The 123480-nt window shown below is 40.2% G+C and overlaps 5 protein-coding genes across 10 annotated transcripts; 2 read left to right on the top strand and 3 right to left on the bottom strand.

Annotated features, from left to right (window-relative positions):
- Window positions 1–2337: 2337 nt before the first annotated feature.
- rasa2 (RAS p21 protein activator 2) lies at window positions 2338–32375 on the bottom strand. The gene is made up of 24 exons (XM_015009757.2): window positions 31697–32375; window positions 29001–29124; window positions 24040–24143; window positions 23858–23952; window positions 19465–19541; window positions 15609–15692; window positions 14908–14980; window positions 14727–14803; window positions 14146–14247; window positions 10909–11062; window positions 10547–10695; window positions 10110–10224; window positions 9576–9650; window positions 9349–9472; window positions 8958–9064; window positions 8770–8853; window positions 8597–8674; window positions 8437–8510; window positions 8200–8306; window positions 7512–7594; window positions 6919–7127; window positions 5983–6086; window positions 5654–5834; window positions 2338–4814 (listed from the first exon to the last, which is right to left on the bottom strand). The coding sequence occupies exons 1-24, from the start codon at window positions 31752–31754 to the stop codon at window positions 4784–4786; spliced, it is 2469 nt and encodes an 822-aa protein (XP_014865243.1). The 5' UTR covers window positions 31755–32375; the 3' UTR covers window positions 2338–4783.
- A 2090-nt stretch (window positions 32376–34465) lies between these two features.
- Window positions 34466–46795, bottom strand: zbtb38 (zinc finger and BTB domain containing 38). Its single transcript, XM_088011871.1, has 4 exons — window positions 46667–46795; window positions 45876–46168; window positions 41643–45795; window positions 34466–38760 (listed from the first exon to the last, which is right to left on the bottom strand). The coding sequence occupies exon 4, from the start codon at window positions 38741–38743 to the stop codon at window positions 35087–35089; it is 3657 nt and encodes a 1218-aa protein (XP_087867997.1). The 5' UTR covers window positions 38744–38760; window positions 41643–45795; window positions 45876–46168; window positions 46667–46795; the 3' UTR covers window positions 34466–35086.
- Window positions 46796–46807: 12 nt separating this feature from the next.
- fbxo36a (F-box protein 36a) lies at window positions 46808–49679 on the bottom strand. The gene is made up of 4 exons (XM_088011872.1): window positions 49584–49679; window positions 49327–49435; window positions 47660–47832; window positions 46808–47505 (listed from the first exon to the last, which is right to left on the bottom strand). Exons 1-4 carry the CDS (start codon window positions 49677–49679, stop codon window positions 47314–47316), a joined length of 570 nt encoding a protein of 189 aa, XP_087867998.1. The 3' UTR covers window positions 46808–47313.
- A 573-nt stretch (window positions 49680–50252) lies between these two features.
- trip12 (thyroid hormone receptor interactor 12) lies at window positions 50253–74585 on the top strand. Of its 6 annotated transcripts, none has more exons than XM_014994941.2 (42): window positions 50253–50343; window positions 53115–53261; window positions 53648–53773; window positions 53956–54743; window positions 58799–58904; window positions 60113–60249; window positions 60421–60504; window positions 60592–60687; window positions 60755–60906; window positions 61084–61119; window positions 61209–61304; window positions 61394–61486; window positions 61581–61742; window positions 62402–62470; window positions 62566–62731; window positions 62977–63094; window positions 63421–63577; window positions 63688–63841; window positions 63954–64182; window positions 64511–64629; window positions 64838–65045; window positions 65210–65310; window positions 65413–65587; window positions 65702–65843; window positions 66055–66246; window positions 66447–66598; window positions 66675–66832; window positions 66968–67041; window positions 67157–67356; window positions 68288–68415; window positions 69172–69323; window positions 69474–69616; window positions 69696–69852; window positions 70206–70304; window positions 70401–70515; window positions 70738–70892; window positions 71050–71214; window positions 71383–71547; window positions 71671–71784; window positions 72123–72217; window positions 72861–72964; window positions 73067–74585. In XM_014994941.2, the coding sequence occupies exons 2-42, from the start codon at window positions 53164–53166 to the stop codon at window positions 73261–73263; spliced, it is 6177 nt and encodes a 2058-aa protein (XP_014850427.1). In that variant the 5' UTR covers window positions 50253–50343; window positions 53115–53163; the 3' UTR covers window positions 73264–74585. The 6 variants fall into 6 exon arrangements, with proteins under 6 accessions (XP_014850427.1, XP_014850425.1, XP_014850429.1 ...); XM_014994939.2 differs by having other exon boundaries at window positions 65401–65587; XM_088011868.1 differs by lacking the exon at window positions 50253–50343 and adding an exon at window positions 50408–50801 and having other exon boundaries at window positions 65401–65587.
- A 3371-nt stretch (window positions 74586–77956) lies between these two features.
- Window positions 77957–122732, top strand: dner (delta/notch-like EGF repeat containing). Its single transcript, XM_014994934.2, has 13 exons — window positions 77957–78283; window positions 101713–102060; window positions 103213–103310; window positions 106059–106222; window positions 107666–107814; window positions 109808–109961; window positions 111124–111237; window positions 114622–114855; window positions 118479–118601; window positions 118687–118800; window positions 120802–120933; window positions 121020–121266; window positions 122027–122732. Exons 1-13 carry the CDS (start codon window positions 77957–77959, stop codon window positions 122136–122138), a joined length of 2316 nt encoding a protein of 771 aa, XP_014850420.2. The 3' UTR covers window positions 122139–122732.
- Window positions 122733–123480: the final 748 nt, after the last annotated feature.

The raw sequence follows: 123480 nt of genomic DNA, 5'->3' as shown, positions 1-123480 counted from the left end.
GATATTCACCTTATGGGATGAATGGATACTCTGACAACTGAATGGATACATTTGGTGCCACTAAAGTATCAATAAATCAGATGTCAGCAACATGCATACTACAGAAATATTAAAAATGAGGTAAACTACAGTACATGGACTCTTTGAATCAACACTTGTGAAGGAAAATCTGCACTATTTTGGCTCGGAAAAACCCATCAAACGCCTGTGTTGAGTGAGTTTAAACAGACAAACGATGTAAACTGGATCTCAACTGTTTCTGTTATGAGCTCAGAACAACTTCAGACGACATGCATCTGTAATTAAAACATGAAAAGAAAACAGCAAGATGCTAGGGACTGGAAGGCAGAACTTAGACTTATAAATCCAATATGAGAAGACAGACACATGTAAATAAGTTGGTGAATCTCACAAAATGATCTTGATTACTCTGATCCTGTTGGTCTCCAATCCAGGCTTTTGGCCTCTGCCAGCGTCCTTTGTTAAAACGTTCGCTCTGTGTTTCACAGTGGAAAACCATATGAGCCACACACCAGCACATGGCAAAGGCTGATGAGTGTGTGGTGGGTCTGGCAACCCAGTCAAGGGCAGAAAATGTACTCTGAGTCAGCTCAGTGGGATTTACCAAATAAAACGTTTGCTTGTTAAAAATGCGGAAGGAATTTGGCAACATGTGATTTGATGTCCGTTTTTGGTATGTTTTGTTGTTTTTGTATTGTTTTTAACTTTGATACTTTGTCTTTTAGTTTTTATACTTGCTGTCACATCAATTGCCCATTTGGGACACAAATAAATCTGAATCTGATAGTTTTGCTGTTCCCCCCACCCCTACATTTTACGCAATCACATCAACTCCCAATAAAATGTGAATATCTGTGGTTGAAACATGACAGAATGTGAAACAAAATTGAGATGTATGATTGTTTCTGCACATAGATTTTTACTTGTCCATTGATAGACTGGTGCTCTGAACAATATTTGCATATTGATGTTCTCCAGGATCCCAAACAGAAGGTATTATACAACACAGGTGGGATTTTATGTCGTAATTACTCATGTTGGTACTGCTGTTCCTCTGTGATCAGGACCCAGCTTCAGTAATATCCAGATGATAAAATCCCTTCCTGCTCAATCAGATTTAAAACCGAGTCGCAGCATAATGATGCAGAAGAGTATCAACCGGTGAGGCTGAGGTCAAAGAGCGTGTGTGTTCTCCATGGACGTTTTCATAACCCTCTCTGCACGTCTGCCTGACTTCTCCTGAGGAGCTCTGCGATGCTGAAACACGAGGACGTCTCTCGCTGTGGTGCAGACCTGATCCTTCAAACACAAACAGACTCTTGGCATGCAACCCTCGAAAAGAAAAACTCGTGGTGCTGCTTGTAAATCAAAGCCGTGTCCAAATTACAGCTGCTTACAATCCCAAAAGGAAACCACCTCACAGGTAATCAATATCCTGATAAAGGGATGAAGACGCAAGCATTTATTATCCAGCGAATACTGGAGAGTGGAAGAAATATAACGTATAACTTACATGGTTCTCGCTTTAACATTGATCATTGTTACAGCTGGCGGTAAGGCAGGAAAAAAAAAAAAACTAAAAGTGAAGAAATAAAAGAAGCAATGTAGCAATGTTTCAATCTGTTAACCCCTTTACTTGAAACGGTTTCAAAAATTGAATGTGAGAATATTATTTCTCTGTAATTCCATCAGAGGGGTTGTTCTTCAATCCCTGTCGTCACCTTCTGGGTGAAATCATGAGATCGTCTTAAAGAGAAGCAGCCGATAGAAATCCGATCTGAACTCAGTTTACACGGCTTCCTACTCTTAATGCCTGAGCCTAACCCAAGACCCAAGACGCCTCATCGTATTCTACACCCAACCAGATGACTTTAACTGTTTTGTAAATTTTTGAATTTAAAATTTGGCCATTTTTCTGCCATTGCACACAAGTAGGAACGAGAAATGGATTCAGACAGTTGTTTTGGAGTAGTGCTGATAGTTTGCAGCTGTAAAACTGTAGATTTTTAATATCTAAAATGTGGTGTTGCATGTATTCAGCCCAACTAAAATGCAAAAATGCAACTTATTGCATGGAAAAAAAAAAAAAAAAAAAAATCTTTGTACATCCCTCTTGACCCATGGCAGTGGAAGCATGCTGTGCTCTTGAGTTAATGAGAGGATAGATGGAGACGAATGTAGACAATGAAAGAAAAAAAAAACTATGATGCAACAATAAAACCTATGGCACAACGGCATTATTATTTTCTTTGTTTTTTAATTAAATTTACAGAAAGATTATATAATGCGAACACAAATCACACTCTCCACGAAAAGGACCGTTGGCAAAGTGTTTATTCTGAGCAGACAATATGGACCATAAATGTGAAATACATTGCTCCATTAGTATAAAACCAGACATCAAACTGAGGCCGAACATTCAGAAATGAGTTGGATATGTTTAAATAACCCCTTGCTTCCACTACCGGCTGTACGCTGGAAAAAAATCCAATTAAAAAAATTCAAATCAAAACTCAGTTAAAAATAAATTAAACACAACCAAACGATCCCTTCAGGTGATCCTGCCTTTTGTAATCTCCCTTTTAGCGAGAGCTGATTGAAAGAAATGTCTGTTGGATTTTAATAAATGTCCAAGAAACTAATTTGTTCTCTCGTTAAAAACAAAGTGCTCAGAAACACGTCTCGCATGCGATTTGACAAAAAGCTTCCTGGGAGGTATTCCTCTAACAGAAGTAGATCTAAGCGTGTTCCCTTTAATAGTTTGGTCAAATTTGAACATAAACCTGGCTCCTGCATGCTGCTCTGCACTCTGGCATTTCTACTTCTGCAACCACAAAGAAAGAAAACGAAGAAGTTCCCGTACTTAGAAACAATAGTCTAAATATATGCCATTTGAAGTGAAAATCTTCAGATAATAGTTTAATATTTGTGTTTAGCTTCATCTAAGGTCAATCGGTTTATAGCTGAAATGAAACGATAAAAAAAAAAAAAAAATGTTAGCATTAAACTCCAGTAAAGTGGAAATGTTGCAGGTGAATGCAAAACAGCAGCAGCCTAAAGAAAAAAAAAACAAAACAAAGCAGTTTAACAAGAGACATGTACCAGCATAGCAACATATTCAAATCAAAGTTTACAAAAAAATAGATACAAAAACCTTTATCGTGAAACATAAATTGTTAAATAATGAAAACATGCACGTTAGCAATTAAATCAGACAAAAGCAATGTTTTTTTTTTTGCATACGTACAAAGTGGTTAACCCTGTATTCTTAACATCAAATGTTCGACATGTTAAAACAAATTCAAGTTTCTTCTTCTTCATTGTTTGTTTGGGTGCAAAACGGGGAGGGAAAAAAAAAAAAAAAAGAAAGAAGAGTTGGAGGGGAGGACGTACGATGGAGTCACTCCAAGACTCCTAATCCATTAATGCACGTTTTTCTTCACACTTTAGACTTTTTACAACCTTCTCTGGCAGGAAGGCGCTGTGAAAAATTTTCAAGCTCCAGATAAAGAAATAAAAAAAATCTTTAAAATAATAAAAGCGTAGCAGCTGGAGCTTTGGAGTGCTGCTGGTGTGAAAGGCGAGCGTGAAGGAGGCGCCGTCGCTGCGATTGTCGAGAACGAATTTAGAGATGAAGGGAGTCGTGCGTTATTTTGGCTGCGCCTCCTCTCGGCGGGACCTCTATCGTGTCATGTTTGGGGGGTGAGAGAAGGGGGGGGGGGGGGGGGCTCTGAGCATGAACATCACGGGTCCGATGTACACCGTACCATCAACAGTTCACAATCACAAGCAAACAACTCTTTACCACAGTCATGCCGTCCAGATTCAAAGCTGAATGCATGCAAAACTGCTTGCCCTAAAAGTCAATAAAAAGGATATGTTAAACCGGACGAACAAACTGAACATATACATATATTTATAATCTGTCTCAAATTTAACAGTTTGTGTACAAAATACATATACACGTAAGTACAAGAGATTGCCTTTGGTTGACAAAAATATCTTAACATATATATATATATATATGTGTGTGTGTATATATATATACACACACACATATATATTTAACAGGCATTCAACGTTATTGTACAGGAGTGAAACAAAGACAAATATGTACTCAGGATCATGTAATGATCATAAAGCTGATACCAAGTATCTAATCATTTCCATTCGGACAGCTCCAAATATTTAAAGTGCGTTTGCATTGTTTCCTCAGTATTAAATGTGAAAAGAATCTCCATCAGTAAGGCAGATTGGTTTGTTTGTTTTGTTTTTTTGTCGTTTTTTTTATAAAACACACACATTTGTTCAGAAGAAGAAGAAGGAGGACACTAAACGATTTGAGGGGCACAAACAAGAGGACGATCCTCCAGAGTGATGATTGTTATTGAACTGAGGTTCTAAAAACATTTAAAAACAAGGAGGGAGTGATCATCATCATCACAGCTGTTCATATAAAACAGAGTAAATTTTAAAAATACACACATATATATATATATATATATATTTATATATAGCAGCCTATTCACACACCATCTAGTGATGCCTCTGTGGATACATGAAGAATCAGTCTGCAGTGCAGCCGAAAAAAAAATAACAAAAAACAAAAGGTTCATTCATAGTGGACTAAACGTGTGGAGGTCAGGGTGTATATCATTCTCCTCGTCACTTGCTCGGACATCTTCGTGGGCTTTTTGTGGTCCTCTGTGGCGCACTGACCCCTGCTGGCGGGGCCGTTTCAGCCCAAGCCAGCCCACCCAGGCTAAGAGGTTTTCCCTACTATGGGGTTGTCACTGAAACAGAGAGAGCATCAGAGTGACTACATCGGTTAATTATCCATCAAAGCCATCATACTGTACTTAATCACAGCAATTACTAGATAAACTATAGAGTTAAGGGCATTTCTTTATGAGGGAGGTGTCTGATTATTTACCCCCGCAGGCAGAGTCACAAACAAGCACGTTTGGCTGGACAGAACGAGTTGTTCGGCAGTGGCCTAATAAAAGCCTTGCATACATAAAGGTTTTGTTTTTTTTTTTGTGCGAAGGAAAACTGCACATTCCTCTAAGCACAAAATACCTATGTTGAAAAATGGATGTGGCGGAATCACACTGTGAGGATGGTTTTCTTAGCAGAGAGAAAACCCCTGCCCCCCAAAAAACAGCTAGAGTTACTATCTAATAGTTTAGACCAAGGCATATTCATGTGTTAGATTGGCCCAGTCAAAGGCCAGAACTAAATGGAAATGAGAATATGTGGGAAGACCTAAAAATGCATCTTTGCAGCTCGTCTCCATTCAAGCTGCCTGAGCTGGAGCCGTTTTGCAAATAGGAACGAACAGAGACGCACCCCAATAAGCTTCCTGCTGCAACTTTTGAGAAAAGTTTTTCTACAAACTGAAATCCTGGAGGACAGAACACAAATGTGCACACTTTTACAGTCTTTTAATTTTAAAAATTATTTTGATTTGATTCTCCAAGTTCTACTTCGTCTTGGTTTATCACATGAAATCCCAATAGCAAACCTCAAACGGCTGCACCGTTACAACACGCTAAAGTGTTGAAGAAGCGTTGAATGCTTTCTATAAGACGCTGCAGAGGCGTCATGCAGAGGAGGTTCGGCGCAGACTTACAGGCTTCCGTACTGCGCGGTGGTGTTATTCCTGCTGTTGTGCTGCCTCTGCAGCTCCTCCATGACGTTTCGGAGCTGTTTGAGGGTCTGAAAAGTCTCTTTGGGTTCCTGAATGGTGAACTTGGAGTATTCCTCCTGCTCCCTCTGAGGGCCCTGGTACACCGCCATGCTGGCACACGCATCTGTGGGCAGGACACAGCCGTCAGCGCTGACCGGATTGTAAAATCTAACGCCCGCTTACTACGTGTCCAGCAAGATTAGACAGCGTCTCCGCTACACACAAGTCCCTCTACTTTACTTCAACCCGACAGCAAGTGAGCACATGCTGACCTTCCATGTTTTGTAGCTTGGATTCATTAGATGAGAGGAGGGAGAAGATTCTCTCCGCTTCCCGGTCACAGTCGATGTCCAGCTGCAGGTTGGCCAGCATGGTGCTGCAACAGGAGGGGGACAAATGTGTGAGAAGAAAAAAATGGAGACAAAGTCATCCAAGAACGAAGGTGAGAGACAACACCTTCCCGAACCGAGCTGGAACGTGAAAACGGCAACTCAACTAATGTTCGAAGCTTTATTGAAAGAAAAAAAAAAAAGAAAACAGGTAGTGGAGGGGAAAGTAGATGCTGAAGACAGCAGGAATGTGCTCTTTTTTATGCATTGTTATAATTTTCTCCCAGCCACAGAAACATCCTGAACTCAAATTTGCCTCAATTCCTGCAAAGATTAAAGTATGAAACATTTTTACCAGGAGTTTTACGTCTACTTAATACAAGGGATCATAAAAAGAGTACACACTCCTGGGTGGTTTCATCATTCATTTCCATGTTTCTTCTACTCATTACGTCACAGATACTTCTGTAGGGCAGCGTAGCCAACAGAAAAGATACAATTACATATTCCTTACTGAACTAAGGAGTATGTTTGCAAAATTAAAACCTAAAAAATGCTGGAAGAAATCTGGGTCATGTTGGTGAAACCAAGCTTTTGGCAAAGATTAGCCTGGAACAAAACTGAGCCCCAGCAATTGTGACGCAATCTAACGTTTCACCTCATTTAATTTGCCTACTGTTGTTCTTATTTGCCATTTTAAACAAACAGCTGCGCATTTTGTTTTCTCCAGAGCGTGCTTCTCTGCGTCTACATAGGTGGTCACATTTAACGTCGGCCCGGGTTCAGAACAGCAGTCGACTCGTTTTTTTTTTACTGGGTGTGAACTGTGATCTGCAGCGTTAGCTGGGCAGTTTCCAGGTGACCTCATCCCACACTCACATTGTGCAGGGCTTACAGCCGGGAGCGCTGCCGCTCTGGTTTTTGCAGCACTGCCACGCTCCGGCGGTGTAATTTGACGAGTGGTAAGTGGTCAAGCGTCCCTCGTTGCAGCGGCTGACCTGGCCCAGGATCTCCAACCACTCGCTGGCCTCCACGCAGTTTCCTGCCTGGACGTAGAGCGGCTTCTCTGAGAGGACCACCTGAAACATCTGGCAAGAGGAAACAAGTCATTAAGGACACAACAAGCACACGTTCAAATCCCTTAAGAAGATTTAAACCTTTAACAGCTTGATTGTTCGCGCTTGTAGCTACGGACGTAAAATTTTATATGCGAGAGCCAATTTTGTGCTCCTCAGTATTTAGAGCTAACAGTTTGAGACTCTCCAAAGCGGCAGTTCTGAGTTCAGAGCTTTAACAGTGAACTATTCAAACCTCCTGAAGGGAAATGTCAGAAAAGATTCACGAGGCTGAAAACATTCTTTTTTATTTATTATTGTTGTTTTAACGCTGGGACGAGATCTCGACACCACTTCCATTTCAAGGCAGGAAGCTAATGAAAGGTGTTGAGAGACATCCCAGGCTGACCGACTTACATTTTTGCGGTTAAAGGCACTTTCATCGAGTTTCTCCACCGCCTGGATGTTTTTGACGCTGATGGTGCAGAGGGCCTCTTTCCCTGTCGGCGAGAAAACACTCCGTCATGTTTATCACAGATTATGATGGAGCCGTGATTAAGATCAGCCGTGAGTTTACGGCTGAGAGCAACATGGAAAATTCAGACGTCGAATTGTAACATTTTGTTCACAAATTCACACCATTATTGTGATATAAGCGAAAAGTTTCATGGTAAAGATGAGAATTTGGGGATTTTATGTGACAGAACACCACAGATAAATCTCAATCTTCCCACAATACTTTGATACCCCAAAATATGCAAGTATTTTGGGCAAGTATAAATGCGGCTGCTCTGCAAAGGCCTCAGAGGTTTGTTAGAGAAGTTTAAAGAGTCAGGTTTGACTGAATAATATTCTAAGCTTTAGACATCTAGCAGCACAATTTAATCTACACTCTGAAAATGAAGAGGGCAGGCACGGCAGGAAGCCATTAAAGAGCAACTCGTCACAAACTGACAGGTCAGGCAGTAAGAGAGCATGAGGAGCCTCGAGGTCCGACACATTCACTTTTCACCGAGAAAACATGTTAAGGGATAAACTGACTTATTATGCAATTTCCAGCTGCACATCCTCTTATTGAGTGGACTGTGAGAATGAGCGGTCTCACCTTTACGTTTGTGGTAGGAGAGCTCCCTGTTGGTCACTCTCAGCCATCTTTTCTTAAAGTTTCTCTTAGAGAAGTTCTTCTTTCCTTGGGTACGTTTCTGCACTTCCCTTGAAAAGCAAAGAAGAAACGCGCAGAGTTAGTGAAAGTCCTTTCCGCCCAGCTGCAAGGCTTTAGATTGAAGAGTAATTAATGAAAGTAATTTGCAAGAAACTATATTCGTCAATGGAAACAACTCACCCCTCCTTCAGAACCACGGCGTCCTCCTGTCTGCAGGACTCTTTACTCACGTTGGACGAGATTTCGTCGAGAAACTGGAAGCAGATAAAAACGCCAATAAGTAGATATAAACAAAACTACTGAAATATACTGGACTGCAGAGCAGGTTTGTACTAAATACCTTTTTAACTTTTTCAATGCACTTTTCTTCTTGGAATGACTTGTAGAAGTCGTACATGTAACTTTCTTTAAAACTGGACTGAAGGCAGAAAAAGTTTTCAACTGGTTATGGACGAGCATTTGACACTGTCGGAGAGCAATTTGCATAAATCTTTACACTCTTCTCGTCTTTACCAGTTTTTTAGACAAACTACCCCAGCTGCCAAGAGTCTGAATAGTTTTTGAGATGAGAGTGAGTGTGCGGGCGATCTCAGGATCCTGCAAGTACAAAACGCATGACAACGAGGCCTGCTCACAGAGCAAATACGCACAGAGCGGATAATGAGGCAGAACGTGCTGGTAGCGGAGGCTTTTGCACTTACGGGGTGATGAGATCGGAGCTGGAACGAGTGTGGGGAGAGAACAGCCACGGCGAAAAAGCGCAGGAACACGAAGCTGCTCACAGCAGAGTACTGAACATGTGGGTCGCCTGCAAAAGGAAAAGCAAACTTGTTAATATCACCGAGTTCGGTCTATGAAAAAAGATTGTACAGGCATTACACAAAGAGTCGATGAGATCTTAATGATTTGGCTCCACCTACTGTCAAATAAAACCAATAACGTCAAATATTAGAAATCTGTTACAGAATAACGGCAAAAGTGGGTTTCGTGAGTAACTGTGCGCAGCAATATTTAAAATAATGCCATCCTGCGTTTTGTTTTAAAGGGGAACTTTTAATTAGCTGCACCTCACAGAGATTTTTTTTTCCTCACCCAGGAAGCGTTTGCAGGCGAGATGTCGGAGCGACCTGAAGACGTCGCACATCAGAGGGGGACAGTTGGAGCTGGACTGAGTGATGGAGGAGAAAACTTTCTGGACATAAACCTGAAGGTTTTCCTGCAACAGTAATAAAAGTGATTTAAAGGAATTTATTTTTGGAAAACGTACAGTCTCAATCTTGTGCATAAAAAACAGACCAAAGCGGATGAGGATCGCCCACCTTGTTGACCTCCACGTTGTCACCTTCCTTTAGCTTAATGGGGTCTATCTCACATGTTTTGTTGGAGTCGCAAATCTGTGAAGAGGTAACAGAAAAAAAAATTATCGACACTCGATCCAGTCACCGAACACAGAGGAGTCGGACAACATCTTTATAAAAGACGAAGAAAATATTTTGAAGTCAAAGGACAGAAACTGGAGCACTAACAAACCCTTTTCACACGTGGCACTAACATCGGTCATCCGATCATGTCTGACAGACAAAACGGCGCGGAGTCCCTCGAGACGAATTGCGGACATTTCCTTAGTCCACCTGCTTAGGTGTCCTGCTACACTTGTGTCTGCAGTAGTTTAGCAGTTTGAACGAAATTTGACACCTCAAAGTGTGAAACCTCAACCCACTTATGACATTTGTGCAGAGGCAGGTTTGACATGGAAAGGCAGCTGTGGAGAGGCTTTCCTTTCCCCAAAACACTGTGGCTTTATAATCACTGAATGAGCGTCTGATTCTGTGCGTTTTGCGTCTTCTTCATACCTCATCGATAACCGGCTTCAATGTAACAGCCAGGTAACTCTTTCCCACGATCTTCATCATGTCGTCAATGCAGCGAGTTGCCAGTGAGTTGCCTCGGAATATAGTGTTAGCCTCCCTGTAAACAAAGACGACTAGATTAACAAGTGCTACAGTTTCTCTCTCTGAAAAAAAAATGTGCCAATGCGACATAACGACACCATGCACATTACTATGCAACGGACCGCAAATTAAATTTAATGAGATGAAAAGTGAGGCCGACGCAGAAATTCCAGCTTTAATGTCAGTTTTATTTTTCCGTGGTACTTCCCCGTTTCATATTTGTCTGTGGTTACATTATCATCGCAAATAAAATGGAACCTAATTTCAACACTTCCATCCGTCTGCAGTAGGACATCGCATGCGTCACTGAGCACGCTGCCGGGGGGCTGAATACTCACTGAGTGTTGTCCAGCTCCAGAGCCGCCACGGCAGAGACGAAAGGCACAAAACGGCTGTGGTAGAGCAGCAGCCGGACCATGGGCAGAACGGCCTCGTATCGCTCTCTGAAGATGTCCCCCAAGATGTGTGCTGCTGATGCCGAGATGGGCTGAGGGAGAACAAAAAGCACATCAACAAAAAAACCGAGAAGGTAAAAAGAAAAGAAAAGAAAAGAAAAAACTAAACTGAAAGTGGGCTTAAAGGGTGGCTGCGGGGGTCAAAAAGAGGGATGAAAGTGAAAGAGAAGGAAAACAATAAGTGACCAGCAATTAGTTTCCAGATACAGCATTGACCACGGGTTCAGGTTCAGCTGTGGCGTTACCTTCACATCGGGGGATTTGAGCAGCAAGTTGCAGAGAGGTGTGTAGCAGGTAGAGGGCAGCACTGTGTCTTCAATGTAAGTGAGCTTCAAACGCAGTTGTCCCAAATCATCAGATTTGGACTTGCTGCCTGTCCCTTTAGGCTGGAGGAGATACCTGAAAGAGCACAGCAAAAGAGAGAGAGAGGGGACAAATTACAGGCGTGTACGGGAAGAACAAATCTATTTTACTAAAGAACAACCCAGTACAATTCAGTTCAAGTCGCTTTATAGACGAGAGGAAAAGATTGGAGAGAGTATTTTCCAGATAGTGAAACCTCAGCAAGGAATACAGCAACCCCAAAAGATGTAATTTCTAATGCAACATACATGAAGCTACGTAAAGAACAAAATGTTTCCTTTAACCTGAGGAAACTGTTCAGAGAAGAAGAAAATCTTAAATCCACAAGCTTTTCAACTTTCAGATCTGCTTTAATCTCATGCCACACTACCCCGATTTAAAATGATAAAAAAAAAAAACTCACAAAAGCATAAGGTTTTAATTAAGATACAAATACTGAGGAATCAGAAATAGAGACTCAAGATCTCAAAAGCAAAAGTCATCCTAATTAATTTAGGAGTCAACTTCCAACCTTTACCTTTCATCAGGTAATTCATAAACTACATTTTCTATTTCACACATGTGCATCACATAATCTCGTGCTTTATACGTTTGTACCACCCAAGTGTTTCAGGGCCAGACGACATCAGATATTGTTAAACGTTTCAGTGATCGTTCATAAACTCTGCAACTGTTTTTAATAAAACTGTTGAGATGCTTTTGTAAGGAGAGCTTCTGCTTTAAATAGGTTGAGGAAAAAAAAAAAAAAAAAAAAACTGCCCAGATTGCTGCAGCACACTGATCCATCCAGTAATCACGTGTTGAGGTAAAAACAACAACAACAACAAAAACAGCATTATTAGCTGGAGCTAATAAACTACGTGGATCACAGAACACAGAGATACTTCATTTGATGTTATTTGACAGAAAAAACAAAAATGTTAATTTTGCATGCAGCATGGACCGTGAGGTAACACAGGACATGAGGTAATGCCACCATGCAACGAGCCACCCACACACTACGCTTGCAGGCTTCATGTACCAACAGATTGCTATCTGGCATAATCCCATATCACCTACTCCGACGCAAAGCTGGGCCACATCCACACAAAGGGAAAAACTGCTGAACACAGAAATCTGGGGAGGTTCTTCTAGTCACCTTGTAGCGGCTGTGTGAAAACTTGGCAGAACATGCTGTCCTGATAGATGTGTAATACAGACCTTTAATAAAATACCAGTAAACCAGCAAAAAGGCTCAACTCAACTTTATAGACCTTAGGCAGTGAACTTGAAAGGGAGGGTCTGACTTCCAGCACTTTAATCAAATAGGACTTTTTACGCTCGAGGGCAGTTTTAATGTGCAAAAAGAGCAAGTAGCCTGGTGTGCAGCATGCACTTTAATCTGGCTCAGCACCAATTCAACCAAACTGCTGTTTTACTAAGGAGGTAGATTCAAAGTGACTAATAACATTCCTATATGGTTCACAGTGCAGCTATTTCTTGACATCTTTTAGCTTCGGCGTCTTGCAGTACTTATGTGCAGTGGTAGCGCATGATTGGGGAATAAAAATACTTTTCTTTTTAAAAATAAAAAAATATGAACAGTGTGGCTCATAGAAAACCCCTTTACTGCAATAATACTGCCAGGTTAGGATGCAATTTTCTGAAATTGCCTAAATAGTAACAGGAGGATTTTAAGCTTTGTTCATGCAGAGGAAATATAATGATGAAATATAATAAATAAATAAAAAATCATCTGCCTTTCTAGGTCATACCCTAATCTGAGACACAGCCAAGAGCACCACAGTAACTGTAGAGGAGCAGCAGAGATCCACAGCTCAGGTGGGACGAGCTGCAGACATTACATATATACCGTAACATGAAGTACTAATGAGTAATCAGTCAGTAATATCTCATCTTAACGAGTTACTATTTCTGAACAAGCAATCAGATTACAGTTACACATCCAAGTCCTTTTATCATCTTCCTTCGTAACAAAACGTATTTGCCTTCTTTTCTGCGACGATGTGAACGGTGTTACGTATGCGACAAATCACGTTTTCAACATGACAGTTCAAAATACGAAGCAGTCAGCAGCACAAATGTACATAACAACAACTGGGGGAGGAGTTTTACATGTTTTCAAGCTGAAAATATCAGTTAAAGACGAGACAATATTAGGGTTTGTTGTGAACACCGTGCAGGTGACAAACTCATCCAGCTTCAAGAGGCTGCACCAGGCGAAGCAGAGAGCTGGGACTATTTGCAGGAGGTTCCTCAACCATCCAAACAACCAAAGTTGGACTTCAGTGCAAAACCAGCGAGTAGGGGAGAGTTAAGGAAGTCGGTCAGGTGATATGTTGCAGATGAAATGCCTCCCCTGCGCATGGTTACTTGCCCTGGTTTTGTGCCGTAATAAGTTACAATCAATGCCAAGCTGCCTCACAGAGCATTTTTTCCCCTTCCTGAAAGGAGCAGTGCAGAGACGGAGAAAAACCTGAAGGCTGCACTGAATGAGCTCGACTCGCCAAACTCCACTGTTTCATTCATAATATGAGATTACATGTAAAAAAATAAAATAAAATTCTAATAGCTACATTTACAAACAATGATATAAATGGTAACGGTTTCCATAGTGTTAATAGTTAAACATGTCAGGTAAAAAGGTATTTTATTTATCATTAAAAAAAAAGCTTTGTTAAGTAAATTTTGTAATTTAAAGTGTAAAAACAGGTATTCATGAGTCAAGAAACAACATCTATTTATTTATTTATTTATTTTATTTTTTTTCAGAAAATAGTTTTTAAGCTCAACTTAAAAACCAGGAGACACAAATCAGGAGACACTCTGTTAAAAATGCACTTCCTGTAAAAGGAGCTTTGGCAAAACTGGTTATTTTTTTGTTGAGGCTGTCCGTGGGCATCGTTGGCAGCTGCTGAATGTAACTAATAAAGTTACTTGTACTATAATTTTCTTTTAAAGTGAAGTAATCAGCAAAATAACAGTTACTTTTTAAAAGATTAATCAGTAATCGGATTACTTTTCCCAACTTTGTTATCGAGCAACTGTAGGACCACAAAGCTGGAGGATTAGGAAAATGACAGCATTTTTATTTTTTTTTGCCCACGGCTGGTCCTTACCAGGCTTTGTGGACGCGGTCGCTCTGAAGGATCTTGACAGGAACTCTCGTTTCTCCGAGAAACACATCCTGAGCCAGATTTTCATTGTTCCACAGATCCACTCTGCAAGGAAAGACGACGTAAACGTTACGCTTTTCATCTGCGAACGTTAAACTGCTGTTCGTCAAGCCTGACACAACACACACAACACACACACACGCACACACACAAGTGTGGTCAACGTCACACAAACATAAGACACCCGATGCGAGGACAGCAAGAGGGACTCCAAAGAACATGTCACTACTGAGTGGTGCTTACCTCCCGTGTGCACAGGAACTAAAACAATGCCAGTGCAATAACGCCACCTCAAATTCAAACCTCAAAAACCATGCACGAGTGTTTACCTTTGAAACCTGTCTACTCTTACCAGTGAGCTACGACTCCATTGTGATGGAGGCCCCACCTTGCTTTAACCAGAAGACAAGGCTCTCTATCAGCAGTCAGAACACACCGCAGCTAAGTTAACAGTTTTGATCCAAAGGCCTAGAGAAGCAAGACTAAGGGGGAAACGGAGCAGATGCACATGAAATAAAACTCACCTGATCTCGAGCTTTTCAATGTCCTCCTCCTCCACAGGGAACTGTGATTTTCTAGAGTAGCTGCTGGACCGTGTGACCTGAGGATGAACATGTAGAGGCTTTATCAGTGTGTTTATTCATAAATATAGTTATAAATCTATCACAAGAACGATTGAGTAAAAATCAATCATGTATAATTCACCTCAAAGAAAAAAGTTTCCTCAAAATATGGGTTGCTGGTTTTCTTCTTTACTTTTGTTTTCTTTTGGTCTGATCTAAAGGACATAAGATGGAAATAAATTAATTTCACACAAGTGCATGATCCCCCCCAAAAAAAAAAAAAAAAAAAAAAAAAATCAAGGTATCTACCAACCCCTGTAACTTTATGTGAACCGTTAAAACTGCTGGGGAAAATAAAAATCAGTTCTGCAGAGCTTATACAACGTAATAGTGAAGTATTTGCCAAAACAATGAGGACAACCTGTATTTACAGCAGAGGCATAGGTCAAGCACAGCTAGCTAACTTTGTCAGGTGTTGTGGAATAATACAACACAGTCTTTAAAATTGATGCGCATCTTGCAGAAACTTTCTTTTGGGACAACAATATCCAATTTTTAAGAGTCCAAGCTAATTATTTAGCAAAAAGAACGATTGACAGCCAAAACACTGCAAAATATAAGGTTGTTTGTACACAGAATCAGCAAACTATGCAAAAAAACACAAAAAAAAAACATAAAATTTGTTCAAAGCTAATAAATCATAGGCTTTACATTGTATTAGATAATATCCACCCCATCTTGAATAACAAAAAAAGATGCTTCTTTAAGAAATGTAAATCCTGTCTAAACGTGGTGGTAACAGCTTAGCTGCCTTATGTCTGTGAGTGGCATCAGCAGAGTTACCTGGCAGGTCCAACAAGAGACACGGTGGCGTACGGGTCACAGTTCTGGCCACTGATCAAAGGCAGTTCTTTGCACTCAATTATTCTGCAGCAGTTTGAAAACAAAAGGAGAGACAAACATGTATTTAGTGAGCAAAACATCTTTAGGACAATGTCGAATCACACTCTGCTTCATGCACAATGTTTACGGAAACTAATGTTTCAGAAGACCTGAAAGAACCGCACCGACATGCTATACAAGATAAATATTATAAACTTAAGCCTGAAATTGTTTATACACCCGACAGATTTAGACCAGTTCAGCTACCGCTGAGCTGAATCTAATAAAAAAAATAAATGGCACTTCTCAATAGATAAAACTATGTGGAAAGGAGTAGGACTTAAAATTCCAAATGATAACTTTCTCAAAAAAATCTTTATTAGCGTCATCGCAAACACAACATGATTCATGTCATTACAATGTATTAAAAATATATATATCCTAATGAGCTCCTAGTCTTTGAAGGCCTCTGTGCCATCTCCCTAATCTTTAGCTCAGTCAACAGATTCAAGTCAGGATTCTGGCTAAGATATTAATATTACCTCCAGCCAAAAGAAACATGTTGGTAAAAACACAAGGGTTACTTTTAGCCTAAATCTGCAAGGAGAATGAAAATTATTTAGGTTAACCATACCTTTAAATGTTTGGTTTTCACACATCGACAATTACTGCAGGTCTGAACAAAAATACAGTGAGCACTTGAGACCGAAGTTGCTCCTTATTTGTGCACCCAATCTTGGCCAATAAAGTTGGTTCTGAATATTAAATTACTTTTTACTTTGACAGAAAGTGGGCTTAACTTAAGAGTAAAACCCTAAAACTCTTAAATAAATGTGTATAGTGAATTAATGAATGACAAAAAGAATAAAAAGAAAAAAGGTAACCACATTACGTCAAACTATTCGTCATTCACACCTAAAGCTGACGCATTTTGGACGCCTCATCAGGGTACAGTATTGATACACGTGGAACAAAACGGATCAGAACATCAGTAAACCTAAAGATGCCCGTGTTTTTTTTTTGTTTTTTTGTTGTTTTTTTAAGCCTTCAAATGACAAGGAGTGCTTTGCCCTCATGTTCGGCTGCAGTCACACAGGGACCATTGCTTTTTTTTTTCACAAGTGTTTCAGGTGACAACAAACAGACTCTGTCGGCACCCTAAACAGGATGTGGCTGCTAAGCAGGGGCCACCAGAGAGTAAGAATGAATTCAGCCCATCCCTAAGTGAGGCCAGAGGGACGGGTAAAGCGGCTGAATGTCAGGATGTTTGTCTGTGATCTTCCTGGGTGTCATGACGATATTCCCTTCAGCTGCCCCCCCCCTCCACTTTTGCGTGTCGAAACCGATCACCTCGCGGCGGAACAGGAAGGCTGGAGGTGTGCACCTGAACTGCTCAGATCTCTACATCGGCGTCTTGTCTGATTAAGCGGATGTAGGACACCGGGAGCGCGCTTTGCTCAGAGCGTATGCGTCAATGGTGAGAGCCGACAGCGAGCCGTGTGACAGTTTAAGCAAACAATCTGAGTGACACGGTGAATGACGGCTGACAGAGAGAGAGAAAAAAAAAAGCCACAGTGGTTGCAGTGTGAAAAAGCGCAGACTTCCTGTTCAGATGCCATCACTTCCTCGTCATTACAGAGCTCTTAAGTATGAATGGGGGAGTGGGGGTGCAACATACGTAAACAGCAAACATCAGTGACATCTGCACATCTATACGAGTTCTTGACGTGCTTGACCTAACCCACCAGTGAGGCGTTTTCTTTCCTCTTTTTGCTATCTGCCCATCATGTTACGTGTCTAGAAATAAGCCGATCTCTGCGACGACAAACCGATGCAAAATGGAAAGGTCTGAAGTAGCGCTAACCCGCTCATGCTGACACACATCAAATATGACACAAGACACCAAGAACCAACGCATGGTAAATGATATACTCTTAGCAGGTCAACTTTTTTTTTTTAACAAGCGTTTTCCTCACAAGCCTCTGACCTATAAAAACAGACGACTGCAATTTGCATGTGGCACAGACAGTGCGCATGTTATAGTTTTCTTGACTGAAATAATTTGACTACATGCAGCCACAGCAGTGCACAAGAGAAAAAGGTCTTTGTATTTTTAGTTTGCACCTTCTAGTAAGTTTTATCTTTGCTAAAAGATCTTTAAAAACTTGAAACATCTCCATGTTACGAGCATGAACTTCACTGCATTCTTTTGGGGATTTTAAGTGAATGAAAGTGAGAAAATTAAATAGTTAATCAAATTCTTTGTCCAGAATATGAAAAATGTGTTGCGCATTTGTACTCCTCCTCTTAACCACTCTTAAAAAGATCTTGCGCAACCAACTTTCATCAAACGTCACGCAACTAGTGAATGGTGTTCTTGTGATTTCTATTTGAGTATAAATCCATCTGATCTGTGAAGGCCTGAGATGTGCATTTTAGATGAGAACATTGCTGAACAAACGGCGTCATGAAACCTAAGAAACAGCAGAACGGCTCGGTAAGAACGCTTAAGAGAAGCTCAAATCAGGCTCAGGTCAGACAAACTGCAGTGCAGTTCACAAATTTAGCCTTTACAGAAGAAAGCACTGAAAGGAAGAACTTCAGTGTGCAGATTGCCACCGGTGGAGGGATACTGCAAAACAAAAAAGGGGCATTTGGAAGAAGGTAGACTGATAAATTGGACGAAAAACCTAACCTGAGCTAGATACCAAATACTATGCGTGATGGAAAACAACAAACTATCCACAACAACAATCCATGGTGGTGGCAGCTTCATTCTGTGGGAATGCTTTCTTCAAACATTAAATCTACCTAAGTGGACAAGAAAACGGCTCATATGACAGCATATTTGTACATTACAATGGTCTAGTCAAAGTCAAGAGTTAAAAGACTAAGATAAGACTTACACTATTTTGCAAAGAAGAATAGGCAACTATTTCAGCCTCAAGATGTGCAAATCTTAAGACATACCGTCAGTGATTTCAAGCTGCAAATACTGTCACAAATGGTTCCACCAAGTATTGACTCAGAGGGCCTGAATACAAATGCAGCTTGAAATAAATGTTTAAATAAAAATAAAAATAGGTGAAACGTGTGCATAATTTTCTTTACAGCTTACAGTAGTATATAAAATCCCAAAATAAGCCACTGAAGCCTGTAGAGTGGCAATATATATAAAAAGGTCAAGGGGTGTAAATACTTTCTATGATACAAATTATTTACATTTCAGCATCATTTCGTTACATTTTGCAAAAAAACAGACGCACGGGTCTGAGAAACTTCATGCAATACAAATAACTTTTATGATCTTTTCCTACTTTTGGTGGTGCTGATCACTTTAAATGAAAGTTTTTGAAAACTACTTGGAGCACGCCGAAGCAACGCGAGGTTCAAGGTTTCTTTCAACACTGAATTTTAAACTAGAGCGCAGATAACCTACTTAGGTTCCAAGACCTTGATTAATAAAAACCACCCGAGAAATCGGATTTCCTGTGGTTTCCAAAATTTTGCACTTTTTTTTTTATATACATCATCAGTCTTTATTTGAAACCTTTAAACATACATTCCATATTTTGCTTTAAACTAAAAATCAGTTCTTGTAAAACTTACTAATGCAAAGCGAGCAGACGAATTTGCTGCTGTGCTGTGATTCTTAGCTAATGGCACAAATTCATTCAGTGCTAAAGGAGATTTTAAAATTCAACCTTGGCTTGAATAACTTGCAACATTTAACAGCTCATGAGACAAACGTTTTTTTGTTGTTCCCCCCGTTTAATCTGAATACCATTAATAGCATCGAGGAAAAGTTGGGACTCACTTGACAAGTAAGTGTTGACCAGTGGAGCCGTGATCTGTGATCACTTCATTCAGTCGCATCTCCAGGTGAACTTTACCCTGTCGAAGAAATGCGAGTTATATTCAATCAAACTTAATACTTATGCATAAAATCTTAGGTTGACATGGAAACACGATAAAAACAAGGTCACAGCAAGACACAGACACATATGCTGTGCATTTTGTTTGCACTGAATTACACGCATCCAACACTTGCATTATGTTAAACTGCTCTGTGTTGCCCTTTGGAAGAGCTGCGTTGCCCTGTGGCAAAGTGTTTTGTTGTTTTTTTTTACATTTGAGAAATCGGGGTAAAATGTGCGACAAAAACCATAATAGATGTGCCATCACTCAAAAAGATCTTTACAGGGTCGGATGTGGTGAAGGCTGCAGGTCTCGCCTTCGGAAGTGTCAGAGAGATAGAAAGAGCTAAACAAGACGCCCACACACTTGGACTCTTGTCTCTGCAATTCAGCACTTGGCTGACAAGGCAAGCACTTCTTTCAGATGCAAGATAGGCCTTTAAGCCAAGATAACTGCTCTACAAAAAAAGATCAAATAAGCTGAAAGCGTCGCTAAATTATTTCATTTCAAGTACTGAATATGATTATGAAATTTATATTGTTTGAAAAGATTACAGTTTTCCCCTTTTTTTCCTCTCTTCTGACCAGCCGGTCTACAGGCTACAGGCAAAGCCTGTTCTGGTTTGGCTAGAAACCAAAACCAGAACAGCATTGCATCAACACCTCCATTTCTCACTGATGTAACTTTGCTGTGGAAAGTGTCTACTTGTGAGTGAATCAGTATTGCAGTACATCCCCAGAATAGACCGGCGTGGGCTAATGGCAGCTAGAGTCAACACAGTAGCTACAGTAAAAACAGCAGAGGATTAGTACTATGGGCATACTTTTACTTCCAACACCACACCGCAAAACTACGGGTTTGGTTAGCATACATTTTCACATAGCAAAGTTACCGGAGGCTCAGGTGCTACAGAAGTTACCAGAAGTACTGGTTGCCGGGTACTTTTTTTTTTTTTTTTTTTTTTACCCAAATAAGAGCTTCAAAGAGGCCAGTGAAAATGCAAAATCCGCACGATCTGTTGGTGTGCGAGCAAATTTTTCCGCATTAGAGATACATGAATATTTCTTAAGATGACACGAAACCTGTTAAAAACTGTAGCGGCTGTATAATCTGTGCAGAAATGGTTCTTTGCACTGGGATTTCAGAGCATTATTTCAACCAAGAAACCAACCTTATATCCCACAAACTGGAGAAAAAGACTATACAGATCAAGAAATAAATTGGGGTAACTAGAGAAGAGTTTTGCACACTGATGATAAGTTTATAACTTACTGAAATAATTGCAACAAAATATTGATAAATTACAACATTATAACATTTCTTGTCAAAAGCGGCATCCAGCTGCTCTGAACTTTATTTTATTTGAAGGAGTCCTGCAAAGAACCCTGGGTATTAAGGGGGCTGCTTTAAGACCAAATCCCTGTCCTGCATCCATATCTCAGGCTCTTATTTTGAAAGGAAGTATTTATTGAGCTCTGCTGTTGTGTTAGCATATTATGTTCGTCTTGCAAAATTCTGGGGACTTGGCAAAAATAAAAATGTTGACAGAGGAAGACAAGTTATTAATGATTCACAAACATTGTGAAAGAATCCTGACTGCCTTACCATTGGCTGATAATGACACTTGGTGTAAAACCAAGAGGCTGTCTCACATTTTTTTTAATGACTCTGGACTGGATTCGTCATCTCTAGCTCAAAACCTAAAATACTTATCCCTGTCAGGTTTGAGCAACATAATGTGATGTGATTCGGAAAACATTTATTCTATTAGGAAAAATACACAAATTTTGGGACTTTTAATTTCCTCCCAAATACGTCCAAACTCTAATTACTTCGACGTGAAAACAGCAATTCCCCATCAGCCCGTCTCATGAGCCTGATGTGTAGTTACAGTCCTACTTATCTGCTTAAACCAAAGCTGCGCTGTAAAACCAGAACTGGGGATGCACCAATATGTAAATTTGGGCCAATATCAGCGTTTGATATTAACATTGCTGCCAATAACTAGCATGCGCTTCCATACCTTTTCAATGTTGCACAAACAAAAACAGAATATCCTTGAGTATCCTCTTAATTTGGTCTCAAATAAGACTTTTCTAGACATAAGACAGGTAAGATAAATTGACTGCCTCCGTTTGATGAGTATTTTGTCACATCTTCCTCTGCTGATGATTTTCTTGATGTCATTGCAATGGAGTCGTGACATCAGAAAACAATGGGTGCAGGAGAAACCAGTTTAAGAAAAAAAAAGCTTTTTATATAGCTACAGTTTTCTCACATTATGCCATATTGCCAAAAACCATCAGCAAAACAAACGTAACAGGATTGTATTAAACGTAAGGGAGAAAATGAAACTACTCATCTACCAGGTAAAGCTTCTTGAGTGGGCGGTGTGATGAACCTACATTTTTTTTCATGAGGGTTTTGTCAGCCTCGATAAAACAAACTGTCTCTTTCTCCTTCACTGCTTTGGTCAGCTTCATCTGTCAGAGGCTTCATCAAACATGTCCCCCTCACGTTTATGCCACCTTGAGCTAATTATTGCTGCAAAAATCAAAAGGTTTGGAATCTGCAGAAATTTCATTCATCGTAATAAACATTAAAGAAAAACAGTTCATGATTAGCATTGCCTCATTGATACAGTGCATTTGCATAAACTTCACTGTTTGTGGCTACAGGTTATGAACAGATAGCAGGGCTGCAGACCGGCTTCTTGAACTCTGTCAGGTGGCGCCAAATGTTTTGCAGCTTTTTTTTTTTTTACTGTCGCAGTGTTTCAGCTTTAAATGTCACATCGTAGTTACTTCCTGCGGATGCTCACAGTAATGTAAATAGGGATGTTAGGATATGAACATTTTGCCTCGTTATTGTTGTGTACAAATTTATTATTGTTTTCAAAAGTACCAACTTTGAATTTGAACTCGTTTGTCGCTGCACATATGTGCAGTGAAATGAAAGAACCCTTTTGTAAGAAAGGACTAAACATTTTCAACAGGTATTGTTTCTGACATTGCATAAATGATGATTTCTTTTTTATTCACTGATCATTTTATTTACTTTACTTTGTTCAGTCACATTAAAACGGAACAACGACTGTATATCTGATTTGCATCTAAAACACATGTGCCTAGAAAATTAGATGTTCCAAGGACATCTTTACAGAAAAGATTTTTTTTTTAAAAAAAAGGGAAAAAGAAAAACTAAATAAATAACTTGAGGATTTATTAAATCCATTTCATAGAAACATTCTCTATCTTGTCAAACAACCCCAACAAAAGAGCCACCAGTTCAAAAAGTGTTGTTTTCACTACTAAAAAGAATTTCAATAGTTGCTACATGCCCAATGAACAAATATTTACCAACAGTCCTTCACTCATTCATCCAGCAGGCCCTAATTTCTAGCTTTTTCCCCCCACATTTTCAAACAACTATCATTAACACATGACTTTACTTTAGTTTGTGAAATGAAGAAATGCATCAAGTGTCAATGGCAATCTACAACACAAACAAAAATGCACCCACTGAGACTAATCTAAGGCCGTTGGTGTGAAGGTTGAGGTGTTTTAGTACATCTACTTTGTTTATTCTGTAAGTAAAATACTAAAGTAACAATCCTTGTTATTAATATTTTTGTTGTTCTGCCAAGTAAAATCAGGTCTTTGACTACAATGCTGCCAATCCAATTAATCTTTGAAGCTAAACAGACAACCCAGAACATCCTGAAGATATCATACAAAAAAAACAAAAAAAACAGCCATATAAGACTTTATACAGCTAAATGACATCTTACTTAGCATTACCTGCAACTAGAGGAGACCGAAAAAGACAGGAAATGACGGCAGAACAGTGCAACCAAGACCAAAAAGAGTTACTTGACAGAATTTAAACTTTTTACACACTACAGTCCTGAGTAAAGCTGCAAACCAAAAAGGTATCAGAGGGTCCATTTTGATTCTGCACGTCTGCAAGATGCTCAGATTATCCTTGCAATTAAAATTTAATAACAGATCGGAGCAAACAAAAATAATAAGGGGAAAATAAACATCCAACAAATTTTAGACTGGATTTTTCCAGAAAGCATAAACATTATGGGCCTTTTTAGCAGTATTGCATTGCTGCTGTATTACCTTTTAGTATATTTTTAAAAGGTGTATATAGTCAGCTCAAAATTCACTTCATTGTAAAAATAGAAAACTGCTAAAAAAAAAAATAACAATCTCAACATGATTTGTTAAAGCTAAACTTTGGTGAGTAGCATACATCAGAATAGCTACAAATAAAAATAAAAATACCTGAACTTCTGTGTTTGGATCTACAGGCTGGAGGTTAAACCAATCGTCCTTTCCGCTATATTTACATAGATCATCCTTCCGGATTGACACTTTGCCTGGAAAATAAAACAGCACAATGTGAAACCACAACAGATCTACTCGAGACAGCCCAGTTACGTCTCTGGTTCATGGATTCGACTTACCAACAGGTAGGTCCCTTTGGAAAACGCCCTTGGCATAAACATAAAAGGATAAAAACTGAAATGGCCGCGGGATCTCAAAGAAGAAATCTTCTCCGTAAAAAGGGCTGTAAAAAAGGGGGAGAAAGAATCATTATGTATTCGTAGTTAAATTAAAAAGGAGGAAAAAAAAAAGAACTTGTTGACAGAACAAACAGCATGATGACCTCATTATAACCTTAAAAGTTTAGGCCTCTATTACAGACATGCTATGACTACTTTCTAAACAGACATTTTTCCGTGCAGTACGGGTCTGAGCACTCGATGCTAAAAGAGGACAAAACACACTGACCCGTCAATAAATGAAACCAAGTATGCCAAAACCACTGAGAAGAGTTTTAGTAGATGATGCATGTCAGTGATTTAATGTAATCCTGCACTGAAAATGCATTGTGCAACAGATCTGTTATGTTTCAGCAATTACACAATGACTGGCATCACATAGGGGAAAAATAAATGTAACAAATAATTACCCAGTGAGGCCATTTGTGAGATTACATTTTCTGTCTCAATTCAATGTCACAGGAATGTTGCATCACAGTCATGAACATGGCATTTGTTAATGTGGAAAGCTGAAAAGTGTGAGCAGACGGCGGACATCACAGGGTGCCCTTGTGACTCATCAGGGATGTAGGAAATGCTCTTCGTATCATGGGTTTGAACGTGACTGGGAAACCTTTTAACACCTTTCCTCCACCTTGAGGTTAATGGTGCAGAAATAGTTTGCATTAAAAATATAATTCCTAATAAGCTGTGTAAAAGTGCTCCACTTAAACATAGAACAACTAAAAAGATTAAAACAAGCTTAGGAAGAAAATTATAGAAAAATACAAAGACAAAGCCATTGCAAAATTATGTATTTCTTCATGTGGAAAACAGAAAGTTTACCCACTTGATTTCAGTACTTGAGCATTGTTCAGAATATTTACAGAATTAGTTTGTAGACATTCGCCAGATTAAGATCAAAGCATTAAAATATCTTTAAAATGTCGTGAGAGATGTTCTCTTTGTTAAGCGTGTGCTGGGTTAGTTTTTTTTTCTTTCTTTAAAGCTAATCAATTTATTTATTTACGTATTAGTTATAACTTATCCAATTGCAAACCTGTTTAAAACACAGAACGTAAAATAATAAAAAACAGACTTTCCAAAAAAAAATAAAACAAAGTTTTAAATGTTTTTGTATCAATTTCTTGCACTTCTTAAAACTTCTGTCTTTGTCCATCTTTGCCTTCTTACCATTTTAGACGATAGTTTATTTTAGTTTTTACTGCATGGCTGGTTATGTGTGTTTTTAAAGTATTTTGGTATCTCAGTTATTTTACTGGTGTTTTGGTGTAAAAACTAAAACAAACTAAAACTAACATTTAAAATTCATAATTTCACAGACATAAATGACAGACGGCATAATTTTAATGTTTATGCCTTCTGTACAGCACTTTGATCCTGCGTGTGTTAATATAGAGTATTTTATGCTAAAGATGCTCATTGCGCCGTTATAGTTGCTCTTTTATGAAATGAAGTAAAGAAAATTTTACCTCATTGGACGTTTAAATTATGAACTAATAAATTTGATCTAATACAAAGAAAAATGCTGGAAAGCAAAAAAAAAAAAAAAAAAACATTAACAAAACACAAAATCCAATTAATTTTTTTTTTTTCTTGTAGCAGGCAGGTAAAGATAATCTTTGCTTCGTTCAGAACTGACTGGCAAAAGATGTCCAAAAGAAAAAAAGATAAAATGACTGCAATTAAACAGTTTTGTCAAAAAAATGAAATTAAATGTCTGTAGGTTTAGGTATTTATGGATACCTAAACGTACTTCAAATTTCCTTCTTATAAGAGAAATGTACTCAGGTTAAAAAAAAAAAAAAAGAAAAAAGGATGGGTAAAGAAGAATATAGCTCATAGGTGCTCTTTCTGATTTTCCTTCACAATTTAAACATGTTGCACAGAGAGAAATATCTTGCCTGACACTTCCACAGCGGGCTTGGCCGGCGCATCCAGCGCACACCCACGCATCCTCCTCAAATATCACACAGAAATATGCACCTGTGACCCACCCCCTTCCCGCTCTGCACACACACTCAAAAATACACCCACTAAACTACATTTTCCTCTGTTGTCATGCCGGTCTCCAAACAATGTAAAATCTCTACCTACAGGCCTCCGTTGGTGGCTGTTTAAACATGCCTGCTTTATCCTCGGGATTAGCTCATTTTCAAGCTTCCAGATAACCTTTGGATCAGACACAAGGAGCACATAAAACCGAAATGGAGTCGAGCAAAATTCAAGAAGATAAGGCCAAAACATGGTTGATTATCTAATTCTGCTGAACAGCAGCTAGGGTAGAAGAGTGTGTCACAGAGAGAAGGACAGAGAAGAGCGTGGGAGGACGCACTTCCTCAGAGACGGTAAAAATCATTCTGAACGGTACCAAAACAGGACCAAAAAATAAAAAAATGCGTGGAGAAAGGAGTGTTGTGAAATACCATGAAAGATGGGCTAATGCTGACACGATGATGCACGATGATTTAAGGAAACCTTAATGAGATGACGTGTGAATTAAGGAAGTCTTAATTCACAACTCATCATGGTTTTCCACACCTTGCACTGAACTTCTTGAGAACATGTGACTATTAGATAAAATTATGTCAGTCTAAATAAATAAAACTACTTCTCAAGCATGCAAACCAGCCAAGAAAAAAAAAGAACTGATTTAAAAGAAACAGAAACAATTCTTTCAAGACCTTTTGGATTTTCTGAACTCGACTAGGACCCTGTGTATCTTTATTTAAAAAAAAAAAAATTATGAAGATACAGGGGAATTTTTTATGCCTTTGTTTTTATGATATGTATTTTTACTTAGCCTGATATTGTAGCACCAATGGATAGAGGGATCAAATGTAAAAGTTAGGAGTTATTAAAGTTAATTTTAATAAACTGACGGTTTACCAAAACCATTATACTATCAAAAACAAAACTGATTCAATGGTGTGAAAAAGAAACACACACATAATCACCCCCTCTTTTTTTAAACCCAAAATATATACGTAGTACAATAGAATATCACATATATATGTATTAATACAACCACCACAAAACATAAAAAATATCACAGAATCTGCAACAACAACTGATATCTATAAGCTGTAAAAATATGATACCTCAACTAACTAGTATTTACACTAAGCAGTCTCAACCATACAAATGATTCACAACTCCTTTCAGAGAATTACTCTTCAGGAGAAAACGACACAAACACCCTGAACTCGGATCCTTTGCCTCAGTACAAACAAGTAGATGTTTGGATTTTTTTAGCCAGCATCGCTTCTGATAAATGAGCTGTAAAGTGCAACGTGTTGGTGATTCGCTTTCAATGACCCCACAGTGGGCTTGTTTCACATGCTGCGAAACATTTTTACATTTCAAAATTATCCACAGTTTCGTGTACAACTTCTTAATTTAAATTTACGAGAGTAGTAATTTGTGTGTTATGATTCTGTACCATCAGTAGTTATTGGCAAATAGAAGGAACAAGATCATGAAACGTTTGAATAAAGTGAAAAAAAACCTCAAGAAAGCATAAACTCTGTGCAAATCATCACAATAAAAATACATATCAAAAAACATGCCTACACAACTCCCAATTACCCAATACATAATAAATAATTACCATTTATTAATGTCAGCAAAGGCTAATATATATATATATATTTTTATTTTTTATTTTTTTTTGTGTGTGTGTATGTTTTCTAGGCCTGAGCCAGTTAGAGAGATCACAGTACAGATATTTCAATAAGCTTAAATTTAAAAACACCTCAAATGTTTTCTTATCCCGTTTCTACAACTTAACATCTTTAATCGAGATGAAATACATGAAACGTGAGAGAAGATTTTTTTTTTCCAGGTGTACGGATTGTAAAATCCCACCTCCTGTAAATGTTGCTACTCACTGAGAGGAGGCTACTACACTTTTTCTTTAACAAGAAAGACTTTCAGGTCATAAAAAGCTACACAGTCATGGAGAGGAAACTAAAGAAAAGTAAGTCAACAACATTTTAAAGCTACAGACCGCAAACTATAAGCGGCATATCGGTTAAGCAGCTAAATGCAGGCTGGCTCCCAGAGCAGGCAGCTGAACTAATTAAGCTGCTAAAATCAGCACGTTAGACTTGTGTTATTAGAAAGACCTGAATGATAAAGACAAAGGCGCAATATTATGAGCAGTGAGCACATAAAAAATAAACTAAAGTTTATTATGGATGTATTCTATATTGCTATTTAGGTTTATGAATCCAAATAATACATGTATTAAAGCAGCAGCTGCATGCAGTAGCAGCAATGCTTAAACCAGATTAAAGATATTACATTAAAAACAAATAAATTTGATCCCATGAATTAAATAGCAATTAAAACAAAGATATTTTCAAGTCTAGCGTCATAAAAAGTTTGCTCTTTTTTGAGGTAAAACCGTAAAATAAATGTTTTTGTTAAATGTCTCGTACTGCGAAACCGACAGTTTCGCAGTACTGTCTTGTACTGTACTGCTTGCGCAGGTTTACTAGATAAACCTGCGCAAGCCTAGAATGACAAAACAGCACCATGTAGACTGTTACATGAAAAACATGAATGTAATGTCCAATTCACTTTTTTTCTGCATATATAGACGATTAAAAAAAACCATGTTTGAGATCCTCTTTTAAGGCAGTCTTAGAAGTTCAGTGTGGCTCTCTTTGCAAAACAAAAATGCCAACCTGTCCCAGGGTTCAACATGATCAGTAGGAATAACTGTTAGCTTTTCGCTTTAAAATTAAACTAACTACATCATGTTTTACATTTTTTGATTTTGGACATAACGACAAAAAGACAAGGTCTTGTATTTGCAGTTCAACATGAGCGCAATAAATTGCTGTAATTGTGCTTACGTGATGCTTTTGTCAAACACCTTGGTGCGAAACACTTCCTCCTGGTCCAGGCTTATGGTGCAAAATGTACAGAGATCCTTTAGTCGATTTGGACCCGACACTGGACCTAGGTTCTTGGCTTCACCTGCAAAACAAACGGGAGAGAACCTTTAACCATCCAAACAATGGGAAACACAAACAACATGTCTGAGACCATCTGAGAACTTTCAACAAGATTTTTTTTTTATTGTAATGATCCTGAAACAAGACAAAATAAAGATTTGATTCTAGCCTCTTTTTTTTTTTTTAAATAAAAAGGTACAAAGAACATGTTCTGACACTGGGAAAAAAAGAAAGAAAGAGGTGGTTGATTTTTATCTGAATCCCTCTCTTCACAACCATACCACTTTAAAAAAACGCTACTTTGATGTTCGACATCCTCATGTTAATTCGGGGCCCCTGGCAAATGTTAGGGCAAACTGCAGAGCGGATGTAGCTGAAGTAGACTCGACGCTCATATGTGGTTAAAAACATGAAACATTGACTTCCTCAGCATAACCAATGGTGACAGAACAGCGCTGATTCACAAATGACAAACACCTTTGTAACACGCACCACTTCCATAACTTTACAGACAGATTAAACGCCTACGGGCTGGAAGCAACGCGCAAATACACAGAACCGGTGCCGGACAGGCTGAATTTGTGCCGTCAGAATGCTCCCGTTCTGAGACATGACAGATTTAGACAGCAGGATTAAAAGGTAGTGAGACTCTAAATTAGTCCTCTGGCTTTGAAAAGGCATCCTAAGCCCGGGTATAGGCCGTGTTAAGAAAAGCCACAGATGAGATCAGCTTTTAGCAGACTAATAATAACAGAACAAGGCTAACCTTAGGAATAGCGAGTAAAAACAGTCAATGAGCTTATAACAGGATGACCCAGAGGGTGAAAAGTCACTATGCACACAGCTACGCAAGAAGCAGTGTGGCGCAAAAACTCTGCAGTCATCTCCTTTCTGTGACAACATTTTCACAAACTGAAGTCTCTGATCTGAGGGGCAGAAAGGAAGCCTGGACACTTCGGCACAGCCAGGTCTCTCAATCTACTCAAGTGTGAAAACGAATAAGCACACATCTTCATAGAGTACCATCTCCATTGATGCATACACCCTTAAAGGAAAAAGGCCCAAATGTGAACGAGGAAGAATGGAGTTTCGCAAGACAGCAGTGAGTTACATGCCATGATAGTTCCTCAATTTAGGTTCTGCTTAGTTTTTTCTCATTAATTCATAGTAGTGAAACTGACATTTGCCTTTCTATAGTAGGCCTATGCATTAGACGCTTGCACCTTTTTACCTTTCAGCACAAGAACATTCTAGCAACTTTTCAAACGTCTGAGGGGTCTACGCTGACCACTCAAGGACACATTTACTTATAAAGCAAAATGTCTTCAAAACGTAGTTTAATCTGATTTCTTTTACCTACTGAGCTGAGCTATTGACTTAATTATAACAAATAATTGTAAACAATAATATAAGGCTAATAGCAATTTGTATATAATCTGACTGATGAGGGCTATCAAATCAGCAGGAAAAAAATAATCAATCGCATCATAATAAAAACAGTACAATTTGAATCTCAAAATGTGTCTAGGCTCCAAAGCTTTAGCAGTAAAGAAAAATAGACTATTTAGATGCAAAAAAAATAATATTCATACACACGATGCCATGAGAGGGAACCGGACCCGCCTAAGTTTACTCAGTTTAGCGAGTGAGTTTTTGATATTAAACATGTTTTTTTTGTTGTACTTTAATGACATATTCTTACCAAATTTAATGTAAACATAAGCATTTTGTTTATGTTTAAATTATGACAAATAATGGTGAAGTCCAATTTAAACCCTTCAAGTTTAATATCCCCAGAGAACGGAGTACATGACCAGAGATTCTGCAGATCCATTCAAGATATTTAGCAGAAACTGCAGCAGTTGCATATAAATCTCAATCCATCATCTGACACTCTGCGCTTTAATGATTTGCAGTTAAGATATATGCATTGCAGCATTGATTTCTATCCCCAAACCATACGTGTGATCATGTCAAAATAATAAAGTGCAGCATTAAAGACAGAGGGTTGTACTGTATGATGACAAGATGACACACACATTGGTAAAAAAAAAAAAGGGAAAAAATGAATAAAGAAGGAAAGGTGTGGGAATAAAACTGAAACTCATACAGTAGTTGGGTCACAAATTGATGGGGATCACAATACTTTGTTGTACACCTGCACAAGGTAACGTTAAAGCTGAATGGGTTAGCTTACAGACGATGCAGTGAAGTGGTACATATTAGCTAGCAGCACTTTGTCACCAACGTTAACTGGGCTCAAAAGGCAGCTCTTCTTTTCAAAATGGGCTCATTTGTTCACCAAAACGTTCTGTTCTCAGTTATTTAAATGACCCAATAGTGGTTTCTGTGTCCAGTGAATTTGATCATTTACAGCAAGCTAGTAGCTTCAGCTAGCATGCTAGGTTAACTTGACGTTAAGCACCAGCAGGCAGCAGGCAGAGTGCCCGTCTCTGCCTTCACACTGGCGGCTGCTGGGAGCACGCCGCGCCCCTCCCCGGTGCCTGCTTCGGCTGTTCAGCTCCTCTACCGACTCCCCCCGACCCTCAGCCGTAGCGAGACGCATCGGCCACCCGGTCGAGAGTCATACTTACATATTTTACCCCGCAGACTCTGTAAAATCCGAATCCTAGCGTCGTCCTCTTCCGCCATGGTCAGCGCTGAGTGTTGTTGCCGCTGCTCCGGTGCATTCAGTGCTGTTCTATCATATCCGTTTATGAATGCAAGCTGAGTGGAGGAAAGCCAGTCCCACCGCGGCGTCACGTCAATCGCCTTAGAAAAAAGAAAAGAAAAAAAAAAAAACACTGGGGTCTAAAAAAACATTTGGCAAAATATAACACTTCCCCGGAAGTCGGTGTGACTTTCTACTGCAATGTGCAGCTGAGTCCTTTTGAGAGGGAGTGAAGGTATCTGAGCGCTCTGGCTCGTTGTGCAATAACCCTTTCGGAGAACGCAGACTTGGACTTGTGGAGCTAACTAACTAATCGCGGACACCATACCTCTGCTCAAGTCAACCTCTTGAGAGCGTGCCGTGTCACTAGTTATGAATGAGTTGACAACCGCCCATAGACAGATTACTGAAAGGATGAGGGAGGGAGGCGGAAAGATACCACAAGGTGACTAAAATGGATTAAATTACACAAGAAAAAGGCGTAACACGTTTTCAAAACATTACAAATAAGATTTGAGAGACTTTTTGTAAAAAAAAAAAAAAAAAACATGAAACCCACCTGCTAACTTTAAACACATCTTCACTTTTTGTTATTGTTCTAGTTCCTGTGTGCAAGTGTAAGGTTTTAAAAATATATATTTTTAGTATTTAAAAAACAAAACAAGTGACTTTTTTGTCTTCAAACTGCAACACATAAAATGCTTTGCTAGCGTACGATTGCAACACGAGTGGTACTTTCAGTGGTTACTTGACTTAAGATATGTAAAAACAAGACAACAAAAAGCTTAACTGCTATTATTACTAATTTTTCCAAATTAGTATAACCAACGTAAGTTACATAATTTTCCATTTCTTCCTATCTGATTTTCATTGCGCAGGTGATTTTTAATATTTTATTAGGTACGCCTGTTTCTCTGCTTGTTAACACGAATGGCAGCAAATCAATATCCTTTGCAGGTCTATAGGCTGGTGTGAACGACTTAAGTTCAAACTGAGCATCAGAAGAGAGTTTAAAGGTTATTTAACACTGTATGTGTTCATGATTACATATTCCCTTTAAATTCCCACTAATACTTTATCGATCTGTTTTTATGTTCTTATTTTTCCTATATTGTTACATTTATGATAAACTGATGAAGGATTGTATTGCTGGTTTTTATTTAATTTTTTTTTCACACTGTTAGGATGAAGGATTTATATATTATTATTTTCATGATCATTTTCTTTTTAATTTTGTTGAGCTGAATTTTAATTGTGCCAAAGAAATTTAACCTGAGGATTGCTGCTGATCATTTCCATCCAACCACCAACAAGATGTACTTAATACAATGGATGATATGTAGATTCATGGCATAATGCTTTAAGGATTATTTATTTGAAAATACATTCTGTTTTCTTATGATTATCCGAAGGTTTTGCATAGACCAATGGTTATCAAACTGATCATAGAGTTCAAGCTAAAAATGTGCAAGAAAATATACTGTAAAAGCAATGTAGTTACTTATCTGCATTTTGTACTTCCAAACACTGTAGCAAATGCAAACTAAAGAAAGTTGAATAAATAGTCAGATGAGCAAGTAAATATTTTTATTTTATTACAACGTATGCTTGGAATCCTGACTCTTTAAGTCAACTTAAGACTTAAAAATGTAGCGAGCAAAGCATACCTGCACTGTATTCTTTAAAGGGGTGATATTATGTATTTTCCAGGCACATAATGGTATGTTATAGCACAATCAAGTAGCTATGTTGCCTGCAAATGTTAAAAAAGGTGCTATATATGTGAGATGGAAGCTCCAAGAGGTGCTTTGTGGAAATAGGCGGCTCTTTGTTAGTGCAGTTACATGGGAATCCCTGAATGGCTTCCATGGGATATTCATTTAAAGATGTTAATTTTTTTTCTATTTTTTGTGTAAGATTTATCTTATGTAAGAACAAATGCATTTATTTTAATACTTAAAGCTTCAGACAGGGATCACATCCACGGGGGAGTTGAAATACAAATTTTGACTCAAAAAGCTCAGAGGGACAAAATGAAACAAAAGAGCTACTGACTTTATCAAACAGATCATAAACAAACTGTAGAGCTGTACAAAGTGTGCCCTCTTCAGTTGAAATATTGCAAGTAAACGTCTGGATTTTAAGGGCTTCAGATGAATGCTTTCTATTCATCTTAAAGTGGGATGCTAGGTCTTGCCAGTATAAATAAAAATGTATATATTTCTCATACATGCTAATTAAGAAAGAATCAATATTAATAGTAGTAGTAAATAGTTTTAGTATAACTATTGGTTATTGATCATGTGATATGAAGGGCTGTACTTATAAAGCATATGATCTGCTTAAATGCAGAACAAACCACATTTTGAATGAAGGCAGGAACTGAAAAACATCTGGAAATTGTGTTTGGAGGCCTGACACAGATGCACTTTGAGTGGAAAAAGAGAATTAACTTTTCAGATGGGCTGCAGGTTCCTAAAGGAGCAGATAACCATCATGTGGCTTTATAGTCTTTTATAATCTGTCAAGTATGAAACGCAGCTTGTAAAATGATCTGATAAATGTCACTAATGTAAGTAAACTTCTAGTCTGAGTAATGTAGCTGCTTAGCTTAAAAAGTGAATTTGACATGTCACGGCATGTTTTTTTTTTTTTAAATCAATGTTTGCAAAGCAAGGACAGAAAAGAACTGTTCATAGTAACAATATTTATTTAAATAGTTGTACATGTTTTATACATACTAAACACAGAAAAAAGGAGTAATCTTAATCTCAGTGGTCCTGTGTATTTAGTAGAAATTCAAATTACATGAACAAAGCTTGGAATAAAAATGGCAATTATCAAAGTATTAAACTACAAGTCAGCATAGTCTAACCATAAAGTGCAACTCACCAGTTCCAGTTATTTAAGCAAGAGGTCCAGAAAGGTGAAAACAGAAAATCCCTATTGTTTTTGCTCGGACACGCTTTAAAAAAGGTGAAGCTGAAAACACAATAGGTAACTTTTCTGCCACCCCACACAATGCAGAAGCTGAACTGTTATTGCACTGCATTGAAATAAAAACATTACAATGAGTCACTGACTCCGACTTACATGCATAGACACAGGACAAAAATGTCCTTCATAGCGGTGGAAAAATAATCACTGAGTTATTGGACTTAAGGTGGAAGAAATGTCAGTCTGCTAATGCAAGATTATCATAGTTTGCCTGGTCCTGTCAACAACTATTCTGATGCAAAACATTGCAGAATTCATGAGTCAACAATATCTCAATTGACATTTGCGCTAGTTAAACTGCATTCCTTGAAGGCCTTTAAAATAATGGTTCCTCTTTGCACACATATTTTTCCGGCTTGTGTAAAGAAATGTATGCACCGTTAGATTCAGAATCGGTCTTCTGAACTGGTTTGCTTGATTTCTCATTATTAGTGAGATTGTTCATTCTTGGTCCTGCCGATGATTTCTTGTTGGGATCACTGTCCCTGTCATATGCTTGCTTTTTTGAAGTATGATGCATAGAATGATGAACTCTGATCCTCTTTTTCACAACTTTTTGTTTCATTTTTGAGGACGTCAACGTAGGCAGACAGTCCGTATATGGTGACGTTGGATTTTTCATACTTAAATCTGACGCATCTTGATAGGGAGTCGACGACATTAAGTCAAACATGTCCTTGATTTTTGGCTTATTTACATTGGTTGTAAAATGCTCTTCATCTGTGTTTTCACATTTTATGTCAACATCCTCTTGATTGCCACTGTCCTCTCTTTTGGTGGTGTCTTGTTTGCTGCCTTCCCTTGGTTGTGCTGAGTATGTAGAACATGAAGTAAATGTGTCATATTTGGGACTCTCGTCATTTGTCTCCTGGTGTTTTTTCTCATGGCTTCTCTTTGTGGCAAGATACAGAAAACGCTGAGGACAGAATGAACAGCGATATTTCTTCTCTTGGTTGGGGCTTCGGGGTGTGTTGTCAAAGCAAGAGCCATTTTCCATGCAGCTGTTGCAGATGTAATCCCCACAGGAGGGTGCCTCACCGGGGGGACCTTGTTTTCCGCAGGTCCGACAGAAGTAAGGATGGGAACCAATCACATGAGCTTTCAGTCCGGTCTCTGTGATAAAAGAGCTGTCACAGATGTCACAGTTGTAGGTGGGCCTCGGACTGTAGTTTCTGCTAAGACCATGTTTCAGCCCGATGCTAGCTCCTGAGCTGCTCTCCTCTGCTGGAAAATGTGTTCTGTCAAGGTGGGGTTCGGTGAAACCTGTTCTGTCTATAGAAACATCGGGACAGGGGTGAAACAAAGCATTTCTGTGTTTGTACCTGAACCTCTTTCTCTTCTTTTTAGCCTTGTACGAATAGTAGGGACGCCAAAGCTGATCAGCTGTATCACAATCATTGGTATCATCGTATGTCTCAGTGGAAGCAATGGCTTCCTGTCTGAGTCGAAGCCTCGGACTCTCTGAATTTTCCCTCAGTGGACTGCACTGACTTGGGGTCTGATCCTCACTTAGTTCTCTAGTTTTCCTCTTCTTCCTGGGGAAAAGCTTAGATCCTTTAATTTTGCGGCGGATGATGGCTTCGTTACCTATTTTCACTGTTATCTGACATAGCGGCTTGGTGTCACTGTCCAGAGATGGGCCGTGGCAAGCAGGTTTGGCGATGTAAGTCTCTGTTTTTGTCCCCATTACTTTGTCTCGCATCAACTCCTCTGTGCTGGATTTAAGTATCTCCTTGGTCATCTCTTCAACCCTTTTTGCTGAAGCTGATAACTCTCCTAACTTTTTAACAGTGCTTAAGGTGTTGAAGAATGGCACACTGTGAGTAATGTGCTCTGAGTTCACCAGCACAGGCGGTTTATCTGCTTGAGGCTCAGGATTGGGCAGAGTTAGCTTGGACGAGAAGATGCTGTCACAGTTATTAAAAGGTGAACCTCTGTCTCCAGCCTCTTTCTCTGTGCTTGTCTGCTCCCCCTGTTCACTGTTGAGATTTTGATCAATAACTTGATTACAAGGTTTGTCAAAGCAGATGCGAGGCATGACAGGGGAGACCATCTTTGTTGTGGCCATAAAGGTTAGCGGGAATGAAGTTGTGTCAGGGTGGTTGAGAAGACTGCTTTCTTCAAATGGAGGAATAAGAGAACTGTTATCTAAAGTGGATGAGTCACCTTTTTCACCACTTTCTGAGTACGTCTGGCTGTATGTCTTGTACTGCCTCTTTCTAAACTTCATGGGCAGAAGTCTGTAGAGTTTGATTGGATAAACGCTGGCTTTCAGCCCACCATTGGCAGATTTCTTTCTGACAGCGAGGTTGGGATCAATGCCGTGGAAGGACTTTTGATGGTTCTTCAAGATATAATACGTCATGAATGTCTCCAGACAGAAAATACACTGATAGCGGCGTTCACCTGTGTGCCAGATTTCGTGCTTGGTGCGGTACTCTGCCAAGGCAAACACTTTATTGCAATAATGACAGGGATAAGCCCTCTGCCATGAGTGAACGTTCTCATGCCGCCTCAGGCTGGACAAGGTGACATAGACTCGTTTGCACACACTGCAGTTGTATCGCCTCTGCCTAACTGTCTTTTCTTCATGTAGGCGCTCCGTTAGGTTAACTTCAGTGAGCTCTGGCATGTTCAGGCTGGGAAGGTCTGCAGAGGGAGGCTGTGTTGCAGAGCTCTCCACGCTTAATCTGTCATCTGAGTTGTGCTCCACCTCTTTGGCTGATATGTCCCTGGCATCAAGCTTAGGTGGGCCTCTTCCAGTCTTTGGACATAATCTCTCGTGGTTGTGCAGTCGTTTGAGGTGTATGAATTTTCTGTGACAAAATTTACAAGTCAAACGAGTGTCAAAATGCTTTTTATGTACCTCAGAGTGAATGGTGAGAAGAGCTTTATTTGAGAATATCTCTGGACAGTGCTCGCAGCTGTAGACTGAAATGCTGTCCTCTGGGTGAGGGGAAAGAGGTGGCGGACCTAGCTCTGTGTCAGCACTGTCAGTGGCTCCACAGAGCTCCGTCTCTGTTATCTTCTCTGTCTCTGCTTCTAATAAAAGTGCAGGAGGTGTCATAGCGGTGACAGGAGCAGCAGTATCACCATCACCATCAGATAACACTGATGTAACTGTGTTTGCTTCATCTGTTTGTTGATCTGCTGGTGCTGGAAACATACTTTTGCTCAAAATGCCTCTCAGCCTGTGGCGCTTTTTCAGTGGGCCCGTATTCCTATACATGAGTGGTTTTGAGTGCAATATTGCTGGTTTACAGACGTTCCTGTAGTCCCACTGACTGGTGTCTTTGCCTTCAGTGGAATTGTTTACTGCATATGAGTGTTCAGACAGGGTGTGGGTTGTCTCATTGTTCCCATTGATGCTGGATATTGTAGGGAAACTTGAGGGCAGCTGTCCCACGTCTGGCGATTGCCTCTGCTTGTCTGTTTGAACCAAAGGAGTGAAGGGATTGTTCCCAGGACACATTTCAGTGATAGAGAAGGCATTGGTAATGCGAGGTCCTCTTGCACTGTCTGTCTCCTCGCGCCTGGAAGCTTCCTTCTTTGCTGATGAAGATTTTGTGGTTGCACACAAGTCTCTGGGACTAACACATTCATCCCGCTGCTCTTCGTCCGCAAGCTTTTCCAAAAAAGGAATTCCAAGTCTTCTCCCAGCTGCTGCGAGTCCCCCTCTGTTCTCTTCACCAAGCGACGTCAACTTTGAGGAGTATATGAAGTTGAGGATACAGGCAAACACTTCAGACTTTAGGTCCATAAGCTCTAGGACTTGGCTGGAGCTGCATGTATCTGAGGTTGTCAGAGTGCTTCTGAAGTATCCGCTGCATGCAGCCAAGATGTTTTTGTGGGCCCGAAACTTCACATCCTCTACTACGATGGTAACGTCACAGAAGAGGCCTTGTGACCGCTGCTCATTGAGCTTGCTCAGCACAGTAGAAGGGTGTGTGCTGTCCATCAGGTTCGGATGCATAGGCTCACCACAGTCATCTAAAAAGTAAAAAATAACAAATTATTACACCACATGTAGTAAAGTAGATATGTGTAAAATTCTGAAATGTGACTATTTTCTTTTTAAAGCATTTCAGCACTTTTTCTGTTTTAACACTAGATGGCAGCAGCATTCTGACACGGAGCCCCAGTTTCTATCAACAGTTGCTGAATTTAAACCTGATGACCTCCAAACCACTTTAAGCATAAAGAATGTAGCCTGCCTCCAAGTTTGCCTGACTTGAATTCAGTCTTCAGGATTTCAAAGAAAGCATGTTATTATAGAACACACTTAAGAGTAAAATGATTCATCTTACTTATTTATACCTGTTTGAATAAAACCGTAGCTAATTATATAAGGTGAGGTAGTGATACATGTTCTCTGAACCATTTGTCAGTCACAACTAAGATCGATGATAACTGAACGAAGAATCTATATTATGTTTCTGGATATGCGAGTTTTCGTTTAATTTCAGCCACCTTAATTGACCAACTAAACCACTTCAGAGTGCTACAGATCTGGAGGAGAGTTTATATATATATATATATATATATATATATATATATATATATATATATATATAAAGTTATTTATTCAATAATGCTTAAAGATTATTAAATAAATGTGGTGAAATAAGAGCTACTGCACCCAAACTGAGACAGTAAAATGTAGAGCTGGACAACACATCTAATTGTAATTATCAATAATTGCAATTATTACAATGATGCAATATTTTTCATAATTTTATATTCCCACATAGTGCCACGCATGCATATTCTGCATGTCAATAATATATTTGGCCTCTTGGATAGACTTACACTGCCCTTCATGTCCACCACTGGCAATTATTTTTAACGGGCACAATGCTAAACCTCACAATGAGTGGGTCCATGTGATGAAGAAAAAGTACAAAGAGTCAGAAAATGTGGATTAATCAAAATTAATACAATCAAGACCACCGCAGTTACATGTTTCTCAGACATGACGCAGGTCTAGTGAAATGTTTGACTTTGCTTGTTTCTTTTATGCTTGTTCTCTGAATCGACTTGGAAATCTGACAGTGATTTCATGCTTCTTGACTGCCATTCAAAAATTCTTGTCTTGTGAAAGTATTACAATATTTTTATTTATAACTGATGTTCTTGTATGCGCAGTAAAAAACATATTTCAATAGGGATTGTTTTTTTAAACTGATTTTTTTTTTTGTTTGTTTGAAGTAGATATTTATGTGGTGATGACTCATATTTTCCTATCTTCACAGTTGATGGCTTCCTTTCACATGCCTCGAAAAGAATTGCTGCTAGTATTTCATTCTGCTAAACAATCATTTAATATTTGATGATTGAAATCATAGCTAACAGTATGATAAAACGAAGCACATTTTGCATGTTTTAGATTCGGAGACTTTCTTTGCTTCATCCTGCTGGTGTGCATTAGGACAGAATTAAAACTGAAAAGGAAACGCTGTGATGACAAACTAAATGCTGTGATGACAAACTAAATGAGATCAGTTAGATTTACAAATTACATTGATCTGAGCTAACCACACATTCATTTATTTGAATGCATGAGTATTATCTTAACACTGTGAGCCTCTCATGGGAAAATGCAATCTGAGTCATTTTAGTTTTGCATATCATGCTGGCTGTACATGGTAAGAGACACTTTGTTACTTGTAAATGATGAGTCATGCATCCACCTTCATTGCTGCTATTTACAGTTTCACTTTGCGCTTTAATTTAGTCAGAAGTATAATTACAACTGCTGTATTAAATGAGACATCTCTAGGAGCACTTGCGGCCTAATGTGCCAAACAACAACACATTTCTGTTAAAACTGTTGAAACTTAACCATAAATCATCAAAGTAGTCTCTCTCTCGATCAACATATTTTGTCTCAAGTTATGCTTATTATCTCTAGTTTTATAAAACGTAAATAACATTCGCGCTGGTGTCTTTGACAGTGTCGTGTTTTGCTAATTGTTTTTAAACGCAGAACAATGTTTCCTCTAAGGAGGTAATTATCAGAGAGGTTTCTTTAGTTCTAATGTTGTGATGTGTACCAAATACAATATGGCCGCCAGTGTCTGTAAAGCCTTTCAGACGACTGAAAACACAGCTAACCTCCTGCCTTCTATCTCAGACGGGCCTCCGTTGTCATGGCAACATGCTATGGCGCAGCACTTATTGGAATTCAGCCGGATGGCAATCGACTGTATCTGCCGTCAGAGGTTTCAGTTTACCTCTTGTTAGAAAAAATAACAAAAAACGCTGTGCCCTCTTTGGGAACCCTGCTGCAAGCAGAAATGCACAAAGCAATGGAGGTTTGCCTTTGTCTCCAGCTGACTATACTTTGTCTTTTGCTTGCTGAGGTCTGAGAGTCTTTGTGTCTGCAGCACAAAATAGACTTTCAGATATTTCAGCGTTATCTGATGGAGAAGTAGGTTCCGAACATACAGAATTGTTCATCTTTTTTGCGCTATTTGTGGATCAGCATCGCCCTCTCCCTCCAGGAACCTTCTTCAATCCACCACATTCATTTTTTACAGTTTGCATCAGTTGTTGTGGTTTGTTGCAGCCACATGCTGAGCGGAATTTCTTAACTTGTTATCACTGCTTTTTTTGAATTTGCCACACCCCGACTTAGTTTACCTTCAAAGACATAATTTGCTTTTATATTTTTTTTCTGAAAAATAGAAATCCCCTGAGGTCAAACCACAAACTGAGAAATGACTGAGCAAGATACAGAAAGTATTATAAAATGAAAAACAAACTGTCAAGGCAAAAAAAAAAAAAAAACCTTTTCAGCTCTGCAAGGCACACTTCCGCACACATTCACACACAAGCAGGTTGGATTTTGAGGGTAAGCATGCAAAACGTACCTTAGTGAATCAGAGAAAATGATGCACAACGAACAGGAAACAATACTGTGCAGTATCCCTTTCTCTACGGCCTGGCATACACACAGTGATGCACGAAAAACAGTTTCATAAGAGATAGGCGAAAGTACTTTTTCCCCTATGATGGTCGCTGAAACAGTGGTGGTGTCTGAAGCCGAGCTTTTTCTGACGTCTTTCTTCCTCTCCCTCCCTCTCATCAGTGTGCAGATGACTTCAGCTCCAGCATCTATCGCTTCTATCCATGCAGCCTGGGTCCTGGGCTAGAGCTGCCCTACCCTCCTATGTCCTACAGCGAATGGAATAACTGACATTCTTTTTTTTTTTTTTTTTTTTTTGCAGAATGTAGCTAAATCGGAGCACAGGTCTGTCCCATGTACTAGCTGGGCAACTGACGCTTTCGTTCTGGAGCCGCTAAGCAGGAAGCGGCAACTTTTATTAAGCATCGCAGAGAGCTGTAGGGAGAGCGGAGAAATGCAGGGCTCTACATCACACATCGGCTCTGTTCTTCATCCCACAGCCAGAAAACATGCTTAGCTGCATTACTGTGAGCGCTCATAGCGAGTGGTCCTGAGCCGAATAACGGATGCCGTATTAAATCTCCCCAGCGCCGCAAACTAGATCCAAGTGGAGCCTGATGCGTGCTTTTACAGGACAATGCCTTGCATGAAATATAAATCATCATGAGCCCTCTAATATGCACCTTAAATGCATAACAGCACACCATCTGCTGGTGCACACAGTCTCTGCCTGTGCAGCAGCATATCACACCACTGCCTTTCGCCCATGCCTTGACAGTCACTGTGGTTAGATCAGATAAAGCTGAAGCAAAGAGGAGATGACACACACTGCCGCCCTGTTGTGCAAAGCAGCAATCACAGTCCAGATGTTCAGCGATGCTTTTTCTGGCTGAGATAAAAACAAACCGTGCTCTCTGAAGCGACTTGGGGTATACCTATATAGAGGTTGCTGATTGATGCGAAAGCAGCAGATGCGTCAGCACTGCAGACGAGGGGGAGGGGAGGAAGCCAAACACACGACGCAGCTCGGTAGCCTCTCCACTAGCCTCTAAAGACAGAAGCAACTGTTCAGGCCCTCCCATCCTGACAAGCACTTACATTTAACCAGACAAGCGATGTTACATGGCTGCTGTTGTGAAAGAGCAGGTGCAGTATCTGTAAGAATACAATTACTTGTTGCATCTAAATGCAAAGAAGACGCATCTGACTTTATGTGTGTGTGTTTTTTAAAAATATGATAAACTACTGATCAGTTGTTTTTCCATTGTTATTATTTGTATTGTAGCAATTATGAATGCAAAGCTATAAACTATTTTTGATGCTGGTAGAAAAATATGCTAAACTCTTTCTTCCAAAGTCAGTCTCTTCTAGGTCTGGAGACCTAGTAAAAGTAGTATGGATCCTTTAAAGACATTTGTTAACTACAACAAAAACTTAGTGTATGTTATTGATTTTTTTTTGGAGATAAATAGAGATAAGTAAGGGAGTTGTTTTGAAGTGAAAGGAAACTGATTTGTGGTTTTTAAAATGCCTCAAATGTGAAATGTGTAGCTTGTGTTTGTATTCAGATCAGTCAGTATTTTGTAGAGCTTCCTGTTGCTGCTATTACAGCTTCTGGTCTTTGGGGATATGTCTCCGTAATTTGTGAATCTGGAAACTGAAATTTTTGGCTATTTTTTTTCTTATTATAATTTTCTAAAAGCTGCCCCTCAACTTGAATAAAGAGCATCTGTGTGAACACAGCCTTTTTAATTCTTGTCATAGATTCTAAATTGTATTTGAGTCTGAAATTTGACAGGGACATACAAACCTATGAATGTGCTTCCTGAACCATTCCGCTGTTGCTCTAACTCTGCTTCAGGGTATTTGTCCTATTATAAAAAGTGAGTATCAAGATTGGCTATTGTTCAGTGGCCTGGCAGCTGCACGATAGAAACTGTTTTTGAACCTGGTGGTCCTGCACTAAATGCTCCTCAGCTGAGGTGAGTGGCTGGAACAGTCTGTGTGCAGGATGGGTGGAATCCTTCATGATGCGGAGCGCCCTCCCCCTTCATCATGATGTATAGAGGTCCGAGGTAGAGGGACGGCTGCTCCCCACAGTCCTCTGTGCAGCTTTAACCACTCTCTGCAGAGCCATTTCTTTGTTTCAATAAGTAATTTCTCATCGAAGCAAATTCGGGGAACCCCAAAGTTCAATCCTGGGACTTATTCAATATCTATATGCTCCCATGAGCTCAGGTTATAACAGGAAATAAGATTAGTTACCGTAACTACACTGATGATACACAGCTCTACATTATGATGTCACCTGAACCCATCCAAGCACTGAACAGATGCTTAGAACAGATGAAAGTGTGGTTGTGCCAAAACTTTCTCTCGCTGGACAGAAACAAAACTGAAGTTATTATCTTTGGACCTACAGAGGACCTGCTGCTTGAGTTATCACTAAAACCAGCAAGATAGAGTACATCACCTCAGTACTAGAGTCCCTACACTGACTCCCTGTAGCTCAGAGTAGACGTTAAAATACTGTTGTTGGTTTATAAATCACTGAATGACTTTAGCACCACAATAAATTAAAGATCTGCTGTTGTTTTATCAACTTTCCAGACCTCTTAGGTCTTCTGGCTCTGGTCTGGTCTCCTCTGCATCCCCAGAACCAGAACCAAACATGGAGAAGCAGCATTCAGCTTCCATGCACCACAAATGTGGAATAAACTTCCAGAAAACTGCAAAACAGCTGAAACACTGAGTGCTTTTAAATCTAGACTAAAAACCCACCTGCTTAGAGTTGCATTTGAAACATTATAAATGGGACTGGTGAGGTGACTTGTCCAGGTGCACTTGGTCTCTTGCCCATTGACAGCTGAAGATGGGCACCTGCGCCCCTCGCAATCCCAATGAGATAAATATGTATGATGATGTATGACGATATCTGGGTAATAATCTAAATGTACTTCTAGATATTAATGTTTATACCCGACAGCAAAAATTAGAACAGGAAAACTAAAATATCTGAACAAAATCTAAATAAACTAAAATATAAAATGGTGTTAATGACTCTAAGGCTGAGAGATCTAAAAAAATCTTCTGGGGAAAAAAATTTAACATTTACTGAAATGTTCTATATTCAAAAACACAAAGTGCTCTTTGACATTTGTGTTTTCTGTTTTGTCCGTTAAGCCAAATGTCATTTTCCATAAAAAGTTGCTTTGTGAGAACAAAGAGATAAGATAACTCTGTTCACTACAAGTCAAACTAACCCGTGTGCTGCTCCCACTGAGGGCTGCCAAGAGGTAAATCATTGATAAAAGCAGCACATGTATAAAAATACCTAGGAATAACACATTTCTAACATAGATGTGATTAACTTCCCCTTCACAGTCATGTTCTACTTTGTGTTGGTCTTTTGAAATGTTTTCTGATATCTGCCATTTTGTGATATCAGACTTATGTAGGGCTTCATCAGGATACTAAAAGACACTTTAAAATGAAATAAGTGATTCCTATTCTTGCACTCTCATCTGACAGAGGCAAGGCTGCTATATTGCGACATTGGCCCTTCTGTCTACCACCAGCTGGCAAGACGGGTGACGGGTCTTGCCCAAGAACACAGTGACATATACGGGTAGGACAGGGACTTGAACCAGTGACCCACTGATTACACGACGAATTCTGACCCATGTCACCACCATTGCCACCACGTTCCTCCATAAGTTAAGTAAATTACATCAAACTGCAAAATATTTCACCTATGGAGTATTCCAGGCATTGTGCTATATATTTTTTTAGTAAACATTTCTGTTTGCTGTTGGCGGCTTTAGGAAGAATCACTCTGTTCACGTTCAATATCTACATCTGAACTGGAAACAAAATGGCAGCTAGGTCGGAAAAAAATCAGTTCATACTTTAAATCCTTTTATGCTCTATATGTTGGCTTAAGTTTTGTATTATATAAGAGGAATCTCACCATCTAGCCCTAACATCACAGCCAGGAAGAGTTTAAAACAGGAAAAATATACAGGCCTTTATGCTTCTGTGGCTCTGTGATCCCAGCTGTGGCCTGTGGGAACACTCATCGGCTGGAAGGCAAACACCGCCGCACCAAGCTGAGTAGGCTTTATATAAAGCAATCCCAGTTAACAAAGAGGTTTATGCACGGGACAATTCATCTTGCTGTTGTAATAAGCACCCATACCTGTAGTCGCCTATTAAAAAAACGTTTCTGTGTGGAAGGTCTTGCTTTGGGCCCGTCTCTGGCGCAGTGGAAGTCTCTGCTGTTTGTTTAGGCGCAGGAGGGTAAAGCGACTACCCGGCCTCCGTTGTTGCCTTGGCCCATCTTAGGCCTTTCCCATCTTCTGTCATAGCTGCTGGCGGTGTGGACTTTGCTTCTGGCAGAGATTTTCCTGCTCCTGCTGTGCAAAGTTGCCTTGTGGAGACAGCTGCCAGTGCTGCGTCACTCCGGCTGCATCACTGACCTACAAAGAGTTTCTGAAAAGGAGGGGTGGTGAGGCGAATGTGTGGAGCAGAAAAAAAAAGAGAAAAGGAAAAGGGATAAGCAGAAAACAACAAGCCTAGCTCCAACAAACAAATGGATGGGGCTTCCGCTCTCCCTTAGTCTGAGGCCCGGTTGCTGCTCTGGTATTCAGGAAGTAAGTCTGGGAAACAGATCCTGTATTGTTATGTAATGAACTTTTTTTTTTCTCTCTCAGAACATTCTCAGCTGAGAAGTCTGTGCGAGAGGCTAATAATAGGCCATAATACCTCAGTGAGGCCTGAGTGTGGCCATGTCAAATCATAGAGGGAGAGCTAGTGCTTAATGTAGCATTTTAAAAAAATCTAAATTGTCTGTTTCCTTCTTAATAAGAGATAATTTTTGTCTTATTGCCTTCCTTTTAAAACAAAAAAAATAAATAACAAGTCAAATTACAACTTTTTAAATATTCTGTGACACAATACGGCTACTTTAAAACTGGAAAACGTTCATACCTTCATCTAATGTTACAGTAGCTTTCTTGGGACGGAAGCAGATGCTCATGAAAGGAGATTTGTCCAAAATTTCAAGGCAGGATCACTTAGGCCTGGAAATGGTAACCAGAACTACAGCACTTGTTTTGCACACGCTACCCTAAGGGTTTGTTTTTCTTGATTCTCCTCCTCTTCCCTTCATCATCATCATCCTGCTTTCACTGCTGTGCTGCTCCCTCTGCTGGCTCATTGAAAGAACACATCACAGTGGTAATACACTGAAGTGGAATGAGGGAAGAAAGACGCCATCTAATAGTGAGGACCACCACCAGAGGGCACTACAATAATTTGCTCAAATGTAAACAGGAAGTATGTAACCGTTGTCCGATCTGATGTCAGCAGGATTCAAGCATTTAAGATCTTTTGATTATATGTTTGCCACCTTGTGTTTTGATCTAATTTAAAATATATGTTATATAATTTTTTATGTAGCATAATTTGAGTTGCCTGTAATTTTGCATTATGTTAAAACATTTTTTTAAAAATGCAACTGTTGGCAATATGAAAGTACAAACTTGTTTTAAGAATGCTTTTGCAATGTTTTTTTTTTTTTTTTACTTTGTTCACTAAAAAATGACAAGAAAAAACAGTTGTGTTGCTGTTCATTTTTACTGCTCTTCTGTGCCTTTGCTGGTGGTGTCATTGCCGTTGTGGTCATTATGGTTGGTACCATCATTGTGAAAGAAGGTAAAATAGGTAACCTTCCATCCCATGGCTTTTGCTAAGTCCTCCATGTCAGTGTGGTAATCAGGACAGTCGTTCTTCACAGTCAGTTCCCAAAACTTTTCAGAGTTGCAGAGCTATGGTCCAGTTAGACCCCACGACAGGAAGATGAGGATTGTTAAAATTTTTTTAGAAGGTGTGACAGTTAATGTACAATCACACAAATAATTAAAAATGAAGCAAATACAGCAACCTCATTATTCTACATTTTATGTTTTGTAAGGGTCTTACCATATTGAATCTTTTGGAAAGCTGTGCCAACACAAATCTATCTTTCAGCTGCAGGAAGGACATGATTTTGAGTAGTAAGTCATCCTGTATGCGATCAAGATAGTCGTAGTGTCCCTGACACAGTGACAGCGAGTAGTCCAGGATCTTCTCACCAAAAACATTGCTAACGTCATCTATGGAGGACATGGATCGTGGCAATGGTAATTTCTTGAAAACTCACATAAAAAGTGTTATTGACAACTTAACAAACAACTGTGCTAAATTATACCCCACTTTGTTAATGACAGTCTTTTGTTAATGGTACAGCTTTGCTTGGTAAATCTTCTAAACATGTAAAACATCCCACTATTTGAAAGGTATAATACATGTTTTTGAACCAAGAATGTATTTTAAAAGACAATTAGCCCAGCTTCTTTGCGTACAACGCTGATCGACTGAAAGAAACTGTATTTCTTAAATTACAGATTTGATCTAAGACCAGGACTTTAAGAAATCATGCACACCTTTTATTGGTAGTGCTTATATTTCCCAATGATGTCTCTTTTTACTACCAGGAACCAAGAGTACTTATCAACCTTGGCTCCTCCAGGGCATCAGAGCTCAGAAATGTTGTCATCTGAACTGATGTTTGTTAGCTTCAGTGAGAAAATTGACCACTACGTATCAAAATGTACATCCCTCCTGAGTACACAAAAAGTTATACTTCAACAAAACCAACTGGTCCCCGATGACCACCTCCACTGTCCATAACTAAAGTGCCTATTACACTCAAAGACACTTTATAATGAAATCACACACACATTGAAATGCTGATGTTGGCAAGCTTCTGTGGCTACCGTCAAGGTAGCCACAGAAGTCTGACAGAAGTGAGCCTGCTATACTGGCACCATCTACCCTTCTAACTACCACCAGCAGGCAAGGTGGGTGAAGTACAAGTGTCTTGCCCAAGGAAACAATGACAGAGATGGACACAGCAACCAACAACCCACTCATTACAGGACAAATTCCTACCTTCCTCTCAACTATTGCTCCACTTATTGGCGATGATACTGTTGTGGTAAAATTGATGTGATTTTCTTTTTCATTCGGTGAATAAATTTACACAAATCAAAGATGGTTGTTTTTCTGATTTTTGCCAGGGCTGTCAATACACATAGGAATGGCACAGTATATTCTTTAAAACTGTGGTATGCTAAGTATTTTTTTTATCAGCTTAAGAAAAAAAAAACTATGAGATCAAAGTTGTTTGTGCTGCTTTGAATTTCATAGAGGCTTTAATCTGGGTCTTTGCTGCAGTTGAGTTTTACACATTGACACAAAATAAAACCTTCAAAATGGGGTACCAAATTTTTAAGATGCGGTTAGCAAATTAATATTAATTTTCCGTAGTAGTGTTAATAGTTTTGGCTTCTCCAAAATAAATGACTAAGAAATTGAAGGTGGATCCAGATTTTTAGAATACTTTTTTTTCTACTGATTTGTGGCTTCATTCCTAATGCAACATGAACGGCAGTTTTCCCTGTAAGGAAAGATATAATCCTCAGTCAACTGAATGTTTATTTTAAGGGACAATAATTATACCAGACAGAGTTCTGCATAGCAAAGGTGATTCAGTCAAGCTTAAACATTAACCATAAAAAGAGATTAAGGACATAAATACATCTTACCCTGAAGTTGTTTGTCCAGTAGAAAATTAGAAAAAGTTGACCTCTGCTGTTTTGGAGGACGAAATTTATTTTCAAGTCGCATAGAGATGGTCCACCTATTCAATATTACCTTAAATTAAACAAATAAACAGACAGACAGACAATGGGGAAATCAAAGTACGAAAATCGTTACCTCAGTAACATCTGAATTCTGAGATTTGTTAAAACGTGCGAGAACTCACTCAAGTATGAACATTTTTGCTCAAGATATACCCTACCTCATTTCTGGTAATCTCAAAATTGTAAAAATCTTTAGAGGGCGCTGGGCCCTGACCAGAAATTTCAAACAGCTTCTCCCTCAGCAACGACGCCATTTTGGACGCACCACTGTAACCATGACAACAACAACAAGAAAACAACTCTGTCTGAATTATTTCAATAGAATAGAATGCAGTCATTGTCACATTTACACTGAAAGATTAAAAGCAAAAATTTCAGGGCGCACATTTAAAATATAACAATAAATATAACAGTATATATATAAAAAATCAACGGCAAAGGAACACGATTAGTGGACGTACGTTTGAGCAACAGAAAAAAATAATTATGATGACTTAAATTATTAACAGAGTTATATTTTTACACATTCAGACAGAGAGAGGGAGAGAGAGAGAGACGAAAGTGGGAGGAGGTGAGGGGGGTTCACGACCCAGCGGATTTATACTTAATATTTGTGACAAGCTCGTATCACCAGTGTTTAACTGATCACAGCTGAACATTTACAGATAAAACTCCCTCTTTTTCAGCAGCACTGTATTGTTATTTTAGACTTAAAATCGGTGTTTGTAGGCGAAGCGTCTCTGCCAAGTCGCAGTAAGCTGATGTCGAAAATCACGGGTATCTAGTTCCACAGCGGATGAATAACGCGGATGTATATTGCAGTTGTAGGCCGCTCAGCTGATACGAAGCTAGCAGGGGTAGAGAGAGAAAAGAGGAGCAGTGCACAGTCTGTTACAACTACAACACTGGAACAAATAGGTAACAATAATATGCGAAATATGTACATTTTCAGTGACATCTCAGTCATCAGTCTTTAGAAATGATTTATTAACGATTTGTATCAATAGAATTTTGATTCTGTGTCGTAGAGTCATCCCGAACTCCCTTCCTGCTTTCCTGTTTTTTTGTGTCTAAAATGTATCAGTGGCCATTTCTTTTTGCAACCTAGCGAGGTCGTGCTACCTTTTAGTTGTGCGACTAGTTAATTGAGTTGGAGTTTATTGTATTTAATCAGGAACTCACGTGTTTGTGAGGTGTATTTAAGCTCTTATTTGTGAACCCCATTCTGTCGAGCTGGCAAAGCGCTAGCCAGTGACAACAAGGAAAGCTCTTATTGATTAGCATGCCAAGGTTAGCTACAACGCTCTTGGATGATTTAACGTCGCTTAACGTAACCTACGTGACTGCCCTGCGGTGGCTAATTCTGTTTTGATAAGGTTAGTATTTCATAAACCGGAGAACTATCATTTTTATTAGCAACCAGATACTTGTGAATGTATTTTTTCCCCCTATTTTGTCAGGTTACTACTGAACGGCCATTAAAAAAAGCTATATTGGATGGCTAAGCTCATATTAGCTTGCTAATAATTAACTAGCTTCGACGCTTGTCAGTTTAGCCACGCTATTAAGATTTTAGCTTTATTTGGTTCTGTTTGTGCAACTGTAACAACAAACTATGCGTTTTGTTTACACTTTGTTAGACAACTTATTTTCTGTAGGCTACCATTAGCTAAAGCCCCAGACATTGGTGCAGTGAAAGGGAGCCCTTGGCCTTTTATAGGCTAAGAAAACATCGGTTCAGTTCTCATATTTGTAAAGGTTGACTAGCTTGTACGCAACAACTAGGTTGACACCGAGGCTAAGAATTAGTCATTGTATTTGTTGTATGACAGTCGTGTATTTTGAATTTGATTCCCCTACCAATCATCATAAAATGTGGACCAACGCATTTTGGGCCATCACGTCTCTTTTCGTTTTCTTAAAACTTGTCAGCCATACTTGTGTGTCATAATAGCCCGAATACCAACCTAGCTAGCCCCACAGCTTTATTACATCAAACCGCTGTCGGTCCATCCGATGCTGCCATTTTCGGTGCCTAGCTCATCTCAAGTAGTTACATTTTTATTTTGCGAGGCTGCCTTTGTAGTTTATTTAAGACCATATCCTTTTTCGTTTACGAACCAACTTACAAACGAGATAGTAGTTTAAACCTACCTATTGGTTAAGTGTCTAAATAGGTTGACACACCGGTACTCAAACTACGCAGTTCAATGCAACCAGTGCTAAATTAGCCAGCGTAACTTTTAACTGTTTAAGCTTTCAAATGTGTTATTTTCTTGTTGAGATACCATTCGTATTGTGGTTTTTGCGTTTAGGGTGGTAACTTTTGACCGCAGAACATACAGTGTGAACTCGCTGCTGTCAAAACGTATGAGATTGGAAGGGAATGACTGGCTCAACATGCTAACGTTGCTCGGTGATGCTAAACAACTACGTCAGAAATACAGGCCTCTGGAAATCATAGGTACTAAACAGGACGCGGTTGGTGTCTTGGTTATGTTGTGAAGGCGAACCAAACGAGATGGCGATTAAAAATGTCAGCCACTTGCTGTGTAAATCTAATCACATTACTGGCAAGTGGCGTGCCAGTTGTCAGAGTGCTCGAATAACAAAGACAAGGATGCACTGTCAGTGTAGGCCTAACGTGGCCTTATGAGCTCCGGGAATGTGGCGTATTTTGTCATCAGAATTCATTATATCATGGATTGATCGTCAGTTAATTTGCTATTTCTTGGTGGTAATTTTCTTGTATGCCAAAAGCACTTAGGTGGTAAGTTAGCATTATTTTGCAAATATCAAATCTACCTGGATATGTTCATGTTCAGCCTCATCAATTGTCTCATGTGAATTAAGGTTATATGCAAATTGTTCGTGCTGCAATATGAAATTCTCTATCATTATTACTAAAACTGGTGATTTCCTACAGCAAGCTTTCCTTGTTATTTCTAATATTCAAGACAGAGAAATATGATCTATTATGGAATGTTTGTCATTCGACTTCTGTTTAAAACTTAATTTATTAAAAAAATATCTATGATCTATGTATGTGTATTTTGACATGCAAGGTCCTGGATTACTGAAGCCAGCTGTTATAATAACGCTGGGTAATATTTTATCACAAGAATACCTCAAAGCCATTTTTCCCAGAGGTAGAAATGTAAAGAAAATCTGGTTTATTATACGGTGTCAACAATATGTTGATAGAAACTGTGAAAACACACAGGCTGTAATAAGAGTGTAAACATAGGGGATTCAGTGATTCCATGCAAAGTTGTAAAAATAATGCTTAGCTGTTAAAACCTTGCCTTAATTGCATTTCTATTCGAAGAGATTCATTTAATTGAATTAACTTTTGGATTAAAGGAATATAGATCATATACAATTAATGAAGTCATTTGTGGATTTGGATCAAAAACTTTGATTAAACTACCTGTGGTTTTGAGATTGCATACATGCGGTTTGTTTATTAGCCAATACAGTTCCCAGGACCACTAGTTAGATTAGTGTTTCTTTAGTTTTTTTGTGATGGAGTTTCTAAATGTTGATCAAGGTGTCTTTTGTGAAACAGGACATCTGAAATCAGCACAAAGAGGGAGCTGTAGCCTAATGCTATAAACATACTGCCACTTGTTTATTTTCCATTATGATTTTTTAATATGCTCATGTCTGTTTGATTTCTTTTATTTTAGTGAATGGTAGTGTCTAGAAAGGGTATGTCCCTTCAGGAGAGAGGTGCCAATGTCCAACCGGCCTAATTCCAATCCAGGGGGGTCACTGCGCCGTTCACAGAGGAACACTGCTGCGGCCCAGCCACAAGACCACACAGCAGCTGGAAGGTGAGTCCATCTTGCATGTTTGCTTTGTACTTTCTCAATCAATAAAATTCCTGTCTGCTTTTCTTGATTAAACCAAGCAAGACTGATGTTTATTTGAGGAGAGTTTTCACTTTTGTAAACACTGTAGGAAACTTTACTGATTGGTGAAAGGGAATGTATGTGCCTTTACAAAAGGAGACGTATGTTTTTATTTCTTTTCGTAGTCAGATAACTCTTTTTTTTTTTCTTTTTCTTCTTTCTTTTTACTGGTTACTCCAGAGGTGCTGGTGACGAAAAGAATTGGCATTTTTGTCTTAAGACAATTTAGGGATTCATAAATTCTTTTTATGTGGCCTTTTTCCAGAAACCCACACTGTTCCTTGCTCTTTTAATGTCCAACCTTACAGGTTGCAGTCAGAGCAGGTAAAACATAAACCAAATTCCCCACCTGAAAGTAGAAGACCTAATTCTAAGGCTCCCAAAGCCACTGCCAGCTCAGCCACTGGCCAGTCCAGAGGGCACAGCTCAAGAAGGTACCCCTATTTTCTACTTAGTGCTTAGTGTATATGTGTCTATCTAAGGTTGAACTGCATCCTTCTTTGCCACTTGTATTTTACACATTTGCACTTTTAGATTGGCATAATCTCTTTAACTTCTTTTTCTGATTTAAATAATTCTGTCAGATAATTTTCCTTTATTTTTTGCTACCTTACAGAAGCGGTCTTAACCTATCAGTGGGTTCATTAGTGCTGCAAGACGACTCGCAGGCTGCGGGAACATCCGAACAGGAACGACCAGGCCACCAGTCAAAGAGTGAGGGCACCAGAGGGCTCAAACGAAGCGACGCTCCTGACCAAATTAGCGTCCTTGGGCCCACCCCTTCCAAGAAGCCCAAATCAGTCCCACCACCCAAAAGCAATACCTCAGAGACCAAGAAAGGTCCAGCTAAGTCTAAGAAGAGACAGGCTTCTTCAGAGGCACCTGCATCGACAGGTCGAAATCAGAACAAGAAGAGTGCGGCCAGCTCGGCCTCTCCAGTCCAGAAACGGAAAAAATCAGACTCTTTCCCAGGTCTAAGTAGCACCGCTGGGTCTCTACCCAATTGTACCGAAGGCAGAACTGCAAAACCAACCAAGCTGGCGTCTAAATCGGCCGCCTCAGCCAAAGCTGGGTGTAGCAACGTGACAGACTCGTCCTCCTCTGCCTCCTCCTCTTCTTCTTCCTCTACCACAGGCACCAACAGTGCTGCTACGCAGGGCGCCCGTTTAAAACAGGGAAAAGATCAGACAAAAGCTCGTCGTTCCAGATCAGCATCTAGTCCCTCTCCGCGTCGCAGTACACGGGACAAGGAGCAGGCCAAAACTGCCAGCTCTTCAAAGTTTGACTGGGCAACACGCTTCAACCCCAAAGTAAACCTGCCAAAACCCAAACTTTCCTTACCTGGAACTTCCAAAACTGAGACCTCCAAACCTGGGCCATCTGGACTACAAGCTAAACTAGCAAGTAAGTTGTGTGAAAATTAACTTGTTTGTGTGTAGCAAGAGCTGGATGTGTAATACTTTTTGATTGGCTGGTAGATGATTAGTTCATTATTATGGATCTAGATAGTAGATTAATGTAACATGATTCCTGTGCAAACTACCATCACAGTCTCGGTTACAAACGTCCACCAAGACCACTAGAATCATGCGTTTATAATGGCTCCTAGGATTAAATGTGCTACAGCTCATCTACACTACAAGGCAAAAACAGATATTGGACCAAACTGTAAATTCAGATAAAGTATTCTTAGTGTGACCCATTTCAGATTTCACAAACGTCCTACTCTCGTTGCTTTGCTTTTTTATGTTTAAAAAACAGAGGGCAACTAATAATCTTGCTCGCATACAAAAAAAAAATAAATGCTTTGACTAGTATGTTGTATTTACACGTAGTAAATGCTTGCTTAATGCTTCATTGGCTTGGATTATTAAGCAGGTCGTACAAGACATGTTTAGATGATCTGACTTGGCAGACTGTGGTAATGGACTTCAGTCCAGGTTTTCTGACTCTGGATGTGTTTGTTTAAAACTGTAGCTGCCATCAACTACAAGTCAATAACATTTAGGAAGTAGAAAACAAAACTATCAAAGGACCAGCTATTAAAAAAAGATGTTATTAGTTTTGCCTCTTTACTGTCGCTGCACCATTTGTTCTGAAGTTTAACAGAATTATTCTGCTGCAGATTAATGAAATAAAATATCAATTTCTTGACTGCTCGGCTACCTGTTAATGGAAAAATAGAAAATTATTTTACAGCTGCAAACCTGAGTGAAAACTGTTATCTCTCCATGAAAAACCTTCAATGTTTTTACAGTGGAGAAGAAAAATGTAATTAGCAGCAGCAAACATCTGGTTTCACAACATTTAGTTTTGACTCATTTGGGACCTGAAGCTTTTTAACTACTACTTCCGTATTTACTGTCCACCACAATATTATTCATAACCCTGGTGGATTTAAGGGTAAATTTGTATTTTGTTGAAACAAAAAACTTTTTTTCTGATGGTGAAAAGGCAGGAACTGCTTACAGTAACATAAAATGAGTGTCATTTACAAATAAATCTTATTGCAAATGGCATGTCAGTTCATACCGATTTTAGTCATCACTATAAGCGTCTTTATTAACATTACAGCAGTCAAAAAAAAATTCATGACAGGCTTTTCTGTTCCCATTGATACTCTGATCATTTCTTTGGTGTTTGAAGAAATGCCTCCATTCCATCACCTTAATATTTAGCTGCCCCCATATATTCTTAGATTCAGGTTAAGGCTGGACACCTTCAAAATGTTTATCCTACAGTCAGAAGAAACATAACCAATAACATAAACAACCCACTGAAACTGTGCAGTAATGGATCTTTATTTTACTAACAACCTGTCGGTACAGACTTTATGCTCACATTCATGGTGACAGAGCTGTGTTGGAGAGCCTGTGTTTCCACTGCTGGAACCAGAGCCAAATCAGACAATAGAAATGTAAATGTACTTAAAGAAGGACCCGGTGGACAGGCAGGACATTTGGGATTATCCCTGACCTAAAGGTGGAGCTTCACGGTGGGAGGTTGCCAACCATACGACTAACCATATTCAACAAGTTAGGTTGTCTTGGCCTGATATCAGTGTCTGGGGTCTTTTTTTTTTTTAGGACAAACAAGATTGCAGCCCGTTTGTTGTGACTTGTAGCCAATCAGAAAGCAAGGTGATAGAAACACAGAAAGGAATCCAAAACACGCAAAAGACAAAACAATTTCCACTCGAGACATTTTATGCATGATTTTGTAAATTATGATAATTTAATGAAAAGTTGGCATTTTTAATGGACTTTCAATACAACTTTTAGAGCAACTTTGCATTTAAAGTGTCATTATTTACTGAATGACACTTCATGACAACTGTCATAAACATTCATGAAGACTTCTTTATGTTCATGACAGACGTTATGTCACGTTTATATATATATATATTTTTTTATCTTGAAAATTATGCTGTACTTTGTGTTGGCCTGTCATATAAAACCCATCGTCTGTGGTGATTGTGTGCCTCTGTGATATGTGCGTCACCACACAGAATAGGTTAGTAATGACGTCAGGTGATCTATAACGGCTCTGAACCCAGGAGCAACCTGGAGATGATTATCACTTTCATTCAGTATCTTGAAGCTGAGCAGGTGGTGGGAATGTGCCAGTAGCACAAGGACTTATTGTATCAGTGCAACAGCTGCCTTTTCAAGGTCTGTGTATGAGCTCTGTCTGTCTTCAGCCACTTAAACCTTTGCAGTGAGTCTAGAGGTGTCTCTAAAGTAATTGACTCATGATTATTGCATGTTGTGTGAAGCTATGCTTGCGCTTGTCAAGCAAAAATATCTTTGTTGGAAAGAAAAGGATATTTGCTGTCAAAATACAGGAAAATGGTAAAACAAAGTAGAAAAACAATAATCTGCCTCCAGCAGGCCAAATTTTACAGGTTAAGCTTCCATACCATCAGGCAAACCACAGTGACGTTATAACTTTGTGTTTCAAATACCTTAAAGTTTTATTGAGGTGAAGCTTAAGATGGTTTTATCATTTCTCTGTGATTTAAGAATATTTAAACCTCAGAATCAGCACAAATAACTGCACCCCTCTTTTGTGGGACGAGTGCATAACAGGAATACCTGGTTCAGGAGAGGCGAGGCCAGAACACACCATGTCTTTAGAAAGTTAACCTTTCTCCCTCTGCTCTTCAACCTTTCATCTGAAACTAAATCAACCGTAGTGTCCTGAGACAGACGACTGATCATTTGACAGCTGCGCCAGTTCAGTTATTGTCATGGTCACATGGCCCATTACCCAGAATATGTTGAATTTTTGAAAATTAACAGTGAATACTGTTGTTCAAAATGAGGGCAGTATTTTTTTTGTTGCCAACATTGTACTGCTGGAGAGCCATGTAAAGCCTCTATATCTTTCTTCCAGCTCCTTCCACTATTATTCTTATACATAAGAGAGGAAAAAAGTCAACCTGCATATAGAAGTATAATTAATCTGAACAAAATTGTGTACATTGAGAAGGAGGCAGCAGCTTCTCGGGTTAGCATGGGCTCAGACTGTTCTAGGTGAGTAAAAGGAAAGTAACTCAAGTGGACTCTGTGTCATGGGCTCTGGCCCAAATGGTGAGACCCCTCCTAAGTTGGCTCTCACGTGTTGGCCCACCAGCTGACGTGAAGTATGTTTGAGGGTAGGGAAGGACTAACGACCTGCTTCTCTCAGAAGGGAAAAAAGCTTCATCACATTTGGAATAAATTCATCACTCTTTAAATTTTAAGATACACATTTTAACACTTGTATGATGGTGAGTGGGCTTTATAATTAATTTACTTATTACCTTTTACTGCATGAGCAAAAAAAAAAAAAAAGTTTAACATGATCAAATTGAAATGTTTTTGCTTCTAGACTAAAGGGAGGTGTAGTTAATTAAGTAGAGCTGGTTTAAAATCTCTAGATTTTCTGAGATTTGGAAATATTCAAGATTGAGCAATTCTAAAGAACACAAGATTGAATATCAAGCCAATAAAAAAGTACAAAACCATCCTGTGTGCAATTTATTTGCTCTGAAACTTTTTAGTGTTTAGATTTGTACCACTGAGTTATGAGTCACAGACCTAGCATGAAGGTTGTTCTGTCGTAGGGCCATGGTCGTGTTGCTATTAATAACCCATTTGGCTGGTGGTATAGGGGTCTAAGCAGACAGCACAGGTCCTGTGCTGTATTAAAAAAAAGAGATGGTATTCTGCATCTAACTTTGTCCTAAGCACTTCATATGGAACCAGAAGTGGGGGGAAACTCCCATTTGGTTTATTATATTTCCCCACATGGATAATCTATAAACTATTGTTAAAATGTTTCCTTAAACTGTAAAGGAAACTGTATTTTCTATTTGCATCTAGATACACAGCTTCCATCATTTCAAATGTTTATTTAGACTAGTTTAAGAATAAGATCCATCTAAGCAGTTAACGCTCACTTTTGTTTTCCCTTAGGTTTGAGGAAATCCACAAAGAAGCGCAGCGAGTCTCCTCCAGCAGAGCTCCCCAGTTTTCGGCGGAGCACACGCCAGAAGACCACGGGCTCCTGTGCCAGCACCAGGTAGGAACTCTTAGAAAGTGCTGCCTATTTCCACAAAGCTCCTCCTCAGAGCTTCAGCCTCACAGAGCGCCCTTCCCGAAAACTCCCCTGCTTTTCTCCTCCAGACTAGTAACCGCAGCAATTGGCAAACGCTTGGCAGAACTGCCAGTATGCTGAGCTTATCATACAAAACTACTCAATCCAGCGCTCTTAAGAAAAGTTACAAATGGTGTAATGAGAAGCATTGTTTTACTTATTTTCAGGTTTTGTTGGCTCTAGTGGCCTTTATTTGAAAGTAGTTTGACAGGAAAGAGGGTAATGAGAGATGGGGAAGACATGTGGCAAATGTCACCAGCCTGGGAGTCGAACCTGCGACCACCGGCATGAGGACTGTTGTGCTTTGCCCCTGCGCCACCACAGCACCCCAGAAGCATTGTTTTTGATGACATGCTGAAGACAGAGCTGGAAAGAGCAGGCGCTTATTAAAGAGACAAAGACCCAATTTCAAGGCGTTAAATTGCAAAGTCAAATGTTTTTAAGACATATTTCATTTAAGTCATGTTTGATATATGAAGGATTTTTTTTTATAACTAAGGTAATATATTAACCTGATTTTTGCTATAAAATGGTGCTTAAATTCTAAGCATCAGTGTGGGCAAACAACTTAAGACTACATTCTTTCCAAGTTATCCTACAAACAAAATTTGACATGTTAGAATAATTCAGAATGATACAGCAGGAATACCCTTATGGCATTTTTGCCAGAGATTCTCCTGAAGTCCACTGTATATCGTTGGAGGAATATGTTTGTGACATGGTGACCATGGTGGGTTCAGTCTGCACCAAAAATGCTGAAACATAAACGATGTTTCAGAAAAATCCACTTGCAGAATGTTGACTGGTGGAGATATTATTTTTTATTTATTTATTTTTTTTCTGCTGGGTTAGATGAGGATTTCAAACTGAGTCTTTAATGTGAACAACTCTTCCATTGACAATATTCCAGGTAACTTGCTGCTTAATTGGTGATGCACGCCACATCATTAGTTGGCAGAATGTTTTATATTTTAGTAGACTCCATCTGAGGAAAGAGGGTCTTGCGTGTGTTCACTCCTGCATTTAGTTCTGTCTGGGGAAGATCAAGTCATTCAGGGAGCATATCGTGTTTTTGTTTGCGCTACGTTCCCTGCTATTCCGACATTTTAATTCAGTTTCTTCTCATGTTGTAGTCGGCGGGGCTCAGGCCTGGGCAAGCGCGGGGCAGCCGACGCTCGCCGACAGGAGAAAATGGCTGACTCCGACAACAACCAAGATGGGGCCAATTCATCAGCTGCTCGCACTGATGAGGCGTCACAAGGAGCTTCAGGTAAAAATGACTGTCCTAAACCACAACTTAGTCTGTGACTTTGACTAGACTCCATTTGGCAATCAAAACGTGACCACAGAGCACAAACAAATTTCTGAGAGTTGTTGTAAACAGGCCGGCAGTTTTAAGGTGACATCACTGATGAGTTTTTAATACTGTTTTTCTTTCCAGCTTCAAGCTCAGTTGCCGGAGCAGTGGGCATGACCACTTCTGGAGAGAGTGAGTCTGATGATTCAGAAATGGGAAGGCTTCAAGGTTTGTCAGACTCACAGGTTTTTATCATGTGATGACAATAAAAACAGATAAACATCCTCATTTTTGATGATTCCTCCTAAACCATAGCGCTTCTGGAAGCCAGAGGTCTCCCACCACATCTTTTTGGACCCCTGGGGCCCCGCATGTCGCAGCTGTTTCACAGGACCATAGGCAGTGGAGCCAGTGAGTACAATCTCCCTACAACCAACAGGGTTCCATCAATTTTACCAACCAAATCTTTGCGTTTTAGGTTCCAAGGCCCAGCAGCTGCTGCAGGGCCTCCAGGCCACAGGGGACGAGTCTCAACAGCTCCAAGCTGCCATTGAGATGTGCCAGCTGCTGGTGATGGGCAATGAGGAAACTCTTGGTGGATTTCCTGTCAAAAGTGTAGTGCCTGCTTTGGTAAGTCCCATTGACTTGTCAAGCTGCAGTGATGGTGACAAGCGTAAGCTGATTGTTTTTGTTTTTATTTTTCTAAGGACAAATTCTGTATTGTAGTTATTTAATTTTTACCTAGGCATGTATTATCGATCTGTCGACAGTTTATTGAAGCTAAGTATCTTCCACTTTCTTTTACAGATTACACTGTTACAGATGGAGCATAATTTTGAAATTGTAAGTATGATTGATTTATTGGCTTGTAAGTGAAGTTAGTTTGCTGGTTTTCTGTAAAAACTGACTTTTGTGTTGCTTGTTGCACAAAGATGAATCATGCATCGCGTGCGCTCACTTACATGATGGAGGCACTTCCTCGTTCTTCTGCTGTCGTGGTTGACGCTATTCCTGTCTTCCTGGAGAAAGTAAATGCATTAAACTCCTTCTGCAGTCACTCCCTTGTTTTGTTTTTTTATTTTAAAAGCTAATAGTTTTTCCTCTTCCTTGTTTGCAGCTTCAGGTGATCCAGTTCATAGACGTAGCAGAACAAGCCCTCACAGCCTTGGAAATGTTGTCAAGGCGACACAGCAAAGCGATTTTACAGGCTGTACGTATTGACTTTACTTTTACACTGTTTACTTCCAAATGACTTTATTCTCTTGCATTACTCTAATCTGTTACAAACATGTTTTCCCTCACAGAGAGGCCTGGCTCACTGCCTCCTCTACCTGGAGTTCTTCAGCATCAATGCCCAGAGGAATGCGTTGGCCATAGCAGCGAACTGCTGCCAGAGCATTACTCCAGACGAGTTTCACTTTGTTGATGATTCGCTCTCACTGTTGACTCAGAGACTTACACATCAGGTGCGTGTGATCAGCTCGAGATGAAGATAATCAGTCTTATCTGATTGTGAGCCTGGAATAAATTTTTATTACGCAATTTGAGATTTTGAAGTTTATATTTTGACTTTACATATTTAAATACCAGAAATACCTTAAGATTATATAGGAGGAAACAGGATGACATGTTTTATTTTGAATAGTTTTTGCATTTAAATATCTCAAACATTTCTGATCAAACTCAAATTTTTAAATATCCTTAAATAGTATAGGTTTTATTTGGTGTGAAGTGTCTTTTGTCTTTGGTTTTCTAAATATTTTTGAGATTTTAACAAATGTCTTTAAATGCAAAAGTTGCAACAATGTTGCTGGTAAAAGTGGCAGTATCTAAGCTAGAAAAGCACAGAGAAGAACAGCAGCAGCAGAGAAATTAAATAAAATGTAATATATGGAGTAAGGTTTGGACTTTTTGCTATATTTGCTTGGCAGCAACGTCTTTGATGCTGTAAGCAAAAAATCACAAGATATTTAAACTGCAGCGATTTTGTGTATAAAATGTAATCCTGTTGTTACACTGTAATATTACACATCATTAACTTTTACCTCATCACTTGGCAGGTGCTTAAAATAATACTCAGACAGCACTTTCAGTAAAGTATAATGTCGTTTCCTTTGTCTTTCAGGATAAGAAGTCCGTTGAAAGCACTTGTCTTTGTTTTGCCAGACTGGTGGACAACTTTCAACATGAAGAGGTCTGTACTCTGACTGTTTCTGAAACTGGTTTGTTGTGTCTGATGTTTATTTGGTTAACAGTTTGTTGTTTTTCTCCATCTATTTTATTTGGCAGAACCTGCTGCAGCAGGTGGCATCGAGGGACCTGTTGACCAACATCCAGCAGTTGCTAGTTGTGACGCCTCCTGTTCTCAGCTCGGGGATGTTTATTATGGTTGTGCGCATGCTCTCGCTGATGTGCTCCAACTGCCCAAGTCTGGCAGTCCAGCTTATGAAACAAAGTGAGTAACTCACACCTCAAAGGGTGTTATTGCTTTGATTTGTTTTCTCACTAAACTATTAGCCAACAGTAGCATAAAAATTGGATTGTTTTTCATGTCTCAAATCTAAACAGTCTTAAATGATTGTAGAGTTTTACTTCACTGTGCTAGGTTGGCATGAATTCAGTGTTGAACTTGACGTGTGTGTGAAAATAAACTACAAACAAGAGACTAAAACAAGAATATGTGTCTGTCCTTCTGAATAGACATAGCAGAAACTCTGCGTTTCCTCTTGTGCGGTGCATCAAATGGAAGCTGCCAGGAACAAATTGAGCTCGTACCTCGAAGCCCCCAGGAACTCTACGAACTGACCTCCCTCATTTGGTAATGTCTTTAGTTTTTGTTGTATGTGATTGTGCCAACCCTTTAAATACAGGGAATGGCACGCAATAAAGCAACTGATTAAATCAAATATAAATTGAATGAAAACATCTTATAATCTTTTGTTTGTTGTTGCTGAAAACTTTAGCAGACCCATCTACTTAATATGTCAACTACGTGTTCCACACGTTAATTTTCCTTCCTCCTGAGTTTAAAATGCATATATATTTTTTTTTAATTGGCTTCTGCGGCCACAATCACTGCAAACCTGAACCTGAAGTGTGGAGCAGAACAAACTAAAGCATTTCCTTTTTATATTCCCAATCCAGTGAATTGATGCCCTGCCTCCCCAGAGAGGGCATCTTTGCAGTTGACGCTATGCTGAAGAAAGGCAGTGTTCAAACAACAGAGGGTGCAATCTGGCAGTGGAGGGATGACCGGGGCTTGTGGCATCCTTACAACCGCATCGACAGCCGCATAATTGAGGTAAAAAAAAAAAGCCTGTTAGACTCCATGGTTCCTTACAGAGTTGCAGTATCAGTGGATATTTGCTTAGCTCATCTGTCTGTGATCCTGATTATTTGTCTTTTCCTCAGACGGCCCACCAGAACGGAGAAGATGAGATCAGCCTGTCAACCCTGGGCCGTGTATACACAATTGACTTCAACTCTATGCAGCAGATAAATGAAGACACAGGAACAGCACGCGGTATCCAGAGGAAGCCTAATCCTCTTGCCAATCCTAACACAGGTTCTAACATTTGTTTTTTTTTTCCTAGATTTGTTTGACAATGAGGATTTTATTAGATTAAGAGAAACACAAGATATTTTGCATGTTCATCTTGTCATTAAAAAAAACTTAGGGAGTCACCAAGAGGTTCGTCGGGAAGATGCAAGAGCCCAGCTGATGAAGGAGGACCCTGAGCTGGCGAAGTGCTTTATTAAAACACTGTTTGGGGTCTTGTATGAGGTCTACAGCTCATCAGCTGGCCCTGCTGTCCGACACAAGTGCCTTAGAGCCATCCTCAGGATCATATACTTTGCTGACGCCGAGCTGCTGAAGGATGTGCTGAGGAACCATGCTGTGTCCAGGTAACCACTCAGCAACATGCTGCAGATCAGTAACTCGGCGTAATCTACTGGGTTTCCTTAGAAAACATTTTTTTTTATTCGGTTTGAATAATAATTAGGATCAATTGGAATGGATGCTCGATTGGATTAAAATGACTTTTTGGTAAAGTGCCTTGAGATGAAATGCTGTGAGTTATCTCTCTATAAATAAACTGAATGAATGATAAAGAAGGATTAGAAAGTTTTATTCAGAATACTTGCTTTTCTAATGAGGCAACAAACAGTTGACGGTTTTAAATCAACTTTATTGAGAGTAATCCAACTTGTTCCATGTTGTTTCCTTCTACAGTCACATTGCCTCCATGCTGTCCAGCCAGGACCTGAAGATTGTGGTTGGATCTCTGCAGATGGCAGAGATCCTCATGCAGAAGCTGCCTGATGTCTTCAGTGTCTATTTTAGAAGAGAAGGTTTGTGCACCAACGTATGGACTTGGAAATGTAAATTAACTTTTGAATAAATGTTTTTAACTAAAAGCAAACGGTAGAAATCACTGAATTCCTGCACAGAGGACTTTATTAATATTACAGACCGCTTTCATTTTGTTTGTTTTTTTAATTAAAAACCAGTTTTTATATTTGTGTGGGTGTTTATCTGACAGTTTCTTTGTTGTTCCAGGTGTAATGCATCAAGTAAAGAACCTTGCAGAGTCTGAGAGCTTTCTTGTCACTAGTCCCCCAAAGGCCTGCTCCAGTGGTACTGCCAGCCTCTGTACCACAACAATCACCAGTGTATCCACGACATCGGCTAACATTGCAACTCCTGACCTGGGCTCCCCCAGCTTTCAGCACAGCATGGACGACTCGCTGGACCTCAGTCCCCAGGGGTAAACACTCAGCACACAGACTTGGTGACTCTCCAGAGAATTAAAAAGACTTGAAGGGAATCTGCCTTCCATGCCAAATTGGAGATAAATTTCTTGGCATTTAGCTGTGCAAATTTTGAAATTAAATGGTTATTTTAAGCCGCCTTCTCTTGTTTCCTACTAAGGCGGTTAAGTGATGTCCTAAAGAGAAAACGCCTTCCAAAAAGAGGACCCAGAAGGCCTAAGTACTCTCCGCCAAGAGACGATGATAAAGCAGACAATCAGGGTAAGTGTCAAAGCACTGCTGTGTGGAGAGTTTGAAATGCTCAACCTTTGGAAAGGAAAGCACATTTGATGATATTTGCATAACTGCCAGTCTTCTTTGCAGCCAAGAGCCCCACCAGTACTCAGTCACCCAAGTCGTCGTTCTTGGCCAGCCTCAACCCCAAGACCTGGGGGAAGCTGGGAGCTCAAACTAACAATGCCAACTCTGAGCCATCACGCACAGCCGGAGTAAGCGGCCTGGCAAGAGCGCCTCCCAAAGACTCGATTTCAAATAACAGGTACTTTGACGACTTGATGCCAATTTTTATTCGGACGGATATCGTTAGTTGATGTATTCGCTCAGTGTTTGTACTTGATTTTACAGTTTTGCTTTAATTCTTTTTACGTTGTAGAGATAAAATTAAGGCCTGGATTAAAGAGCAGGCAAGTAAATTTGTGGAGCGCTACTTCAACTCTGAGAATGTGGACGGCAGCAACCCTGCTCTGAACGTTCTCCAGAGACTTTGCACGGCCACCGAGCAGCTGAACCTGCAGGTACGACATCCGCTCTTTGTGAAAACATGCACGTTGTTGAGCAAGAACCAGAAAGGAACAAATGGGCAACGGATAAAAAAAAAAATGCCTGGGACATAAATTGACTTGAGATTTAACTCCGATTCAGGAAAAATTACTTATAAACATCTCCGGTCTAGAGCACATATTTAATATTTCACACCATTAATGAAACATTTCCCATGTTTTCCAGGTGGATGGTGGGTTGGAGTGCCTGGTGGAAATCTCTAACATCGTGTCAGAATCTGACGTGTCATCGTTTGAGATCCAGCACAGCGGCCTGGTGAAGCAGCTTCTGATCTACCTTACCTCCAACGCGGACAGAGACCTGCTCCGTCGTGACGTGCGGCTGAAGAGGTTCCTCAACATCTTCGCTGGTTGTCCGGTGAGAAGCCAATAGGGTCATTCCAAAGTCTAGATAATATTCATTTTATGTACGATGACCGGTTTCCTCTCCTAAATTTGTTCTAAATAGTATTTGAAGAAGGTGGGAGCTGTGAATAGACATTGGAGGGTTTGTGATCTGCGCCATGTTTGCTCTCGTGCTCCATCTGTATGTTTTATCATGTTTTCTTTGCTTCACAGCTGCCAGGCGTTGAGCCTATAGGTCGTCTGGATCCGACAAATAACTCGGCGTACCTGGCACTCGTACACAAGATGAACAGTTGTCTGAGCCAAATGGAGCAGTTCCCAGTCAAGGTGCACGACTTTCCCAGTGGCAATGGCAACGGCAGCAGGTCTGTGTGCAAACATCTGGTCTCAAGAGGGAGAATTTGGTCTACTTTATTAAATCGAATATATTTGATTCATCAGGGGATCTCAGGCACTGAAGTTCTTCAACACACATCAGCTCAAGTGTCAGCTGCAGAGGCACCCAGACTGCACTAATGTTAAACAGTGGAAAGGCGGCCCTGTGAAGATTGACCCGCTGGCCCTGGTGCAAGCGATTGAGAGATATCTTGTGGTCAGAGGTGAGAGCTGTTCTTTTTTTTTGTTTTTTTTTTCTTTCCTTGGAGGTTTTAGACAGCTGCATGTAATTGAAATACTAAAGAACAATCATCTCTGACTACTCATTTGCATTTTAAACTTGATTTTTTTTTTTTTAGGCTATGGTAGAATCAGGGAAGAAGATGAGGACAGCGACGATGACGGTTCAGATGATGAAATAGACGAATCATTGGTATTTTATGACATTTTGCTTTATAAAGAAGCTATTTTTTTAAATTTTTTTACTCTTCTGAATTTTCCTTTAACCACATTTGCTACTAACACTTGAAGAATTGTTGTTCACTCAGGCGGCACAGTTCCTAAATTCTGGCAGCGTGCGTCACAGACTACAGTTCTACATTGGTGACCACCTGCTGCCATACAACATGACGGTGTACCAGGCTGTTCGGCAATACAGTCTTCAGGCAGAAGAGGAGCGGGAGTCGACAGACGACGAAGCAAATCCACTGGGGAGGGCTGGAATCTGGACCAAAACGCACACAATATGGTAAAACACTTTATTTGCTTTTCCTGAATCCCGGTGACTTGCAGGAATACACAGAGTTGCTTCTCATTGTAGATCTTTATGTAATTTTCCAAGCCTGCATAAGTATGAAAAAATGGAGGCCGAGTAGGAAATAGTTTGAATTTCAAGACTTTTTTTTGTTTTTATTCAGTTATTTTTTTTAACATATTTGATCTTCTGATAAACAAACGGCTGCTTGCATTTTTATAATGTTTGTTTTTATGTCGCTAATAAATATTGTCATTCATTCGTACTTGTAGTGTCAGAATGCTAACCCACCTTTCTGGGAATTTTATTGCTGGAGTCGTCGCACGTAACCACATGACTCAGTTCAGATTTCTCTACATAATGCTGGTTTGATTTACGTTTGTCCACATGCAAAAAGAAAAAACTGGACAATTGCTTTTTTTTTTTTTTTCACACCGCCAAATCACATGCCAGCTTTCACTACATGGTGTTTTCATGATTTTTATCCAAAACAAACAAAAAAAAATTAAAACTACTAATCTTTTGAAATTTAAATTTATGGCTACAGTTTCAAACTCTAAAGTTTTTGTGGTTGGATCAAAAAGAAATATTAAAATAACAGCATTTAAATACATGTAAAAAGATTTTTACAAAAATTCAACTTTATCCTTCAAAGTCAAAATGCAAGTAAAACATTTCAAAATTATAATAATGATGTTCTGATGCAGTTTTCTGAAAACAAGAAATACACACCTACAAACTACTAGAAGTTGATTTCTTACATTTCCCGACACTACAAGACTGTGTAACTTGGTGAAAACTGACTAAACTATCATCTACAAGCTTTTATTGTCAATTTTCAAGTTGTGTTTAAAATAAGTGAGATCCTAGAAGTGTCTTCATCAAAGCCTTTAGTGACCAAGTGTTTCCTTTTGATCTTTGGCAGGTATAAGCCTGTGAGAGAAGACGAGGAAGGCAGTAAGGACTCGGTGGGTGGAAAGCGAGGCAGAGCCCAGACTGCTCCCACTAAAACCTCACCGCGCAACGCCAAGAAACAGGATGAGCTGTGGCATGGTGAGGCTGAAAAGTATCCTCACTTCTACAGTTTCCTCTTGGTAGTTTCAGTACTGCTTGCTGGGCTGTGATGCTTAGTTGGGGTAATTTTATTTTTTGGCAAGTTTCATTGAAATATTTCAGTGTTTTTTAATCATTTCAAAGCACAGCAAGAAGTTGTTCAAAAGAAAGGTAAATGCAGATTGCTAATGGCAAAACTTTTCTTCTATGGTACGCATCCAAAGTAAAGGCGATACAGAGCTATGTGGCAACACTCGGCCGGGTACGTAAACTAACGGCCTCCACTGATTTTATGCACAGCAGTTCCAGTTCAGATACAACGTACCCTTAATAATTTGTTGCTTTGGAACTGATCTAACGATCATTCCATTCATGAGTCGGCTTATTACTGTGAAATGACAATGATTCAGAGGTCAAAGGGTGAAATTCACAGGTGTGGAGACTTGTAGGTGGAATTGGACAGATACTGATTCTTGACGCAGAAAGGGAACCCCCAAAAATCTGGAATGGGTCAAAAATAATCATTCAATTATTTGTAAAATATTATTGGGTAAGCATAGTAAGCATTTGCATCCCTACTTCAAAGTAACAATATTGCTGGTGTTGCTAAATGGCAGATTCTGCTCTTATCATTTACCTTGTGCGTGTATTGTTTTGACTTACGAATGTTCTTGGTAATGTGTGGTTAAAATGACCAAAATAACTCTGTCAGAACCTGAAGAGCCGGCTTGAGTCCCATTCTCTTTGTCCTCTCAGATGGCGTATGTCCCGGCGTCGCCAATCCTTTGGAAACATACCTCACTACAGAGCCACCAGAGACCATAACCTTTGACGACCCCTCTTTAGAGGTCACCCTGCTGCTGAGGATCCTTCACTCCATCAGTCGATTCTGGTTCTATTTGTACGATGTAGGTCACCTTCCATCAGCAGGGATAAATAAATGCTTAGGAAGCCTTTGTTATTGTAGATTCTCAAAGGAACTGTGGTGAAAATTTGTAATTTAATATAAGCTGACATATAAAACAAAATGACTACATGTGTGTTTCCTTGTTTTTTAGAATGCTGCGTGTAAGGAAATTATTCCAACCTCCGAGTTCATTAATAGTAAACTGACTGCCAAAGCCAATCGTCAGCTACAAGACCCGCTGGTCATCATGACGGGGAACATCCCCACCTGGCTTATCGAGCTGGGAAAGACCTGGTATGTGCTGAGCACAGCGACATGACGGCATGAAGCAACAATTTGTTCTCACCGCCTCTTGTTCTCTCCGCCTCCACAGCCCCTTCTTCTTCCCCTTCGACACTCGGCAGATGTTGTTTTATGTCACCGCCTTCGATCGAGACAGAGCCATGCAGCGCCTGCTGGACACAAACCCCGAGATCAACCAATCAGATTCTCAGGACAGCAGAGTCGCACCACGTCTGGACAGGAAAAAGGTGCGGTTTGCGTCACTGAACCAGTAACCTAGAGATGCATCGATCAGAGAGGAGAAATCCTAAATTTCACTTTATCCTCTTGTAATCAATCCTTTTATAATGATCAAATGCCAATACATTTGATTAGAACTTCAGTCCACATCATGCACTATGATGCATGTTAATCAAACAAAGATCTGGGACCCAGCCACTGACGCCATAAATCATGCATTCTTGAATTCAAAACTTCTGCTTCCAAATCCTGTAAAACTTTAGAATCTGCATCGTGTTTAACCAGACTTTAAACATTTCACAGTGGGTAACTAGATATATATATATTTTTTTTTGTCATTTACTTTTGTGTCTCATTCCAGAGAACGATAAACCGTGAGGATCTATTAAAACAGGCAGAGTCTGTGATGCAGGACCTTGGCAGCTCCAGGGCAATGCTGGAGATTCAGTATGAGAATGAGGTATTTTATTTCTTTTTTTTTTTTCCTCTGTTAAGTGGAGCGTGTGTCCCGTCATGTGTCTCCTTGAAGCAGAACTGAGGTGTTGTTTTGTTCCAGGTGGGCACAGGTCTCGGTCCCACGCAGGAGTTCTACGCTCTGGTGTCTCAGGAGCTTCAGAGAGCGGACCTTGGTCTTTGGAGAGGCGAAGAGATTACTCTGGCCAATCCTAAAGGTGCTAACCCTCTGGAACATTTAACTGTTTCTTAATAGGCATCAGATATGTGATCCTCTTACCGAGCAAAGTGCCAGAGATGATCAGATTAGAAAGTTTTTTTTTTTTTTTTTTAAGTGTTTCTGCAGTTCATTAAAAAAAAAAAAAAAAAAAAAAACTTCCTGTAGCTTTAGTTGTCTCATCTCTATGGTAACAGTGCCTGTCTTTCTTGTTTCTCCTCAGGAAACCAAGAGGGCACTAAGTACATGTTCAACTCCAGAGGACTGTTTGCTGTCCCCTTCGGCAGAACAACAAAACCAGCACACATAGCCAAAATCAAAATGAAGTTCCGTTTCTTAGGAAAGTTGATGGCCAAAGCAATTATGGACTTTAGACTGGTACTAAACTCTGTTTTATATCGTTGTGTCTGTAGATTCAGTCTTTGAACTCCTCGAGTGCATATAGACTTGTTAGCAAACCTGCTTCATGTTTCACATCTCAAGTTTTTGCCTAAATGAGCGTCCTGAACCGTTTCACAAATGTTCCTTACCGTAGCTGGATCTGCCGTTGGGGCTTCCGTTTTATAAGTGGATGCTGCGACACGAGACGTCTATAAGCTCTCACGACCTGATGAACATCGATCCAAGTGTGGCCAAGTCCATCCAGCACCTGGAGGATATCATTCGTCAGAAGAAGAGGTTGGAACAGGACCGATCACAGGTAAAGTCACAGCCTGGAGGATTTCCTTTTCGTCAGTTTGTTACGCTACAAAAGGAACGTTGGGGTGCTGTGCACCGTGTTCCCAGAATCCTAAAACCACTCAACAGAGCCTCATGTTTGCATGACTCCCTTTTTCACACTTTTACAAGAGTTTGTTTGTGTTTCCAGACCAGAGAAACCCTCCAGCAGGCCCTAGAGAGCCTGAACATGAACGGCTGCTCGGTGGAGGACCTGGGCCTGGACTTCACTCTGCCTGGCTTCCCAAACATCGAACTGAAAAAGGGCGGGAAAGACGTGCCAGTCACAATCTACAACCTCGAGGAGTACCTCAGGGTACAGCACCGCTGTGTCTCACTGTTCTGCTCGTTTTTGTTTTTTTTTTTTTTGTTTGGTTTTTTTTAGTCCTACTGTGGATTTATGATTTTATTCTTACTTTGAGTTTTGCGATTTTTTTAGTTGGTGGTGTACTGGACCTTAAATGAAGGAGTATCAAGACAGTTTGACTCATTCAGGGAAGGGTTTGAGTCGGTCTTCCCTTTGCATCACCTGCAGTATTTCTACCCTGAAGAGGTAAGAAACGTCACCGTTTCTACTTTATTTTGATTTATTGCGTTTCTCTGTCCTCTAAACAATGTTTGTTTGAGGATATATAAACCTGGAAAATTTGACTTGAAATAATATCCCAAAGTTTTGTGCGGTTTTATGTGAAGATGAGCTGTATTTAAAAAACAAACAACAAAACGCCTATTTTGTTATAAATGTTACCAAAAAAGTGACGTTTTCCCATTGGTTACAAAATACAGTGTACATATATTGCTAAATGTTGCAAGTTTTTTTTCCCCTTGTGAACTGCTAAATAAATGAATTTGTCCTTTTAAATTTTTTTTTTTCTTCCATGTTTGTTTTAGCTGGACCAGTTGCTGTGTGGCAGTAAATCAGAGACGTGGGATGTGAAGACGCTGATGGAGTGCTGTCGACCGGACCACGGCTACACGCATGACAGGTGGGATTAATTTCTGACGCAGTTTGATTACAGCTCCGTTCAGCTCATACCTCAACTCATTAATTTGGCTTTAAATTATTAAGTGTTTGTACATATCAGCCCTGAACATGCAGCCAGAGCTATAATGGAGTCAAATATGCTTAGATTAATGCATATTGTTTAATCTGTACCAAGTTCTCTCTTTTTCTTTCTTTCCGCTTCACAATTATGCACTTTGTTTTAGAGCAACAAACACACAATAAACTGAAGATATGTTTCCCCCTTCCTGATTTCTGATTATTTGCGTGCTTATCAGACTTCAGCGTTGAAGAAGATCTGTACTTCATTTTAAAAAAAAAAAAAATATCAGCATTTTGCGTTTACTTGAGTTGTCTGACTAGTATTTAAATTGGTTAGATTTTCTGAAACACATAAATATGTCAAACATGCAAAAGATAGGAAATCAGGAAGAGGGCCGTCCATGCCACTGTGCAAGTTTTCACTGTGACAAACTTTGGAAAAATTGATTGGATATAAATACATGAGCAGAGCACATTATCAGTCAGTACATCACATTTCACCTGATTGAAGCTACAATTTCCAGAGGCATATGAATAACTCTCTTCTTCTTCTTCAACGTGCACGTTCTCTGTTCTTGCTACAGCCGGGCCATCCGGTTCCTGTTCGAGGTGTTGAGCAGCTTCGATGCCGAACAGCAGCGGCTCTTTCTCCAGTTTGTTACTGGAAGCCCGAGGCTGCCTGTCGGAGGTGAATAACAAAATAAATTAAAAAAAAAAAAAAAGACGTATTAGCTAAACAAGCCCACGCTGTAATTTTCCTCACATTTAACGTGGATGTCGTCATCGGCAGGTTTCCGAAGCCTCAACCCCCCTCTGACAATTGTGAGGAAGACGTTCGAGTCGACGGAGAACCCCGACGACTTCCTGCCCTCAGTCATGACCTGCGTCAACTACCTGAAGCTGCCTGACTACTCCAGCATAGAGATCATGCGAGAAAAACTGTTGATTGCTGCCCGCGAGGGCCAGCAGTCGTTCCACCTTTCCTGATCTCGCCACCTCTCAAATACAAATGCCTTCTTCAGCAACTGATAAAAATCATTACTTCCTTAAGTTTTGTTTTGTAATCTCACACACCGAGGCTACGGGGATAGCCTTGTTGTTAGAGAAAGCAGCTTGCAGAAAAAGTTAAGACTTTAAATATATATTTGCTGCCCCCTTGTCTCTCCAAAAAAACAATTATAAAAACAAAAAAGTGGAAGTGTGTTTCCATGACTCAGAACATAAGATATAAAAAAAAAAAAGAGAGAATAAAACCTATATCAGTAGTGTTAAAAAGATGAAAACATCTGGGTGACATTTTAAATTGCATTGCTATGTGATATTTAAAAAAAGAAAAAAAGAAAAAAAGGGATGTCTCCTCTCCAGAGTGGCCGACGGCTTACTGGGCGTTAGGGGAGGAAGGGGAGGGCGATTTCATTGAGCAGGCTAGGTTTACTTTAGCTCCAAAGATCATTTGTACAGACAAATTTGCAGACTTTGCTCATTCTACACATTTGATAGAATAGTTCTTTGTTTTCATGTCTCCCCCTCAGTTCATATGTTGGCATTTTGTTCTGTATTATATCGGCCCCCAGTCTGTGTGTTGCATTTTGGTTCGGCTTCCTCCCCCTCTGTGTGTCTTTGCTTCCAGTGTTGAAAACGAGAGTTGCCGTTGGTTGAATGCAGGTAGTGATAAGATCATATTATCTGTTTATTTTTATTTCTCCCCCTCCGCCCCCCCAATCACCATCTACCCAAGTTGGGACTGTGTTCTGGCCTCCTTTATTATAGAGAGTTTCAGCTTAAATGAAGAGTTGTAACCTATGTGTTGACCAGGTAAATTTGTTTTGCTCTTATTTTGATAGAGTTAGTGTCTTTCTGTTTGGCCCTACTGGATGTGTAGGGTGACGTTGGTAGACCAAGCTCTGAGCAACCCTCAACACATAAAATGTAGCTGGGCACAAAATTAATTGGCTGGTCTCATTTTATCGTTTCTTGGCCAGATAGCATTTCAAGTTCATTTATGGAATAAAGTATATATGCAGTTTCACACCATGTTTGAGGTGAGAATGTCTGCTTTACCTTTTTTTTTTAATTTTCTATATTGTCTTTTTTTTTTTTTTTCTTGCTGTAGTTGATTTTTTTTTTTCTTTGCACTGCTGGCTTGGAACAAACCGTGGTGTGCACTTGCAGTCTGTGGCCAGGGGAGGGCGCCACTGTATGCTCTCCTGGCCCAATCGTTCATGTGCTGGTTTCTAAGATCTGCAATAATTTACTTGCATCAGGTTCATGTTTTTACCTGAACATAAATAAAGTAACTGTTTGACTCATTGGCTTATAGTTTTTATTTATTTTTTCTTACCCACCCTGTTTGTTTTACTACTGAATAGTTATTACTCAAATTAATTTCTTTACCTCATTTGTTTCCCTGGCAGGTGCATCTTAAAAAAGAAAAATCCTAAGGTTCAGTAAATTTTGCCACGCATTTCAGAAAGTGAAACTCATGTTGTGTTGATTAATTGCACATGAAATGTATTAAGGCTATATTTCATGTGATTTTGAAAATGGTTTACAGAAAATGAAAAAACAAAATGTAATGTCTCAGAAAATGTTAACTGTCTTGAAATAGAGACGATTAACTCAAAATACCTGCAAAGGTTTCCTGAGCTTTACAAGAAATAAAGGCTTGGAAATATTTATTTCCAAGCCTTTATGGAAATAAATATTTGCCACTTTTAAAACGGGCAAATATTGAACTTTTTAATCTTGTGGTTTTTATCTGTTCGTGTTTTGTGTTGGCAGGGTTTAATAACGGCTGCTTGTTACAGGTTTGGACCTTTTCCGACCGCTGTGTCCTAAAACCCTGAGCTCAAACAACAAAAGGCTTAGGCTGTGATTAAATCTTACACAATATGTGTGTGGGTGTTGAAATAAGCAATATTAAACCATAATAAGTCCTTATTCCCTGGGTATTTTTATCAACTTAATTATTTTACTTGTACTCTTACTGTTTTATCAGACCACATGCTTTGCATTGTCCTAATCCAGGAGTCAGCAACCTTTAACAAGCCAGACATTTTTTTCCTTCAGCTTCAACTAAATGTATGAGCTGCGAAACCTGTGAAAAAAAGCACAGATATGTAATTTTATAATCATTTCCCATCTGGCCTGAACTGTAACTTTACAAGGTACACCATGTTGTTGGATTTGACTTTTTTTTTTTTTTTTTTACTCTGAACCACCTTAAGCATTTGTGGCATAGATTCAGTAATTAGTTGGAAACGTTCCTCATACAGACTCTGAACATCTATGATGTTCCGCCACATCCTGAAGGAGCTCTGCTCCTTATTCAAACTGGCTCTAAAAGTTTTTAATCCAGCAGATTGAATCAAGATATTGACTCGCAGCATTCAAAAATAAAATAAAAAATGCTCGACATAGTTTGTTTTCGACCTGCAGGTTCTTGTTGAGCACCTTCTAATGTTTTATTTAAAATGTATATGAATCAAGTTTCCTTCCATACAAAACTCCATACTCGCTCACACCTGGATCCTCACCTTTTATTCACGGAGACGTTCCTACGGTTTGATACGAATCTACTGGAAGGTTAAAGATTTGTGTCTTCTGGTATCGGAACGTAAACGGAGCAGCAGCAGTAAGAGTGAAAGTGTCCCAGTTGGTCCTGAACAGGGTGAAGCATCTCAGGAGGGAGCTAATAATAGCTTCACACTGACTCTCCATCCACTCTGACGGAGCCTGAATGTCTGAATGAGGACAATGGAAAAAAAACGGATTCCTACATCCGTTCCCAAGTTACTCATGATGTGAAGCTGTTGTGTTTAATGGCCACTGCAGGGAATATCTTTTTTTTTTTTTTTTTTTTAATTTGTTGTCTTGTATAGCTTTGGATGTTGATTTTATTCCTGTTACCATACAGATCATTTCACTGGCTTTGATCGACTTTCACCCTATATACCGCCACCTACTGGGCAGCCAGTACGAATTCACAAAAGGAAAAGATCCAATCCCCTGTGACTCGGCAGTCGCTGAGAAATATTTTATCCAGTTCTTTTAAGAGCAGAGTTGTCCAAAGTGAAACCCAAGGTAGATTTCTTCCCTCCTATTATGTTATTATGCACCTTCTACTTTATATTATTCAAAAGTAGTATAAATTTAGACGACAACTCTGGTGATTGATTCATATGAAGATGTCAAAGAAAACAAAATTAAAGTAAGATTGTTTGAGATGTTCAGTATTTATCTTTTATTAAATATGCTTCCAGCTATTTTTAATTTAATAGTAAGCATGCCCACAAATTTCCAGATTACTCATTGAGAAGCAGTCTGAGGCTCTCAGATTCATGAAACCTGGCAAACTACAGCAAGGTCTTTAAGGAAAGAATGACCCAAATCCTGCTCTTGATCCTTAGAGTAGACTTTTTTTTTTCTAGACCAAAAACAAAACTAGGAAACTGTTTCCCTTTTCCTTTTAACAAGGCAGCACTGTTTTTGTGTCAGATCTACAGGTACATTACACTACTTTTAATTTTAGGTCAGTAAAAAAAAAATGCTCTAAAACTGTTTTGGCATTGTCTTTGTGGAGAATATTTTGGGGTTTGTTCTCAAAATTGTTGCTATCCCTGGACCTTCCAGGACGTTTCACTTTTACGTCGACCGAATCTTGTTTTATTTGGACAGCACTTTGTGTTCGCTTTGGTCAGCAGAGTTTTCACCTTCGAACTTTCCCACGGATGTCGTTTCTGTTGAGTGTCTTTGTTATTTTTGAAACGTAACCTCTGACCTTAATTGAGATCTTCAGAGATGTCGGGTTGGGTTCTTTTGTGACCTCCGAGTTGATTCACTGGACTTTTCTTGGAGTAAATTTTAGCTGGTTGTGGGCTTTTTTTTTTTTTTTTTTTAACCCTTTACAGACAATCAATTGTTTCTATTCTGGTCTTGGACACGATCGGAGCTCGATGTGTTTCTCTTTTAGAGGCTTTGGCCTGCTACCTCTTGTTAGGTTCTGTGGTTCAACAACTCTGGCAGTAACCAGGCATAGGTGCAGCTAGTGAAACTAGAAACAAGAAAAGGCTGGTTGTAAATGGTTTTTGTCTTGTCTTTCTGTACTGAGTACCTTGTAATTAAAGCCGATAAGCTGGAAACCAGCTGAAGTCGTGGTGCAGCTGAAGTTTATCTCCGCCGTGTCTCTGTTTTCCTGGCTTTCTCCGTCTTTCTTTCTCAGCACAGCCTTTTCGAAGTCATGAATGATCAGACTCCAAATGAGGAGGATGTACTCGGCGCAAAGAGTGTGTGTGAAAGACAAGAGAGGGAGGAGTGTGCGTGAAGGTGATCCTGGGGAAGGGGGGGGGGGGGATGTAGGAGGGTGCTGGAGTGTCGTCAGTGATCATCGTCACTGTGACTCACACAGAGACAAGAGCCAATAGCCTATTTTTCCTTCTCCTCCCGCATCCCTACTTTTTCCTTCCTCAGCCCTGGCACCAGCAGCAGGTCATTCTTCCTGCACACAGCTGAGGATCAACAGCAGCCTCCTCCTCTTCCTCACTCTCCTCTCTCTCCCTCTCTCACTCACACGCCTCTCAGTTGCAGCTGAGCACTAACAGAACCTCTCAAGAACACACACACACACACACACACACACACACACACACACACACACAAAGAAAACAGTAAGAGGATCGGGATGCGGATGAGTGTTTCCAGCGTGCCGGCAGTTGCCTCCTGCCGTCGCGTCCAGGCTGCTTGGAAGCTCACCTTCCCCCTGCTTCTCCTCCTGCTGCTGCCGGGCAGAGGTGTCCAGGGTGTCCCCTCTCCTTTCCAGCTGGCTCCGGACACCCCCTCGCCGGCCGAGCCCAGCCCGACCCAACCCACACCTCGCCCGGACCCCTGCGAAGGCCGGCCCTGCCTCAACGGGGGGCTCTGTCTTGCCCTCCCGCCTCCGCTCAGGCTGGAGAGCAGCTGGGAGTACACATGCACCTGCAGCCAGGGCTTCACTGGACACAACTGCGAGGTATGAAGCCGCTAAGCTCTTCATCTCCGCTTTGAGCTGCCTACGTGCCACGCAGTAGATTGTTACACACGTCCTGCTGTTTGCAAGTGGTTTTTTTTCTTTCTTTTTCTTTTTTTTTCTTTTCCGTGGGAGCATGTGTGGTCACTGAGACATGGAGTCGAGTGCCGCGTTGCTGTGGAAACAGGGAGGAAGAGCAGCAGTAGAAAGATGCAAAAGGGAAACTGTGTGTGCGTGTGTGCGTGCGTGTGTTTCAGAGAGAAAATATTACAGGATGTTTGGCAAACTAGAACCTAGAACCAGAGTCAATGCCTTCTGTCAGAGGCTTTATGTTTACGGTTGCACAAAGTTACGTCAGATAAATCATGCATGCATGAATGTAATAACTCTTTGAGGAGCAGACGTCGAGGCCAAAGGGCCGCCTCTGAAGTGCATCTATCGATTTCCGGCTGGACAGTCGTGATTTAGATTAAATGCTGCCCTGCTAGAAAAAGATCAGGAGTGCCAAACAGGCCAAGTCTTATTGGTGTTAATCAATAAGCGTATATAATGCAAAAACAAATGCTGCATTATATTAATGGCCTTCAGTTTTTCATCAAAACACCCTCAAATGAGGCTCTGTTACTCTGTTGCACAGTGACACCGTGAATCAGGTCTCATATTTGTCTTAGCTTTCCTATATGTTCAAGGGCGCTGCGAAGCTCCGATGCAGACCTCTTTTATTCTGATTTAGCGCCTCATCGACGTTCTCATAAAGCCCGCTCCATTGCTCCCCCGACTGCGTGAGCTTTACTCGGGGCTTTTAGAGAGTTTGGCTGAGCGTCACTACAGCGCCGGGCTTCTGAGTCATGCTGGGCTGGGGCGAGCGAGAGCATCCGCCAGCAGCAAGGAGGGGAATAAATGAGGCTGCTGCAGCACAGGGGAGGGAGAAGCCAAGGTGACTGGGTTTTAGCAGAATCATCCAACAGGTGGCAGATGAAACCCTCCCCCCCCTTCCTCTGCTTGAGCTCTCTTCTTTACGTTTGCATACACAGGCTTGATTTCTTTCTTTTTTTTTTTTTTTTGGTCAAAATTTTACAGATAGACTCAAACATGGTTTATTCCTACTGATTAAAATACCTCACTGTCCTGTTGGAAAGTTTCGGTCATCAATCTGTTGGTCTCTGCTAAAATTTAAGAGCTTGGTTCTTCTTTCTACCACTGGCAAAAACAAACAAACAAACAAACAAAACCCCTCAGCATGACGCTACCATCACCATGCTTCACGGTTCATATGATGTTCTTAGTTTTGAAAGGCTTGGCACCTGGCATTTTGCTCTCAGGACAGGCAAATCCAAAATTTAGAGTCAAAAATGTCACGACTTTTTGAAAAAATGCGACTTATAAATTTAGACAAATATATACTTAAAGAAAAGAACTGAACTGTCATTTTATATCTACTTTCAGGATTTAAAATGAAAGTAAAAATAAAAAAAGATGGATTTTATTTTTTCTGTGATATGAAAACTGCGGAAAAAAAGAAAAGAAAAAGCAAATCTAAAAGCATTTTAACTTTTTCTCCTTGTGAAGAGAGTTAAAAACCTGCATTTGTTGTTATATATCTATATTTAAAATCATTGTCTGGTTCTTTTAAATTTTTAGCCAAACTTACTACGAGTCATTATAGAAGGTCCAAAAGCCACTTACAGCTCCCGAGCTGCAGGTTACAGACCACTGTTCTAGCAAATTTGTTATAATTGTATCCCTGAAGCTCAATCTTTATAAAATAAGACATGTGGTCTGTCCATATGTGCAGATGCAAATTTTACTCAAGCTCGGCTGTGTCAGTTGTAAAGCAGCGGATTATTTTTGGTCAGCACCCGTCCCCCTCTGTTCGTTTTACACTAACTTCAGTGTCGACGGCAGATTTTGTATTTTTGTGCTTTCCACAGCATGACAGGTCTATACTTTATCTTTTTTTTTGAGCTGGTCCTTAAAATGCTTACCAATTTTCTTCCCTCTGTGGGTGAGCTGGATGGACACATCTGGGCTTTTTAACAGAACCACACATCAAAAAAAAAAAAAAAAAAAGATTGGAATAGGCTGAAGCAGCAGCATTAGCATTACCTTAATGGCCAGAAGCTTGTGTCTGTACATTTTATTTATTTATTTTTATGCACTGGTCTCCCTTGTCAGGATTTATAAGCTTCTCTGTCTCAGTCATCCCTTGTCAGATCCTCTTGTTCTCAAGTCCTCCTTCCATGCCAGTTATTTTCCCTCTGTCTCCATTTCACTCTCTTTGGCTCTCCCTTTGTGCCTCCAGTCGGGAAGTTTTGTTCTTTTTTCAATAAGTAATCATCCTTGTTACCCTTCTGGTTGCTGTTTGGTCCTCTTCAAGCTTAGCATGTCTCGGGAAATCTAGTAAATATTAATGCAGGCGAATGCACATATTTGAGCCTGAATGTGTAATTTTGATCTGGAGTGGAATGAAGAAAATCCACAATAATTTTAAAATTGCGCATTAAAACAATGTTTATTATTAATTAGTTTGTTTCATAATCATTCCACGCCACTGATAAAGTGTTTCAAACGCTTCTTTGGAACATAAAACCAAGATGAAATTTCTACCGGTGACGAGTGAACGGCGACATGTCAGCAGCAATGTGTGTGTGTGTTCTTTGTGTGTGGTTCGCTTGTAGAACTAAAACAGTTTGCTGGAGGGTCTTCGTGTCTTACCGCTTCTCAGAATAGAGCTGTTTACCTCTGCAGCCTGCTTTAATAAAACTTCTGAGGACAGTGACGTCCTGGCCTGAGGTCACACTGGACACCGTGTGCACCATGGGAATACTTTAAAGAGAGCCTCAACAGAGAGCAGCCATCAGCGCTCGAGCTGGACGCGAACATTTCTCTCCTGCTGCATAAATAACAACACCACTCTAGCTTAATGCCCCCTCATGCGCCACTGAAGCTCAGGTCTGGCACAAGCACTGAGTCGGGACTTAGGGGATTCATCGATTTTTGTCTCGCTCCACTTTTCGGTCCATCTCTTCACCATGGAAACTGGAGCGGCAGTCAGTTGGGGTTTAGTAGCCGACCTGAGTTTGAATCGTTCTGCTCTCTCCAGAAACACATTTGCTCCATGAGAGGAGGAGAAATCGTTGGGGGTGGGGTTGTGTGCTGATTTGTGTCAAACAGGAGGATGTGATCCTGAACAAATATTGAAAATGAAGATGAAAAAGTCTGCAGGTTTCAGGAAACTTTGCAGCGTTATTAAACTTTTCTGGCTGCCGTCCCGGCTTTGTGACTTCCCTTCCTGCCTGGGCTTCACGCTGCAGAAATCATCAAAGCAGCCGCATGCAGACCCCGCCGCTGAGCACCAGGAGGGAAAACAAACCCACTCCCTTTGTTAAACTCGCTGCTTTTTTAATAACCGCCGGCACCGTTTTCTGGACGGCATCCCCTGAGCTGTCCGGTTGGAACTGACTGCCACTGGCCTTTCTCTGCATTATTAGCTCCTCAGCCTCTCAGTTATTCATTATTGAAGGGCCTGTTGTGCTCCCCTGATGGATTTGGTTGTTTCATTCTGCTGCACAGTGAAGCTGCTGCCGTACGAAACAGCAATTTGTTCTACAACAAAAGGCTCTTGCTGGGTTTAAGCCACTCAGGTTTATGTAAGCAGCAGATCTTGGCAGAAGAACCGAATCTACATTTAGGGAAGCATTTTTTTTTTTTTCTGTTCTGACTGAATGCACTGAAAATGGTAGTTTGGCCACAGGAGTATAATCCTTCCTGAACACATCAGCTTCTGTGACGAGTTGGACGCTTCAGGATCTTTCTGATGATCTTGATAGATTTTTAAGGCGAATTTTCTTTTCCATTACCTCGTTTCACTGAATCAGCCTCATATAAGAACTACTTAATTTTACTGACCTGTGTTATTTTATGTTTTTGGCTGAAACAAAATTACACCGGCTATGAAAACACAGCAGGGTAATTAATGGGCTTTCACAAAGATCCTGCTGTCTTTCAACTCTAATGACCCTAAAGCAACGGCAGATGCTACGAAGCCGACGCAGATGATGATCGTCTTCAGAACTTTAACCAGTTTGATTTCTTTTTCATTAGATGATTTAAAAAGTGTATTCAGTTTGTATTAGCTTAAATAGCTACTGATTCACCAGTAGAGTGGCAGTGCACGAAGTCTAAACTCATACTATACTAGGTCAACATTGTTTTTTTTTTTGTCTTTCTGACTTAGAAAGAACATACATTTTTCTTCCCTCCTCCCTTTGTTGTTGATTGGGACGATGGTGATGGTACGGGCTGAGCTCCAGGCGCACGCATGGTGAAGTTAATGGGCAGAATTGGGCTGATTATAGATCTGTCTGCCTTGCTTCCAGCAGAAGCGAGCGATGCAGCAGGAGACGTCCTTGGGAGCTGAAAATGGCCTTTATGGGATGCATAAACCGGACCATAAGGGTTTTATATCAACTTGGCTCAAAATGGTCATTAAAGGTCTTTTATTATGAAGTCAGGCCATTTCTCTCAACCCTGCTCTTCTTCACAAACCTCCTCCATATGTTTTATTTTCTTGTTGTTGAAATTTTGCAGTTTGCCCAAATATTTTGCAACAACTATATTCAGCTGAACACGCCTGAAGGAGGAGTTTGATTAACCTTTGAAAAAACAGACAAAACAAATAGATAGTCAAAATAACGTCACCCATATTAAATTATGATTTGATCTACAGGCGACCAACTAAATTTAGCCAGAGCTTGACTGATTTTGAAGTCCTGATGAATCTTTAATGAGCCATAATGCTTCTCGCTTTGATTTTTTTTTTTTGGATGTTTCTTTTATTTTTACCTTTTGCAGTTTTGTGTAAAAACAGATTTGCTCTCTCTCTCTCAGTGAGCGATACAGTGTGCATATGGTTGGATAAACTTAAAATTAATAAAAGAGAAGAAAAAGACTCAAACATAAAATGCTTGCTTGGCTTTTCTCCCCAAGGTAACAAAATCTGCCTACCAGTTTCTTACACACTCACCAATTACCGTGGAGTCTCTACTTTGAATACATTATAACTAAAAGTCTTTAGCACATTTTATAATGCTGAGTTGCTCTAAATAAAAGCCGATAGTGAAAGTTTCGCTTCAGTTTTGTGCTGCATAACGTCTCCGTCTTAATCGCCATGTTCACGGAGTTAATTAACACTCAATGACATGCCGCTGAATCCATTATTGCTTGGGTAGAACAGATTTAAGCAGTCACGATCCCACCGTGAGACTCCGGCGCTTCAATCATTAATCTTTTAATGCAACATCTGATGTGCATTTTTCAGCACTTTTATGTTGCCGTGCAGCTGATGTTTGAGTCTGTTTTTTTTTTTTTTTTGTCTTTCACAGAACTCTTATGAACCATGAGTGGGATGATGTGACAAAGAAATCCACTGCCTATATTTCACGCTGCATAACAAAAAGCTTTTTTTTTCTTCTTTTTTTCCCCTCCGCTCTGTTTTGACGTTTTCTGTTCTGTCGTTTTTGCCACTGGAGGGTTTCGTTGAGGGCTCAGAACATCCACAGAAACAGATAAAGCAGCTAAGCAGTGACACACTCCTATCCACACCAGATGTGTGTGAGTGGGGAGGTAAAGAGCAACACTTCCATGACGCCTCGATGTGTTTTGGAGGCTGCCACCCTCATCTTCGAGTCAATGGTGCTGGAAGATGTAACCTTTAAAAGTGTTGACCTGAATTGCAAAGACCTGCCCAATTAAAAAAAAAAAAAGTTTGTTTCTATATCAAAGCCATCTTTTTGGTTTTTGGTTGCAATTATCGGTAAGACTGGAATTGTAGTAAAATATATCTAAATAATTTTTAAATCTGCTGACACTGCAAGGGTGAGTTACAACTTCAAATCCAAACCAGATCAGTTCAGAAATATTTTATTAATCCAAAAGAGAAATTAAATCTATATTATCCATGTTTCTTCAAAGAGAGTGGTAGGATTGGTAGGTTGGTAGCGGCCGGTATTTTAGTGGATCTTCTGTGTGCAGTTGCAGCAGGACACAGATGCAGAAAGTCACTAGCGAAAGACATTCTGAAGGCTTAGCGAAAAAAGAAAACTTGCAGAGCTTGAACCACGATTAAGATAGCATGAACATGGACCTGGAAACAGGCAGTGGAACGGAAGAATCCAGCTATGAATAATGAAAAACAGGAGCTTGAATACCGAGGCAAGGAAGAAAAGTGACAAAGGATCCAGCTGACCTAACGAAAGGAAATGCGGCACAGCCACGGCAGGAAGGAGGCAGGAAAACTGAGGGAGGAGACTAACACCTGATACAGATCTACAGATCCACAAACTAATAGAGAACAGGCCTGACAATAATCTAAAAAGACAGATTCAAATGTGCAAGGAACAGAATAAACTAAGAAGCTAAACGCAAAGGAATGAACTGATATGGCCGTTATGAACCCGAAGAAAGTAACAGAATATAATAAACACCAAAGGGTCGTGACAGAGTCTGAAGAAGCCTCTGACTGAAAGCACTGTTGAGCATAATCTTCATAAGAGTCTCATAAAGACGATGATGATCTTGAGATAGTTACCTTTCTCTCCATTTGAGCAAATTATTACTTTTCTTATAATCTTCCATCTATTCCAAGACATTTCTAGGTGCTTCTATTCCAGTTTTCAAAAGATCACGGAATAGCTGGATTTTGCTTTTTTGGTGCATGACACATAGGATCTGTCATTGGTTAAAACTAAAAGTTAGCTCTTTTCTTTTAAGTTCTCCTAAAGTGTATTGTAATAATATCTGCCTCATCACTATCAAAGAATCAGATTCAGTTGCGGAGAGTTTTTGATTAGGAACAAGTCCATATTTCAGAGTTGCTGGTGTTTTTTTTTTTTTTTTCCAGTTTTCACAAGTGTGTGAGTTATAATGCAGCGAGAGACTTTTCACCAAAGATTATTTTACTCACACACTGTAGCTGTTTTGAACAAGAAGCGTTAATTAGACCGCAGTGACATGAAGAAGACTTTCTCTCCCAAAGAGAGAACGTGTGTAACGAGGCTCCAGTACACACATCCCATTAAAGAAAGTCCCTCTGCTGACAGCACTCACAGAATAAACAAAGCCGTGTCCCGAAGCCCGTCGTGGCTGTCGGAAAACGTACGCTTGTGTATGTGGTGGTCAGCTTTTTTCTTTTTTTTTTCTCCCACGACCATCTTCTCCTCGGCAGCAGATGCAGCCTGAGCTACATCCAATTAAGCAGAGCTCAGAGCTCATCCAAGCCTTTGCTCTGTTTGATATACAAAGCCTGTGAGTCAGAAGCCCAGGGGCGTGTGTGGTTTTAGTTAAATCTATGCGGAAACATATCAAGGAGACTGAATACTGGAACATGTTACGCTCAGATTCCTCTTTCTAAAAATGTGGAAAGTCATTTTCTTCCTTCTTAATAATTACGTCCTAATTTGTGTTTGAAATTGGAGCAAAGCTTTTGTTTTCGAAATGATACCATTTTAAAGGTGTTCAGTGGGCGTCTTGGAGGTAGCCGGGTTACGATACATATTAAGGCGAATTCCTGAAGATTTCTTGTATGCATCGCTGGCATTGGCCGTAAAGAGAAAAAAAAAAACGACAAAATGTGTAAAAGGTGAAGATTTTCCTCCTAAAATCAATGCATAAAAAGCTGATAAACAGCAGCCAAAGCTGCACAAATCACAAAGGAAAACACACTCCTCCATGTGGAGCAGATGGTTTGATAAATGCGGCAATATTACAGCTCTGTTTATAACCCCTGCCGATGGCTTTAATTTAGCAGCTACCCGTCAGCAGAGTGAACCCGCTTTGAGCTGTTATCACCGCCGGTCATGTTAATGTCTCCCTGTGTTTCGAGGCGGACTTTGTTGTCTTTGAACAGGGGAGTTTTTGGCCAAACTCGCCGGCCATTTCCATTTCACACATCACCTGGGCCTTTGATCAGGGGAGGCAGAACGGCAGATGAGAGGCCGGAGTGAGGGGTTAGAAACAGCAAACGACGGCTTAAAAGGCAGCAGCTGCTGCTCGTTTTGGTTTCTACTTTTAGTGTATTCCTTAGAAATTGAAAACACTCGTAGAAATCTGTTCGTTCCTCTTTAGCCTATATCCGTTTTTTTCAGGCTTTATACTCAGACCAACGTATCTTTGAATGGATTTGACTCGTTTCCACTATTCTTTAAGACCTTTTCAGATTGCGACAGTACAGCTTCTCCGATAGAACCATAGGTTTGTATGTAGTTCAGTGTAAAAATTAGTGATATCACAGTGCTGCAGTACTTGCTGTGATGGAAACCGTGCTTGTCTTTTATTTAATCCCCAATGAGACGATTCATCCGTGATCTACCACTTATCCTATAAAAAGGCACCACTCTCCCTGTAACACCATTACAGGGAGGGTGGTGCCTGTTTCCAGCGGTCATTGGGCGAGAGGCATGGAAACCCTGGGCATTGCACCCAATGACACTGTTATTTATACAAATAAACTTCAAAGAAGAGCCAAATTTACAGGAAATAGTTTTCTAATGTGATTATTGGAAGACAGAAACAGATTTATCTCACTGTTCTTATTGTCAATATAAACTGGTACGAACTAAAACTAGGTCGGGAGAATTAATCATCATCATCGTCAAGCTTATTTGTAGAGCTCGCAGCACAGCGAGGCAATTCAAAGTGTTTTACAAGATATAGACACAACGCATTTAGTGATTTATAAACTAACAGAAGTACACTGAAATCTATTTTCTGAGCTACAGGAAGCGAGTGTAAAGACTTTCAAACTGGGGTTATGTGCTCCATCTTCCTGGTTTTAGTGAGAGCAGGAGGAGCAGCGTTCTGGGTCAGCTGCAGATAAACACATGAATGAGTCTCTCTTCGGACATTAGTCCTTTAATCCTGGAAATGTTCTTCAGGAGATAGAAGGCTGACTTTATAACTGTCTTTATATGAGTCTGTATGTTAAGATCTGAGTCCATCACTACACGCAGTGTTTTTCGGGCTTGTTTCTATCTGTGATTACTGAAGCTGAGCGTCGACTCTTCATCGCTCTCGTCCAAAAATTTCTTCAGTTTTGTTTGAGAAAGTTATGGCTGAGCAGAAGCACAGAAGTGTGTGGATGACACGTTAATTTGTTCTGTGCTTCTGCTCAGCGCTTGAATGGATTCATAGTCGCCTGCTGACATTATCATGTACAGCTATGCATCATGTGCATCGCCACAGTAACTCAGTTCAGTTCAGTATCTTTGTTGTCCGCCAAGGAGGGGGAGTTTGTTTTGCAGCCAGGCAGTTCAAACTTATAAAAACAACATAAAAACTCCACATTCTCTCCTCTGTGATATTATTGCTTGTTATAATCTGAGCTAACACTAGAAATACGCCAAGCCTAGATTTTAACACAGATAAAAGAGGCACAAAGTAAAATATGAACAACTGGACCGAAGAGGAACGGGGAACAAAACCAGTAAAAGGCACAAAAGAAGCAGCTAGTTTTCCAACAAGGCAAAAAAAAAAAAATCCCTTGAGACTGGACAGGAGCAGCACAAAGGCAGCAATAATGAAACCAATACCTGCTTTAAGAAATAAACAAAATCTGGGCAGAGGATGAAAACACATGCAACGTAAAATCCCAGTAATCGGGACAAATCTCACTGTTCACTCAACAACATTAATAAATCACCTAAAAACACCTCCCAGTTTTATGTAACTTATTCACCAAAAACGTTTTTTCACCATGAAAACTCATAAATGACACTAATCAGTTAGACTGCGATCATGCTTCGTTTGCTGCTTTTAACAGACTGATAATTTGCTGCTGACAGATCTGCAGCTCTGAGCGCAAACGGAGCTCCAACCTCTCCACCACAGACTCTTTCATTTGTCTGGAGTCGAGGAGAAACCAGCCTGCAACGTTTCCTTCAGTGGAGCTTATTTACAGTCTTTATTCCTGTCCGCTCTCATTACAATGTTTAATGTATGAAGCAAGTTGGTTCGTCATTAACTCCGCGGCTGATGGCTACGCCGATAACTTCTGATGCCTAATCTTCTCGCAGCATCCTTATGATGATTGGTGTCATCGTCATGCGAATGTCTGAATTTAAGTGTTTGGCGAACATGAAAGGTTGAGTACAGAAAACAGGGGTTTGAGATCAGTGCCGATGTCTGATTCAATCACTGTGAAAAAAAAAAGAAAAAACAACAACAATAAGTTAACAGCTTCTGGCAACTGTCAGCTGCAGATGGTGAGAGTTTGACAGATATGTCACTCAGCTCTGTCTCGGCTCGAGCAAAACAGACGGAAAATAGCATCATTCCTCCTGAGAACCCGACCGAGATGAGCACAGTGTCAAGGAGAATAAATAATTTGACAATGAGGGGTGTCAGCCCACTTCTTTCTTGCCTTAGGTTTTTCGTTACAGCAAACCAATAACATTACTTTGAAACAGTCGGCTCAACATGTGCATAGATGACTCTTCAATAGGTAATGTATTATTTGACAGAAAAAAAAAAAAAAAAACACTCACAGTTCAGAGCTCTGATTCAAATTGTAGATCGTGGGGGCTGAGTCAAGTCGTCGTCTCCCGTTCCTTCTTAATGACATCGACTCGGTAACAGATGCACGATTGTCCTCCCACCAGACACTCGTAACTCAGCAGCCAGCTTTATTTGACAATATGCTCCTTAATAGAGGCCAGCTGGGATGCAAGGCAGCGTGGCGTGATGTATGCACGTCCTTGCGCGCATCGTAAACATCACGTCTCAGTTGCTGATAGCAAATAACAGATTAATCCAAAGAAGTCCTGCAGACAAACACAGCGTGAAGGGCTTTAACCAACTGGGTGTTGCACAGTGAAATAAGCTCCCATTAACGGCTGGGTTGGTCTTCGAGCTGGAAGGTTTCTATAGATGGATCGCTGATTGTTTTTCGAAACCCAAAATGTACAAGAATGAGCCAGCATTGAATGAAAGGACAAGAACAGGGTGAAGTTCTGATTGTTTCCTGCCTTTCTTTGATGTCGAAGTTGATATTAAGTTACTGTATCTTCTCCAAATCAGAGGCGATGCCTTGTATTCAACTTGTGGCAGTGGTCAGATTTCAAGTGGTTTCCTGCATGCTTCACATGGGTAGGCATGTGTATGACAGTGAAATTGCAAATCAACATTCACTGACTATTCAGTGAAAGTCATCAGGATCTGAAGAGATGGGCCAAATCTGATGACTGATGATGAACATCCTTCAACATTTTTGATATATTCTGCTCAGTTTTTCAGATTTGTTACCTTTAGTGAACGTTGTGCTACGTCCAGTTTGTTTTTAATACTTAAAATACACATTTAAATATGTAATTTTCCCAAATTGTTGGCTTATTTTGTATCAGTGATGTTGTTAAATTTATTGGCAATATGTTGCTTTTATAATAGTTGCAATCGAAGAGATACCTATTATGTAAATTTCTATTTGAACTAAACTCCGACTTCCTCTTTCCTCAGACTCTTAACTTAGCGCTGAGCCTGTAATTACACACTTTAAGCCCACTGCCACCGTTGGAATCGGTTTATCTGCTCCCCCACTGATTCTCATCTGGTGTCATTGATTACCACTTAGATGCTCTTTTATATATATATATATATATATATATATATATATATATATATATATATATATATATATATATATATTCTTTTTTTTTTCTTTTAGTCCTAATTTTTCCGTCTCGTAACATAAACACAGTTTGGAAAATAATGTCAGCCTTGCTTAGTGCTTCAGCTCAAATAACTTCATCCTGCCTATTAGCCACATCCTGTCCGCTCTTATCTAGATCTGGCTCCATTTAATAATAATAATAATAATAACAATAATAATAATAATAATAATAATAATAACAATAATAATAAAAACCTTTATAAGTGCTGTCAGCTCACAGCTTCCTTCCTGTCACCATCTGAACACGTGTCTTGTAGGCGTGTTTTTCAGATCCCTGTCAGATGCTCCGAAACATTTCCTCCCTCCTCGGTGACGGGGCTGGTGGGGGCGCAGAGTGATGATACATGTCCGGGGTGGCCTCCTACCGCGAGGCCTCCTACCGCGAGGCCTCCTACCGCGAGGCCCACTTTCTACACCGTCGTTTCCTCTGTTACTCGGTGTGGGTTTCTATGGCAACAGGCAACGATGAAAGGAGCACGAAAAGATCAACAGGTGGAGATGGACGTAACATGCTTCCCCCCCCCCCACAAACATCGCTGCTGTTAAAAGTCCGGAAAAGCGACTGCTGATCGTTCAGGTTTAAATCAGGACAATAAGATCAGAACGTTCCTCATTCGACTCCCAAGTGACTCATTCCCATTTTTGGTGCCAGGATGAGCTTCGGATCCAGTTTTAGCCCGACTTGAAAGAAAAGGGATTTTAGTTATTTTAAAGCACACTGCAAACCTGCTTAAAACAAAACCATAAAAAAAAATGACCTGAAAATCAGAACAACAAACGCCTGAAGCCTCTCTCGGTTTGATTCAGCTCCAGAAAAATATGGCTTTTCAAGCCAGCACCGGTTTAATCATGTCAGCGGTAGGTGCCACTTTTTTAATACTGAGTGTTGTGTGTATGTAGGTCAGGGTGAGAAGTAAATTTGTAGATCGCAGCATGAAATGACATCCATCTGGAGCAGCTGTGGCCAGATAGAGGAGCGGTTTTATGTTGTGCATTTAAAAAAAAAAACTGGGCACATTTCAATTCAGATCTGAAATGCTCAAATTGTGACATGTAGCACCTCTTAACCACGGCCAGTAACGACGGTTTGTTCTGTGGCTGATGATGAAACAATGTGTCATCCAAAAAGGCTGCCTGAAAAGCAGGAGTTGTGTTTCTATTCACATTCAAGTCATGCGTGCTGCAAAGCGGAGATGGAATCTGGTTTGGGAGCACAGGATAGGTAGCGAAATGAGGGAAAAAAGAGAGAAAATGCTGTGGAAGCAGCTGGTAATGCACAGTTCAAAAGTAAAATGCGTCCACAGTTAGTGAGCAACTCACTGTGGATGTGCAGGGAGATGCAATCTTTCAAGTTTCTTCCTGCAAACACAAAATCCTTCTGCAGTTGAGTCAGAATCGAGGTAAACTCATTGTCATAGGCAAAGTGAAATTTAACGAAAGAAAATAAGGAGAGAATAAAAAAAAAAACACCAGGAACATCAGAGCCTACAAAGCATCTACTAAAATTGTCACACAATCTGACGAAATCTTATAAAACGGAGCATCCATCCATTACCTGTACCTGCACATTCGTTGTGTCCTAAAAGTGAGAGGCAGGTAAACTCTGAACAGGTTGAGTACCAGGAGAGAACGCAAACACGTCTAACCAAACGATCTCTAAATCAGCTCCTATAAAACAGTTAAAGTCAACCAGAACATGGATTAAACCTACAGCCGTTGCTTTTTTGAAGGGGCAAATAAAGACATCAAGATTAAACATAGGCAGGTTTCAGCACTTAGCAGATGAGTTATGACATTTTTAACACAAATTTATAATGAATCGTCTTCAACATCTTTGCTTCGAGCAGAACAAGCAGAGAGTTTTGTAAGGTTTTAGCAATTCAGTGGCTCTGAATTCTTGTGCATAAAAATTTGAGGAGGCCTAATCTCAAGGCAGATTCTCAAAAAAAAAAAAGTATTTCACTCTGTATTAGCGTCTGATTGAAGACTGATCCAGTTTTGCTCCTCCGAAAAACACGCGGCAGGCTCAAACTGACACAAAGCTCATTTTAAAGTCACAGCTAATGAAGAGTAGCTGAGGAGTGTTTTTCACTGGAGGGTTTGCTCTTGCATGCAGACGCTACGCTAAGTGTGGCGTGAAAAAGCTGCCTGCATGCGGAGGGGGGGAATGGAGTCCCAAACAAAAATCCTCGTCTATCTGTTGGTGCATCTGAAGGGCTTTAGATGATCTCACAGAAAGCATGACAGGCTCTTGATCCATTTTATTCCTCGCCTGATTGAATAAGGGGCCAGACTCAGGCCTAAATATGAGACGCCAGAGTCCCTCCGCTGCCTCGGTGGAAGAAGAGCCTTGCGGCATTGCTGCCACTTAGTATTCACCCCTCTTCCCCTTGCGGCCCGCTTGGTCTCATTTTGTTGTATTAATCCTCATCACTCACTCTAACTGTTTTGGCAGAAGGCAAAGTTGAGGGGTGATTAACTTTTGAGGGCTGGTGTCGGTTTATTATGGCACCTCATTGAACGTAATTTACATAGAGAACCTGGTGGACCAGCAGTCGGCATCAACCAGCTGTCAGTCGCCTTCCGAATGGCAGAAGAGAGCGACTCGCGACGCCTGGCGCGAAGAGAAAGATTTGTTGCGATGTAAGATATATTCTTTAAATTAAAATTCATGAGCATGGAGGACAGCTTTACCTCGTTAGCTTGTCTCCTTTCCATCTCTACTCCGCCGCTGCATTTGCATCTGCTTTAATGCGTCGAGGCGAGGTTGAGGTGCTTGACCGTGATCCTGTGGACGTCGCGGATCCGGATTTTAAAAGGCGAGCTGCTCTTTGAAGCCACAGGGCCAGAAAACCGTGGGGAAGTCAGTGAGACAGGGAGGGATGGCGGACACTTTGATGTGCAGAAATAGATAACATTAAAGAGCGACTGGGAGAGAGGGGAAGAAAAAAAACACACACTGGCCTCAGCGTCATCTCTAGTTATGGACGGCGAAACAGCTTGGATGAACATGGGAACGTTTTGGATTGGTGAAAGTGCAGAGAGGCTTTTTATATAAGTTTTTATTTTTCTGCACAGTTTTTAATTGTATTGTTTCAGAAAGTTCACTTTGATTTTACTTCTTTGCAGCCGATCCAGCTGACACTACTGCAGTTGAACAAATACGCTTTTAGTAGTTATTGCTTTTTATTTACACGTGACTCAATGCAATTATGTAGGTGTGCACTAAATAAATAAACCATGCACTAATTCAAAGCTGATTTCTGTATATAGGCAACACTTTGAGGCAAAGTTTTTAAAGGAGCAAGAGGGAACCCTGAGAGATAACGTGTTTTTTTTGTTTTTTTTTAATAATCACATTCGTCTTATCTCATTTACCGCCGATGATGTTTATGATTTTAGTCATTTCACACAGCGGAGCCGACGCCACGTGCCCTAAATCTGAGTTTAACGTCAGAGCCGAAATGGCGCGAGAGCCGAAACCTAGTTAGGTACAGGACGAACTTCACTGGCTGAGACTGCAGAGTCATGCCATCTCAGCCAGTTTAAACACATATAAATGAAGATGTGCACTGCTGCACAGTCCATTCTGCTAAGAGGAGGAAAGCGGTGTTTACGTAAGGAGATCGATGCTGCTAAATTGCTGCATTGACAGTTCTTGCTGTCGAAGCCGAGGAACCGAGTCTGTGCAGGTGCCAGGTTCTGCTCAGGTATCAATGGAACTGGCCGAGCCCAGAAAGAAGCAAACCAGGACACCGTGTGAGCTTTTGAGTTTATTTAGGCTGAACAAAATAATTAATACAGTTTCTTCTTCTTTGAGCAGAAGTACATCATATCTTTATCAGTAACTTAAAAAAAAAAAAAAAAAGAAAAGCTTTATCTTTTTAAAACAGGCACCATCAGCAGGAGCAATGACTTGTTTTCCACATCGGGCTGTTTAAAATGTAGAAAGGTTTGTCTGTGCTTCAGTTATTTATTAGTAATAGACCGTAAAAGAAATATAGTCAAAATAAGGAAGCTTAACATATTTAACAAAAAAAAAAAAAAGATGGTTTAGTTATGACGACTGTTAAAAAGTGAGTAAAATGATCCTTGTGATCACTGAGACGACGTTCAGGAAGACAGACAGCCGAGCGGTAAGCCGGCTCATGGGGGAGTTTCATGCTGAATTGCTTTTTGACTGACGGGTGAGTGAAATACTAGCACATTTATCGCTTACTGACAAATCGTTGATGTTTTTGTTTGGAGGCTCGAATCACTGCGTTTCACATTTTGTTTCCTTTATCCTGTTGAAGAGATGGGCCAAACAGCGTGTACACATTTTCATCGCTGATTTAGGACCGTTTCTTTTTACTGTCCCTTTTATTCAGAAGATTGAAGACTTGTTCGGGTCGTGGCCCCCGATTTCTAAGGTTTGGAAAGTATTTGGGGTTATTGGTCTTGGGACAAAATAAATGGAAGCCAACAAAATCTTTATATGGTCAGAAAAACAAACATGAAGCTCATAATCAGTCTGTTGCACTAAAAGAAAAAAAAAACCTGTAGAATGAACCCAAATATTAAGTAATATTGAGCTTGACTCTCTTGAATCTCTGTGATATGCTCATGCAAGCAAGAAGAGAGATTCACTTGCTTTCACTCTCGAAATAAATGATCTAAAATCCATCAACTCATCTTTTGATTGCAGCACCTTGTTTGTGTAGTTTGGCCACCCAAATTCAGGTAGGCAGGCAGCCAGAGTATTTTGCAAAGTTTCTGCATTTATGTTCATTTTTGAAGCTTCAGATACTCAACAACATGACAGGAGAAGTGTTGTAATACAGAGTCTTGGACTTGTCTTTAAAAAAAAAAACAACAAACAATTGTCTTGCTACCAAAGACCATAAACTAATCACCCACTGCTTTGCCAAGAGTGAAAATATTAAAGTCGCATTGTGACGCGAGAGATTTCATACAGACACTTAATGCAGCCTGCAGTCATAGCAACGCATCACTTAGTGTCTTATTTCTTTTCTGTACGTGAAGGTATGACTCACTTGTTTGTGGCACTCAGTTATTCCTTCAGAGGAACATTTGTAAGCCCAGGGAGGGTCCGAGGAGGAAGATACTTCACTTGTCTTCAAAGCTTTTGCGTCTCGTTTGATCTACGTTACGTTGTTGGTTCTTCTTTTCCACGTTTCTGCTTTCACTGCCTCAGCAGAACACGAGCGCAAACAACGGGCGTTGTGCTTTACATACAACACAAATGAATTAATTACACGCTGGCAGCGATGTTAAGTGCTCGAGCGTGGGGATCTTCTCACGGTGAAGGTTATCACGTCAACTCCAGGGGATCAAACTTCACGAGTGAAAATAAAAAGAAAAAAAAAAAAAAGAAAGGAAGAATGACTCTTTTGAAGAATGATTTCCAAGCATTATTTTGTCACTTGTCATGAATTAAATATTTTGTTTGAGCTGAATTGCTGCTGCTCATTATGCGCCGCACATTTTGAGACGAGAATCTCTGCTGGCTATATAAAAGTTTAATTTGCTTCATTCAGCTAATTGCTGTGTGATTGATTATATAATTACTCTGTGTTTGTTCCCTGGTTGTTCTACTCACACGGTGGAGGTTGTAATTCCCTGAATGTGGCAGTGCGGTGCTATTCCCAGTTGTCATTTCAGTGTTGCATGCGTGCGTGTGTGTGCGTGGGTATGGGTGTGTGTGTGTGTGTGTGTGTGTGTGTGTGTGTAGAGTACATAACTTGTACGCTGCATGGTTGTATTTTCTTCCTCTGCTTCATGTTTCCTGATATTTGCTCTGCTCCTCTGAGATCCCACAATGCGCAGTGGTGCTCCAGTTTCTGCTTTCTGAATTCAGCAAGCGGCAACTGCCTCGAAAAGCAAAACAAAACAGAAAAAAAGAAAAAGGACTCGTCCAGCCTGAAAAAGAAGACGGATCTAGATCAGGCCCCATCAATTTTTAACGACGCTTCTCATCAGTAAAACATGAAAGACAAGACTCGTGTAGACTCGTCACATGGCGCTCAGGTTCCTCTGAGTTGGATTGCCGTGACTTGAATCGGGTTTACCACCTGAAAGCAGATCCTCTCACTATCAGAAAACATATGAATGGAAATGCTTTTGTATTCTTCTGCCTCTTTTTTTTTTCTCCACCATCCGACTTTTGCACATCTTGTTTTAGATGCATGTCTCAGTTGAGTCTGCATGTAATTAGCTGAACGATCTGGCCATTAGAGCAACCCCCCGCTGTCTTATCTTGCTCAAATGAGCCACACTTTGCAGCAGGAAGACGACAGCTAAAGCGGTGAAATGGAGCAGTGCACCATGATTCCCAAAGGTCACAGAGTTTGAGGCTGATGGGCTCCTTGATGTTAAATTTCACATTTATACCCATAAAAGCAACATTTAAAAGACAACATATGTCAGTGATAGATCTACAAAACGATTCACTTTCTGCAGCGTTTAATTTAATTATCCTCATGTTACAATATTTTACTGCTGTGAGATTTTTTGTCTACAGCAATATTTCATTGTTTTGACTCTGATCAGACAATGGACAACCTATTTCAGTTTAATTGTTGCTTGCGTTAATTTGCTTACTCGTTTTTTCTTGCTTGGTTTCACTCCCATTTCTTCTTTTTGCATTTTGAAGCTCTTCATTGGATCCTCCTTAAGAGCCAACAGTGAAAAATGTGAATTCTTGTCATTTTGCAACTGGTTTTAAAATTTTTGGTCAGGATTGTGGAAACTTGCTCCGAGAAGATCATTTCATAAAGTGGTCAAGTAATGCTTTTGGTTCACTGTAATGATGCTCCAAAGGACATTTTGTGTCCATGTTTTCAACTTCTCACTAAATCTGAGAAGTTATTGACTTTGACAGCATGTCAGTAAACACTGACTTACACCTGTGAGGATGAAAGAGAATGATGCTCAGTTTAATTATTTGTTTTTGCAAATAAAAACCTGAAAATCGTAGCATGAATGTGTAGTTCCCCCAAGTCTTATGCTACAGACTTTGTAGAAATATCGTTCACTACACACACACAGTTGCAGATATTTAAGGTGCGTCCCTCCTAGATCCAGAAACAGAAAAATCTTTTCCATATCTTAGTAAAACAACTCAAGCTCAGTCAGTTTGGTTTGTGAGTGTGTCTAAGTAGCAGCTTGCGAGTTTGCCACAGTTTCTCTACTTTGACTTTAACAGATAAATATACTTCAATAAAAACTATTCCATGTTTGGCTCCATGTTTGGGGTCTTTGCAGTCTTTCACTGGTTTTTACACATGATTGCCCTTTATTTATCTCCATCCATCTGCACATTGACTCTGACCAGCTCTGCTGTTTAGAACTTTTATATGATTTGGTACCTAAAGTTTTGAGATTGGACAGTGTTGACGCACTTCTCAGAATCACTGGAGCCTGTTTCAGATGCACACCGTGAAGGTAAGACCAGAGCAGACTGACTCCATATTAGAAAAACAAAGATGCACTGGACAGAAGAAAACATCTAAAACCACGTCCTGATCACCTTTTTATCATCTGCTCACCTTTGCTTGTTATGCCCAGAAACAGCATAATTTTTTTTGGATAACATTTTAAATGTAGATGTGAGGATTTGAGGTTTTCTTTGTGTTTATGTTTCTGTGTTCCGATGTGTCTCTTCTTCTTTTTTTATGGCGGTTGGCAAGCAACTTACTGATGTGCATTACCGCCATCTACTGGAATGGAGTGTGGATCGGGATGCTACTCTATGGAGTCTCTGTGTTGTCCCGTCTGTCCCTTGATTAGTTGCACCTGTTACTTGTTTCCCCTGATTGTCTCCCTGTCTTTTTAAACCCATCTGTGTTCCTTGGGTCCTTGTCAAGTCAAGCTAAGCCTCAGATGTCTATCAAGTTACCAGTTGCTATCAGTATTGAGCCATTCACCTTCCGCTCATCCTGTGCTGCCTGGATTTTGGACTTTGTATTTCTGACTTCATCATCAAATTATCATTTTGGATCCACGGTGTTTTCCTCACCACCTTCTCCGCAAATCATGACAGTAGACTAATAACTAAACAAAGAGAAGCAAAACTATCGGAAGTTTTTACCATGTTTAGCCAGTCATTTGTCTGTACCAGGCAGTTTGCTGTGAAACACAGCAGCAGCATTTATCCTCCATAAATATGGCCTAATTAAATCACAATGTGAAGGAACAACTGCATAACAGATGTATGTAAGTGCGAATGTGCCTCACCACTGGAACATATGACTACGTGTCTGGTAAATCTACAGAAACAATAAAACTCCCCTCTTTAAAACCAGCCCATGAAGTCTGTGAGTAAGTAGTGCTGCTGTTTTCCTCTACCTGGCTGTATCGATCCCTCCTCCTCGGGGGCGACCATCTCAAATTAGAGAGGGGATCACAGCACCTTGCGAAGCAATTAATTTGGCCTCGGAGAATCTCTTGTTCTGTTTGTTGGTGTATGTGGGGATATAGGGGATATTATCAGCTGCTTTGATGGAATTGATTCACATGTTTTGCCAGAGCCGGGGGCAAATAAATAAAAATCTAGAATGATGCGGAAACAAGTCTGAATGCATTAATTCTAACACCAACAAAAAACACAATGCATACAGAGGGAAATGTACGCTGTGTATTCTATAGTTGTACACTCATTGCATCAGACATGTTGCTAAATGTACAGTTAATTCAAAAGTTATTCACACCGCTGGCAAATTTAGAATGAAAGCAATATTTTTTATTTTCGAATGTCTGTCAAAATAGGATATTGCAATTTGCCAAGGATTTGAGCATGAAGAGAAATTCATTTTATGTCTAGTTTTCACTTTATTCAAAAGGAGAATGTCTGAATTGAGTTTTCCCCACTGCACGTTGTCAGGTTCTGTGTGAAAATTCAAGGTTCGACATGATTCTAAATAGTCTGTGCTGTTTCAAAGCAGCCTGATTACCCTGATTAGTTGCTTTCATCATGTTAACAGCAGCTCTCTGCAGCTGGTTTGGGGCAGGTTCAGGTTTTTATGGAGTGTGAAATGTCCTGATGCCTGAGTGTATGCATGCAGGGTTGTTGTCTATGTGTTGCCAGTCGATAAGACTGGTGACCCTTCCTGGTCACCAGTAATCTTCTATAGTGGATATTCAGGGAATTTGTTGTTCAATAGCTATAGTGGTTTGTTGAGACTGAATTGCTAATTTTCTTGGTTGGAGGTTTTACTCCCATGATTGTACTCCAGAAAAATTTCTCTGAAAATAAAAGTTTACTCAAGTTGTAAAGACGCTGGAATATAAGTTTCAAAAAAACATTTTTTTACTCTTCTTGGCATTAACCTTTACGTGTGGCTGTACATCGACATGGACTGTGGCTTAGAGACCAATCTGGAGAGACGCAAGACAAACGGTCACGAGTCAGACTCTAGGACTCTCTGTAACCTAGAGAAGACTGTGTTGTCCTCTAAAGGTTGACCATTTTAGACAGATAGGAGCATCGAACTGTGCGCGAGTGAGAGCGGACTGTCAAAACATGAAAAAAGTTTGTCAGGGTAGCAAAGAGGGGAAGCTTCACAGAGAGATTAGCAGTAATGAGCTGTGACTCTGGCCATAGAGAGAAGAGACTGTTAATGAGTCTTTGTTGCTCCGCCACTCCGTTTCTCTCACGAGCGTTCGTTCACGAGCTCGCATCTGCACGTAGCAGGGGGCGGGGGCAGGATTCACTCTCCGAATCACTGCAACATCTCTGTTCTTCTCTCTCCGCATTCTAGGCTTTTTGTTTGTTTTCCCACTTTATTCAGATTTTATTTTGGCCACTGGAGCTTCAGATGCTTGGTTGGAGGCTCTACTGCTCCGACAAAGAACGCATCAATTTATAAGAACAGGATTACAGACGTTCTTAAGCCAAACAGCAGACAACAGTTTCAAGCAGTGAGTTTTGTCACGTCTCATTTTCAGCATAAGAACCAGAAGGTTTTCTCTAAATGCGATTCATTATTTATGGATGAAACCAGCGTGGAGGAGGCTGTCAGGGAGCATTTTCCTCTGTGCTCCGTGGTGGATGAAATTTCCAATTTAGAAGAAAATGTAAGTGTATAGATTGAGGATAATCCAGCATTAGAGATTCTCATTGTTTGATAACTTCTAAATACAAATAGCACAATGTCACAATATGATGGTATTTATACAGTAAAAACCGTTACTAAAAAAACAGACTATTTCTATGGAGGTAAAATGATGTAATTATAGTTATGATAGTGGCATACCATTGATTATTAGTTTGTCAGAACACTAAAGCAAGGATACAGAATATTACATATTCTGTGGTACTTTTCAAGGGTTTATTGTTCTGAATTTGTTTTGTTCTCAAAGGAGAAACACTGGTATAACAAGCTACTCAAGACTAAAGTAGCAATAACACAGTGACTGTGAGAAGGAAGAAGTCGGGACTGGAATGTTGTCTGAGAGCAGTAGGTTGGAGACTTGACAAACTGGCACCATATAGAGAGATTTATAAGCTTTATTTCAAATCCAGTCTACCAGTGGTATAAACTACAACCTTGTGAAAAAAAAACAAACTGTAATTCAAAACAAACATTTTGGGAACACTCAGACAGATGCCCCGCTCCACTGCTGTCTCAGCTACTTCCTTTCAGACCTGTACCGCCGGGTTACCTTGCATTAAACCACGTAGCGATTGTAAAGGCTCACTTTTCTCCACATAATCACCCTGTGTTTCTTTGTAATTGAGGTTGAACTCTTTTAGTCCAGAGTCTGCAACTAATTTTCCAGCAACAACGTGCCCTTTGGCCCTAAAAGTGAACTCAAGCTAACGTGACACATGTGGTGGACAGAAGAAAAGAGAAAGAACTGATGTTTAAATCTAATTGTCTGCAGCAGCCAAACAATTCCAACTTTTACACGCAGGGGAGACATAATATGTAAAACCTGCAGTAAAAGAAAACATTTCTTCCAGCTGCGGTTATCTATGTGGTGTTTGCATTTTCTTCATTCTTAAGCTATCTGCAGTGGCCATGGCATAAACAGTGTTTCTTCGTTTTTCCTCGGGTTTAGCTGTTTCCAATCCTAGACTCGAACTGCTTCATAATCTGGGGCCAAAAAACAAGCTTTTTGTGAATCCGTAGCTTGTTGCTCGTTGGTGTGGAGAAATCCAGCCTCTTCCACTTAGTGCCTCCATGCTCACCAATGCCTCCAGCATACATGATTCTTGTATAAGTCCATCCCTTTTCTCTGACATCTTTCTTTTTTAATGCACAAATCTTTAACTAATAATAAAAAACAGCAACAACAAAAAAATAAACCTATCTGCTTTGTGTTTCTCCTAAATTATGATTAAATGTGCACTTCAAAGAGCTTTGTTGCAGAAACAGATATTCTGAGAAATAACTAATTCAAAAGGAGATTAAAAACAACTCCTAGACACCGTATGGACTGCATCAAGATGGTAAACACTGGTAATTTTAGAAGTACACATAAGAAGATACTGCAGTTTTAGCTATTAGTAACAGCTCTGGTGTGAAACCCAATTTTATATTTTCTGCCTTCGCAGTAAAAACCTTTCAAACAAGGCGTGGGGCTGAGAACAGCGGTGATGAACGTAGCACGATAACCGTGTTTTCCTCCTGTTTCCTCCTCTGGTTTCGACTCCGCTGTGTTCTCTGTTATGTGTTTTTGTTGTTTATTTTCTCCATTATCTCAGTTTTTCACAGACCCCTGTGCCAGCAGCCCTTGTCTCCATGGAAACTGCAGCCGGAGCGAAGGCGGGGAGGAGGGCGAGCCGGCCTACTCGTGCGAGTGCACAGAAGGCTATGAGGGAGAGAGGTGTGATCAGATCTTGCTGGACCTGCCGCCCGCCGCCGACTGGGGCCCGGCCACCCCCTCCGCTCCCGAGCTGGCCACACCGGTGACCTCCACAACGACGGCTACGACTCCGCCCCAGCAGCCAACCACAGTCCCAGCCACCACCACGCCGGCGCCTCCCACCCTGCAGCCGTGGCAGCCGAAGCCCGGGCAGAGGCTGCTGGTTGTGCAGTGGGATGCAGACAGGGTGAGAGCGTTTCCTCAGCTCCAGAAGATTTACAGTTTTCCCCTCGCCCCGGGAAAAAGTCATCCAAACCGACCTGGTTCATTATGAAAAATTTATTGCATCCAAAAGAGTTTTCGTAAGCTGATAGAGTCTTTCACATTGCTCTGGGGGAAGTTTGGCCCACTCTTTTTTGTTGCTGGGGTCAGTTTAAGGTTACATCACAGCTTATCAATCAGATTTAATCTATCAGACTTTGACTAAACCTTCCTTTGTTATCCAATCAGCTGATGGTTAGATATTTTCAGAGTTTTTGTATCAGTTTGGTTAGGGTAAAATTCACAGTTTCACTAATTTGAAGTCATCCTGATCTTAACAGCAACAAAGCAGTCCAAGACAATCACACTTCCACATCACATAATACTCTTATTCTAAAGGTTTTACACTAGATCCTGTTTTCAGTATAGAATAACTCAGCCTTTGCAGTATATTTTAAGTCTAAGTGTTACAAATGTTGACAAAAAGCTGATCTAAGTTTGCCTCAGTTCCAAACTTAGAATTGAGGCTGAAAACCAGCACCTGTGGTCAGCCATATCACACAGACAGCAAATGTTCATAATGAGCAATTGGAGTTATTAAAAGTTGCTCCGCAAAGTCAAGAAATTTCAGTCTGGAAAAGTGAATTTTAAAACTGAAATGTTTTGGGACCCTCGATGCTGTTCTTCCTGGGCGTGTTGCCAATTCACTATTGAAGTAATTCTGTTAGAACGATCTCTCCTGGGAAAGTTTACCGTCGTTATTGTTTCATTTGACAACAATAACTCTTTTGGTTTTCTGGAATCCCAAAGCCGCAGAAGGAACATGAAACACTTAAAAGACTGAAATATATGAAACTGTTTCTCAGCTGAAATTGTTGAGACCGATGCATATGACATGCTGTTTTTTTTTTAGATCTTTTATTCTGCTTTATGTTGCCTGACACGTTCCCGATTTTACACAACACTCGACTTGTGAATTAATAAAGGGGGACAATAACTTTCTCACAGATTGACAGATTGGTTTAAGATAATTTTTTTTGATAATTTGTTTGATTTTTGAAATTCTTTTAATGAGTTGAAACATTTAAAGAAACGTGTTTAGGACTAAATATTGAAAATGTGATGGTTTGTGCTTCAGGTCACCGAGGGTCTGCACTGTGTGAGCCCTGAGCTCTGTGAGCTGACGTCAGGGACCCTGACTCTGTCTCTGGAGGTGCCTGAAGAAACCGCCGTGAAGTAAGAGGAATATCACAAAGTTCTTGAAAAACCGGCAGCTCCCTTCTAAACGTAGGATTACTTAACATTCAGAAAAAGTTGAGAAAAGCCATCCTCCTCTTGCTTTAAAGTTCACATCAGCTGCAGTTTACACTCCAGCCTGGAGATGACCACCTAATTAATCTGTTGCTGCGAAAGTTCCTCAACAACTGATTGCTCTAACTTTTAAAAACGAGCTGCATTCAGGTGCATAAGAGGGAAGTCGCTGGCCAGCCCCGTGTAATCTATAAATCTGTAGATTCTTCTGCTGCAACCCGAGAATAGGTAGTCCTGACCAAAATGTACCTTATAAAAATACAGAGTCTGCATAATTATTCCACAGAAGAAATAAAAATAGAGCCTGCTGTGTACATTATTTTATCTACATACTTACCATTGCAGCAACTTTCGCTGGAAACATTTTTCAGCTTGAAGGTTGCGTCACTAATACCCTTTCATTTGAAACCCTGCGACCCAACTGTGCCGTGCCAGCACAGGTGCGCTCAATTTATTAGGAGTGTGACTGTCCAAAAATGGTGTTACAGCTGCCCTGTAAACAGGAGTTCAATGAATTATGCAGAAGGAGTGGTCGAGGTGATTGCTGGATGCCCTTGACGTTCTCATTATACATGAGAGGCACGGCGGCGCAGGGCTCTGCTGATGATCCCAGACAAAAGGCTGCGAATTGGGGGGCAATCAACCTCCGCTGCCCTGTTTTCCTGCTTTTTGATTACACAACATTAATCCCTGAATAATGTACCGTGATGCTGGTTCTGAGGAGACTTTTTTCAGACTAACATCTAGCACCGTCCAGAGCTGCAATGACCGCCGAGCGGCACATAATTAGAACAGCAGATAGTTGTAAAACACGTCTGTCGGACACAGCGTGTTGAAAGGTTCAGCGAAAAGGGAGCAGTCGTTGAAGTCCTGTGAGAAAAGTCAAGATAGCTTTTCTTGAACCCACACATTTCTGAAAGGTTTTTGTGGCCTTTATTCATTAGTAGTTTGACAGGATGAAGAGCAGAGAGAAAAGGGGAAGACATTCAGTAAATAGCCCAGGCTGGGAATCAAACGAGTAATTTCTCCCTAACCCAAAACTAACTGTGTGTTTCCACCGGTGGTGCCATAAATAAGGTCGAGCCCTTTGCTTATTCCCAATGAGCAAAATGTCGACTACTGTGGAAGATTTTATGCCGCGTCAGGTCATCTCAGTCGGATTTATTTTAGAGCTATCCATAGATGGACATGCTGTCGGACTTTTGGGTCATTGTCCCTTTGAACGCAAACTAATGTCAGACATTCTCCTTCAGGATTTTCTGGTAGAGAGCAGAATTCATGGTTCCATCACTTACAGAAAGTAGTCATGAAGCAGCCATAAAGCATTATACCACCACCACCGTGTTTGATTGTCAGTGTGATGACCTGAGCCTGAAATGCTGTCTTAGATTTACATCAAATGTGACCTTCTAAAAAGCGTCACTTTTGTCTGAATAGTTCATTGAACATTTCCCAAAAGTCTTTGGAATCATGAAGATGTTGTTGCTAAAGAGAGTTTGTTTGTTTTATTTATTTTTTTGTCAGACCTTATTACTATTATTTTTGGATTTTACTGCGGCTTATTAGAGATCTATTCCTCAATAAATTATGACTCCCGCGAACCTTAAGTAGCCGTAGATATTCAGCCAGTCTGAGTTACAGATGGTTATTTTCTTACAGCTTTGACAAAAAAAAAACTTCACCTTCAAGTGACCAAACCGCAGTGTTATTATTTCAGTCACGTTGCCTCAGTTTCAGTTTTGCTCCATCTCTTCTGTGGCACTTGAGGCAACTATTGCATCAGCCCACATGTGGTCTTCTTTCTTTAATTTGAAAGTTAAATGTGTGTTGTAATATATTCTGGACCACAGCTTTCAGGCTTGCTTTTCCACTTAGTCCATAATAAAGTTACATAAATTATTCCCTCCCTGATGTCAGATTTCGTCTTTCGTTTTAGCACATCTCAAATTTCCGATCCTCCTTCTCCTCGGCGCTGCACTTTCCGCCCGCATCGCGTCGTCGGAAAATCAGCGTGGCGGTGATAATGTTCACGGCTCTTATCAGCTGTAAACACTCATTAGACCGAGTGCACAACATGGAGGGCTAAGAGGATAATCACATATTGTTTTATTTGTTTTTGTTAATATGGGAAAGATTAATTCAGTGCAGGAGGGAGGCTAGAGAGGCTCTCGACGCCGTTTAGCTGTGAGCAGCTTCACTCAAGCTTTCTGAGAATCTTTCTTGCAACTGCAGCTGACAGATTACGTTCTACTCCCCTGTCTGTCTCTCACGAGGGCTTTCTGCGAGAAGATCCAGCTTAGTTCAGCTTTGCTCGACTCCTTCCTCCCTCTTCAACAAAAACAGCTGGTTCACTTTAGTCTTTGGTTGCATCTCAGGCTTCATCCTCACGCCGAAGAGCCCGTTGGCAGAATACTGACCCTTGAGGTTTTCTGTATACATCCTTTACACAACGTTAGGTTTTTTGTCTTTCGAGGTTTTGATTTGTCACACATCTTTTGCAAAAAAAAAGAAAAAAAGAAAAAAAAAAAGGATGCAGACTAAAACAATATTTTGCTATCAAAAGGCTGAAAAGTTGCATTTTGGACCAAGTCGATAGAGTCAATAATCACTGAACTCTCCTGCTTCCAGTTGCTTGTTGATTTCCCTCATGCTTTTGCTTTCCTCTGTCACCAGGGTGCTGGTGAATGCCAGTGGAGCTCCGGTGCTGTGGCGTGTGAGTGAAGAGGGTTTCCTCCGCTCGTCTATTCTGAACGGCACCACCATATGGTTTCTGCAGGCCCCGGACGGCCTGGTGGTACCAGACCGTTTGCTGCCCCTGGGACAGAACTACTTCCTCAGTGAGTTTCTCCTCACTGCAGATGGCGAAGAACAACCTGCAACGCGAAACACCCCCCACATCTGTTGGTCATCCTGTTTGGTCATTGAGCATTCAGAACTTTGCACTGCAAAAATACAAAATCTTACCAAGTATATATATTTTTTTTGTATAGTGAAAATATCTTAGTACACCTGAAATAAGACAAAATAACATAAAAATAACATTTTAGCCAGACAAATAAGCCAATAACCTTTGAACGTAGATTTAAAAAAAAAAATGCTTGTACTTTTCACTTCCACTCACTTCCTGTCGAACAGCTGACCTTCACGTCTGCTACCTCTGTGGCGCTCGACTCTTCTGCTTCACGGAGAGAAGAAAATGATGGAGTTAAATCAGGAGGAAAAGAGGGGAAATGCAGGGCGGGAGAGAAGGGGAGCAAAGCAGAGACAGCAAGGCAGAAAGGGATTACAGGGAAGGACGAGGAGACAAAGGACGCACGAGGACAGACGAAAGGTCAAACTGTGAGAAACAATCGGCTTGAATGAATTTTGTTCTTTCGGATGCCAGCCAGGCTTAATCGCGTGTGACTAATGTTCACAGGGTAATTGTCCACACTCATTTTTTGGTGCCTCATTCTTTGCACACGTGAGAAGGATGAGACCAAGGACGAGACACCTGAGGTGAAAACAATTCATGTTCTCTGAGCTTTCACGGTTTAAAGCCGCAATGACTCTGCAGCTCCAAATTTCATTGTCATTGGGGTTAATGATCGTCAAGTCAGGGGAGGACGAGGGAACGCGCACAGAGCTGTCAGCGTCCCCATTGGTCAGGCCAGGCTGACGTCACCGCTTCCATCAGCGGCGGACGTCCCGCTCATTGGTTCAGGTCAGGTTCTGCAAAACGGCACCTGATATTTACTACGGAGCTATTTTTATCCGAGCAGCAGCAAAGCTGTCCAGCTTGATTGAGCGCATAATAAAAGAGACGTTTTGAGAGGAAGGGAGAGGCTTTACCGGAGAACATGTTAGAGATCTGCCTGCATTCATTTGTCTTTTGACTCATCTATAGGGGAGCCGGAGTAACTCTGTGAAACTGTAAAGGCGACCTGATGCTTTGTCATGGCAGTCGATGTGCTCAGTGTGTACAAAGGAGCAAAAGTACACTTCTAAATCTGGAGACCAGGAAGTGTATTTTCAGATGCTTACAGTGGGATTGGAAGAAAGATCAGAAATGTGTGGCCCTTCTGTATTCAGCTCCAAAAAGATCCCAGCAAATTACATCACACTTAACAGCTACAGCATGACAAACACGCGAATAAATGCGACTTGAAGGGAAGCAATTTTAAATTATTGTTAAATTCCTTGTTGTGTCGAGGTAAACTGACTTGTTTTCACATCAATATCTACGTGAAGCAACTCTTTAAGACCTTCAAACCCACAAAAGCGTTTGTTTCCCCCCGAAGGCGTGATCCGTGTTGACGCTCCCACGGCCCCGGAGGTCACGCTGCGTCTCAACCTGACGGTGAAGGCCAGCAGCTGCGTGGAGCCCGGCAGCAGCTTCAGCGATCCTCAGTGTTCTGGGAAAGGGAAATGCGTCACGCAGCCGTCAGAGGTGAGGATTCACAGAAACGGCGAAGGTTCGCTGCAGCCTAAAGTGCTCGTTCCCTGGCCTGATCATTTTATTACATCGCACAAGGAGAATCGCTCTGTTCTCTCAGCGGTCAGCAGCTCTCCCTGCTCTTGTTGGATGACTTAAAGCACATAATGTTCTTACTATTTATGCTATTTAATGAAAAAAAAAAAAAAAATCAGTAAGAAGCCCTGTTGGTGCCACAAGCGCCAACAGGGCTTTTTTTTTTTCTTTTTCAGACGGATCGTTTGCCGTATGTGATGGCTATAAAGTAAACACTAAACCATGTTTATTAAGTATTTAGGAAGTTTGCCAAGTGTTTCTCATGGATTCCACTTTGTAAACATGGTCAGGCCCATATTTTCATTTTGCATGGTAAAATGCAAACTAGTGGGAAGAAATTCTGCAAAATCACCAACTCTGGTTGGTGCTGCGGGCCAAGAACACTTAAAGTATACAGTGATAAAACAGCAATATATAAATGTTTTAATTTAATGGTTTAACTGAAGGCCTCACTGTCATATCCAGAGCTGTAAAATGAGCACAATTCATGGAAATGTGAGTTTACTTGAGCTGAATGAATAAAACAAAAATGTTTCTGTTCAGTTTTGTTGCATTTTAAATTTTTAGACCGTCTTGAATGCTCAGTTTGCCTTCATAACCCTCTGGTCCAGTCAATAAGTCAACAAAGTCCAACTTTGTGTAATTTAGTCTGAATATAAATCCAGATGTTCTGCGAAGGCCGCAGAGATTTGTTGGAGGGCGACGGAGAACAAACAGCATCATGAAAACCAAGGAACAGCGCAGACAAATCCGGAATGAAGTTGTAGAAAAGTTGTGTGCCTTACTTTTGCTCCATCCTGTTCCAGTTTCAACTTCTGGACCATCAAAGAGTCAGATAGTGGTAGAAGGCGCTCTGGTTAGATCACATATGAATGTAACGTTTTTCCCTGTTAGCTACAAGTGGCTGCACATACACCGTTCTCCTTGTTGAAAGATGGTGGTGGCAGCATAATGCTGTGGCAATACTTGTCTCAAGCAGGGACGAGGAAATAGGTCATAGTTGATGAATAAATACAAAAAAGTCACTGAAGAGGACTTGAGACTGCAGGATAACAACCTCTATGCACGATACGACAGAACATTTTCAATCGCAGGATGTCCACGTGTCTTTTGTCCTTGTCCTGTCCTACAACATGTAGACTCATCCTTGTTTCAGCGTGCTTCTGCAGAACTTGATGAAGTGCTGAGGAAGTAATTCAGTCATTTGGTTCAGGTGTTGCAGGAGGGACAGACTGGCCTCTGAGGATTAGAGTTGGAAACCCCAGGAAAGTTCTAAATCCAATTGAAAGTCTGTGACAAGATTTGGACGTTTCCACCCACAGATGCGCTCTGTGTCGGCTCTGACCGAGCCTGAGCTGCTCTGAAAAGAGCATGAGGCGAATGTTTCAGCTTTTGTATGTGCTGAGCTGGTAGAGACACTCCAAAACGCTTGTGAAGATTGGTTCCACAAAGCAGTGACGTGGACGTGGTGAATTCATATATGCTACCAAACTTTTTAGATTATTCTTTAGAAAAGTAATAAAAAAAAAAATAGGTGCCCTTTTCCATCCACTCCACAGTTATGAGCTAATTTACCAGCCACACAAAATACAGAATAAAACGCAGTGAAGGTCGTGGTTGCAATGAGACAAAGTGTGAAAAGCAAGAACGTTGTAATTTAGTCAGATGCTCTTGAAAGTAATACTGATAATTTTCATCTCAATTAAAAGAAGCAAACATAATCTTGAAGCTCAGACCTGCTGCCTCGCCGGCGTCATCTGAACAGATTCAGTCTCTTTTTTTTTTTTTTTTTTTGCATCTGGTTGAGAAAGTCAAAGTGCGTCCCTGATGATTGAAGTGTTTTGTCACTGAATCGTTTTGCAGCCTTTAGACTCGTGCTCTTCTCTTTAACTCGTGTGATTTCTACGTGCAGAGCACTTTCTTCTGTGAGTGTGAGGACGGCTACACCGGGATCTTTTGCGAAGAGCTCGACGCCTGCCACCACCGGCCCTGTCGGAACAACGCCACCTGCACTGACGTCAGACAAGGTGGCGAGGGGCAAAACTTCACATGTACCTGCCCACCAGGTACGCTTTGATGCATTGCACATGTGTTTAATAGGTTTACCTTCCGGTGATTGTTGAAAGTGCGACTCCGTGGTTTGTGTTTGTTCTAACCTCTTCCTTGGCTTTCAGAAAATCTCTCATGAGATCAGAGAGGACGGTGAACTTTTCATCCTGACAGTAATTTTTACGTGTGGGTTTGGGTGTTTTGGACTTCAAAGCAATGTCTCCTGACAGGGTAGTAAATGTCAAAGGGAAACTGCTAAAGGTGCTAACAAGCCCACTTTGAAAAGTTGATCAAATGTCCCCAGACATCACATGGAGTTTTAATTACCTGCAGAAAAGAGACAAAAAAAAGAAAATCATTTCTTGTTATATCAAAGATAGCATCTATGCATTGTTCACATAATCCGGGATTGTAAATTTAGTAATCCCAACATGCTAAAAAGGCAACAATTCAAATTTTCATATGATGATTCAGAACATGTGCGGAAGAATCTGCTGATTTCAAATGTGCAAGATTATTCTCTGACAGCACAAAAATACATTTATTTTAAATTGTGGCTCATGAGAAAACATTTTCTGAAGCTTTAGAATGTTTATTAACTAATGTCAATGGTAATTTCTCTGTTTGTGTTAGAATAAAAATGCACAGTACACTGGGGTGATTTACATTTTGGAAAAAAAAAATACACATAATTTTTATTAAGTTCCTTTTTTAAATGAGCCTCATTGCATAAATGTTGGTAGAAATCATCAAAACATGAGTTATGTTAAAATGTTATATATGGGCGTTATAAATAAAATTTATTATTATTATTATTATTATTATTATTATTCACATTCTTGGTGTACCTCCACTAATAGAGATTATATGATTAATTCAGGTTATCTTCCTTACAAAGACATGTTTACAGACCTAAATGAAAAAAACAAAAACAAAACAAAACAAAAAAAACACAAACAAATAACTAACTGTACCATCATACAAAAATCATAAATTGGACTTTTGTGAGACAGGAAGTCAAATCACTAGAAATACATCAGATGATATTGGTGACCTTCAAGCACCAATAATATCATCCAATAAATAAACAAAATAAAATAAAGTCTGTCGTCTTTTTTTTTTTTTTTTTTTTTGCTTAAAAACATCAAGCAATCTTGTGGGACTGTTTTTGTTTGCCAGGTTATGAAGGCGAGCGCTGCCAAATGCTGGTTGACCACTGCCTCTCTCAGCCTTGTAAGAATGGAGCCACCTGCTTCAGCAGCTTGGCTGGACCCAGGTGCTACTGTCCCGAAGGTAAAAAGCCAATTATTCTGCAACTGATGTTTGGTGTGGGTGTGAAGTAAACAAACTAGGAAGCATTAGAGTCTCTGCCAGAAAAATGCAGTTTGTGGGCTTCGATATGAATATTATTTTTAACAGTTAAGCAGGAAAAGACGTCTAGATGCTGCATGTTTGTGCGTTCTAAAACAGCATCTGGTATATTTTTTTTTTTGCCAGGTTGAGTATCTGCTGCATGTTTTAGTTTCGATGCTTAATTTAAACCTTCCTCCTCCTTTCTAATTAGTCTTCATAGGCTGAGCGACCTGCATCAGCCACTCTGGGGAAATCCGTGACCGCAAAACTTATGCATTCCCCCCGCCACCCCATACAACTAGAGCACATGGGTTTGCAATTAGTTTCAGCCATGTGCATGTGACTGTGTTCGCATGAAAATGCAGCAGATAACAATGAAAGGAGGCACAAAAATAAGAAACGGCAGGAGTGGAAAAGTGCCATCGTTGGACGAGCTGCATAAGTTGAAATTCCCAATAGTCAGTCCAGTATTGTGCTGGCTAAACTGGAACACCTGACCAGAAAGCAGTGTCCCCAATGAGACAGAGAAGCTCTGATCCACTGTTTGTGAATCTACTCAGCTGGGATTAAAGAAACAGCGATAGCAATGCCACGTGTCTGTAAGTTTTTTTTCTTTTAAGAAAATATGACTTTGTTAGATAACAGGTTAGTAAGAAAAAAATAATAAAATCCAAGAGAATTAAATGCTTTTGTCATCCACTTCTGGAAAAACATATGGACCTTGAACCAAATAAATGAATGTTGAAATGTTTTCCATCGGTGCCAGTATGACTGTTCTCCTCCCATGCCTGTGAATAATCTCCAAATGATGCTTCAGTGTTTCTGCGCACACACACACACACGCACACACGCACGCACACACACACATGAGCAATAAAGTCATGACAACTCCATAATAGCTGTCATCAGAGATGCATCAGCTCTGTGATCACTTTGCCAGCGATGCCAGCAGGAGCCGCATTTTTATCTCCTGCAGTGGAATCGCCCCGCAGCGTTCACATTTTCATTCTTTTTTTAAAAAAAAGATCTGCTAGTGTTTTTTTTTTTTTCCACCGTAAACAAACACTGATTTCTCATAACTCCTGGCAGCAAAAGCTGAGAAGACACCAAGGAAAATTACTACTGTCATTGCCAATAAAAACTTCAGAAAATATGTTTTTTTGTTTTTTTTTTCATATTTTCTGATTAAAAAAATAGAATAAAAACAACAGATTCCTCAAAGAGTTGTTGTAGATGGTGATGTCTGGACACATGATCAACATAAATTGGCTTCCAGCTTTAAGTACCATGGACAGCGCTGCGTGTTCGTAGCATTCATGGTGTGGGCCATTTTTTGTTCTACTTGCACTCGGACATTTCAGGTTTGAACATGTTGCAATAACATCCCCTCTCCTCTCTTCTTTTCTTTTTAATTCAGGGAGAGTCGACCAAATACTTTTGTCTGCTGCACAAATTCAAAAACTATCGTCGTTGCAGCACAAATCAGGGGAGCTGCACTAGAGGCACATCTGAAACATGTAGATGTGCCACTCTGATGTGTGCAGCCCTTTGACTTGTTCAGCAGTTATACTGAGACCACCACTTCAGGGGTAGTAAACGGTTAACCTTTTTAATTGTCATTCATATGATTCACTGGGACGTGTGCGGGTTTATTTAAAACTCAGCGGGCTCCACAGTATTCTTATCAGCCTCTTTTTCCACGAAACTGTGAGTGTATTGTATTAGTAGTTTGCCTGAAGTCAGAAACAGATATTCTGTATGGCTAAATTTAAAATGTAACATTGTGGTAGGTTTTAGAGCCAGAAGCAAGAATAAATAGGCTTCCTTCTGTTAACTGGGAGCCTGTGCGTGTGTGTGCGTGTGTGAGTGTTAAGCTGAGAAGAAAGAAAAAAGCTTTTTTTTTTTTTTTTGTCTTTGCCAGATTAGCAGAAGTTCAGTAACAAAGCAGAAAAGCTCAAAGCAAACCAAGAGAACAAACCCTGGTGGGCAACCAATTAATTCATTATTTGGCATCACAGAGGGACATTATAAAGTAAAATCTTGTCATTGACATAAGGAGGAAAAAAATATATAACAAAAAGACCGACTTAATGACAAACATTCTCCACACAAAGTGAAATATCGTGATGCGGATCAATGGATGCTTGTGAGAAATCTCTCCATTAGCTCAACCGAGCGCGGTCTCTGCACTCAGCACAGGGGATTTACTGCTGTGTTTCTTTAAATCAGAGAACCCACACACACACATACACACACACACTCCATCGCGCCGTTTGAGCGCTTCCATTTCTGCACTACAGTGGCGGCTCCTGAAACAGAGGTGAAAACAGATAAGGAGGAGAAGAGAGGAGGAGAGGTTATTTTTAGAAGCAGAGAAGAGGTGACTCGGATGATAATGAGAAAAGGTCTGCAGGTTTCATCGAAATGAGAGACGGGTTCTTCGGAGAGGAGACCCTCTCCAACAGATAGACTCACAATCATGAAACTGTTTCTATGAGAAACTAAAGACTATGGATGATTTAAAAAAAACAACAAACAAAAAAACACTTTCATTGTTGATTTAGTGTAGATGAATGAACACATTTGTTTGGAAATTATATTTTAAACAGCAACATAAGTAACGTAAGAATATAATTTCAAAGATGAGATGTTACAAAACAGCAATACCCAAAATGGTAACAACAGAAATCAGAATAATGAGCCTTACAAATTTGAGCAAAGATGAGACTTTAATAAAACTGTGTTAAACTTTCTCTCAGTCCCTTGTGCTACGTCACGAATCAGCTGCACACGCTGTGCAAGTATTGGAGCCTTAAGAAATTAATGACCAGTTTCAGTGGAAAAAACACATGAGAGCAGTTTAATGCTGTAAAACATAATCATGCACAAGATGATGGAGACATTAGCTAAACCTCTGCCCTGTCATTATGTTGGCTGTGCTTGAAATCATCCCAGTTTTTTCATGTTGCTTCCAGAAAGCCAATTTTTGTCTTTCAGGCCACCACTTATAGCCAGTTTTATGAGGCTTTCCGTTATGTTACGTTTATGACGCTTAGAAACACAGACAATTTAGTATGGAGCCACTGAACTGTATCTTTATGTACTTTATTTTGCAAGAAGCCCATAATAAAGATGCAATTTATTTGGTTTAATTTCAACCTGCGCTAAGATTAGTGGTTGGAGACTCCTGCCGTAGATGATCAGCTAAAAGATTAGGCATCTCTAAGCCCTGCTAGCTCCGGTTTGCGAGGACTTGAGCAATCTTTCAGCTGTGCGCACAAGAATCCACTTGTGTCTTTCTTCCACCCATCTAACATCTCACAGGGTACCAAGGAGCCACATGTGAGCAGAAGGTGGATCCGTGTGGCTCCAGCCCGTGTCATAACAACGGCACATGCTACGGCCAGGGCCCCGGGCCCCTGGGATTCGGCTGTAGCTGCACAGCAGGTTTCACCGGCCCCACATGTGCCCAGCTGGTGGACTTCTGCGCCCTGAACCCTTGCGCCCACGGCGTGTGCCGCAGCGTGGCCAACAGCTACAGGTGTCTGTGTGTTCCAGGTAAGCTGCACAGATGAGCATCGACGTGAAGATGCCGCTGAGCTGTAAGCATAACCAGCTGAAGCCAAAGGTCACACCGTTAGTATTGATAAATGAAGACCCTGACCTAAGCTATAAAAGTGAATATGTGTGACTTTGCAAATTTGATTTCATCCTTCAGCCTCTTACATCTCAAAGTGTATGGTGGTGTGGCTCACTATTTTTTCTTTTCTTATTTGTTACAGTACGAAGCTTTTATTTGTCACGACTACAACCACGTTTTCACCAGTTAAACTGCGCTCTTTCGACTCTGAAATATGAGACATTTTCAAACAACCTTATGTCATGTTTATGCTAAAGCTGAGCAAGAACTAGAGAGAACATGCAACATGCAGTGTTTGGAGGCAAATTATGGCTTCATGTCTAGCTAAAACTAATTCATTTAAGAAATGCAAACCATGTAGTATTTTCCCTTTTCAACAAAAACTTTCATCCAAAAATATTAAATCAAATTTTGCATGATCAAACTAAACCAAAACAGCAGGGACTTTACTTCTAAGTTTGAACCTGGTTTGTAGTATTTGGCTTATTTCTAAAAACAAAAGGATTTTGATCAGATGTTGTCCATAGAAGAGATAGAAGAACTGTTCTGAATATTACATTTTTATTATTATTCAGAAACCTACAAAATAGGCATTACAAAGTTGTAATACGATTCTGTGCAAAACCCTTGAGACGCAGCTCTGTAAAGATATCACCATTATTGTTCACAAAGTTTGATATTGACGATTAAATACACTTGAAACATTTATGTGGTTTCTCCAACTTACTATGTGAAGTATTTTTAATATCTTATTGCTCTCAGCTTATTTTTCTGCAACTATTAGCCTTTTATATGACACTTTCTTTCAGAAATCCATCTTCTTATTCGCAACACATCCCAAATCTTTAGGTTGGTCTGACGTCACATAAACTAAATATAGCCTAAAGCAGCTGATAAAGATCAGAAAAGACGTTGGTTGGTAGCAGCAGCTTGGTAGAAGGAAATACTGCCTGGCTCAGAGACGAGGTATTTTTAGCTGGCATGATTTGTGAAGCCGATGCCTCTGTGATCAAATAAATTGGGCGGAATGATGACTTATCATTATCCACCGTCTTGCAATTACCTTGCCGGGATGGCGGGATGGATGGCTTTCTCAGTGGCCTACAAACATAATTTGACACTTTGCCCTGAGTGCTCTCAGTTTGTACAAGCTGTCAGTGGAGTGTATACAGCAGTCAGACTTTCCCTCTCTGACTCATATTTACACTCATCAGAAATACAGATGCTTCTTTTGTCGTTTCTGTGGCTAAAAAAAAGATGTACAGATAGTGGTGATGTATGATAAATTAGACTTAAAGTTGTCCTTTAGATGTTTTGGTAATTATCCAGGCAACTTGGATTGTTTCCATTTCCATTTTAAAAAAAACAACAACTTTGAATGATTTCATTTAAATTCAGCACATCAGGATCTTTCCATCTGCTGGTTTCCAACTGTTCCGATGTCTCCCCCTCTATAATTTATTTATTTTTTGGTTCATTTTTCCATTCCTTAATTTTTCTGTTCCACTTGTCCTTTTGTCCTTTCTCTTCTTCGTCTTCCCTCTGTTTACCTCACCTCATTTCCCTCTCATCCTCTTTTGTCTGGTTGCCATGGTGAGGTGCCTGACTCTATACGTGTGTCCTTGTGTGTGTGTGTGTGTGTGTGGGTGTGTGTGTGCGTGTGTGTGTGTGTGTGTGTGCATATGCGGCTTTGCATGTGAAGATGCTGCCGTCCAATCAAGGGCCTCTTTCATGAGACTGGAGAAATTGATGGTTTGTAATTATTGTCCCGGTCTCTCCAATGAACACACACACACAACATGAGGTAAAATCGTCTCCCCGGCTCACAACAACATCAGCTGGTGTGCGAGAATGCGAGTCTGTGAGCCTTCGTGTGTGTTGAGTTCTGCTAATTTGTCTGTTTGAGAGAGAGCTGATAATGTAGAAGGAGCCTTCTTCCAGTTCGTGTAATCCAGTCGACATGAGAGGCTGCCGCAACCACCAGCCTGCTCACAGACAACAGGCCGAGTCCTGGAAAGGCACTTGACATTTCACTGGCATTTCACAGAGGAGACCCGAGAGGCTCTAGCTGTGCTTCTCATTAAGTCCGTGTCTCTTCCTTCCCTCAAACACACATTAGTCGGGGCCCAAGGAGACATCGCTGAACCTTCAGTCAGACAATGGGACACAGTTGAGGAACGGGACATGATGGAAACAGGTCGCTACAGTGCAATGCAAAAGAACCTTGAACTATTTCATTTTGTCATGCTGCAAATAAAACCCTAAACTTAGTTTTAGGGAATTTTATGCCATAGACCAATACGAAACAATGTAAAGATCTGAAGTTGAAGAAAGCTTTTATTTTTATTTATTTATTATTTTATTTTTATGAGTGTAGATCTGAAATTTGGAGTGTGGATTTGAAGGACCATCTTTCAATGTAATTACAGCTATAAGTCCTCTGGGGATGTCTTTACAAACAGATTCTCCACTGGATTTACATCTGAACTTTGACTAGGTCAAAGTCAAATTATGAGTTGGTTTTGCAGAGTGGCCGGACCCTGCCACCATCAATACAAGATGATGGTGAAAAATTAATGCATCACTGGATGGAAATGAATCTTGTGAGATTAGAGACGCGTATCAAGCCAATGCCACAGTGAATGTGAGCTACATTCAGAGTTAAAGGTGGTTGCAGCTTTTTTTTTTTTTTTTTTTTGGCCAGGCAGTGCATGTGTTTCTTTGTCTTGGTTAGTCCCATGAAATTCCAATAAAATACAGATCTCAGCTGTAATGTGACAGTGTTGAAATGTTGCAGAGATATGGATGCTTTTGCAAATAACTATATGCATCACAGTTTCCTTTCTCTTTTTTCTTACTTTCCACAGATTTCAATAATTAGAATTTTGACACATTCAAACAAAAAGACGCACTCAGCTGCACCCGAGAACAAGAGGCTTTGCTCATGTCACACTTTTTGATATTAAAACAACAACAACAAAAAAACATTATAGGCTCTGATTGTTTTCACCTGCTATTTGTAGCTGTTGCAGGCTCATAGTGGCTCAGCACATAACTGCCATCCTATGGATATACAGTGAACTGCATATAAAACTGCAATGCAAGTCCTGTCGCCTCAATGCTGATCAAATGGTGTGGCAGAATAATTTGCCTCCTGCCTGCTATCTGCACTTTCCGTACAATGAGAGGGCTCATGAAGTCATCAATGGTGTCATGGCTAGACTGGATAAAGAAAATTAGTCTTGAGGCAAACGAATCATGAAGGAGGAAGGCTGCTAATGTGACGCCAAGAGGTGTTTTCTCCTGCAGATGAATGCTTTGACACTTCTGGGAAGCTCCTGGTGTGAATTGTAAATGACAGTAGACAAGCTGCTTTCACACTTTGCAGCTGCTAACAAGATTCATTTACAAACACTTTCAATGAAGCAAAAAAAAAAATAGAATTTGCACTTCACAGCTTCTGCTCTGGAAAAAAAAAATCAAAATGGCAGTATTGTATGATTTTTAAGACTCTAATAACACCACTGGCTGCCTTTTCCAGGCTACCATGGCTTGTACTGCGAGGAGGAGTTCAACGAGTGTCTGTCTGCGCCCTGCCAGAACTACGCCACCTGTAGGGATCTCATTAATGCCTACGAGTGTGTCTGCACGCCACAGTTTGAAGGTACACACACCCGTACATCAACTTCTACACTTTCACAACCTGCATAACGAATTGGTGCAAGTTCACTTCATGTGTGTATTTGCAGGAAAGCACTGCGAGATCTACAAGGATCCCTGCGTGAATGTACGCTGCCAGAACGGCGGTCGATGTGAGAGTAGTGGACTTAATGCTTCTTGTGCCTGTCCATCCGGATATGTAGGTATGCAATAATGTCCTGCATGGGTTACAGAATGACTTTATGAGGCCTGTGGATGTTGGGAAAAGAGTACAGACACAGAATATAGTGAATAGCATAGAATAGAATGCAAACATCCTGAAATCCAGGTTTCATAGCATCAAGTTAAAGGTATGTAGGGACATTCATATTCGCTCTAAAGTAAAAAAAATCAGACTGCACAGAAAGAGCAAATTTACAACATAAGATAAATGGTACATTACAGTAAATGAAATGCAGAAAAAAATGTTAAAATATAATTGTAATCCACAGGGGAATTGAAGAAACCCAAAGAGATGTAAAATAGCCAAAATCATCAGAAAAAATGGAATAGCTAAAATCTTTTTAATTCAGATAAATAAAAAACACCTTGTGGTCTAATCACATTCTTGAAAGAAAAAAAAAAGACTAAATTAAAAAAAATCATAAACTTAAAAGAACAAAAAGTCCAAACCAGTTTAACTAGATCACACAATGAATGATGGCTTTGCCTGTTAAAGTTATTTTACATACCCAGTTTTTATATACCCAGATCTAAGAACCGTGGGACTTTTTTTTTTTTTTTTTTTTTTTACTTTACTCTATTTTCTCCATTTCCAAGCTGAACCAGAACAAGATGCCTTGGGCCGACACCGGGGACATCAGCAGTATTATACAAAGACTTCAACTGGTAGAAATAGATTTATACTCTGGAGAGGAATAATACCGAGATCAACCCAGGGTCAACTCTACTAATGACTCAAAACAATGACCACCTCTGTATTATACAGAGATTTCAGCCGGTACAAATGAAGATTCAGCGAGTGGAGGTTAATATCAAGATAAATGCTGGTTCTAGAAATGAAATAACTTTTCTTCAAAACAGTGGAGGGGTTGCATTCACCTCACCAAGCAGTTCACCCTGGAGCTCGCTGGGAGCTAAGCCGAAAAAAAAGTCTCACACTTCGAATCTGACGAGGCGAGAAAAAAGGAAAAACCCTTCAGGAAGAACAGCATACACTGAACTGTTTGTGCTTTGAACCATAATAAATGAAAAGTTAAACAAGATATTTCTTGCATATCGAGGATTTTGATGATGGCACTCATCAAAATGTAATGGTTGTTGCTGGTGTTCGCAATTGTGACTGCATGGTGTCTTTTATGACTTTGTATTGTGTGCTTTTATTTTGTAAGGCACTTTGAGCGACCTTGCTGCTGAACTGTGCCATACAAATGAACTTGATTCATTGATTTTCAATAAGGATCAGTCAATGCATCAATCTATCTTCCGCTTAATCTAAGCAGTCTTCCCTCTGACCGGCTCATTCGGCTCCTCCAGGGGAATATCAAGGCCAACAGGCATCTCCTGCATCTTACTCTGGGTCTCCTAACTAGACGCTTGAGCCAGTTTAATTGGCTCCTCTCACTATCCTCTGCATGACCCCCTTAGCTGAGATGCAGTTCACTCTAAACATCAGCTGTGTAGAGGATTGTGAATATTCTGACAGGTAGTGGGATGTCGTTGTTTTAGTTTTGCCTGTAAGTACAGTCATTGCTCGGCCTGCATTATGATCCCAGCGGTGGTTTTCTGTCAGGTCATCAGAGAACTCTGAGTAACTTACTCTATTCTTGGTAAATAATGCTTTTAATTACAAGTTAATGGTTTTAAGAGGTAATTAGGTTAGGTTTTATACCATTTTCAAGTTGGTCTTGAAAATAGTAGACAACCTAACATAATACACACTTTGCTTGTGGGTTTCTTGGTGTCTAGAGAATCAGTGGGAAGACACTGATCATTCTGTAAATCACTGAACTAGCGCCACATATCCAGATGGCAAAAAATATTTTACTTTAATTCCAAATAGAGCAATTAATCCTTTCAAGAGTGAGAAAAGAGAAAATGTCTGGAAGGCAATGAATATTGGTAGGCAGGGCAGCAGCCTAACATCCACTTTTTGGTTTTATTGTGCCACTCACTTCTGACTGTAACCTTAACTGTCTTTTCAGGAGAGGAGTGCGAGGTTGACATCAATGAGTGCGAGAGCAACCCTTGTCACCACGGTGGCACCTGCATCGACCAATCAAACGGATACACCTGCCACTGCCCGCTTGGGTGGGTTGGGCCCAGCTGTGAAATCCGTAAGTCGGCTTGTCAAAAAAAGTCTTTTAAGCTATCAATCAAAACTTCATGGAGAGACCTTTGGACCTTCCTCTGTGTGCCTCAGACCTGCAGTGGAAACCAGCGCACACTGAGGACACCCTGACCAACATGCCTCGCCACTCGCTGTACATCATCATCGGAGCGCTGTGTGTGGCATTCGTCCTCATGCTCATCATCCTCATAGTGGGCATCTGCCGCATCAGCCGCATCGAGTACCAGGGATCATCGCGCCACGCATACCAGGAGTTCTACAACTGCCGGAGCATCGACAGCGAGTTCAGCAATGCTATCGCCTCCATCCGCCATGCCAGGTATGAGGAAACTATGGTGACTAACAGGAGGGAGAGTTAAAAGGGTTAAATCAAATCCCCTTTCAGATTTTATGTTACTTTTGCCTTTTGTAATTGGTCTATTTAAATGGTATTGATTATTTATTAGAATGATTACCTCTTTTATTTCAGTGCCTGACTAATTTCAGAAGAATGTTTTTTGTTTTTTTTAATTAATCTTCTCACTTCAACCCGTTGATCATTTTGGATAGAAAAAAAATCTAACTTGTGATGAGGTAGTGTAAAAACAACATACTCACATTCAAAGAAATGTGCAACTGAGTTGGATAGGGTTTTAGATTTTCTATGCTTTTATTCAAGATCATAATTTACAAAGTATACAAAATGTGCCTGAGTACTTATGCATAAAGCAAAATCCACTAGGACACAAACAGGTGAGTTTGGTTTAGAGAACCTTGACTGGTCCACACAGAGCCATGACCATAAACCAACAGAACATCTGTGGGAAGATTTAGGGCGGCGACAGCGAGCCTGGTCTCTCGTCCAGCATCATTGTCTGACCTCGTGAATGTGTTTGAAGATTGTTCAATTCTCCCCATAAACGAAACATTAAAACCTGTAGACGATGTCAAACTTTAATTTTGAAGACAAATTGAAAATCAACAATTACTAATATTTGTCTTACTCACAAAACCTTAATCAGTGAATTACACAAAGACTGTTTGTCAGTCAAACCTTTTCATGTCCTCTAACCTCTAACCACTTTACGCTCTCTCGTTAGATTTGGAAAGAAGTCTCGGCCTGCCATGTATGATGCCACCCCCATCGCCTACGAGGACTACAGTCCAGATGACAAACCTCTGGTCACCCTCATTAAGACAAAGGATTTGTAAAAGTCCACAAACTCAAACCATAACAAGCTGTATGTATAGTGCATACGCAGATACAAACTCACATGTCTATCAAAATGAAAGTATTTCTTAAGACAAACATAACAGCAAAATCTCATTTGAATGTAAAGAAATAAAAGAAACATGGCGTAGCTAAAAAGAAGCAAATCTGGAGTTTGATACCATATCTATTTTCCTGAGGATAAGGCTTTGTAGTAGCATACTTTGCATTACTTTTAAGTTACAGATGCTGAGCAGCATTTGCAGTAACCTCTGCTGCCCAATAAATAGTTGATTTTTGTCTGAACCAGATGATCTGTAGGAGGAGGTCCAACAAATAAATGCAGTAGACAACATCAACAACGGTCCGTTGGTACCTACGGAGCCCTCCAGGGGACATGGGGAATTTTTTTTTCTTTTGCGTTCCCTCGCAATAATCTACTGATCAATTCATGCAGCATAATTGAATACTGTAAGCCTTTCTTATGGTGGCCGCTGTTCTTTCTGCTTTAATACAAGGTTATATAAGGTTTTTCCATGAATGTCAATATCTCGTTGTGAAATATCAGATGTTTTATATTTTTTTCTTTAGTATAGAAAGGCACAACAAACCTATGATATAAACAGAAACTTTCCGTAAGTAGGAAAGAAATAAAATGCATCCAAACTATTTGGACTATTTCTGAGTTATTATCGCGGGGTAATAAGTCATCTGATTGTGTCTCTGTTGTGTTTGTCTGAATGGTTTAAAGGGCTGCTTTCGGTGCCGTTCCATCTTAGCCTTATCAGACATAAACATGCAGTAAATTAATCGATTTTCAATCAGTATTTTGCACCAAAGAGTTAATAATAATAAACACGTTTTATTATTATAAAACACGGCAAACTAGTGGTGGTAGAGGGCCGCACTGGGTTAACTCGAGGAATCTCGTCTGTCCGTGTATCAATCAACTCCTAACCTCTTCTTTGTTCTGTCACAATTATCGATTTATTTAATTTTGATTATCATGCTCCAAACTTTGCGAGGACTGATCACCCCGCTCAACCGCTTCCTCATACACACAAAGCCAACACACCAGTAATCTTCCCATTCACACTTGATGACAGTCACTCCCACATCGACACGCCCACCACCAGGTGTCAAAGCCGCTGCTTCTGTCATATCAATAATTACTTATTTCATTCATATGGCTCTTACAGAGCCTCAGTGAAAACGTGTTTATTATTATTAACTCTTTTGTGCAAAAAAACTGATTGAAAAATCGATTTATTTACTGCATGTTTATGTCTGTTAAGGCTAAGATGGAACGGCACAGAAAGCTGCCATTTAAACCATTCAGACTAC

This window comes from Poecilia mexicana, unplaced genomic scaffold, assembly GCF_051168715.1.
Source record: "Poecilia mexicana isolate PSO_F unplaced genomic scaffold, ASM5116871v1 scaffold_13, whole genome shotgun sequence".
NCBI lineage: Eukaryota > Metazoa > Chordata > Actinopteri > Cyprinodontiformes > Poeciliidae > Poecilia > Poecilia mexicana.
The sequence above is the reverse complement of the archived record's forward strand: the minus strand, read 5'-3'. Positions and strand labels throughout refer to the sequence as shown.

Coding starts and splice junctions, on each gene's coding strand:
- fbxo36a (XM_088011872.1), bottom strand. CDS start 49,679: ATGGCGTCGTTGCTGAGGGAGAAGCTGTTTGAAATTTCTGGTCAGGGC. Junction 49,436..49,583: donor TTGAGATTACCAGAAATGAG/GTAGGGTATATC, acceptor GTTTAATTTAAG/GTAATATTGAATAGGTGGAC. Junction 47,506..47,659: donor TTTCCAAAAGATTCAATATG/GTAAGACCCTTA, acceptor ACTGGACCATAG/CTCTGCAACTCTGAAAAGTT.
- trip12 (XM_014994939.2), top strand. CDS start 53,164: ATGTCCAACCGGCCTAATTCCAATCCAGGGGGGTCACTGCGCCGTTCA. Junction 61,743..62,401: donor CTCAGAGACTTACACATCAG/GTGCGTGTGATC, acceptor TTTGTCTTTCAG/GATAAGAAGTCCGTTGAAAG. Junction 71,215..71,382: donor TGGAACAGGACCGATCACAG/GTAAAGTCACAG, acceptor TTGTGTTTCCAG/ACCAGAGAAACCCTCCAGCA.
- zbtb38 (XM_088011871.1), bottom strand. CDS start 38,743: ATGCATCCGAACCTGATGGACAGCACACACCCTTCTACTGTGCTGAGC.
- rasa2 (XM_015009757.2), bottom strand. CDS start 31,754: ATGGCGGAAGAGGACGACGCTAGGATTCGGATTTTACAGAGTCTGCGG. Junction 11,063..14,145: donor GACCGCGTCCACAAAGCCTG/GTAAGGACCAGC, acceptor GTGCTCTTTCAG/GTATCTCCTCCAGCCTAAAG. Junction 7,128..7,511: donor GTGCCTTTAACCGCAAAAAT/GTAAGTCGGTCA, acceptor TCCTCTTGCCAG/ATGTTTCAGGTGGTCCTCTC.
- dner (XM_014994934.2), top strand. CDS start 77,957: ATGCGGATGAGTGTTTCCAGCGTGCCGGCAGTTGCCTCCTGCCGTCGC. Junction 118,602..118,686: donor CTGCACGCCACAGTTTGAAG/GTACACACACCC, acceptor GTGTATTTGCAG/GAAAGCACTGCGAGATCTAC. Junction 121,267..122,026: donor GCCTCCATCCGCCATGCCAG/GTATGAGGAAAC, acceptor CTCTCTCGTTAG/ATTTGGAAAGAAGTCTCGGC.